General features: G+C 43.2%; 2 protein-coding genes across 5 annotated transcripts; one reads left to right on the top strand and one right to left on the bottom strand.

Annotated features, from left to right (window-relative positions):
• Positions 1-3,691: 3,691 nt before the first annotated feature.
• ACSS2 (acyl-CoA synthetase short chain family member 2) lies at positions 3,692-92,391 on the top strand. Of its 4 annotated transcripts, none has more exons than XM_073683685.1 (19): positions 3,692-3,976; positions 24,408-24,603; positions 53,922-54,013; positions 54,155-54,258; positions 54,737-54,809; positions 54,892-54,967; positions 59,290-59,404; positions 61,779-61,817; positions 69,300-69,437; positions 69,514-69,684; positions 69,810-69,943; positions 75,313-75,445; positions 75,536-75,592; positions 77,660-77,740; positions 79,720-79,828; positions 81,333-81,401; positions 81,620-81,796; positions 81,960-82,034; positions 84,314-92,391. In XM_073683685.1, exons 2-19 carry the CDS (start codon positions 24,515-24,517, stop codon positions 84,439-84,441), a joined length of 1,860 nt encoding a protein of 619 aa, XP_073539786.1. In that variant the 5' UTR covers positions 3,692-3,976; positions 24,408-24,514; the 3' UTR covers positions 84,442-92,391. The 4 variants fall into 4 exon arrangements, with proteins under 4 accessions (XP_073539786.1, XP_073539785.1, XP_073539783.1 ...); XM_073683684.1 differs by having other exon boundaries at positions 3,692-3,956; XM_073683682.1 differs by lacking the exon at positions 3,692-3,976 and adding an exon at positions 13,868-14,673.
• Positions 92,392-100,132: 7,741 nt separating this feature from the next.
• Positions 100,133-142,323, bottom strand: GSS (glutathione synthetase). The gene is made up of 13 exons (XM_073683686.1): positions 142,230-142,323; positions 123,752-123,887; positions 122,597-122,742; positions 121,536-121,611; positions 121,308-121,447; positions 117,159-117,275; positions 113,715-113,795; positions 109,880-109,957; positions 109,099-109,165; positions 108,028-108,222; positions 105,928-106,009; positions 103,252-103,441; positions 100,133-100,996 (listed from the first exon to the last, which is right to left on the bottom strand). Exons 1-13 carry the CDS (start codon positions 142,232-142,234, stop codon positions 100,873-100,875), a joined length of 1,437 nt encoding a protein of 478 aa, XP_073539787.1. The 5' UTR covers positions 142,235-142,323; the 3' UTR covers positions 100,133-100,872.
• Between the last annotated feature and the right edge of the window lie 1,856 nt (positions 142,324-144,179).

Below are 144,179 nucleotides of genomic sequence, written 5' to 3' on the forward strand. Positions count from 1 at the left end.
GTCTCCGCTGCAGATTTTAACTGATTGAAGTGTCATTATATGCAGTGGATTCACATGTAGAGACAACAAAAGTTCAGCATTAGAACACCGCGTTTTGAACGCAACAAAAATATGCTGTGTCCAAAGCACTGCTAATTGAGTAGTAGCGGCTAACAAACCAGCTGTGAGATGTTAATTATGGCCAGGGAAAATGTTTGCAACTGGCACCTTCCCAGGCTAAAAATACCAGCTCACAGCAGCCGCATCAATTACATGAATAGAAATGCTAATGAAGATGGCGTGAATGGGACTAGCCGACATCTAGCTCTTTTGTTTGGTTATGACAAGGTGTCAATCAGACCTTTTCGTGACCAGCTTAATTAAAGTAAAGAGTTAAATAAACACACACAGAGTAAACAGTTTATTTGAAATACAACAGACACATTCTTTAATCAAATTAACCAATATACTCACCCCAGTTCTGATGGTAATCCAAGGTTTAAGCAATGTCCCACCAAATAACTTTATTTAGCTCTAAAAAGCATTCATTGATGTACAAAAACACTTCAAAAAACGCATGTCAAAAACGCGTCAAAAATGCATGTAAAAACACATGCGTTTTTCCTGCCAAGGAGATGTGGAAACGCACAAGAAATTTCTGCTTCAAATACGCATTTTGCGCACATAGCCTTACAAGGGCAATTATATCTTTGTTGCTTATCTGTGTCTTGCGGTATTTTTTTACAATTATGAACTTCCATTTATTAGCTTTACTTTTCTACACTTAAAGAGGTTGTCCACTACTTCATAATTCATGACCTATTCTTAGGATAGGTCATCAATGTCTGATCAGTTGGGGCCTGGCACCCCCGCCGATCAGTTGTTCTCAGCGTCAGCAGCAGAAGCCGCTAGCCAGAAGTGCTCAAATGTGGAGCTGTTCCGTCTTATGATAGTAGCCGCCGCAGGGTACTGGAAACAGATGTACAGTACCCTCCCGCAGCCACTATCAGAAGATGGATCAGCTCCGCAATTGAGCACTTCCGGCCCGCGGCCACCGAGGACAGCCGATTGGCTGGGGTGCCGGGTGTCGGACCTCGACCAATCAGACATTGGTAAGGATAGGTCATCAATGATAAAGTAGTGGGCAAAAAAAAACCTTAAAAATAACGTTTAATATTAATCACTTAAAGGTATACTAATATATACAACACTCTTAAAAACCAAACACATTGAATGGTTTTTACAGGGAAAGAATGTGTTAAGGCTAACAGACCCTAGTCAGCCCTATAGAACTGTTACGCTTACCTGACTGTGGAGGTTGGCACCCTAAATAGTCAACATGGCACCCCCGCTCAATGTTGGTAGTCCCTGAAAGCCCTAATGTCCCCTATAGTAGGCAATAAACACATATATACTCTGCATAAATATATACCATCCTTCTGGGAATCTCAGATTTAGACAAGACAATATAATAGAATGGTGTTAATATAGGGATATCACAGTGTATTAAATAATATAATAAAACAGTCCAGCCTTATGATACATAATTAATCTAAAGTGCAAATACACATGCACATCCTCTGAAATGCACCCCCAAAGGTAAGTTACCCACTCTAAATACAAAAGACCCCCAGAGGTTACTTATCTCCAGAGCCATGGTTTGCCAACGTTTAAATGTCAGATCCTTTTGGCCTGACGCGTTTCCCCCCATTTGCCTGTTGTTCATCAGGATAGAGAGGCCTCAATGAGCCAGAAGGCCAGTGGTTTAGAGCCTCGTTTCCTCCAGTCGCCAGTAGACAATGTCCGTTTTTAAGAGTGTTGTATATATTAGTATACGTTTAAGTGATTAATATTAAAAGTTATTTTCTAAGGGGTGTTTATTTTTGGTTCAAACTTTTGTGGGACCGCATATGATACATTGATATAATTGTTTTTTTTCTTTTAAAGTAGTGGACAACCTCTTTAAGTGACATGAAGTCGTAGTAATACATTACATCTTCTTTTTTTTAAACTGCCTTGGTGATTATCCTCAGAAAACCCCTAATTATCAGCTAAAGGGGAGGCTGCAGTTTGTCACACATTCAAATGAATAGCTGAGAGCTGCTATCTGCTTTTATTCTAAGGCTATGTGCCCACAATGCAGAAATGCTCCGGATTTTTTCCTGAGCGTTTCAGCATCTCCCTGGCAGAAAAAACGCATGCGGATTGTACATGCGTTTTTCCTGCCAGGGACAAGTGGATGTGAAGCGTTCTTCACATGCATTTCTGCATGCGGGTTGTCAAGCGCTTTTCAAGTGATTTTAGCATCACTTGGAAAGTGCTTGTCAACTTGGTCACACTATATAAATCCATGCAACGGGCATGGATTTATATAGCGTGTCCGAAAGAATGGTAAAAAATAAAAAATAAATATCATACTTACCTTCTGATGGCCCTCGGAGTCTTGATTCGATGCGTCTCGGCTTACCGGCAGCTCGCGGTACACTGAAGGACCTGCCGTCACACGACTAAATTACATCAGCGCAGGTCCTTGAATCCACCGCGATCTGCCGGCAAGCGAAGACAAGCACACCGTGGGCCATCAGAAGGTAAATATAATAATTATTTTTTATTTTATTCTTTTTTTTCACAGGTTCTATGGTACCCGGGTCCGGAGGAGAGTCTCATCTTCTCCAGACCCAGGTACCATCCGCACATTGAAACACTTGGATTCTGCATGTACAGATGCAGTGATGCGGATTCCATGCATTCCAATGCAAGTCAATGGCGGCGAAAACGCAGCGCTTCCACAAAATAATTGGTAGTGCTGCGTTTTTTTCCGCAATGATAATCTGCAGCGGAAATTTCCGCAGCATGTGCATAGCACATGCGGATTATCATTGGGGAACATGGCAGGCCTTCTACCAAGTGTTTTTTAAGCGTTTCTGCAGCGGAATTGCCGCTGCGGAAACGCTTAAAAAACGCATCATGGGACCAATGTTATTCAAAGGGGCAGTGTAGATTAGCAATCACACTAATCACCCCCTCTGGGGGTCTTTTGTATTTTAAGTGGGTAACTTACCTTTGGGGGTGCATTTCAGAGGATGTGCATGTGTATTTGCACTTTAGATTAATTATGTATCATAAGGCTGGACTGTTTGATTATATTATATTTGGTAATCTGCACATGAAAAAAATCCCAGCATACACTAGTTTCTTCCCTGGGTCTGATGAGAATCACCCATTCAAGTCTATGGATTTGCAAAAATAACTCAGCCACCATATAATATCCGATTTTTACAGATACATTGCAATTCTTTAACATGGGAAACTGTATTTAGCCTTGTAAATTTTTAATAACTGCTACTGTATAAAAACGGATTACACACGAACTGCATACGGACAGGGATGTACTAAGAGTAGCCAGGGCCCTGGGCTGTTCAGAGGGTGTGCGCATCCCTAGTGTGGTATCCCATAAAGTGGCCATTTCTATGGGGTACTGGACATATAATGTGTTCCATATAAATGCTGTGATTTTTATGTAAATTGTACATTGTGAGACCTGCTGACAGGCAGCACAAAAAGGGTTAATCTTTCCCTCATAGACTTGATCATGTGACCCAGCTTTGTTTAGTATGCAGAAACTTCTGGAACAAACTCCTCTGGGCAGTTAGCCAATGACTTCAGTTCTAAGAGTCACATGAGAGTGGGAGGAGCTAAATCCTGTGAGGTAGTTAAGACTACCAGACAGCTGGTAGTCAGACATTTTGAGAGGAAGAAGCCATTTTGTAGGTGAAGGAATTACCTACTCCCCCTGACTGCTGCGCTTAAAAAGGGGACTAATAAAAAAAGGGAAGCTGACAGCCTTCATATTAGGAAGATTCCTATTGCACCTCTAGGAGGAAAAATTACCTCAGGGCAGAAGCAAAGCACAGCGCTGTGGAAGAAATATTCTGATTTAATGAAACAAGTGTTTACAGAGATCTGCCTGTCTGCAGGTACACAGCAATCTTCAACCGTGAGTGTAACCCTGTACATCAATTCCCTACTGTTTGTAAATAATAATTTGCCCCATTATCATCAGTAAAGAGACTATATACTAGTCAGTAGAGTCTCTATATAATAAGAGACCTTATACTGTGGAATTTCGTGTGTGTGTAATTTGAGAATGGAAGAATCTCATTCTGACAGAAAGCTTGGCCACCGTGAGGCACATTATACACTGCCAGGAGTACAACCCTTTGCCGTACACCACATGAGATTACCACACTAGCATCTGATGTATCACGTGACATGTCACATGATTCCCTTTGAGAGATCATGTGATAGGTCACACGATTAACACTCAGGTGCTCTAGTGCACATCTGCAGATGCAAAATGACAGAGACAGCAGCACGCATAGTGCACGCATTTTTTGCACATTATGTTCAGCGCTATATAGAACATAGAAATATACATACAGTGGTTGAAAAAGTGTTTGCCCCCATCGTTATTTCTTATTCTTTTGCATGTTTGTCGCACTTAAATGTTGCATATCACAAAACAAATTTAATTACTACACAAAGATAACACAAGTAAACACAAAATGCAGTTTTTAAATGAAGGTCTTTATTATTAAGGGAAAAATCCAAATCTACAGGGCTCTGTGTGAAAAAGTGATTGCACCCCCCACTCCCCTTAAAACATAAATTAACTGTGGTTTATCACATCTTTGGGAAGCTGAGTTCAATTTCCCTAGCCACACACACCTGTTCTCAATCAAGAAATCACGTAAAGAAAACCTGTCAGCAGGATTTTGCTAAGTAAACTACAGGCAGTGTCATGTTGAGGCTGCTGCACTGATTAATATGATACCTATAATATGTATATCCCCTTTTCACACGTAAAGTGCCATGGAATAAATGGCGCTATAATAATAAATAATAATAATAATAATAATACCTGAGGTGAAGAAATCCGTCTTGTGGTTCTTGTGTAATCAGTGTTTGCAGTTTTGAGTTAATCAGTACAGCAACCCCAACATGACACAGCCTGAAGTTTACTTAGCAAACTCCTGCTGACAGGTTCGCTTTAAACAGGACCTGCCTGACAAAGTGAAGTAGACCAAAATATCCTTAAAAGCTAGACATTATGCTGCAATCCAAAGAAATTTAGGAACAAATGAGAACGAAAGTAATCGAGATCTATCAGTCTGGGAAAGGTTATAAATCCATTTCTAAAGCTTTGGGACTTCAGCGAACCACAGTGAGAGCCATTATCCACAAATGAAGAAAACATGGAACAGTGGTGAACCTTCCCAGGAAAGGCCGGCCAATCAAAATTACCCCAAGAGTGCAGCAATGACTCATCCAAGAGGTCACAAAAGACCCCACAACAACATCCAAAGTACTGCAAGCCTCACTTGCCTCAGTTAAGATCAGTGTTCATGACTCCACCATAAGAAAGAAACTGGGCAAAAATGGCATGCAAGGCAGAGTTCCAAGACGAAAACCACTGCTGAGCAAATAGAACATAAAGGCTCATCTCAGTTTTGCCTGAAAACATCTTGATGATCACCAAGACTTTTGGGAGAATACTCTGTGGACTGATGAGACAAAAGTTTAACTTTTTGGAAGGTGTATGTTCCATTACATCTGGCGTAGAAGTAGCACAGCATTTCCAAAAAGGAATAACATTCCAACAGTAAAATATGGTGGTGGTAGTGTGATGTTCTGGGGCTGTTTTGCTGCTTCAAGACCTGGAAGACTTGCTGTGGTAAATGAAACCATGAATTCTGCTGTCTACCAAAAAATCCTGAAGGAGAATGAAGCGAACTTGGGTTATGCAGCAGGACAATGATCCAAAACACACCAGCAAGTCCACCTCTGAATGGCTTAAGAAAAACAAAATTAAGACTTTGGAGTGGCCTAGTCAAAATCTTGACCTTAATCCAATTGAGATGCTGTGGCATGACCTTAAAAAGGCGGTTCATGCTCGGAAACCCTCTGATGTGGCTGAATTACAACAATTTTGCAAAGATGAGTGGCCAAAATTCCTCCAAAGCGTTGTAAAAGACTCATTGCCAGTTATTGCAAATGCTTGATTGCAGTTGTTGCTGCTAAGGGTGGCCCAACCAGTTATTAAGTTTAGGGGGCAATCACTTTTTCACACAGGGCCCTGTAGGTTTGGATATCTTTTTCCCTTAATAATAAAGACTTTCATTTAAAAACTGAATTTTGTGTTTACTTTTGTTATCTTTGTTTAATATTTACATTTTTTTGTGATCTGAAACATTTAAGTGTGACAAAAATCCAAAAGAATATTAAAAAAATCAGGAAGGGGGCAAACACTTTTTCACCTTAACAGGCTTCCTCATGGGGCTAGGGCTATAATGATTATACAGGTGCATAGAGATACATTGTATATAGCAGTGTATTTCTATGTCCCTGTATTCTAGAGGTGAATAAAAAGTCAGATTTTTTTGTTTCTATAACACTATTAAAAATAATAAAAAACAATTACAAAAATGTCATTTTCTCTTTTTTTTTTGAATCTCCCCGGGACTTGAACACACAATCTTTATAAATGCAGACAACAGCTAAAGCTTTGAGCCACAGACAGGGGCGTACATAGGAATCATGGGGCCCCATAGCAGAAGTTCTAATTGGGCCCCCCCCCCTCAAAAAAAAAATGTAAATAATTGTCGGGGTCACAGAAGAGCAGATCTCACAACTCTCCATCCTTTACATAGGACTTCAGCAGGAGGAAAATGACTAGATCCCTCTTTCATTGCCCCATAAAGTGTGATGCCAACACATTATGATACCCCCATGGTGAATTCCTCCACATGCACAGTATAATGACCCTACTGTACCCCACCTCAACTCCCAAGGCAAAGTATGGTGACCCCAACACAGTATGATCCCCCAACTGTTACTCCCACACAGCTCTCCATGCAGTACAATGGGCCTACATACAGTATAATGGCCCCACACCTCTCTACACTCCACAGAGTATAATGCACTCGCTATGGTCTTCCACACAGTATAATGCACTCGCCATGGTCCTCCACACAGTATAATGCATTCCCCATGGTCCTCCACACAGTATAATGCACTCCCCATGGTCCTCCACGCAGTACAATGAACTCCCCATGGTCCTCCACGCAGTATAATGCACTCCCCATGGTCCTCCATACAGAATAATGCACTCGCCATGGTCCTCCACACAGTATAATGCACTCCCCATGGTCCTCCACACAGTATAATGCACTCGTCATGGTCCTCCACACAGTATAATGCACTCTCTATGGTCCTCCACACAGTAAAATGTGCTCCCTATGGTCCTCCACACAGTATAATGTGCTCCCCATGGTCCTCCACACAGTAAAATGTGCTCCATATGGTCCTCCACACAGTATAATGCGCTCCCTATTGTCCTCCACACAGTATAATGCACTCCCCATGGTCCTCCACACAGTATAATGCACTCGCCATGGTCCTACTAACACAGTATAATGCACTCGCCATGGTCCTACACACAGTATAATGCGCTCCCCATGGTCCTCCACACAGTATAATGCACTCCCCATGGTCCTCCACACAGTATAATGCACTCGCCATGGTCCTCCACACAGTATAATGCTCTCCCTATGGTCCTCCACACAGTAAAATGTGCTCCCTATAGTCCTCCACACAGTATAATGTGCTCCGACCATGGTCCTCCACACAGTAAAATGTGCTCCATATGGTCCTCCACACAGTATACACTGTGTTCCAAATTATTATGCAAATAATATTTTCTCAGATTTTCCCAAATTACCTATATGAATTGCAGTCATGGCAATTTTCCAGTCAAATAACTATTAGAGTACAATTGAAAGGTTTTTGTACAAATTGCCTATGATAACAGTATATTTTTAAAAAAATAAAAAACTCAAACTGCACTCAAAATGCATGTTCCAAATTATTATGCACAGCAGAGTTTTCAACCCTTTCATTTTAATAAAGAACAAAAAAATGGTCATTTTTGAAATTATAAGCACTAGCAGGTTATTACAAACTGAAATCAAACAGTTTTCAACTCAAAACTTTATTCTAGGTGATGTTACATTTGCACATAGGACCCCTTGTTCGAAAGGAGTTTCTGAACTCTCTCGTCCATTGAATTTGTCCGGTTTGGGATGGTTTCTGCTTTAATTGTTTTGCATGAGGACAGAATACCCTCCCAGAGCTGTTGCTTAGATGTGAACTGCCTCCCGCCATCATAGACACTCCTTTTGATGATGCTCCAGAGGTTCTCAATGGGGTTGAGGTCAGGGGAGCATGGGTGCCACACCATAAGTTTGTCCCGTTTTATGCCCATAGCAGCCAGAGATGCAGATGTGTTATGTGCAGCATGAGACGGGGCATTATCATGCATGAAAATGATCTTGCTGCGGAATGCACGGTTCTTCTTCTCGAACCATGGAAGGAAGTGCTGTTTGAGAAACTCAACATACATTATGGAGTTCATCTTTACCCCTTCAGGGATTCTAAAAGGGCCGACAATCTCTCTCCCCATGATTCCAGCCCAAAACATTACTCTACCTCCTCCTTGTTAGCGCCATAGCCGTGTTTGCATGGGGTGTCCATCAACCAGCCATCCTCCACTCCATCCATCTGGACCATCGAGATCATTTCATGCATGATAATGCCCCGTCTCATGCTGCACATAACACATCTGTTCCAAAAAGCAGCAAATAAGGGAGAAAAGGCATAAAAAATGCAGCAGTAATGTAATGACCAGAGAAGATTGTTATTATGTAGTTTGGTGCCCCTGCATAAAACATAAAACACAGTATTTACGCTATGTATACATGGCCTTACAGACACAAAAAAGCCAGATGTCATATAGTGAAGCTACAGAAAAATTAGAAAGTTCTGGCTTCTACAACTGTGCATCAAAGAACAAAAAATAAATCCATAGGTCGCAACTAGAGAGGAGCATGAGGCACAGACGACGGCACACCAGCCTGGGCTAATCAAAAGCCGCGCAGGGGATGCCCGAAGGTAAGAAATTCACAGCTTCCTGTCCGGACGGCAGGTACCACTGTGCTGGATGCTGGACTGGAATCCCGTGAATTGATCCGCTCATCTCTAGTCCCAACTGTCCCGAATAAGGCGGACAGTCCTGGATTTGAATCAACACCCTGCATTCTCGGGCGTCTTTTGAATGTCCCTCACTGCCACAGCCCCTCTGACATCTCCTTCTGCCAGGGTATAAAGAAATGGTAAATGGGTGTGGATTGGGGTGTGGCTAGGGCGTGGTCAAAATTTGCTGCAGTACGCTATGCGCCACATAATTTGTCTCTGCTTCTGTTCTTCAAAAGTTGGGAGGTGAAGGATCTGCACCTTGTCAACCCGCCTGACGTCACTATTACATCAAACGGATGACGTAATGTGGTCTCCCCACTTCCACCAATGTGATGTTCCGCATCCCCTAGGGACACGTAAGGTCAGAATGGTACTGTTTTACACAGACAACCCCCTGCCCACATGGGCCCAGGGAAGCACAGGGAGTGAGAGGATGTGGAACGCACAGTCACTGACGTGGCACCACACTCTCCCACAACCCTATCAGGCTGGGAGGCCCCTTTCACTAGCCCCAGTAAAACAGAACCTGATTAGCCCGGTAGCACTGGCACCAGTTCCTTGTTCAAAATAAGCCCGGCCCGTTAGCGGGATTATAGCGAGCCAGAAATCAGCCCCGGTGGCATGGAAAGTTAAACCAAGAAATGGACGTATGGATTCGTGGATCGAGATAAAAGAGCAGCCCAAGGTTAAATTATATATTTAATTGCCTTAAGGGCACACTAGACAATACACTATATACACAATAGTTATACATATATAATAGTCAGATATGCAAATACAAGAGTGGTAGTACAAAAGTATGCAGAATATAAGACACTTACCCATCAGAAGGAAAGCCTTGCTTGCGGGGGAGGGGATGCCACATGGGAGGCTTGCAGACCCCTCTGTTCCTGGACTTCTCCCCACATGATATGTCATCGTGACCTCCCCGGAAAAAAGCACTAGGCCATGCTTTGAAGGAGCATTTAATCCTTTGGTGTCACTCCCCTCCTGCCTCTTGGGCTGGACCAAAATCCACTCCCTTTGCCTCTGGCAGCTAAAGACTCCAAAGCCTAGGATGGGTCATACCTCCTTAATGTACGGTCCTAGGGAGGCGGTTCTGGTGCCATTGGATCCAGCCGGGCCCCTGCTATGTGTTAAGACCAAACACAGCTCTGCTATCAGGTTTCTACTAGCTGTTTTACGTATTTCCCTATCCCTATGTGCTAGAACGAGTCGAGACCCAGGCAGGTATTCACCATGTTCTGGGGATCTCGGAAATATACACGACGTATGGCTAGGACATATAGTATCTCCATAACTCCTTATGGAATTCCTAGCTGTCTGAACAAAGCAGACCACATGGTTTAGATCCACAAGGGGTCTTCCTGTAGGAGCTCGGATTCTAGCAAGCTGGTGGGGCTGTGAATCCCTTCTTTGAAGCTGGCCAGGTGTCTTGTTACAGCTGCACATGCTGAAGGGGGATTGTAACTGCCATCAGATCCCCCCACACTCTTCACACTTCTCCCCTTTAGAGGGTGTTAGGGTTCAGCACTTTCCGGTGTTCCCCCGTGCGCCTGTCCGCAACATCCCCTTGTCGGGATAACCCGTCTGCATTACTGTGATCACAGCCCTTCTTGTGGCGAATGGAAAAGTGGTACTGCTGGAGCGCAGGTACTGCTCCAGCGTTGCAAGCAACCTCCCATTCGTTCCGGATACAAGTATGGCTGCAGACATTTCAGGGCCCACACAATTGCCAAACATTCCTTCTCCATCGTGGAGTAGGCCACCTCCCTAAGCAGTAGCTTCCAGCTCAGGTACCAAAAAGGGGTGTTCTTGGCCTGTAGTGCAGACCTGGATGAGCACAGCACCGAGGCCAAAGTCACCGGCATCGGTCTATACTACAAACAGCCATGTAAAGTCGGCAGTTTGTAGTACCAGGAAGCCAGAAATGGCGGTCTTCAGTGCCCGGAAGGCCGTTTCACAGTCATTTGTCCAATCGACTGCGGAGGGCAGCTTCTTCTTGGTGAGGTCCGTTAGGGACTTCGCCAGGCTACTATTGTGAGGGACGAACCTCCTATAGTACCCAGCGGTGCCCAGGAAGACATCACCTGTCTCTTGGTCCTGGGGGTGGGCCAGGATGCGATGGCATCCACCTTTCCGGGCTCTGTCTTTAGAGCCCCCACCTACCTGGTGTCCCAGGTAATGGACCTCACTCATATCCATCTGGCACTTTTCTGGCTTAATGGTCAAGCCTGCCCAGTGGATCCGTCCGAGCACCTGCGCCAGATGCTTTAGGTGGTCCTCCCAGGTGGGACTGAAGATAGCAATGTCGTCCAGGTACATGGCCATCTACACTTCAAGTCCCTTGAGCAGCCTGTTGACCATTTGCTGAAAAGTGGCAGGGGCATTCTTCATGCCGAATGGCATCACTGTGGACTCGTACAGTCTGAATGGTGTGATAAAGGCAGAGCGTTCCTGTGCCTCGTGGGTCGGGAGAATCTGCCAATATTCCCGGCTCAGATCCATGATGGGCCAGGTGGGTCAACTGAGCAGGTCATTGATGCGTGGCAATTAGTACACATCGGTGACTGACAGCATTGAGCCCCTATAGTCCATGCAGAACCGGGTTGTCCGGTCCTTATTTGGGACGAGGACTACGGGCGAGGCCTAAGCGATCCGGGATGGTGGATGACCCCCAGCTTCAGCATCTCGTCAATCTCCTGGTGCATGTGCAGCTGCACCTCCAGGGAGGCCCAATATGCTGAACGTCGGATTGGAGGGTGATCTCCGGTGTCCACGTGATGGACAGCCAACTGTCTTTCCTGGAAGGGGTGTAGGGTTTTCCACAGCTGGGACCATTGGTCCGACAAGAGCTGGTTGCAAACCTCCACATCCTTGATGGTCCCACCCTCCCTAGCCTGGGCAAGCGTATCTGGGAGGTTACTCAGCCTCTCCCTCCTTTGGAAGGTTGCATATGGGGAAGGCGCAAACCTCCTGCTTGTGATGTGCCGTCATCATGTTCACGTGGAAGGCCTTCTGCCTTCCTCTGGCTTGGTCCAGGGTGACCAGGTATGTTACAGCGTTGAGCTGCTGGTGCACAATGTACAGGCCTTCCCAGGCCACCTGAAGCTTGTCCTGGGGTATGGGGACCAGTACCCACACCTTGTGACCCACCTGGTAGGTTCTCTCACAGGTATTCTGGTCATACCATCGCTTCTGGTCGGCCTGGGCTCGTGTCATATTATCGTGCACCAGCTGTGCCAAAGCCTGCATCTTGTCACGGAAGCGCACGACATTCTCGATGACCGACATTCCAGGGTCGGCTAAGTCTCCTTCCCAGACCTCTTTCCCCAGTGCCAGGGGCCCCTGCGCATGTCATCCATACAGAAGCTCAAAGGGGAGAAATAGCAAATGGCAGGTGTAGGAAGTACCGCTCCCAGTCACGCCCATGGGAGTCAACCAACATCTTGACCATCTGCTTCAGGGTGCCATTGAACCATTCACACAGGCCGTTGGTCTGTGGGCGGTACGAGCTGGTCACCAGATGTTGCACCTGTATCTGCTTACAGAGGGACTCCATCAGCTGCGACATGAACTGGGTCCCTCAGTCAGTGAGCATTTCCTGGGAAAAACCCACTCGGGAGAAAATCTCCAGTAAGGCGGTGGTCACCTTGTCAGCCCGAATGCACGACAAGGCTACCACTTCCGGGTACCGGGTGGCATAGTCTATTCCCATTAGTATGATGCGTTTCCCGGAGCAGCTGGGAGTGGCCATCGGGCCAACCAAATCCACAGCCACCCTCCTGAAAGTCTCTTCAATAAGGTGCAGAGTTACCAGGGAAGCTCTGGGGCACCGCTCTGCCTTCCCCAACATCTGACAGGTGTTGCACGAACGGCAGTAGGCAGTCACATCGGCCTCCATTTTTGGCCAGTAGAAATGCTGGGCTAGCCTGGCCTTGGTCTTAGTGATCCCTAGATGTCCGGCCATTGAAATCTCGTGCACAATCCGCAACAACTCCGCCCTGAACGGATAGGGTACCACTAACTATTGGTCCCTGGGTCACGCCTCCGGTGAACCTTGCTGGACCATTACCCGGTACAGCCGTCCTTGGTCCCAGACCACCCCTGACTGTACGTGGCCAGAATAGACAAGACCGCCATGTCTTCTTTCAGTTCCCCGGGACCTGTCTCCTATCCTCTGTCTGACCCAGCAGCCACTTAGTCAGAAGGAGTAAAGCCGTCGGACCCCCGAGGGGCCCGGTCTTACCACTGCGCGTGACAGCTGTATATATATCTGTACCTTTGTCTCCATAAAAGGAGGGGGGCCCAGACACATTTCTTGCACAGGGGCCCCAAGCTGTCAGTGTCTGCCCCTGAGGATATGTATACCAGGATGGGGCCCAGGATATGGGACATGTATACTAGGATGGAGGATATACGTACCAGAATGGGAGATGTATATACCAGGCTAAAGGGTATATTCACGAGGATGGGGCTATACTGTATAGACTAGGTGTAAGGTGTCTGTTAGACACACAGTGGATGGAGATAAACCTGAAGTAATGCTTTATTGCATATAGGACTAAAAGAGATAACAGATATTCTGTATAACATCTGACTAGAATTCTTCAGGACAGAACACAGCAGTGACAGGATGAGCTGTGTTTGGTGTGTGCAGTGTATGTGGGGTCTGCTCTCCATGCTTTCTGCACACACCACTCCTTCTCTATCTACAACCACACCCATGTGTGACCGAGCAGTGAGCGCCATGTCCGCTGAGGAGAGCGGCTGTGTGCTCCTCCGGACAGTAGGCGTCGCCATAGAGCAGCTCAGCACACAGGCGCCGCTTCTTTGTGTGTCTTGCAGTCTCCTCCTCTGTAGGGTCAAGCCTGGACATGAGGAAGGACTCCGCACGCCTCCTGTGCACGGTGCAGCCCTCACACTGACACCTCGGTCTCCCTCAGAGGACACGGTCACCCGCGGCGGCTCCTTCTACAGCTCCTGCTTCTTCGGCTGTCTCTTTAGACTACATTGCACTCGCTAGGTCTCTGTCACCTTCCTGTGGCTCAGGAGACTGAATGAAACTTCCCTTGGCACAGTACTTTCTGCGGGCTGTGACTCTGCGGGCTTTTCCCTTGCGCTCCAGATTGTAAACCTCGATATTTGAAGCCGTTTTTAGACTTTTGGGTGTTTTTAGTGGCGGCTGTGCCTTATGGGAGTGTGGCGCCGGGACCATCTGCAGCTTGTTGCTCCGGGAGCCCGGCTCCTCAGTTATCAGCTGCTGCCTCCGCACATGTTCCTGCTGGCACTGCGGGCTTTTCCTGTCTCAGATTAGGATTGAAGCTCAGACTTTTTTTTAGATATTTTATTTTTTTTTTTTGCATATGATAAACTCCAATATTTTGGGATATTCACATTTGATTTAAGAGAAACGTTTCCCTTTCTGCTCTGGTACAGCAGGGCTCAGCTTGTCTGTTTATATTGTTAGGATTTGCACTATAGCTGTCATGTCTGCTCCTGATGTGTTCCCTCCCGCGCCAGAGGTCGCCGCCGCCGCACACGTCCCATCGTTTCAGAAATATCAGGAAATGTATGGGAGATCGGTGCGAGAACCCAGCGGTGAGTGATGTCTCGTGTTACTGTACAACCAGCGGGATGTTTCAGGGGTCCACAGTTGGGGTCTCCTGACTCATCTCCGTCACATTTATAAAGGAGCTCTTAAAGGGGGATTCTGATGTCATATTAAGGTCTCATTCAGATGTCCGTGAATCACGTACGTGTTCTGTTTTGATTTTTACGGATAGAACATGTACCTATTATAATCTATGGTGCTGGTCACATGTTCATGGATTTTTGCGAACTGTGTGTCTGCACAGAAAAAAATCATGGAGACTTCTGTTTTTGATCGGAATCACAGATCAAAATTACCCATACATGTCTTTCTATGGGTCTGTGAAAATCACTGACAGCGCACAGACGGCATCAATGTACTTTCCATGGTTACCATTGCCACAGATAGGAGAAGCTTTTAAATTTATCCATACGTGAAAATTGCTGATGGTAATACTGAAACGCTGCTCTCTATTTGGTACATGAAAAACCATGGGTGTCTGAATAAGGCTTAATACGGGGAATTCCGCTGGACGCATAAGCTAGAATATCTACAAGCTGTATACAGATGTATATCCATAGACTAAAATGGGCAAAACATACTCAAAATAATGTTGTTTTTTGGCCAAGTTGACGTCACATTGCGTTTTTTTTGGACGTACAAAAAAAAGTAGCTGACGTTTTTTTTTTTAAATTTATTTATTCTTTTGATGGGTCCCAAAAGAACGTATATAAGACATATAAATATTTTTTCTCATTATTCATAATGGGAGACATATTTAAACGTATGTTTCATTACATTTAAAACACAAATATTGACCTGTCTGTGTCATTCAAAGCTAGTTGAGTAAAGAACAAAAATGGATGCTTTGCTTTTTAAAAAATAAATAAATATAGGCGTAGATGGACGTATATGAAAAAATTCAGGTAAAACGTATGGCACCTGCTTGCAAAGGTCATAGGGCAGCAGACATACAAATGAGAACCTAACCTAAAATGGTTTGTCGTAACATAATATGTAGTACAATCTTACAGTGCAAATAAGTAGAAATAGGCTATGTGCCCACGTTGCGGACCTGAAGCATATTTTTTACGCTTCTCCCTGGCGGGAAAATCGCATGCGGATATTACATGCGGTTTTCCCGCCAGGTAGAAGCGTTTGTGAGGCGTCTTTGCATGCATTTCCGCATGCGGGTTATCAAGCACTTCTCCAAGCATCACTTGGAAAAGTGCTTGACAACTTGTTCAGAATGGTAAAAAATAAAAAAATAAACTTTATACTCACCTTCTGATGCATTCTCTGCCCCGTCCGGAAGCTTGAGCGGCTCACGCTGTTGTGTGCAGGACCTGCGGTGACGTCATTGAGTTATGTGGTGGGTCACATGACTCAATGACGTGGCAGGTCCTTCAGACAACAGCGCGACGGAGGGAAAACATCAGAAGATAAGTATAAACTTTATTTTATTCTTTTTTTTACAGGTTCTTTGGTATCCAGGTCTGGATGAGAGTCTCCTCTCATCCAGACTTGGGTACCATCCGCACATTGATTCCGCTGCGCTTCCGCAAAATTAATGAACATGCTGCGGATTTTTGACCGCAGCATATACGCTGCGGAAAAATCCGCAGCATGGGCATTGACATTGCGGAATGCCATTGGGGACCATGGGGTGCGGATATACATGCGTTTTTCAAGCGTTTACGCTGTGGAAATTCCGCAGCATATACGCTTGAAAAACGCTACGTGGGCACACAGCCATTTTCACAATTTTTGATTTCTAATGCAGCTAGAGGAAAAAAAGGTGTAAGCTGCATGTGGTAGCGTCGTATGTAATTGCATATTTTCCAATATATACAAGTACATTTAACAAGACCCATAATATGTGGCAAACTCCATTCTGCTTACCACACCCATCTGTACACAGTAAATAGATGCCATTCTGCTTTCAAAATGTTGTTGTTTTTTCTATCTTTTTGTTGTGTATTATCTTACTTGTATACACAAATGTTGTTGATTTCTACAGCATTATTCATATTATGGGACCCTTTATGATTTCCAGTCTGCATTTTTCTTTCAGCCTATAAAATTGATGCTTCTCTAATTCAATGTTTCCATCTGGGTTTCCTTAACCCTGGTCAGAGGTTCCCCCATAAAATAGCCACAAGTTTGGTCACTTTTTCAATAGGGTAAACTAATATAAGCCTACCTAAGGCCTCATTTAGATGTCAATTTGTTTTTTTTTGTGTGTGTGGGGGGGTGTTGCATCAATTTTACTTGTATGCATAATGAAAAAATCAAACGGTGAAAAACATTAGGATTCCTTCAGTTTGCAGCTGAGTTTTTCACAGAGCCATAGATTTATAAGGGTGAGTTTAATCTGTGACTCGAATAAAAAACGGACATGCTTTTTTTTTTTTCACAATCCGCAAGAAAGAGAAAATACAGTCCCTTAGACTATAGTGAGTTCATCTTCTATATGCGAGAAAGGATGTCTGAATAAGACCCAAGAACGATGGCTATTGTGCGAGCAATATGGATTTGACAGCTTCACCCGCCTTTGTGTCAAGTTTCATTGCGTTAAGTTAAAAACAGAGTCTTGAGTCCATGTAAATATTTTATTTTTTTTATCGATTTACTTTGGTAATAATTATTATAACCACTGCTCTAAATAGGTGTGAAAAGGCCAACTTTGCACTAGTACAGTGCTAGCTAGATCTGCTATAGTCTCGTATAGATCTCAGGATTTTTCCGTCATTGGCCCAGCCGCTCCCACAGCCATAAATGAGACAAATTTTAGCAGTCCTTACTAATTAGAACTCTGGAGACCATATTTATCGACAGTTATTTTGACTGTAAATATTGGTAGCACCTACAGGTTTTTTCCTAATTGGGTGTGGTAAGTATTGCAACATATGTATCCATTCAGCACTCTGGATATTTATGTCAAAACAATTGTATCTGACAGACCAGACCATTCATAGTCTTTTCTCTAGCTCAGGTTGAAACAAATGTGTCAGGTTCAAGGGCATGACAATGAAGACAAATACAGGAAACATATATCTTTGTACCGTGTTAGCCAGTAGATAGGACTCTCAAATCTAAATTTTTTTTCTAAGTGGTTGATGCCCTTTAATGGCTAAATGAAAAGATGGTAACAAATTGCAAGCTTTCGAGACTACTCAGGCCTCTTCATCAGGCATAAAATAACACAAAATCTGAAGAATGACATATTTATACACAGCGGGGCAGAAGAATAATGCAATAGATGACACAAGTGACGTGAAGTAGAACTATGAGTATGGGAGGAGGGAGAAAGAGTTGTGGCTGTAAATATTGGAGCAGTTCAAAATGAGGAGTGTGAAATTTTTATTGTCCTGTAATTGAAGTCTGGTCCATGGTTGTGATGACCCACAAGTTTGAGGAGCACATTCCTTAGTTGATGTAGAATGACATAAATCCATGCAACATATTAATTCCTGCACTGAGAGTCTCAAAGGTTGTCATGAGTTTGTATTCCCAAATTTTTCTATCTCTCTGAGATTTGAAGTTACCTTTTAATACCAATAACTTCATGTCCATGATGCTGTGATCAGGAATACAAAAATGTTTTGCCACAGGTAGATCTATTCCTTTATCTTTTATTGTGTGGCAATGAGAATTCATCCTTGTTCTAAGTTTTTGTCCTGTCTTCCCAACATACAGACCCCCAGCTGGACATTTGGTACATATAATTAAGAAGACCATATTATGATGCAGCTGAAAGTACCTGGGATCTTGTAGTCCTGATGTGAGCTGGAAATCTTTATCTTGTCCGTTGTCATCATAAATGGACAGGTTTTACACTTTTTCTGGTTTCAAGGAAAGGTTCCTGTAGCTGGTGGAGAGGACGGGGGAGCTTCTGACAATGATGCTCCTTAGATTTGGGGGCTGCCTATAACACAGAAGTGTGTGGGGGGGGGCTGGAAATATGGATTGTAATCGGGCATCTTTTTGTAGTAAAGGTTGTAGTTTCCGCGCAGCTCTCCTTAGCACCTCCAGATTTGGATTATAGGTGAATACTAGAGGCACCCGGTTGCTTTCTTGTTTAGTTTTGTAATGTAGGAGATGATTCCTTGATATTCTGGTGGCTCTTGCAATCTGGTTTTCAATTGTTCTTGGATGGTCGCCCTGATTCAATAAGGTCTTTGAGGCCACCAAGGTGATTGTCTCTATCCATAAGGTAGAAACATATCCGATTTGTATCTGATGGCTTGGTTGTAGATAATAGTTTTTTTTGTGTTTTGGATGAAAACTGTCCCATTTAAGGTATGTTGGACGGTCAATCGGTTTCTGGTACAGGGACGTCTCTATTTCATTGTTTCGTAGCTTGAACATGGTGTCCAAAAAGTTAATTTCAGTACAGGAGTAGTTGAGTGTTAGGTTGATGGGATGAAATTGATTAAAGTGTTCATGGTACGTTTCCAGCTGTTGCTCAGACTACGTCCAGATGATTAAAATGGGAGATAAGGGCAAAAAGTTACTTTCAAGCTTGTCCATGAAAAGATTTGCATACTGTGAAGCCATTTTACTTCCCATCGCTGTACCTGTCTCCTGTAGATATATGATATTATCAAATTCAAAGTAATTGTGGGTGAGGATTAATTTTGTAAGTTTCACCACAGAATCAGCATCAATTCCTAAATTTTCCATGAAGACTTTGCAGGCATTTAATCCATCCTGGTGTGGGATATTAGAGTACAAAGTTTCCACAACCACAGTGGCCAGGATTGTTCCTTCTTGAGGACTTATTGCTGCCAGTGTTTCAATAAATCTTTTGGGTCCTGAATGTAGCTGGGTGTTTCCTTTACCAGAGGTTTAAGAATACCCTCTACCCATCCTGAAACTTGCTCAGTAAGGGTGCCCACACATGAAGACAAATGTCATACAAATGTGAATCTTTGTGTATGGACCCTCACAATGTCAAAATTAGAGGTTTTATCGAATTAGATAAAAGGGGTCTGTATTTTTCTTTAAGATACTGATATTGTAGGTTAGCTCTGTTGTGGAGATAGAGGGGAAAACTAGTAGGTGGTAAAGTGCACTTACGGTAAATGTTTGCTCACTTCAACGGTACACTGAATGCTTGTACTTGATTTGAAAAGTCATTCTGTGCTGACAGACCCCATAAAGGGAACCTGTCATGTAAAATAACGCAATTAATTTGCACATATGGGGTTAATCTGCAGGTTAATAGCATTCTGACACAAAGCGGCGCCTGCACTTGAGAGCCCCGCTGCATGTGTCTGCACAAACTATTAGAAACCGACTCCATGAGGGTGGTATGAGGGCCCGACGTCCACAGATGGGGGTTGTGCTCACAGCCCAACAACGTGCAGGAAGCTTGGCATTTGCCACAGAACACCAGGATTGGTAATGTCGTCACTGGCGCCCTGTGCTCTTCACAGATGAAAGCAGGTTCACACTGAGCACGTGACAGAGTCTGGAGACGCCGTGGAGAGCGATCTGCTGCCTACAACATCCTTCAGCATGACCGGTTTGGCAGTGGGTCAGTAATGGTGTGGGGTGGCATTTCTTTGGAGGGCCGCACAGCCCTCCATGTGCTTGCCAGAGGTAGCCTGACTGCCATTAGGTACTGAGATGAGATCCTCAGACCCCTTGTGAGACCATATGCTGGTGCTGTTGGCCCTGGGTTCCTCCTAATGCAGGACAATGCCAGACCTCATGTGGCTGGAGTGTGTCGGCAGTTCCTGCAAGATGAAGGCATTGAAGCTATGGACTGGCCCGCCCGTTCCCCAGACCTGAATCCGATTGAGCACATCTGGGACATCATGTCTCGCTCCATCCACCAACTTCACGTTGCACCACAGACTGTCCAGGAGTTGGCGGATGCTTTAGTCCAGGTCTGGAAGGAGATCCCACAGGAGACCATCCGCAATCTCATCAGGAGCATGCCCAGGCGTTGTAGGGAGGTCATACAGGCACGTGGAGGCCACACACAATACTGAGTCTCATTTTGACTTGTTTTAAGGACATTACATCAAAGTTGGATCCGCCTGTAGTGTGTTTTTCCACTTTAATTTTGGGGGTGACTCCAAATCCAGGCCTCCATTGGTTAATAAATTTGATTTTCATCGATGATTTTTGTGTGATTTTGTTGTCAGCACATTCAACTTTGTACAGAACAAAGTATTCAATGAGAATATTTAATTCATTCAGATCTAGGATGTGTTATTTTAGTGTTCCCTTTATTTCTTTGAGCAGTGTATTTAGGCTGGAATACCCCAGAAAGTAACAACACATTAGTCATCCAATACAGTTTTACAGGACCTTGAAGATCCGTGGTTGTCAGTGGCAGCTGTAGATTTATGCTTATTTTCCATCCAAACAAAGAGCCATCAATCACAGAATTATTGGCACCAGCCATCACAGTAAATGGTTTTGTTTTAACCAATTGTAGTCTTGGAATGAATCACTGGTGACTAAATGAGTGACAGTGTTTATTAACCCCTTCATGACCAGGCCATTTTCCATTTTTGCGTTTTCATTTATTGCTCCTCTTCTTCCCAGAGTCATAACTTTTTTTTTATTTTTCAGTCAATATTGCCATATGAGGGCTTATTTTTTGCGGGACAAGTTGTACTTTTGAACGACACCATTGGTTTTACCATATCCTGTACTGGAAAACGGGAAAGAAAATTCCAAGTGCGGTGATATTGCAGAAAAAAGTGCAATTCCACTGTTGTGTTTTTACCATGTTCGCTAAATGCTAAAATTGACCTGCCATTATGATTCTCCAGGTCATTATGAGTTTGTAGATATCAAACAAGTATAGGTTCTTTATTACTTAAGTGTTGGAAAAAAAATACAAAGTTTGTTTAAAAAAAAAAAAAAAAGCGCAGTTTTCCAAGACCCATAGCTTATCAATTTTTCAGGATCATGGGCCGGGTGAGGACTTATATTTTTGCACGCCAAGCTGATGTTTTTATTGATGGCCTGTTTTGATCGCTTTTTATTGCAATGTTGTGGTGGCCAAAAAAGCTTAATTCTGGCATTTTATTTTTTTTTTCTCGTTCCGTCGTTTATCGATCAGATTATTTATTTGTATATATTGAGATATACAAATGTGTATATTTGATTATTTTTTTTATTTTATTTTGAATGGGGCGAAAGGGGAGTGATTTTAAAGCGCACCTGTCAGCAGGATTGTGCTTATAAACTACATACACTGTCAGGTGGGCGAAATTACACTGATTAAAATGATACCTTGGTTGATGAAATCCGTCCTGTGGTTCTTGTGTAATCTTACTTTAAGCTTGGAGATAATGATATGCTCGTGCTTCGGGGCGGCCTGTGGGGGGCGCTCTATCTGGTGCTCTGCTTACATAGTCATCTGTATGCTCTTATGGCAGCTCATTGATCGTTCACTGACGTGCCTCCTATTTTACATAATGCATTTAGTAGTGCGGAGCTGGGTAAAATAGGAGGCAAGTCAGTTAAGGCAGTGTATGTAGTTTACAGAGCACAATCCTGCTGACAAGTGTTCTTCAAACTTTTTTTTATATTTTTAAAAACTTTTTTTTTTTTTTTTTTTAACTTTTTGCGTGCTTTAATAATCTCCATGGGAAACTAGAAGCTGCAATTATGTGATCGCCTCTGCTACACACAGGCAATGATCAGATCACCTGTGTGTAGCAGATATGCTTATTTGCTAAGAGCACTGACCGCTGGGCGGCACTCATAGCAATCTGGCAATGACGACCGCCGGATTGTCATGGCGACCCGCGGTCAGGTGACACGGGTGCCGATGGGCGGAGCCAGTGACCCCCTTCCTGTAAGCGCGAGTTAAATGCCGCTGTCAGAGATTGCGCTTCCACCCGTGGCTGTTCATTGCACATGACAGCTCTACAGATCAGCTATCCTGTGCCCAGAAACGTGCGGGCTTAGCGCTGGAGCCCGCACCAAAGGGAGGGACCCGACGTGTGGTAATAGTACTGCACATGTCAGAAAGGGGTTAAAGAGCGAAAGTGAGACTTTAAAACTGTTTGCATCCATTATACATAAATACTTAAAAAATTACCTTTTCCTAATCAAATTACAGCTTTTTTTTTTTTTAATTAAAAAATAAAAAGTTGTCAGCTACACTTTGTGAACAATGTCCAATGCTTAGATCTTTTTCAAGTGGCCGATTAAGGATATATTCGGAGGTGATGCATGTTACCCATAGCCTTTAATATTATACTGTACCTGCATGCTCCCCTATTTTGCCATGTAGCCATGCAGAGATTTATTTTCTTATAAATGTATGTGTGTGTGTGTGTGTGTGTGTGTGTGTGTGTGTGTGTGTGTGTGTATATATATATATATTACATACATACATACTGTAAGGCTTGAAAGTTTGTGAACCTTTTTATATTTTGGCATACATGACCTAAAACTACATCACATTTTTACACAAGTCCTAAAAGTAAATAGAGAACCAAATAAAACATGAGTAAAAAAAAATATTTTTATTGATTAAAATGAATGCAATGTCCGTGAATGATCAAAGTATATGAAGCTTTGCTTTCAGTATCTGGTGTCACTCCGCCCAACCCCCTTGTATAGCATAACTGCATCTAAATGTTTCCAATAACTTTTCATTAGCCTTGCATGTTAATTTGGAGAATTATTAACCCATTCCTCCTAATACAGTTTAAACGCTGTTATGGTGGTGGGTTTTCGCCAATGAGCTGCTTTCTTCAGGTCATTCCACAACATTTCTATAGGATTTTGGTCAGGACTTTGCTTGGCTATTCCAAAACTTTAACCTCCTTTTTTAGCCATTCTTTTGTACAACGATTTGTGCTATACGTCGATGTCTTGCATTCTCTTAGGGTTTAGCTCATGGACGGATCTACATTTATCTTTAAAATTTTCTGGTATAAATCAGAATTCATTGTTCCATCATCAATGATGGCAAGATGTCCAGGCCCAGATGCGGCAAAACAAGCCCAAACCATAATACCACCGCTATTGTGTATCCAAGATTATGAGGGTTTTTATACTGTAAAGCAATTGTTTTCTTTCGCCAAACATTTATTCTCATTTAACCCAAAGAACTTTATTTTTGTCTAATCTGTCCATAAAACATTAGGGGTGATTCATCAAACCTTTTATGCCAGAAAACGGGCTTAAAATGCATTGAAAAGTTTCAAATATTCTGCGACTTTTGGCTTTTTCATGCTAGATTCTGTCAGCTCCCCCAATATGGGCTGAGCTAGGGCATGGTGAGGTGTGGCGCGCCTGCTCTTCTAATTCATGACTAGCTGTGGCGTACCTTAAGCCACAAATCTTACTCCAACCCTTGACTGGAGTAAGATTTGTAGTGAGACACATGCCACTTTTCAGACACACCTGATACATTAAAGCGGTTGTCTGATCTAAATCGATGTCTGCGGGTGTGACTGCAGACTTATGAATTCCCTTTTATTTTTATTCTCTTTTATTTCTGACAGTGAGAACCAGGGCCTTGTTCTTTACATAGTGATGGGACCCCTTCCTATCTACTGGACATTTATGGCATCTTATTAATATGTCATAAATGTGCAGGATAAAGCAGGCCCTTTGATTTCATATTGCAACTATAGAAAATACTTGGTTGCTAAAGTGCACATGTCCTAAATAGAGTAAGCGCTACTATTTCTTTCATCGTACTTGTCTGTTCTTTAATCTCTTAATTTTTTTTTTTTTTTTTTTACTTTTGCAGAATTTTGGGGAGAAATTGCAAATGATTTCTATTGGCGGGTGCCTCCTACTCAGCCATTTTTTAAATACAACTTTGACGTTACTAAAGGAAAGATCTATATTGAATGGATGAAGGGAGCTGTCACCAATATATGTTACAACGTCCTTGATAGAAATATCCAAGACAAGAAGTTGGGGGATAAAGTGGCATTTTATTGGTAAGTAAAATTTTTGGTGGCAGATATGACATAATGGACTATCGAAGTCTTTTGCCATTACAAATGTTAATAACGTTTTTATATGCCATTAATTAGTTTTTCAGTAAGACACCCCCTGTGCATATGATGTCATAGATGACACTATGGTGATACTGGCTGCCCATCTAAAACTTAGTTGACCATTTTATTTGAGATGTATGGTCTGATGATGGAACTGACCCTCCTCTTTCTTCATAAGTTACCCCCTGTAGAGTGTATCTGTCATTACAAAGATTTAGTTTTAATGAAGGCCTTTCACCAATTTGAGCATGTTAAACTAGACACATCATTGAATAGTGGCTGCAGAGCTGAGAAAAAGTTTATATTTTAATTTCTTACAGAGCTTTTAAATTTAGTTATAATTTGTTATAGTTCAACTAGGCGTTACTAGAGATTTGTCTATGGTCGTGTGTACTACTTCCCCTGCATGAGGTTGATCAATCATAAGCCGACAATGTATTGCAGGGGAGAATAGAACACTCCCTTCTCTCCTCACTGATCTCAGCTGCTGCTCTGTAGAGGTACAGCTGAGCTATTTATCTTTATATACGGCAGCTGTTATTATAACACTTTTCGATCTCGTCTCAGTGTGGTCAGGTTTAGCCCATCCATCACATTGACTAGGGGCGTAACGATCACGGTTGCAAAGACCGCAACTGACGCACGTTCTGCTGAAGTGTATTGGGGAGCAGTGGCCCGTCAGGTCCCTGCGCTGCAATACACGCCGTTGGCCAATCAGTGCCCAGCAGCTGACGTTGGCGAGCCAGTCACAGGCTACGCACGGCAGTGATGCCGTGCGCTGCCCGTCGCTTGCATGCAGAAGTCAGCTGCTGGCTTCAGAAGAGGACACTGCGCAACAGGGGAGCAGAGAGAAGGTGAGTAGAATCGTTTTTGTTTTATGCATTAAAGAACAGTGGCAGAATGGGGGACATATACACCATGGTTGGCCCAGATATGGGACATATATACCAGGATGGGCCCAGAATAAGAGATATGTATATACCCAGATGGGGGACACATATGACGCGCCCCCTGGGCCAGTGCTGTAGTGCGGCGTGCGTGCGCGTGGGGGATACCCGGAGCCGGATCCGATGGGAGTAGTAGTCTTCGTGTGGCGGTGACCCGGTCCGTGCCCAGGGTGGTCAAACTAAGTGGCAGTTACTGGTATGATGGTATTAGTGTCCGACTACGCCACCCGTTGAATGCGGCTATGAAGCCGCCGCTGCAGGGCAGTCCGCTGAGGCCGGTGGTACGGATGTGCAGCGTGGATGGTATAACCCCCAACGGGAGGGGTATGGCCTCAGGGCAGAGGATGAGGTTGATGTTGGGAGTGATGGTGTGGATGTCCCAGCACTAATGGTGCGACAAGGAAGCACGGAGACGCGAGGGTACAGTTCAGGGTCTTTACTGATGGTACAAGGCAAATTCCCCCGGGAGTACTGGCTAGTAGTTGGGGCCTGGTTAGTCTGCGAGTAAGCTGGAGTTCCCCTGGCCAGGTGGAGTTGTAGGCCTTCCCGTTAGTCTGTACCCTTCCTGGCTACCCTGCTTTCGGCGGTTACAAGTAGCCCACGTCCCTGGGTATACCGTGTGGTGCTCACCCGTATGGCTGGTGACCTGGGGCCTCCTGTTAGCCTCCGCTCTGGGATGGCGGTGCTGGTCCCTTCGTTGTGACTGAGCCTCCGGGCTTTTATGGCCAGAGGACCTGGAATCCCCTGCCGGATGGATTCTGCTGCTGGGTATATCTTAGTCCCCACAGCCTCGGACTCCTGTGTCCGGTTTTAGTACTTTCTCCCAGGGCGAGCTCTGCACAGCTCCAGCCCCTGGCGCTTCTCCTTGGCTCCTACAGAGCTCCTGATGTCTATCTGTCCCTGTTTCTGCGTGTCCAGACCAGACTCCGTCTCTGTCTGGAACTCCTCTCCCTAACCCTGCCTCAGCCCCAGTTTATGTAGGGGAAGTTCTTCCCCTCCCAGGACTGGGCAGGAGGTGTGGCATGCTTAGGATTCCTGCCCAGGAGACCTCCCACCTGCTCACAGACGTAATATTGCTATTACTGTGGAAACCAGACCCCTGGGGTGCCACATTCCCCCCTAGTGAAATTTAGTACTCCCGGACTAATCATATATTTGAAAGCATAACAGGGTATAAACAATAACAATTAAATACATGAGATGGTCACGGCGTGTCCGTAACCGGAAAGCAATAAGGGTGTCCATTTCACCAAAGAACAGGGAGCTGTAACCAGGTAGGGGTCTGTCCTGCCCCGAGTCTTTAACAGTCTTTAGTCCATTCCTGGGTTACGCTCCAAACATATTTACAACAGAGTTCCGGTTACTCATTGTCCATAACCTGTCAGTCCATATAAAGAAATCTGTAACTGAAAAACATAATTAGCAACGGCTACAACAAAACAGGTAAACATAAAATAGTTAAAGCAATTAGCCAACTTAGATTCTCCAACGTACGGGCATCTGGCCTCTGGTAACCCTAGTGGACCTACGGAGCTCACTAACTGGTCCTGCACTACAGGGTGTAGGAGGTGTTATGGGCAGGCTGGGCAGCTTTCTGCGCACTCTTTGGCTCACTAGGGGCACGGCAGGCTCACTACTAGCAGAGGGTTGATCCTCCTGTACTGCTGGTGTGGACTCTTCTGCCTCTTGGGCCGGCTGCTCTTCCAGCTCTACTGGTTCTTCTGTAGGCACTTGCGGGGCTGGCTGGAGAAAGGTGAGGACGGGTACCACGACAGCACCGTTTACTTGTGTCCAAGACCGGGGGAAGTCTCCGAGTACAGTCCTGATCATTTCTTCCCTTTCCTCTGCGGGTCGAGGGTTTTCTTGATCTTCTTCTTCAGGGCTTTGCAGCTGCTCGGGACACTTCTTCAGGTGGTCTCTGGAGACAACGGCTGTGGTTTCTCCTCCATCTTTACTGATCACGCAAATCTTTGGGCTCTCATGGCTTGATGGCAGTACGGTGTACGGGTCCTTCTCCCACTGGTCGTCCAACTTGTGGAGCCGTCTTTTCCTCTTCAAGACCTGCTCTCCAGGTACCAGGGGAACAGCGGGAGCATACTGATTATAAGCCCTCTCTTGCCTTTCTCTAGCTTGAGACAGACTTCGCTCGACGCTCTCCTGTACTTTCCGATACTGCTGCTGCCGTTCTGTATCCCAATCTGCCTCTGGCGAGGTGTCCTCGGGCGTCAGGACTCCCATATCCAGGTCGATAGGCAGCTTACCAGGTCTCGCTCTCATTAGGTAAGCCGGGGTACAGTTGGTAGAACCTACAGGGATGTGGTTGTATAGGTCCACCAGATCAGGCAGCTTCTCAGGCCACATACTGCGTTCTTCCAGGGGCAATGTTTTCAGGAGGTCTATCACCACCTGGTTCATCTTCTCGCAGAGTCCATTAGTTTGTGGGTGATAGGGCGTTGTTCTTATCTTCGTGCAGCCATACAGGTTGCAGAACTCCTGGAAGACTTCCGCTTCGAAGGCTGGCCCTTGGTCTGTCAGCACTTGGTCCGGGTACCCGTGTGGACGGCAGAAGTGCTGCTGGAAGGCTCTAGCTGCTGTTTGAGCCGTTAAGTCCTTGACCGGGACCACCACCAGGAACCGGGAGTAATGATCTACGATTGTGAGGGCGTAGACATACCCAGATCTGCTTGGAGCCAGTTTCACATGGTCCAGGGCTACCAGTTCCAGTGGCTGTCGGGTGATGATGGGCTGCAAGGGAGTCTTCTGGCTGGCACGGTCCTTCCTTCTTAGGTGGCACGGTCCACAGTCTCTGCACCACCTCTCGATGGCTCCTCTCATGCCTACCCAGTAGAACCGTTCACGCAATAAGAACTCCAGCTTCTTCCACCCGAAATGTCCTGCTCTGTTGTGGTATGCCTCCAGAATCATAGCCGCGTCTCGTCTGGGGACCACTACCTGCCAGGTCAACTCATGCGTTCGAGAGTTAACCATTCTCCGGCACAACTTCTCCCTGAAGAGGAACAGCCTACTTTTCTCCTTCCACAGTTGCTTAGTCTCCTCTGGGGCGTCTGGGTCCAGACTGGCATCGGCTTGGGTCAGCATTTCCTTTACCAGACGGACTGCGGGATCACTGTCTTGCGTCTCCGCCCAGTTGTAGTGGGGCAAGGGATTGAACGTCGCGGAGCGCCTGTCCTTCACACGGTTGGAATACAGGGTAATCCCATGACGGTGGAACGCAGGGAGCTCAACTTCTTCCAGATCTTCTGGATCTTCCCCTACGTCCGGTAAGTTCGGCATTCTAGACAGGGCATCCGCGTTGGCATTTGAGCGTCCTGCCCGGTATTTGATGGTGAATTCAAAGTTGGACAGGCGAGCCATCCATCTCTGTTCCAGAGCACCGAGCCTTGCAGTGTCCAGGTGTGTCAACGGGTTGTTATCCGTGTACACGATGAATTTGGAGGAGGCAAGGTAATGCTTGAAACGTTCGGTCACTGCCCACACTACTGCCAGGAACTCCAGCTTGAATGAGCTATAATTCTCAGGGTTCCTCTCGGTGGGTCGTAGCTTTCGGCTAGCGTAAGCGATTACCCGTTCTTTTCCTTGCTGGATCTGGGACAGCACGGCTCCTAGCCCGATGTTGCTTGCGTCCGTGTGGAGGATAAAGGGCTGGCTGTAGTCTGGATATGCCAGGATTTCATCCCCCGTGAGGGCCATCTTCAGCTGGCAAAAGGACTCCTCTTCCAGCTTTTCCCACCTGAAGGGCGGCTTCTGGTTTTTGGCTTTTCGAGATTGACCTATCAGGAGGTCCTGCATAGGGGCTGCCATTTTGGTGAAACTGGGAATGAATCTTCGGTAGTAGCCTACCAACCCGAGGAACTGCCGCACTTCCTTTATGCTGGAGGGTCTTGGCCAGTCCTTAATCACGGTGATCTTATCAGGGTCAGGAGCCACTCCGTCAGCACTCACCACGTGTCCCAGGTATTGCACCTTTGGTTTCAGGAGGTGACACTTGGAGGGTTTCACCTTTAGGCCGTAGTTTGCCAGAGCTTCGAACACTTCTGCCAGGTGTTTCAGGTGGTCCTCGTAGGTCTTGGAATAGACGATGACATCGTCCAGGTACAACAGGACCGTCTCGAAGTTCCGGTGTCCCAGACAGCATTCCATCAACCGTTGGAAGGTTCCTGGTGCGTTGCAGAGCCCGAACGGCATACAGTTAAATTCGCTGAGACCCATCGGGGTGGTGAATGCGGTCTTCTCCCGGTCCGCCTCTGCTACAGGAACCTGCCAGTACCCGCTACTGAGATCCAAAGTAGAGAAGAAGTTAGCAGATTTTAATGCAGCTAAGGACTCTTCTATCCTTGGTAACGGGTACGCATCTTTGTGTGTGATACGGTTGACCTTCCTGTAGTCTACACACATTCTCATGGTGTTGTCTTTCTTTTTCACTAAGACTAGTGGAGCTGCCCAGGGGCTACAGCTGGCCCTGATTACCCCAGCCTCCTTCATGTCTCTAAGCATCCCCTTGGCGTGTTGGTAGTGTGCAGGGGGTACGGGTCGGTATCTCTCCTTTATGGGAGGATGGTCTCCCGTGGGGATGTGGTGTTCTACCCCCTTTACTCGCCCGAAGTCTAACGGGTGTTTACTAAACACTCTCTCGTACTCTTGAACCACCCGATAGACTCCTTGTTTCTGGTGTGAGGGAGTGGAGTCAGTACCCAGATGTAGTTGCTGACACCAGTCCTCCATTGGTTTCTTAGAGCCGTTACCTTCCTCTGGTTGAGATGGAGGCAAGGGTTCCACGGCCTGTACAGAATTCTGGTTTATGGTGAACAATTTAGCTAGCGTGGCATACCGGGGCAGGTGTACTTCTCTCTCACCGATATTTATGATGCGAACGGGCACCCTCCCATGGCGTACATCGACCACGCCCCGTGCTGTCAAAATGGTGGGCCTACTGTCTGAGTAGACGGGTTCTACCATTGCTTGGTAGTCTCTACCTCTTAGACCAATAGCTGCCCGGCACCAAATCATCATCTCACTTTTTGGGGGCATGGCAATAGGGAACGGGTCACACATTCTCACGCTACCTATCTCACCACCAGATAGTTCCACCTGTTGCCGCTTCATCAGTGCCCGGATCTCTTTTTGGAGCACACGCTGCTGGCCGGAACTGGCGTTATTGGCAACCTGCTGTAAAATGAGAATCACCTCTGCAAGACAATTTTCAATTACATTGGTTCCCAGGGTGATTCTAGGGTGACTCTCATGACGGTCGATGTCCACTATAATCAGTCCTTGTGCCGCTAGTTTGACTTTACCGATTTTAATGGTCACCTCCTTGAATCCCATCTGCGGCACGGGCTGACCATTGCTGGCGATGATACTCAGGTCGTCGTCTGGGTAGCGGGTTATGTCCGAATCATTCCAGTACTGCTTGAAGAGCACGTACGGGATGGTGGTGACCTGTGACCCAGTGTCTAGTAGGGCACTCATAGGAATGCTATCCAGTACCACAGGCAAGATTGGACGTCCCCCTACGTATTTATCACGCCAGTTTGATGGGCCTGATGGTCTTATGCCTGGGGGTTGGCCCTCTACCCCAGGTTGTGCCCGTTTAAATGACAGTACCTTGCTACATGTCCGGGTTGATTGCAGCGGCGGCAAATAGGTCGTCCGTCCTCGTTGTATCGATCGCTGGGTCTTCCTCTGGCCGGTGGGGTCCTCCTTGGTCGGCGCCACGGGATGTCCTCCGGTCCGGATGCCAGCTCGATCTTCCCTGCAGTAGAAACCTGTAAAGACTGCGCAGTTCGGGTTAGCGCGGCTACGCTTTTAGTTAGCTCTTGGACCTGATGGTGCAGGTCTGTAGCTGGGTCATTGTTTAAAGCCTGCGCATCAGCTCCCACAGGCCCTGCAGACAAGGGCGCCGTCTCCTGGTGATAAGTGATAGCAGGGCTCCTGTGGGTCACAGCGCCACCTGGTGCCGGTTCTCGGAGCACCCGGATGGCTCTGTCCTTGAACTGTGCAAAGTCCTGGTCAGGGTCCTGTAAGGCCATTGCCCGCAACTGGGTTCGGTGGGCATTGCACAGTAGACCCTCAATGAATTGATCAGTCAACAGCTTATCTTCATTTCCCACGCTGTCAGGGTCTGCCTGCTTAATGGCTCTCAGGGCCTCTTGTAGGTTTAGAGCATAGTCTCTTATACTCTCATGTGCCCGTTGTTTGCACCCATAAAATCTTAGTTTTATTTCGGCTGAGGTGCGGGTGTCAAATGTGTCTTTCAGCCGGGTTAGTATGTCTCTGACAGTCCTCTTCCTCCCAGGTGGCCAGGACTTTACCTCCCTTTGGTCTGCCCCGATTAATTCGGCCACCAGGATGCTCACTTTTTGCTCTTCTGTGAGGGGGTACACCTGGAAGAGGCTATCCAGTCTTTCTCTAAAGTCATTTAGGGTATGTGACTCCCCTGAGTACTGGGGTAGCCAGGCTGCCCCCGGGATATAGGGCATGGTGAATGGCATGACTGCCGCAGCGGTTGCGCTGGCGGTGGCTGTGGCAGTGGAGCTCCCCTCGGTGTCCGGCATCCTCCTCCCCCCTAGTGGACCGTGGCCTACCTTGCGATGCTCTTCTTCCGTAGGCCGCGGCTCCGCAGTCGATCGTCGGGGTTGAGGACCTGGCGTCGCGCTCCTGTGACGTCTGCGTCTGCTGGGCTCCTTCCAGGACCTTACGCAACGTCCGGACGTGAGGCGGGGCTTCAGTTCTCGCGGGCTTTCGGAGTCCACGCCCCTCTTCTTCCCGTGCGGCGTCCCGAAGATGGCGTCCGAAGGCGGGAAGCAGCTGCGGATGGCGGGAAGAAGGCAGAAGACGGCGGGAAACGGTCCAAGATGGCGTCTGATGGCGGGAATCGGCTCCGGATGGCGGGAAACTTCACCACAGGTAAGTATAAAAGTCTCTTTTTTCAGGCACGCAGTACCCGGTGGTTGCGGGCACGAAATCCTGCCGACTACGCCAAAGTTGCCGCGCCCCCTGGGCCAGTGCTGTAGTGCGGCGCGCGTGGGGGATACCCGGAGCCGGATCCGATGGGGGTAGTAGTCTTCGTGTGGCGGTGACCCGGTCCGTGCCCAGGGTGGTCAAACTAAGTGGCAGTTACTGGTATGATGGTATTAGTGTCCGACTACGCCACCCGTTGAATGCGGCTATGAAGCCGCCGCTGCAGGGCAGTCCGCTGAGGCCGGTGGTACGGATGTGCAGCGTGGATGGTATAACCCCCAACGGGAGGGGTATGGCCTCAGGGCAGAGGATGAGGTTGATGTTGGGAGTGATGGTGTGGATGTCCCAGCACTAATGGTGCGACAAGGAAGCACGGAGACGCGAGGGTACAGTTCAGGGTCTTTACTGATGGTACAAGGCAAATTCCCCCGGGAGTACTGGCTAGTAGTTGGGGCCTGGTTAGTCTGCGAGTAAGCCAGAGTTCCCCTGGCCAGGTGGAGTTGTAGGCCTTCCCGTTAGTCTGTACCCTTCCTGGCTACCCTGCTTTCGGCAGTTACAAGTAGCCCACGTCCCTGGGTATACCGTGTGGTGCTCACCCGTATGGCTGGTGACCTGGGGCCTCCTGTTAGCCTCCGCTCCGGGATGGCGGTGCTGGTCCCTTCGTTGTGACTGAGCCTCCGGGCTTTTATGGCCAGAGGACCTGGAATCCCCTGCCGGATGGATTCTGCTGCTGGGTATATCTTAGTCCCCACAGCTTCGGACTCCTGTGTCCGGTTTTAGTACTTTCTCCCAGGGCGAGCTCTGCACAGCTCCAGCCCCTGGCGCTTCTCCTTGGCTCCTACAGAGCTCCTGATGTCGATCTGTCCCTGTTTCTGCGTGTCCAGACCAGACTCCGTCTCTGTCTGGAACTCCTCTCCCTAACCCTGCCTCAGCCCCAGTTTATGTAGGGGAAGTTCTTCCCCTCCCAGGACTGGGCAGGAGGTGTGGCATGCTTAGGATTCCTGCCCAGGAGACCTCCCACCTGCTCACAGACGTAATATTGCTATTACTGTGGAAACCAGACCCCTGGGGTGCCACACATATATACCTGGATAGGCCCAGATGGGGGACATATAAACCTGAATGGGCCCAAATGGGGAACTTGTCCCCCATGTTGGGCCCGTCATGTACTTGTATACCACGATGGGCCCAAAATTGGGGACATGTCCCCCATTGTGGTATACATGTATCCCACGATGGGCTCAAGATAGAGGACATTACTACATAGTGGGGAAAGAGGGGGCAACACGTATGTCCTTATAGGAATTAGAATGCTGCGGGGGCCCCATCGGACTCTAGTTATATAACTCTGCAGCTACTGTGCAGCGATACAACACCTGAGTTCAGTGAGGAGAAGGAGAGTGTTCTTTTCTCCCCTGCATGACACTGCCTGCTTATGATTAGTCAACCTTATATAGCAGAAGAAGTACACGCCCACAGAGACAAATTTCTGGTAATGCCCTTTGAAATTATCATAAATTATAACCTAAACTTTACAAGCGAATATTTCTGCATTGCTGCAACGGAGATGAGAAATTGAAAACTACGCTTAGTTTTTGAAAATAAATTAAAAATAAAATCTGGTCAGTTTAACATGCTCAAACTAGTGAAAGGTCCACTTTAAAGCGCACCTGTCAGCAGGATTGTGCTTGGTAAACTACATACACTGTCAGGTGGGTGCCATTACACTAATTAATATGATACCTTTGTTGCTGAAATCCATCCTGCTGTTCTTTTTTAATCTTTATTTTCATTTCTGAGATAATGAGATTCTCGTCCTTCGGGCGGGCCTTTGGGGAGGGGCTTTATCTTGTGCTCTGTTTGTTTATTCAGCTGTATGGCTTCTGACAGGTCACTGTGGCTTCAGTGACCTGCCTACTATTTTAAATACTGCCTGTGTAACTGTGGTAGAAATCAAGAAATGTATATGTAGCAAAATGGCCCACGCAGTAGCATCTCTTGTTTGCTGAGAGATGCTATTGCACAAGCGCGGCCGGCGGCCCCATATTGCTGCAGGCAAATTTCATTTTCCTGAAACAAAATGTTGGCGCTAGCGGCGCTTGTGCAGTGCATCTATAGACAAGGGATAGATGCTACTGAGTACGCTCGGGCGCCATTTTGCTGGGAGAAAAAGAATTTGGCTGCATCAATATGGCGCCACCGGCCGCGCTTGCGCAGTAGCATCTCTCGGCAAACAAAGGTATCATATTAATCAGTGTAACGGCTCCCACCTGACAGTGTATGTGATTTACTAAGCACAATCCTGCTGATTGGTGCGCTTTAACTGTGGTTATCTTTGGTGTTAAAGCAGTAGGTGCTAAGTGGGACCACTAAAGTACCCATCTCAAACAATGGGTCAGGTAGGGAAACCTGTATAAAAAGCCTCTAGCACTGACAGATTGATGGGATCAGCTTTCTGTTATTCACACTCTACGCATTGGTGGAAACGGGGTGACCTGTCCTCTGCAGTGTGCAGGTTGGGACTATGCCTTGAATTTTGCTTTAACTCATCCAAATAGCTGTACTTATAAATGCTCCGACTTGGCAACATATGCGTTTTACTTTTATTTCCACGGACAACCTGGGAAGCTTTTGCTCTAAAATACTGATTTCACCGACTATGGGATATTTCCTAGAAGAGTACAATTTAACATGGTAATTTCTAACACATTAGATTTTTGCCTTTATTGTGTTTATCCACAGAATTGTCCATATTCTGGCCATATGAAATATATCTATGTCAGGCAAAAAGGTCATATCTTATTACTGACACCTCCAAGTTCAAGAACTAAGCCGATCGCCAAGTACAGGGAGTTCTCACTGACCAACATGCAACCTCCTAATGCCTAATGTTTGCATGTCAATGACATGTCCTATCCTGCTTGTACATACTCGTACCATATTAGACTGAGAACCAAACTAATGTTAGCAGGAATTTTAAAGTGTTTCAGAAATATCAGGTAAAACTAACTGAAAAGATGGTAACAAATTCCAAGCTTTCGAGACTACACATATGCTTGATAAAGAGACCTGAGTAGTTTTCAGCTTGCAGTTTGTTACCTTTTAATGGCTAACTGAAAAGATGGTATCAACCACTGAGGACTCTCAAATCTAAATATTCAAAATTATCAACACTATATGAACTTACATTTAATGGTCATTCCAGTTTTATTAATATCTCCAAAAACTTTCCTTATAAATTCCTTTATAAATAAGTTCTGCTTTCAGTCGTCAAGGTCATTTTGTCTCGCAAAAAAACGGCCACTACATGGCTCCATCAGCAGAAAATAATAAAGCTATTCCCTTATAATAAGGTAGATAGACACACTGTGGACTCTGTCTGGCCTCTGTTTAGCGGTGTCCTTTCCAGAGGTGCAGAAAACGATGGTCAACTGCTCTTTTATGCACGCTTAAAAATATGAACACCACCAAACCATAGGCCAGACAGAGTTGTCTTTTTAAGCGTGCATAAAAGAGCTGTTGACCATCGTTTTCTGCACCTCTGAAAAGGACACCGCTAAACAGAGGCCAGAGTAACTCTGCTGCCTCATTATAGCGAATGGATCACTTAGGGGTTTGATCTGAATCACGTCATTCTGAGATTTAGATGGAAACCCGATTTAAGTGCTCGGTGTAGAACGTCAGATATGTGTGATCCAAAATGTTATGTAAAAATGTTCCCAATAAATCTTCAACTCAATCCACAAAAAGTCCCCACTCTGGTCTATCATTTGTCAAGGGAAGTATAAGGGGCTTCCACGCTACTGGTAGCAAAAAGGCGCTGGAAAAGCGCTATGGATCCTCTCCCCCCAAAAGAAATCCACAGAATTCTGCGCTCCCAAATGCCCCCCTCCCTTTTGAGCCCATGTGCCTAAACCGCAGTTAGCGTCCACATGTTTGGCATTTCTGTAGTGAGTCTGCATAATTTATGGGTGTCCATGTCTCCAGCAGCACAAGCTACAATGGCAGATTTGCAATTTTCATTCGGCAATATTCACTGCAGCTTGTTTCTGGCAAACACCTATGGAGTCCAAATCGTCACTACACCTTTAGATAAATTCCCAGGGGGGTGTAATTTCCAAAATGGGAGTTAATTCAGGGGGGAGTCTGCTCTGCTGGTACTTGGGGGGCTTTGTATATGGAGTCCGCAAACTATTCTATGATTTGTTTTCCAAGAGTCACATAGTGCTCCGTTCATCCCGAGTCTCGCTGTGTGGCTAAGCAGTACTGCACAGCCACACATGTGGTATTGCCACGTGCAGCAGAAATTGTGACATATTTTGGTGCCATGCGCAGATCGAGATCTCTGCTCAGTTCAGAGTCGAAATCTCGACCTGCGCATGCGTCGCCTCTGGCGCCATTTTATTGAAGTCCTGCACACAGGATGCCAGCTCCCACTGTGCACGTGCCGCCCACACAATGACTTTGTGACCTGCAGAATACAGAGGAGACTAGTGGGGGGGGGGGCGGGGAGGAGAAGAGGACCCTGCCCTCACATCCCGCCTCGAAGCATACAAGACATCATTTTCTGAAAACTTCATAAAGTGAGTATTAAACAACCACTGAGCGGATCCCTTCACAACAGGTATCCTATTATTCAGCATCACAGTGCCCTTATAGCCAGGCCTTTAGTTTACAGGGCTAAATCCTTATGACAAGTGTAATTTTAGGGTATAAAAATTGAAAAAAAAATCTGAGAATCACTGGAATTCGTTGAAGCTTTCCAGAGTTATTGCCACATAAAGTGACACTGGTCAGAATTGTAAAATTTGGCCTGGTCGGGGAAGGTGAAAACAGGCTTCAGGGCCAAGGGATTGACTACTTTATGGTATATGAACCCTGAAGCTGTTAAAAGAAGTAACATAAGATGGAACATGTGTACAGCAATGTCATTTTCATATTGCTGTTCACTATGTTCATTTTTTGTGGTGCCTTAGCAGGCAAAATCTGTCTGAAATTGATGACATGTACACATACAAGCTTCTATGTGTAAGGGTAAGTCCTTGATATTGGTCTCAGTGTCTTCCTTCAGTAATGCTATCCTTGCATTGTCAAAAAAGACCGATTTTTAAATCCTGTTATTTAGTTTTACACAATAAATCATGGAAAAAAATCTTAAGCAGCATCCTTTTTATAGGCCCTGTAGCTCTTGGATTGAATTTGATTATCAGGTACTGTATATCAGTCATCCTAATAGATTCTTCTGTTTTGGCAATCTATCATTTTATCACATTCCATTAGACAGACTGTGACACCGAGCTGATTTAATCAGCACGGTCTGCAAGCAACTAGATGTAATGGATCTTTGGAAATACGTTCTCCAGAGCTCTGGAATATGTCATTGTAAATTGTATATTAGGAAAGATTGGCGGAATTTTAATGAACCTGGGTAGCCAATATTAGGCTCCGTTTTTAAAAGTCAAATTCAGTAATAGGCATTATAATTGACTAATTGAGTTAATTTCTTCCCAACTTCTGTTTATTGTCAGATGTAGGAAAGACTGGTTTTCTTGTATGTAACAGACCAAGATAATAAGGTACAACTCTTGTGGTTACAGCAATGCTTGCAAAGTGAAGTTTCTAAAGTCACACGGTAGAAATTCCCTGATTTGGATTCCATGGTTCGTCAGGGTATTCTACATTATGGTATAATCATAGAAAAATATGAAACACTGATTTGGAAGGATAGATAACTGTAGGAAGGCAGCTTATAGTAAAATAACAATATCTAATTTTAGTTTGATTTGCTCATGGTATAGCATGGGGTTTCAAAGACGTAGCCCAGGGACTGCTTGCGTTACTGATCTTTCAAAACTTGTGACATGCAACCGGTTGGAAGTTGAGTTTGATATGCATATGAAAATCCCCTAACCCACACACCAATTTTATGTATTGAAGGGGACTTGGTGGCTTTCATATCTGATCATCTTTTCCTGCCATCTGTGGGAGAAGCGAAGCCACCAATGTACAGTCTTTTTGGAACATACACTACTCTGGTCACCTCTTTGCCTATTAAACCAGTGATCGATGGGGTCCCACTTATCTGAAGTTGTCATGTGCAAAATGTTTTTAAACTAACCGTGACCCTTTTTAAGTTTGTGAAGTTTATTATTCCTGCTGTCTTTGTCTAATATTCAACAGAGTGCATTGATGTGCATCATTTTCGGGCGCAAATGCCTACTGGAGGCGGCCACTCAGATGCAGTCAAAAATGCTATGTGAAAGCACCCCAACTGTGTTGTCAATTTCATTTTGTCATAAATTTCATTTTGTCGTGTTTCCTACTTAAAGAATTTGTTTTAGATTGCTAGGACACGATTTAGCTTATTTTTGGACTTTCTCTTTTCTGCATGCTAAATTTGTTGCTGAAGTTCCTGGATTACTGAAAACTTTATTCAGATGAATGAGACAGTTACATAAATTTCTGCCAATCTGTTGTGTGAAATGGCAACCATTGTTTTAAGTGTTACTGTAGTATACAGGGGTGCTATATGTACATTAGTGTCATACTATAAAAAGATATGATAATATACAGAACACAGGATTGTTAACCTCGTTTCTGACAGAGAACCTGGAGTAGTATTTTAAGGGATTAAGTCCTGGAATTCAGACTCCCAGCAGCATTGCACACCAGAAAGTTCAGTCTAAATCCGAGAAGATTTGTTTAAACTGGGCTCAACCAGCATAATGCCCAGTACCTCAAACAATATGGGTCAATAACAGTGACATCACTCCCACAGGCTGATTACCTATTCTTTCCATGGCTGTGAGCCCTATGTGAGCTGATCACATCGTTTTGAACTCCTATTTACATACAGTGGGTGGAGATAATTATTTGATCCCTTGCTGTTTTTGTAAGTTTGCCCACTGACAAAGACATGAACAGTCTAATTTTAGGGGTAGGTTAATTTTAACATTGAGATAGAATATCCCCAAAAGAATCAAGAAAATCACATTGTATAACTTGGATAATTTTTTTTGCATTTTGCAGTGAGAAATAAGTATTTGATCCCCTACAAACCATTGAGTTCTGGCTCCTACAGACCAGTTAGATGCTCCTAATCAACTTGTTACCTGCATTAAAGACAGCTGTCTTACATAGTCACCTGTATAAAAGACTCTTCTCCACAGACTCAATTAATCAGTCAGACTCTAACCTCTACAACATGGGCAAGACCAAAGAGCTTTCTAAGGATGTCAGGGACCAGATCATAGACCTGCACAAATCTGGAATGGGCTACAGCACCATTAGTAAGACGCTGGGTGAGAAGTAGACAACTGTTGGTGCAATAGTAAGAAGATGGAAGAAATACAAAATGACTATCAATCGACATCGATCTGGTGCACCATGCAAAATCTCACCTCGTGGGGTATTCTTGATCATGAGGAAGGTGAGAGATCAGCCTAAAACTACATGGAGGGGGGGGGGGGGGGACTTGTTAACGATCTCAAGGCAGCTGGGACCACAGTCACCAAGAAAACCATTGGTAACGCATTACGCCTTTAAAGGTTTAAAATCCTGCAATGCCCGCAAGGTCTCCCTGCTCAAGAAGGCACACGTGGGGCCTGAAGTTTGCCAATGAACACCTGGATGATTCTGTAAGTTAATGGGAGAAAGTGCTGTGTTCAGATGAGACAAAAATTGAGCACCTTGGCATTAACTCAACTCGCCGTGTCTGGAGGAAGAAGGATGAGTACAACCCTAAGAACATCGTCCCAACCGTGATGCATGGTGGGGGAAATATTATACTTTGGGGGTGCTTTTCTGCAAGGTGGACATGACTGCACAGTACTGAAAGGAAGATGGATGGAGTTATGTATTGCGAGATTTTGACCAACAACCTCCTTCCCTCAGTAAGAGCATTGAAGATGGGTCGTTGCTGGGTCTTCCAGCAAGACAATGACCCAAAACATACAGCCAAGGCAACAAAGAAGTGGCTGGGAAGCATGTGTGATTGGTAGGTATTGTGCTCCTGTCCTATTTATTAGGGCAGGTGAGCAACACTTCTTTATGATGTATTTCATCATGACTGTTATCTGTCTATGCAAAGTAACTCGTGCTGCTCACCTCTCGATATGGAAGTGAGCAAAGCCAGAATAATCCTTTAAACGCTACTATGCATTTATTGTAAGTTCTGTGGCATTATCCGGCTCTTTTCATGTCCATATTGGAGGTAAGCAGTATTGGTGATGTCACGTCTATTTACCTGCAGGGACGTGTGCGTCCATCAGTATGCATCATGGTCCTGTCCTACTCATAATAAAAGGACATGAGCATAATACCACTCCACAGCACTGCCTCACTACTGAGCATGGTACAGATTCATCTCAACTAAAAGCTTAAATCCTTAGATCAGGAATAGAACGGACATTTATAGGACATTTTTTTAACTTTCGCAAATTCTTATGAAAACATTTACAGCACATCCTGCATTGTACTATTGTACCCAATTTATTATATATTTTAGGAGTCTGAGTAGGTCTATTTTATACCAACTCTGACTCCACAGCCCTGCTTTCCAGAATGTTTGTTTGGGTCTTGGTCACCATGCTTCCAAAAATGTACGGTAAATTGATTGATTGTGATCAAAAATTCTTATGCATTGCATAAGACGCCACACCTGTTCTATTCCTGTGATTATGGTGCAGGGAGGAATAATGTGCGAAATCCAGACCCCTCTAGTCTTCATTCCAGTTACACTTGCAGCCTGATGTTCCTTGTTGCTTATGCTACTGTGAGAAGCCTGCATGATCTAGACGTGCTACTATAGCCTGCATCGTGTACGGACTTGTCTCCCATCGAGCACGTCTGGAACATCATTGGTTGGCAATCACAGAGAGCTGCAGCAGTGGATCTTGATGATTTGTGTGCCCAATAATAGCCTCATTGATAATGCGTCAAGGCATGCAAGTATGTGTATTTCTGCACATAGCGCTCATACCCAGTACTGTACTACAAGAAGTTCTGCAGTGGGCAGATTTATTAAGCTTACTTATATAGCGCTATCATATTTCACAGCGCTTTAAAGACCCCATCATCTCTGTCCCCATTGGGACTCTCAATCTAATCTCCCTATCAGTATGTCGTTTGAATGTGGGAGGAAACCGGAGCACCCAGAGGAAACCCACTTAACGATGGGGAGAACATACAAATTCCTTGCAGATGTTGTCCTTTTGTGAGATTTGAACCCAGGATTCCAGCTCTACAATACTACAGCACTAACCACTGAGCCACCGTGCTGGTCAGATGTAAACATTGTAAATGTGAAATTGCCACTGTCAGGTGCTGCATAACATCTTCTATTCCAAAGCTGGGTATGGACCCCACCACTAATCTGTTAATGGTGACCTACCTTAGTCTTGATTCACACATCAGTATTTTTGATCAGAATTTCATCAGTATTGGGAGTGTCTCCAAAACACACAACATGTGTCTATCAATTATAAGTTTTCTCTGTAAGTGTACGTGCCCACAATCAGGAATAGCAGCGTTTTGGACGCAGCTCACCTGTGCTGCGTCCAAAACGCTGTGTTCTGTGATACAAGCACAGTGGATGGGATTTATAGAAATCTTATGCCCATTGTACTTCTATTTCATGCTGCATAAACTCCCTTGAAGCGTGGGCTTACGAGCCGCAGCATGTCAATTTCTGTTGCGGAGACACTAGAATGTATTTGATGCGGTAAATTGAACGCAGCAAAAATACGCTGCTATTTCCTGACCGTGGGCACACATAACTTGAGCGTCTGTTATGTAAAAAAAAAAAATACTTCAGAACTTTTTCCACATTTAATGTCACCATAATCTGTTCAAATCCACTGAAAAAAAAACAAACTGAAATATTGAAAGTGGAAATAAAAATAACAAAACTAAAATGATTGCATAAGTTTGAACACCCTCTTATAATTGGATGTGGTTCTGTTCAGAATTATCCAATCACATTTTAAAGTAATGTTAAATAATCAGGGCAGAGCTGCCTTCATCTAAAGTGATTAACACCATATAAAGTGTAGCTGTTCTAGTAGGATATTATCCACATTTTCTTAGTTGCATTTTAACACAAAAGCCATGGTCCATAAACTGCACAACAAAAGACTTTAGTTGAAAATTATCAGAAGGGTACAAACCTTTTTTTCCCCTCACCCATGACAGCACACCTTGAGAGAGGGATCCGCCCCACCAAGGACAGGAAACCGTCTGAAATAAAAAGGCGGTACCTCTCCCTTGCTTCAGTTGGTTTCCTGTTCTTGATGGGAACCTGTCTGGAAGAAGATGTTACATACTTACCTGGGCCGGTGTGGAAGATCGGGCGCCGGCCTGTGCACCGGGTTCCGGGCTCCAGAAGCACTGTCCACGGCTCCCTGGAGCCGTGTCCGAGCGTGCGCAGGCGGTGAGGAGGGCTCTGGCTCCCCTCAAACCGCTGTGCTGTCCTCTCCCTGCTGCAGGTTCCTGGCTGGCCGCATGCTGGGAGCAGCGTCTTCCGGGTGTGACGCGCCTGACGTCACGGCACGGTGCAAGCTGGGAGAGGTGGGCCTGATGACGTCGGGGGGCGGCACCCGGATCCATCATGGCGGCGCCCTTTAAGCGCTTGCCGGCCGGCTTTTTGGAACCTCGGCCGGCGGGTGTCAGGAGGGGGGAGGACACCTGAACCGGAGGAGGTTCCGGAAGTGCCCTATTTTAGGTGTGTGTGTGTGTGTGTGTGGGGGGGGGGGTTGTCCTGGTAAATGCTGCCTATACTCATGCTTGTGGTATAGCAGCTATGGCAGACCAGGACAGCCAGGAGCAGCAGCAGCTGACCCCTCCACCTCAGCAACGCCAGCGAAAGAAGCAGTCGGACGCCTCTCACACGGACAGCCGCTCGAGTAGCGGCAGCTGGAGAAGTAAGGTGTCGGACGCTTCAGGGCCATCCAGAAGGGATTCATCTTATGTCCCGCCACAGCCTCCAAATCCGGAACCTAAGAAGAGTAGCGCCAAACAGAAGCACAGGGTTTGCGCCTTATGCCAAGTCCCCCTCTCCATAGATTGGCAGAAACAGCTTTGTGCTAGCTGTATTAACCAAACCATAGTGGAGAGCACCCCGGATTTTGCTTCTAATTTGAGATCCATAATCCGTACAGAGGTTCAAGAGTCCCTAAAAGGTTTACTTAAGGGAAAAAAAAAGATCCCATAAGGATATCTCCTCCAACTATGATTCATCCTCCCAGTCGGAGGATCCATGCCTCAGTGAATCATCATCATCCTCCTCCTCCTTCATCAGACAGTGGTAGGCCCTGTTTCCTTATTGAGGGTACGGACAAGTTGGTCAGAGCTGTCAGATCAACCATGGTGTTGAGGGAGGAGAAGGCAGCCAGGTCCCTGGAAGACATTATGTTCTCAGGCCTGGAGGAAAAAAAAAAAGACACTCCTTTCCAGTGAATCCTAAAATTCAGACCCTTATAGACCGGGAATGGAGGAATGCTGAGAAATCGGGAGTGTTGCCCTCATCCTCTAAAGGGACGTACCCCTTCGAGGATAGTGCCTCTGGGTCCTGGGATAAAATTACTAAAGTTGACGGGTCTGTCGCCCGATCATCCAAAAAATCGTTCCTACCCGTGGAGGATTCGGGCAGTCTAAAGGATGCTATAGATAAGAAGGCAGACTCCTTCCTGCGTCACACCTGGGAAGTTGCTGCAGGGGGGCTGAAACCAGCGGTAGCAGGCACTTCTGTTGCTAGGTCACTCATGGTGTGGCTTCAGCAATTAGAAGACCAGTTCGAGGATAAAAAAAATATCAGAGATAAAATCCTCTCCAATCTACCTTTACTGCAGGCAGCGTCCTCTTTTCCTTTCCCAGCTTGGGAAGCCATTACTTCAAATCCCTGGGTGTTGTGTATCATAAAGAATGGCCTAAAGATATGCTTCAGTCAAATCCCTCACCGAACCTTCATGATCACCCCCAGGAGGAAGTCCAGGGAGGAGCCGATAGCCCTAGAGTCTGGAGGTGCTAGATTTAGTCAACAAGCAGGTCCTTCACAAAGTTGCCATACTTTAAGACAGGGAGAGTGGACTGTAAACCCGATAGTCTTCCAGCAGATTATCCAAGTATGGGGGTTACCGGACATAGATTTGTTCGCCACTAGGGCAAACAGGAAGGTGGAGAGATTCTGTTCACTAGATCCGACAGAGAATCTCTATGCTGTAGACGCTCTCCAGATATCCTGGAAGTTCAGGAGGGCCTATGATTTTCCACCGATAGTAATGATCCCCGCAGTTGTGAGAAAAATTTGGGAGGAGGGGGCAAGAATAATTCTGATAGCCCCCTTTTGCCCGAAAAGACCCTGCTTCTCCCTGCTTTGTCTGTCAGTCTCGGATCCCTGGGTTCTGCCGGACAGGCCGGACCTTCTCATCCAGGGGCCGATGTTCCATGTACAAGCCAAAAGTTTCCATCTGGCAGCTTGGAATTACTGAGTAATAGGGGGTTTTCACCGGGCCTAGTTTCCACCCTATTGGGTAGTAGGAAGCCCATAACAACTAAGATTTATAGCAGAATCTGGGGAAAATTCCTGGATTTCATAGACTCTCTGTTGTCGGATAAACCTCCAATTAAAGATATCCTGGAGTTTTTACAGAAGGGACATGACCTGGGGTTAGCTACGGGAACACTTAAAGTTCAGGTGTCCGCCCTAGAGGCGCTCTATAATTGCAACCTGGTGGGGAACAGGTGGGTCTCTAGATTTATTAAATCCTGTTCCAGAGCTAAGCCAGTTCAGGCTCTGAGTTCCTCCCTGGGACCTGAATTTGGTTTTAAACACACTCTCTGGTGACCCATTTGAACCCCTGAAGGTTATCTCTCCAAAGTTCCTCACCCTCAAAACCATTCTCCTAGTGGCCCTAACATCGGCCCGTAGGGTGAGTGACCTGCAGGCCCTTTCTGTTGATCCCCCGTACACCCAAATTCATGATGACCGGGTCGTCCAACGTACAGATCCTGCATACTGTCCAAAAGTAGTTTCCAGATTCCACTGTAATTAAGAGATTGTGCTTCCCTCATTCTGCAGTAACCCAAAAAACCCCGGGGAGGTTAGATTCCACAATCTGGATGTTAGAAGGGCTTTACTACAGTACATAGACATGACTAGTCAGTGGAGGAAGGACCACTCCTTGTTTCTGGCCTTTCTGGGGAGTTGGAAAGGTCACGGGGTGTCAAAGGGAACTATTAGGGAGGCCATTTGTCTAGCTTGCATATATACAGGAGTTCCAGTGCCGGACGGTATTAAAGGTCATTCCACCAGAGCTGTAGCGAGCTCCTGGGCAGAGAGCAGACGTCTCAATTGACCAGATATGTAAAGCTGCTACTTGGTCTGCACCATCCACCTTCTACAAGCACTATAGGTTGGATCTATCCTCCTCTGACCTCAGCTTTGGGAGAAGGGTACTTCAGGCGGTGGTCCCTCCCTAGGGTGCTCATATTCTCCAAAATTCTCTCAAGGTATGCTGTCATGGGTGAGGGGAAAACATCAAGGTTACTTACCGGTAGACTGTTTTCCCTGAACCCATGACAGCACCCGTAGTTTTCCCATATATATATATATATATATATATATATATATATATATATATATATATATATATATATATATATATATATATATAAATATATATAAATATAATATAATATTAGGTGTTGGTTATGTGTCTAACCTTTTCTGGAGGTCCTCTCAATGCTCTGTAATCAACTGGAGCGAGGGAGAGGTACCACCCTTTTATTTCAGATGGTTTCCTGTCCTTGGTGGGGTGGATCTCTCTCCAAGGTGTACTGTCATGGGTTCAGGAAAAACTGGCTACTGGTAAATAACCTTGGTGTTTCCAAGGCATTAGACATACAATGGAATACTGAAGACAGTCATCAAGAAGTGGCTTAAATTTGACACAACAGTGACATTATCTGCAACAGAACGTGCCTTAAATTGCTAAAAAGACAAGAAAAAAATTGGTCTGAGAGGCTTCCCAGAGGCCTCCAGCAACATTAAAGCAGCTGTAGAAATGTCTGGCAAATACAGATGGTGTAATGCATATGACAACTATCTCCTGTATGCTTTGTCTGGCCTGACAGAGAAAATCTTTTCTTACAAAAAAAAACATCAAAGCCCTGCTGTCTTTTGATAAAAACCTACATCAAGTCTGCCAAAACAGGTGGAAAAATGTGTTGTGTTCTGATGAGACCGAGGTTGAACTTTTTTGGTTATTCTAAAGGATATGTTTGGCGCAAAGCCAGTACTACAGATCACAAAAAGAACACCATACCCACAGTGAAGCTTGGTGGAGGCAGCATTATGCTTTGGGGCTGTTTTTAGGCTGCTCCAACTGGGACCTTAGTCAAGGTGGAGGGAATTATGAACAGTTACAAATATCAGTCAATTTTGCATCAAAACCTTCAGGCGTCTACTAAAAATCAACACGACAACGATCTTAAGCATACCTCCATATCAACAAAAGCATAGCATTGCCAGAAGATCAATGTTTTGGAATGGCCAATACCTGAATTCAATTTTTGACTTGAAGAGGGCGGTGTACACAGAACATGCCCTCAGTCTGACAGATTTGGAGCACAGTGGAAGTGGGCAAAATTATCAATTTTCCATGCTGATAGACCACCTAATCAAAGACTGAACGCTGTCATAAATTCAAAGGGTACTTCACAAAGTATTAGTTTAAGAGTGTGCATATTTATGCAACCACATTAGTTTAGTTTATTTTTCTATTCAAAAAGATTTATTTTCAATTTAATTTTACAGATGGGTGACATTAAAGGTGAAAAAATTCTTCTTAGTATGATTTTTTTTTTTGTACATGTGAAATACCTGACATTTAACGTGTGTGTAGACTTTATATATCCACTGTATATTGTAGGAAAGCAGGAGGTAAGGTTCTGGACGGTAGATACTGTATGTTGGTAAAGTAAGCAGTACCAGGAACACTAGGTTACTAAGGGGGTTTAATATGTCTGGATATTGGGTCAAGATTTTTAGAGTAACCAAAAGAACCTGGCTGGGAACAGTCGATCCTATTATCTACACCGCGTGCAGAATTAGTAGGCAAATGCATATTTTGATCACTTCGATACTTTTTATACATGTTGTCCTACTCGAAGCTGCGTAGGCTTGAGAGCCAACTGCCAATTAAGTAAATCTGGTGATGTGCATCTCTGTAATGAGGAGGGGTGTTGTCTAATGACATCAACACCCTATATAAGGTGTGCTTAATTATTAGGCAACTTCCTTTCCTTTGGGAAAATGGGTCAGAAGAGAGATTTGACGGGCTCTGAAAAGTCCAAAATTGTGAGATGTATTGCAGAGGCATGCAGCAGTCTTGAAATTTCCGAACTTTTGATGCGTGATCACCGAACAATCAAGCGTTTCACGGCAAATAGCCAACAGGGTCGCAAGAAGCATGTTGGCCAAAAAAGGCGCAAAATAACTGTCCATGAATTGAGGAAAATCAGGCGTGAAGATGCCATTCGCCACCAGTTTTGCCATATATCAGAGCTGCAACGTTACTGGAGTATCAAAAAGCACAAGGTGTGTGATACTCAGGGACATGGCCAAGGTAAGGAAGGCTGAAAAACGACCACTTTGAACAAGAAACATAAGATAAAACGTCAAGAATGGGCCAAGAAATATCTTAAGACTGATTTTTCAAAGGTTTTTGATGAAGTGAGAGTGGCTCTTGATGGGCCAGATGGATGGGCCAGAGGCTGGATCAATAAAGGGCAGAGAGCTCCACTCCGACGCCAGCAAGGTGGAGGTGGGGTACTGGTATGGGCTGGTATCATCATAGATGAACTTGTGGGACCTTTTCGGGTTGAGGATGGAGTGAAGCTCAACTCCCAGACCTACTGCCAGTTTCTGGAAGACAACTTCTTCAAGCAGTGGTACAGGAAGAAGTCGGTATCGTTCAAGAAAAACATGATTTTCATGCAGGACAATGCTCCATCACATGCATCCAACTACTCCACAGCGTGGCTGGCCAGTAAAGGTCTAAAAGAAGAAAAAATAATGACATGGCCCCCTTGTTCACCTGATCTGAACCCCATAGAGAACCTGTGGTCAATCATAAAATGTGAGATCTACAGGGAGGGAAAACAGTACACCTCTCGGAACAGTGTCTGGGAGGCTGTGGTGGCTGCTACACACAATGTTGATCGAAAACAGATCAAGCAACTGACAATCTATGGATGGAAGGCTGTTGAGTGTCATCATAAAGAAAGGTGGCAATACTGATCACTAATTTTTTTTGGTTTTGTTTTTGCATGTCAGAAATGTTTATTTCTAAATTTTGTGCACTGATATTGGTTTACCTGGTGAAAATAAACAAGTGAGATGGGATTATATTTGGTTTTTATTAAGTTGCCTAATAATTCTGCACAGTAATAGTTACCTGCACAAACAGATATCCTCCTAAGATAGCCAAATTTAAAAAAAAAACACTCCAACTTCCAAAAATATTAAGCTTGGATATTTGAGTCTTTTGGGTTGATTGAGAACATAGTTGTTGATCAATAATAAAAATAATCCTCTAAAATACAACTTGCCTAATAATTCTGCACACAGTGTAGTTCGGGTTTTACAGGCCTTTTCACAGCAGCTGGTTTTGTTCAGCAGTGTGCAATGTGTTGAGACTGGAGAAGGGCAGAACTGCTGGTTAGTCTGCTCTGCAAAAAGGTGTGCTGGAACCAAACAAAGGTGTTTTGGTAAATGCTTTTAATACAAGTGTGAGGCTGCTACATTTGTGTCATTCAGCCTGAAGAAGGACTGTTTGTTATCCATTGATACTGAGGGAAGTCTGTTTTCAGTTTTGGAGCTGTAAAGTTTATGATGGACAATAAACTACATGCTGTTTTTGATATAAATCCCTGTGCCACGTATATCCAAGCGTCTACCAGAGTGCGTGAACCTCAACAATTGTAAGCTTGTGAGCAGGGCCATTCTTTTGGCATCTGTTGATTTGTGTTATTCTGTAATGTCTTTATTGTCTGCACAAGTCCCCTCTAAAATGTAAAGTGCTGCGGAATATGTTGGCGCTATAGAAATAAAAATTATTTATTGCAATGTGTAAGCACATTTGTACTGTTTAAAGCAGTGGTCCCCAACCTTTTTTGCACCAGGGACCGGCTTGAAGCAAGATCATTTTTCCATGGCCCAGCAAGGAGGGGGTGGGGTGGGCGGGGCTTTGGTCATATGGGGGCGGGGTAATGGAGGGATTTGGAGTTTAGTGCATACTTATCATATAGTGTAGACCAGGTCCCCGCCAGGAGCTATGCCAGGAGCCCCACATAATGTGCTGTGCCAGGAGCCGCATCACTGAGGCCCCATCACTCCCTGCAGCAGGACAGGGCAGCTGTCCTGACAGCTGCTGTTCAGCTGCATTTACTTCATCCCAGGGGTGGACACAGACTGTAGTGGGCCCCTGTGCAAGAAATTTTTGGGGGCCCCCCCGCCCTTCATAAGGCAACAAAGTTATGTAAACATAACCCCCCCCATGTGCATCTCTCACCCCCCCATGTGCAGCTCACCCCACGTGCATCTCTCATCCACCCCCCGTGCATCTCTCATCCACCCCCCGTGCATCTCTCATCCACCCCCCGTGCATCTCTCATCCACCCCCCGTGCATCTCTCATCCACCCCCCGTGCATCTCTCATCCACCCCCCGTGCATCTCTCATCCACCCCCCGTGCATCTCTCATCCACCCCCCGTGCATCTCTCATCCACCCCCCGTGCATCTCTCATCCACCCCCCGTGCATCTCTCATCCACCCCCCGTGCATCTCTCATCCACCCCCCGTGCATCTCTCATCCACCCCCCGTGCATCTCTCATCCACCCCCCGTGCATCTCTCATCCACCCCCCGTGCATCTCTCATCCACCCCCCGTGCATCTCTCATCCACCCCCCGTGCATCTCTCATCCACCCCCCGTGCATCTCTCATCCACCCCCCGTGCATCTCTCATCCACCCCCCGTGCATCTCTCATCCACCCCCCGTGCATCTCTCATCCACCCCCCGTGCATCTCTCATCCACCCCCCGTGCATCTCTCATCCACCCCCCGTGCATCTCTCATCCACCCCCCGTGCATCTCTCATCCACCCCCCGTGCATCTCTCATCCCCCCCATGTGCATCTCTCATCCCCCCCATGTGCATCTCTCATCCCCCCCATGTGCATCTCTCATCCCCCCCATGTGCATCTCTCATCCCCCCCATGTGCATCTCTCATCCCCCCCATGTGCATCTCTCATCCCCCCATGTGCATCTCTCATCCCCCCCATGTGCATCTCTCATCCCCCCCATGTGCATCTCTCATCCCCCCCATGTGCATCTCTCATCCCCCCCATGTGCATCTCTCATCCCCCCCATGTGCATCTCTCATCCCCCCCATGTGCATCTCTCATCCCCCCCATGTGCATCTCTCATCCCCCCCATGTGCATCTCTCATCCCCCCCATGTGCATCTCTCATCCCCCCCATGTGCATCTCTCATCCCCCCCATGTGCATCTCTCACCCCCCCCCATGTGCATCTCTCATCCCCCCCATGTGCATCTCTCATCCCCCCCATGTGCATCTCTCATCCCCCCCATGTGCATCTCTCATCCCCCCCATGTGCATCTCTCATCCCCCCCATGTGCATCTCTCATCCCCCCCATGTGCATCTCTCATCCCCCCCATGTGCATCTCCCCTCCCCCCCATGTGCATCTCTCATCTCTCCCCTCCCCCCCATGTGCATCTCTCATCTCTCCCCTCCCCCCCATGTGCATCTCTCATCTCTCCCCTCCCCCCCATTGCAATATAGTCTCAAGTGTGATCCTGACCTTTTGAAGCAGAATAAAAGATAAATTATATGTGACCTGTGTAGGGATGGTACTCAGGTGCGACGAGAGGCAACCAGGAGACATGTTCCTTTTAAATGTCCATATTGGTTTATTGGCTTCATAAACCGTCAAAAGCAAAATGCAAACAAACAGCCTTTAGTGCAGGCAAAACAACGAAAACAGTCCTTTTAACTTAGTCTCTGGTTGGCCGGCGCTGTGGTCCCACAGGCTGGTAGCCATCCAGTACACGGCCCAGTCTGGAGACAACCACACACAGAAGGCCTTCTCCCTCCAGACACACAGACCATGTGCCAAACAGCCTCCATTAAATAGGCTGTTAACCACACCCAGAGGTGAGGTATGTGGGTAGCAAGACCCGCCCATCTCTCAAACTACCCGTAACCCGGTCCCAGGTGCTCCAATTAGTCCTTTTAGAATTTGGTAAATTCTAAAAAGTTCATTTTTTTCTCATTAATGTACACTCTGCACCCTATCTTCACTGAAAAAAACAGAAATATAGAAATTTTTGCAAATTTATTAAAGAAAAACTGAAATATCACATGGTCATAAGTATTCAGACCCTTTGCTCAGACACTCATATTTTAGTCACATGCTGTCCATTTCCTTGTGATCCTCCTTGAGATGGTTCTACTCCTTCATTGGAGTCCAGTTGTGTTTAATTAAACTAATAGGACTTAATTTGGAAAGGCACACATCTGTCTATATAAGACCTCGCAGCTCACCGTGCATGTCAGACCAAATGAGAATCATGAGCTCAAAGGAACTGCCCAAGGAGCTCAGAGACAGAATTGTGGCAAGGCACAGGTCTTGCCAAGGTTACAAAAGAATTTCTGCATTACTAAAGGTTCCTAAGAGCACATTGGCCTCCAGAATCCTTAAATGGAATAAGTTTGGGACCACCAGAAGTCTTCCTAGACCTAGCCGTCCAGCCAAACTGAGAAATCGTGGGAGAAGAGCCTTGGTGAGAGAGGTAAAGAAGAACCCCAAGATCACTGTGGCTGAGCTCCAGAGATGCAGTAGGGAGATGGGAGAAAATTCCACAAAGTCAACTGCAGCCCTCCATCAGTCGGACCTTTATGGCAGAGTGGCCCAACGGAAGCCTCTCCTCAGTGCAAGACCTATGAAAGACCGCATAGAGTTTGCTTAAAAACACATGAAGGACTCAGACTATGAGAAATAAGATTCTCTGGTCTGATGAGATGAAGATAGAACTTTTTGGTGAGAATTCTAAGCGGTATGTGTGGAGAAAACCAGCCACTGCTCATCACTTCCCCAATACAATCCCAACAGTGAAACATGGTGGTGGCAGCATCATGCTATGGGGGTGTGTTTCAGCTGCAGGGACAGGACAACTGGTTGCTATTGAAGGAAACATGAATGTGGCCTAGAACAGAGATATCCTGGATGAAAACCTCTTCCAGAGTGCTCTGGACCTCAGACTTGGCCGAAGGTTCTCCTTCCAACAAGACAATGACCCTAAGCACACAGCTAAAATAACAAAGGAGTGGCTTCAGAACAACTCTGTGACTGGCCCAGCCAGAGCCCTGACCTAAACCCAATTGAGCATCTCTGGAGAGTCCTGAAAATGTCTGTCCACCAACGTTCACCATCCAACCTGATGGAACTGGAGAGGATCTGCTAGGAAGAATGGCAGGATCCCCAAATCCAGGTGTGAAAACCTTGTTGCATCATTCCCAAAAAGACTCATGGCTGTACTAGCTCAAAAGGGTGCTTCTACTCAATACTGATATTTCAGTTTTTCTTTTTTAATAAATTTGCAAAAATTTCTACATTTCTGTTTTTTTTTCAGTCAAGATGGGGTGCAGAGTGTACTTTAAGGAGAAAAAAATGAACTTTTTAGAATTTACCAAATGGCTGCAATGAAACAGAGTGAAAATTTTAAAGGGGTCTGAATACTTTCCGTACCCACTGTACCTCCCATCGACTACGCGACCATTAGCCCCCTTACACCTGTTTGATAGTTTTGGTGCTGTGAATAACATACGTTACATAAGCCCACAATACAAAGATGTGTGCCGCAAAAATACATCCATTGCTTATTGAAGGCCTGGTTTTATCATTCTTAGTAATCTTTTTTTTATTCAACATCCTTATGTTCATGTAAAATATATACTGGTGATTTTATTGTTGTACGTGAAATATGGAGGGTTTAAAATAGAACATGAGCGTACTATGTAAACAAGCAGATTCAATAAATGACGTGTTTATAGAGTAACACAAGGAAAGAAGTTACTGCCTTGAAGAGCGTTGATATGATTGAATTGTTATGGACCCTTGTAATCTTATATTGATGCCCTCTTTTTTTTCTTTTTTTTAAATGTTTTATCTTTTGCTGTTAGGCCAATTTCTGTCACTGTAACGTGAACATTTCTATCTCTCATTCTTTGATTTTTTTTTTTTCTTAAGGGAAGGGAATGAACCAGGAGATGCTACCTCCATCACTTACGCAGAGCTCTTGAAGAAGGTGTGCCAGTTTGCCAATGTTCTACGTAGTCAAGGTATTATACGATCATTTCTGTCATTTAGCCATTCCTGTAGAACGCTAGTATTTGTTGCTGTTATGAAACATGGACTCTTACCATGGTAATTTTTTATGTATCTACAACTCATTAAAATATACTAACCTTTTTTTCCCGCAGGTGTTAAAAAAGGAGACCGTGTGTCCATATATATGCCCATGGTCATAGAGCTTGTTGTGGCAATGCTGGCATGTGCGCGAATTGGAGCCATTCACTCCATAGTGGTGAGTTTTATGTTTGGAAAATATATATTTTGTAAAGATCATAATATCTGATCTCGTAATTGGCACTAAATATACAGCAAGTACAAAGTTATACTTTTGTGCGCCGAGTGTTATAGTGAACTGAATGGATTTATATTACACTAGTGAACCACACAGTTTAGGAGACTTGCTGTGATATCGCCACATGGAAATTGGCAACATGAAAACTGTCCCTTAGAGTAAACTACTAGACGAGACTCCCAGCATTGCTTATCTGAGATGCAAATATGGAGATCAGTTAAAAAAACACAACATGGGTGGTTCTTCATTTCTCCACAAGAATGAACAGTTGGTGTGTTTTGGCTGCACCCGTACACCTCAAATTGTTATCAGATGAGCATGACAAAAAGAAAAACCTTTTGTACAGAAACTTGTAACTTGCTCTTTAATAGGTAAGGAACTATATTTGTTAGTAAATGTTTGACCTTTTTGTGTTTAGTTTGCAGGGTTTTCGGCTGAGTCTTTATGTGAGCGGATCTTGGACTCTCACTGCTCCCTTCTTGTCACTGCAGGTAGACATGGTTCTTTTAAGTGCTGGTACTTAATTAAATAAAAGATTTTTGAATTTCTTTACATATTCTGACTTTTTTTCAGATGGCTTTTTTCGTGGGGATAAGTTGATTAACTTGAAGCAGATTGCAGATGAGGCACTAAAGAAGTGTGCAGAGAAGTAAGCTGAGCAAAATTAAGCAAGCAGATATGGATGACTGTCTGCCTTCCTATTGTAGAGAAATCAAATTCTCTTTGCCCTTCATTTATCCTTTAACCCCTTAAAGACCAATGACTCACATAGCACATCATGAGCTGGTGTCAGTTCCCACATCATTATGTGCTATGTCCATCATGGATTAAAATTTTCACTGTGTGAAAACACACAGTGACAGCTCCCTGCCGACAGCGGTTACTGACAGCTGAGCTGCACGGCTAGAGATGCAGGTACCCATTTCAGTGGTCCCCGCTCTCTGCTGTGATTGGTCAGTCAATCTGACCAACCGATCACAGCATGTGATTGCCGGAAAGTGCTGAAATATCAGCACTTTCCTGCACGATCACCGCCGGCAGCTCAACGCAGCTGACAGTCGAACCAGGGCCGGTGCCTGCACCACCCCTGGCCGATTAACCCTCCAGATGCCGCGATCGATAGCGATCGCGGCATTTAGAAGAAGGCTGTAAGAGGAAGTGGGCTCCCTCTTTCACCCCCATCAGCACCCCTGCAACTAAATCACGGGGAGCAGATGGTTGTCATGGCACCCAGAGGTCAAACAATGGCCTCCTGGTGTGCCAGGTACGGTGGCCCGTGAGACAGGGTCTAAAAGGCGATCTGCCTATGTAATATCACAGGTCTTATGCATTGCTGTGCTGGTGCATTGCTATACATGAGACCAGTGATTAGACTAATAAATGTTAAAGTCTCATAGAGGGACTATAAGTAAAAAAAAAAAAAAAAGTTAAAGTTATTGAAAAAATAATTTAAATAAACCCCCACAAAATAAAGAACAAAAACTATTACACCAATACATACACATTGATGTAAAAACAAAAATATAAAAACTACACATTTGGAATCGCCGCGTCCGGAACGACCCAATCTATAAAACGGGCTCACTAGTTAACCCCTACAGTGAAAGCTATGCTCTTTCATCATACTGTTGGAAAAAAAGTGGAATAAAACGCGATCAAAAAAACAAATGTAAATAAAAATGTTATCGCTGAAAAAGTAATCTTGTCCCTCAAAAAACAAGCCGCCATACAGCTCTGTCAGTGGAGAAATAAAAAAGCTATAGCTCTCCGAAAACAGCAATGCAAAAACAATACATTTTTTTTCTGTGAAGTTTTTATTCTGTAAAAGCTGCAAAACCTAAAAAAATGCATAAATGTGGTATTACTGAAATTGTAATGACCTGAAGAATAAAGCTGTCTTATCACTTTTACTACACGGTGAACAGCGTATAACAAAAAAAAAGAAAAAATTCCTGAATTGTTGTTTTTTAGTTTATTCCTCCTCCACAAAATCAGAATAGAAAGCGATCAAAAAATTTCATGTGCGCGAAAATGGAACCAATAAAAACGTCAATTCATCCCACAAAAAAACAAGCCCTCACATGACTGTCGGCAGAAGTATAGAAAGTTATAGTTTTCAAAATATGGCGATGCAAAAACTTGTTTTTGTAAAAAAAAAAAAAAAAAAAAAAAAAAAAAAAAGTTTTTTTTTAGTGTGTGATAGCAGCAAACATGAAAAACCCATATAAATTGACTTGTTTAATTTGCATACGTTTATCCTGTGCTTTACGCCGAGCATTTAGACCTAGGTTTCCGTGTAAATCTCTGAAATGCGTGATTCAGACGGAACCTCCGGCGGAAGATTCCCTATAAAGCAGATCCCTCGGAGGTTTCATCTGAATCACGTATTTTGTAGATTTAGATGGGAACCCCAATGTAAGTGCTCAGCATAGAGCACAGGATGAATGTGAACTGGTCCAAAATGCAACCAAAAAACCTTCTATTCAACCCACAAAAATCAAGTCCCCACTCAGGTCCGTTAACTGAAATCTAGGGGGTGTCCATATTCCTGGTAGCACAAAGGCTCTGGAAAAGTGACATTGCTCCCACCAAAAGAAATCCATCGAAATCTGCTCTCTCAAATCCAAATGCCCCCTCCTCCTGAGCTCCACAGTATGACTAAACCACATTTAGCGTCTATATGTTTGGCATTACTGTAGTGAGGAGAGCCCACTGAATGTACAGGGTGCGTATCTCCAGAAGTACAAGCTGGCCACAATGCTCTGGGCACTACAATGGCAGATTTGCATTTTCACTCTGCAACATCCACTCTTGCTTATTTCTGGAAAACAGCCATAGAGTCAAAATCGTCATTACACCTGTAGATAAATTCTGAGAGGGGTGTAATTTCCAAATTGGGGTCAATTAAGGCAGGTTTCTGCTCTTCTGTCACGTAGAGGCTCTGTATACGGAGTTTGAAAACTATTCCACGAAAATTTGTTCTCCAAGAGTCAAATAGCGCTCCTTTCCTCCCGAGTATCGCCGTGTGGCCAAACAGTAATATACAGCCACATATGGGGTGTTGTCATGTTTACGAGAAATTATGTAACAAATTATGCCATTATTTTTTACTTATTTCCTCTTGTGAAAATATAAAATCTGGGGCTAAAACAACATTAGAGTGGTTAAAATGTAAAACCTTTTTCTTCACCACTCAATGGTATACAATTCTTAATGAATTAATCTAGGGGTGCAGTGAGCATATTGACACAAATGTGTGTCAATATGCTCACTGCACCCCTAGATGAATTCATTAAGAGGTGTAGTTTGTAAAATGTGGTCATTTATTGGGGGTTCTGCTGTCCTGACACCTCTGAGTCTTTGGGCTACAACAACATTTTTGTGGAAAAAATGTAACTTCTTATTTTCACAGCCCATGTTATACAATTCTGTGAAATACCTGTGGGTTTAAAATGCTCACACCCCTAGAGGAATTCTTCAAGAGGTGTCATTTCCAAAATGGGGTCATTTGTGGGGGTTTCTTTGGTTTTAGAACCTTGGCTACTCTCCAAATGTGGCATGGAGTCTGCAATCTATTCCAGACAATTTTGCACTCCAAAAATCAAATGGTGTCCTTTTCCTTCCAAGCCCTGCCGTTTGCCCAAACAAGAGTTTCTGACCACATACGGAGTGTCCCTGTACTCAGTAGAAATTGCACAACAAATTATATGGTCCATTTCCTCCTGTTACCTTTTGTGAAAAATTTGGGGCTAAAACAATTTTTTTTTGCGAAAGACGTCATTTTTAGTTTTTATGGTCCAATGTTTTAAAATTCTGTGAAGCACCTGTATGTTCAAGATGCTCACCACACCTCTAAATAAGTTCCTTGAGGGGTGTCGTTTCCAAAACGGGGTCACTTGTGGGGGGTTTCCACTGTTTAAGCACCTCAGGGGATCTGCAAACGCGATATGGCGTCCTCTATCTATTCCAGACAATTTTGCACTCTAAAAGTCAAATGGCTCTCCTTCCCTTCCGAGCCCTGCCGTGTGCCCAAACAGTAGTTTTTCATCACATATGGGATATTGGTGTACTAAGGAGAAATTGGACAAAAAATTGTATTGTCCATTTTCTCCATTTAGCCTTGTGAAAATTTAAAATTTGAGGCTAAAGCAACATTTTTGTGGGAAAAAGTAAAATTTCCTTTTTTTCCCCCTTGTTTTGATTCCTGTTATGCACCTAAAGGGTTAATATACTTGAATGTAATTTTGAGCACCTTGAGGGGTGCAATTTTAAAATGTCACTTATGGGTATTTTCTGCCATATATCCCCTCAGTCACTTCAAATGTGCTGTGGTCCCTAAAGAAAAAAATAGGTTTTGTAAACTTTGTTGGAAAAATGGAAAATTGCTGATAAACTTTTAACCCGTCTAACTTCCTAACAAAATATTGTTTAAAAAATTCTGCTAATATAAAGTAGACCTGTGGGAAATGTTATTTATTATCTATTTTGTGTGATAGAACTATCTGATTTAAGGGCATAAAAATTCAAAATTTGAAAATTGTAACATTTTCAAATTTTTTGGTCAAATGTTCGATATTTTCATAAATAAATGCAAATCCTAGACTAAAATTTACCTCTAATATGAAGTACAACATGTCACGAAAAAACAATCTCCGAATCACTGGTATATGTTAAAGCGTTTCAGAGTTGTTAACTCATAAAGTGACATTTGAAAATGAGGCTCGGTCATTAACGTACAAAGTGGCTTGGTCCCTAAGGGTTTAAAGGGGTTGTCTTACAAAAACTTGTTTTTGCAAATTTTTTTAGGGCATATGAACATGTGTATATGTTGGAATGCTGTAATTCACGAAGTTAGAAGATCCTTTGAACTTTAAAGCTTTTTGTGCTAATCAGCAGAAATTCAGTTTTGAACAAAATATTTGACATGATTGGCATCTCAAATACCTTTAAATAACTAGTGCTTCTTTGCAGGAACTACCCCTTGAGAAAGTGCATCGTACTGAAACACTTAGGGAGAGATGATGTTATCTGTGATGGAACAAGCACATCATCTCCTCCATGCAAAAGACCATGCCAAAATGTACAGGTAAACTCATGGAGACGTATAAAATATCCCAGTATGTATTTTGGTCGGCTCTGTATGAAATCTGCTCCTGGCCAGGGCCTTTAAAGGGACTCTGTCGGCACAGAATGAATGCTCAAACCAAGTACTGGCACTCTGTGCATCATGGTGGAGCCTTCCCACTTGCTTGGTTACCATCTATCTCCACTCTTCTCTGGCTCCTTCAAGCCAGAGCTGTCAATCAAAGAAGAGTGGTGGTGTGGAGATGTTGGGAAGGTTTAGTTAAATGTTTGGCCATGTCATAATGCACCAAGCTCTTGTTAGCTTGAACAGTCATCCTGTGCTGACAAAGTCCCTTTAAGATGCCTGGTTTATGCAGGAATGAAGCCAAATCCTTTGAGATAACTAGTGTAACCAGCTTGAGGCAATCCTGGAGTAGAATCTTAGAGGAGATCTCTCATGAAGACAAACCCTCTTCAAATTTTAGCCGTCCCAGAAATCGGGACTTTAGAATGCTGATTTGTTTGTAAAATTGATGGCCTCTCCTTTGGGTAGGCTATCAATATTACATCAATGGAGTCAGACTTGCTGAGCAGCTGATTGTAGAGTTGTAGTGCTTTGGGAGTGCTGTGTCCCCTTCATAGTTTCCATTGGACCTTACTGCTCATTGCCATACTTCCCATAGCTGCTATGCTTCATATTGCCGCATCATTTCATAAAGGTAAATGAGACAAAGCTTCAATATCGAGCTCAGCTGCTACAAGAAGCACAACATTGGGCAGTACAATAATGGAACCAGCACTTGCCTGTTCAAACAGCTTATCGACGGGTGTGCAGAAAGTGAAAATCCCTGGAACATTACTTCAAAAATCCTGGATAACCCATTTTAAAATGTAATATTACACACTGCCATTCCAGTTAATTGCTTAAGAAATTAAGAGAATAAATGCAGAGAAAGTCTATTAGTTCAGTGCAAAATTCATTCAGAATAACACTCCCCAATTATGTTAAAAATTAGTTACACAACATATAAGTACCAGCTTATTGTACATGATCAGGCCAGCACACAATTATAAGGATCAATGCACCTTTTGCCCAGAGGAGAAAGCTTTCTGACTTGAGGTTCTAGTGCAGGGGTCTCAAAAACGCTCCATTGTGCGGCCCTTGGGCCCCTGAGACAATCGCGTCCAGCGAGCCAGGGACCCCTGATGTCAGTGCTTCTTTTCAACTAAATGTGCGTTTTCACTAAGGGAGCAAGGTCAGATAATTTTTTTGTGTATGTAAAGAGCAGCAGAATGGGGGACATTGTTATAAGAAGGGGACAAAGATGGGACATTACAGTCTGAGGGACATTATTATTGGATAGGGGACCATTATTACAGGACAGGGACGATTACTACAAGCTTGGGGATATTATTACATGACGGGGACATTATTACAGGCTTGGGAATATTACAGAATTGGAGACATTATTACAGGATTGGGGCCAGAACTACTATATGGGGCTAATTGAAAAATTATATTACTGTATGGGGCCTTATGGGGGACATAAAAAAACAAAACATTTAAAATAAAATGTAAAATAAAGAATGATAAAATAATGGAATAATTGGATATTAAAAATGCTGTTTTATGTAAAAATTTTAATAAAAAGGTAAGGCATGTATCATAACCCATATGATGAATACCTTAAAAAGAATAAAAATCGCGCCAAAGAAAATGTGATTAAAAAGTCATATAGAAAAATAATGGTATCATTGAAAACGTAATCTTCTCCCGCATAGAATGCAGCCCTTCATGTTCAAATTTTTTCTATGTGCGGCCCCTTTACCCAGCTCAGTTCGAGACCCCTGCTCTAGTGGGTCAATGATCACAATAGTTATAATGGGCCCCACTTGCGGAATAATCCAGTTTATTTTCTCCAGAGGTACTAATAGCTTTTGGTGCTGTTATTTTCTTGACCCAATTTTTACCTTGTTGTTAACAGGAGATTCTGCTTTCAGTAACCCACTTTCCATGCTATTGCTATTGCTTTTTCTTTCTGCCTTGGAATTAAATTGACCTTCTCCAATTAATAAAAGATCTTCTCATGTATGTTTTGTGTGGTTCTTAGTATTCTGGACTGCCACTTATATTGCTGCCATTACAGTTTTCTATATGGATTATACAATATATAATGGTGACCGCACTACTACACAGGTTTCCCAGAGGCAGTTTTTAGTAACAAAAGGCTGCAAAGGATTGGACTGAGGAGGGAAATGTAATTCTCCATTGTGAGTGAATGTGTGTATGCTTGTTTGCAGGAAAGAAGTATAAACCTTATTTTTTCCCACTCTGTGTTTTGCTGCTCTTGGTTTTAAGGCAACTGAATATACTTGTATGTCTGGGTTTTTGACAGGGAAACAAGCAGGACAAAGCAAAGCGAGCTGTACCCCAGGTATTTCACCTGTGTCCACAGGCAGCTGTGTGTTAATCATTTCCAGTATGTCACTAACGGCTCCGTGGCTTTCTGTCTTTGCGTATGTCTGTCCCAGGGTGTGTCATTAACATTCACTGTCTTATTTAGGTATAGTCTTCTCCAACACTACCTGTTTAACTTGGACCAGAGCTAAATTTTATGAACATTGTTTAGTAAAGGATTACTTATCAACAGGATATACTGATAAGTTGTGTGAAATTAAATAAACTGGTGCAGAGTAAATTACAAGACAAAGGTAGCTGTGAGTTTCTCATGAGTAAAGACCCATGTAGATGAGCTGATAATCCGGAACAAGCTTTCATTAGAACGCTCGTTCACAAGTTATCAGTGTAAGGTTGCGTTCACACGTTGTGGCCATGGCTCAGTTTTTGCCTCGATCGTGGTGAAACTGCAATAGTTTTTGCAATCGTTTTAAAAATTGTGTCAAAATGGTGCGTTTTTGCTGCAAAAACGTACAAGTGCTTCTCACTAAATTAGAATATCATCAAAAAGTTAATTTATTTCAGTTCTTCAATACAAAAAGTCATTATCTCAGTAAATTAGAATAATTAACAAAAAACACCTGCAAAGGCTTCCTATTCTAATTTAGCAAGAAGCACTTGTATTGTAAAGCAGTGTAAATATGCTAGTAATCATCCTGCAAGCACGCACAATGCTCGTTCATATGATGATTGGATTGTTCATGTCAATATTAAAAGCATCATTCTTGGCAGCACCTGTATAAACAAGAGATGTGCTGCTGATAACTCCACACTCTGTGCACAGAACAGTCGTGTTAATGATTGTTCTGTGTGCATAGAATTCGGGTTAGAGTATTAAACGACTGCCAATCGGTTGGTATATAGCCGATTGTTGGTCGGTCAGCTTGTCTATTTGGTCCTATAGACTGTATACTTCTTGATATCAGTATCTCTTAAGTATATCATCCAAAAGTGCCAAATTCACACATTTCCTACCCTTGGCTTGATCTCTGCCTGCTAGCCCTCCATGTAGACTTTCAAGTGAATAAAGTATAGACGCACCTTGTTGTTTCCTTAATCCCCTATAATTAGGTAGTCAAATGGCCTTACCATGCATGAATTTTGTCCTTCCATTGCCAGTTGCAGGCACTCCTATTATGAGGTGACTATGCTAGATCTCTTTTTGAAGACGCCTGTTTAGTCACCTGCCAGAGATATATATAAATGTTATTAATGCACCCCAAAAGATTTTCTATGGGAAGATGGGTGAGGGTTGAATATAAAGAGGACCTTTTACCATGTTAAACTGGCCACAATATGGAGTAGTGTCTGCAGAGCTGAGTAAAAGAAGGTTTTTATTTTTTAATGTCTCATCTCAGTTGCTTAGATATTGACAAAAATTTGAATCAATACTTTACAGAGATTCACATCTGGTGGCGTTGGCTTTTTTCCCTAGACAGGAGTCCTCATGTAGAGGAAAAAAAAAGAATACGCCCCAGCTTTTTCCATGTAAGACATGTAATGAGACACAGCCCTGCTCTCCTCGTTGATCTCACTGCTGGCATCTACTGTGATTAAAAGTGAGGGAGAGGAGTAGGGGCGAACTGTGTGTCATAACAAGCACATGTGCAGCTCTCCTCTAACAGTACTATCAGCTCTGCTCTACTCTCCCTCACCCACACGGACAATGCCATAGATGAGAGCTACAGATGTCATTCCATCAATGTGCAGGGTTGTAGGTTGAGTTCAAGCGGCATTCTCTTGTCAGTCAGGATCGGATGGAGTGCTAAAAAATGCAAATTGGGGGCTCAATGGTGCATGGAGCCCTTGGCCACTAATACTCTAAAATGTATACTGCTTGCATAATTTTTGCCAAGTCTCCTATAGTTTATTTTGCATTTTGTGACGATAAACTCTTTAAAAATGGAATTAGGAGACAGATAAATACCTTCTGGGTTAAATTCTGATGTTAGGCTCCCTCTAATCTCATTCACATGTTAATAAACCAGTTAGAAACTATGCAGAAACTTACTTGCTGTATGGATTTTCATTTTTTGCAAATCCACCATTAAATTCACACAATTTGATGCAGATTGATTTTGCCGCTGAGGAAAGACCACAGATCGGTTCCATCTGCACATATCTATAATGGTTGGTTGTTTACCACACAAAAAACTGAAGTAGTCGGGTCTGGCTCAGCAGTGGCGCTTTTTTTTTGGTCCGATTCATAGTCAGAGATGAGACTGCTCTGCTGTGCAAATGTATATTCCAGCAATCCCTCTAAAGTTCGCAGTGACTGCTGGTCAAGCACACTTCATGACAAATAGGCCTACTGATCTGAATGAAGGCCGCTGCTATTCACACAAGGCAGTTTTACAGAATGTAGGAGTATATTGTTTGCTCTTTCCTTGAATTATTCACTTTAATGTTGGCAACAGAACAATTTATTTATCCTTTTTAAATGGCCTTTGGCTCGAACCCAAGCCATGGCTACTTTATGGATGAACAATCTGTAGGAAGATCGATCTTGTGCAAGTCTAAATAGTTCCGCCAGTGTCTTCTCCATCGTTTTTTATATAAAACCATTGAGTTTGTTGGTCTTCCTTTTTGTCTTGTTCTTTCTATATTTCCACCCATTAAAGGGGTTTTCCCACGAACGAAAGTTCATTTTAATCAATAGATCTTGGAATAATAATAATTTCCACAATTGGATGGGTTTAAATAAAATGTTCCTGTGCTGAGATAATCTTATAAATGTTCCCCATTGTAATGGCTGTGTCTGACCGTGTACAGAACATGGTCTGATCATACCACATCTCTTGGGCAGGGGAGAAAGCAAAAGAGTATACAGATATTACAGCAGGGGATCACAGCTGATTCTTCAAAGAAAGAATCAGCTGTGATCCCATGCTGTTCTATCTGTATACTCTTTTGCGTCCCCTTTTGCTTTTGTTTTTTTAAAAACCACTCTAAACAATGCTGTTCATGCAGTCAGCTTAGGGTAACTATATAACAATTACAAATTGCCATAGTCAAATAAACCCTAAACTAAGGACTCATAAAATGTAACTTTTATTAATTACTATTAAATTATTAGAGGAACATATTAAAACCAGCATGCCGTCAGCAGTTCAAAGAGACAGATGGCTATTCTATCTCTCCATATATTGGTTTCCTACCTACCACTGTTTCATAGTCTGTCCCAATAGCATCACTCATATTAGGTTATGTGCCCACGATGCAGAAATGCTGCATATTTTTTCCGCTTCTCCCTGGCAGGAAAAACGCATGCGGATTTTACATGCTTTTTTTCCTGCCAGGTAGAAGCGTTTGTCAAGCGTTTTTGCATGCATTTCTGCATGCGAGTTATCAAGCGCTTTTCCAAGCGATTTTAGCATCACTTGGAAAAGTGCTTGACACCTTGTTCACACAATATAAATCCATGCAACTGGCATGGATTTATAGTAGTGTGACCAACTTAGTTAAAAAAAAAAAAAAGAATAAGAATGGTAAAAAATAAAAAATAAATTTTATACTTGCCTTCCGATGTCCTCCCGGTGTTTTCTCCGCTCCGTCCAGTGTCTTGGGCGGCTCGCGGTGGTGTGAAGGACCTGCGGTGACGTCATTGAGTCATGTATCAGGTCACATGACTCAATGACGTCATGGCAGGTCCTTCACAACACCGCGACCCATACAGCAGACCAGACGGAGCGGAGAAAACACCGGGAGGACATCAGAAGGTAAGTATAATCTTTATTTTTTATTTTAAATTCTTTTTTTTAACAGGTTCTATGGTACTTGGGTCTGGAGGAGAGTCTCATCTTGTCCAAACCCGGGTACCATCCGCACACAGAAGCTCATAATATCCGTGTGTACAAATGTACTGACACAGATATTATGCGTTTCAATGCAAGTCAATGGTGGCAATTACGCTGCCGGTCCGCAAAATTAATGGACATGCTGCGTATTTTTCCGCAATGATAATCCGCAGCGGAAATTTCCGCAGCATGTGCACAGCACAAGTGGATTATCATTGGGGACCATGGGGCACGTATTACCAAGCGTTTTTTAAGCGTTTTCGCTGCTGAAATTCCATGGCAAAAACGCTTGAAAAACGCATAGTGGGCACGCAGCCTAAGAGTATCAGGATATACTTGAGGTGCGGCCGCAACCTACACTTATCCTATATAGTTTACATACATTGCTGACTGACACATTTAAAAGCACCCTAAAGCCTCCCCAACATGTTTCACCAGATATACTGTCGTCATCAGGGGATTGAGGCTATATAATTTTGAGTCCTTAGTTTAGTTTAGGGTTTAGTTGCCTATGGCAATTTGTAATTTTTATTTTTTTAAGTGGCAAGCTGATTTTTTTTTAATGCATTTTTTAGTTGAGTTGCGGTGACCTAAAAATATATATTTCTATCTCCTATATTCTATTTCCCTTTCGGGACTTTAACTTGCAATCATCTGATCACTTGTTCAGTATATTGCAATACAGCTATACTGCAGTATATAGCTAAAATGACTGTGAGCTATGAAGCCCACAGTGGATGTCATAAAAAGGTTAAAGGAAAACCAGTCACTGATAAGACCACCCACTGGACCGAGAATCCCAGAAATATCAGAGGTTTAAATGATTAAAACACAGCTTATACTGAATATTTTCTTACAAAACTATATCAATTTTCTCAGATGCCACTGCTCTATAACATGATGCCTGCGGATTGGTCTGCATTTTTATGGTGACAGGTTTTCTCTAAGTTATGTTCCTTGCATTTTTTGCATGAATAGCTATTCAGTAACGCGATGCCACATATAGTTTACCTGGATTAATCAAAGAATCTTATACTCATCACTTTTCCCAAAATAGCGCCAAAGAGGCGAGATTGATATCTCAGCAAGGCCCTCTCTGCCTTCTCCATGCGCCACAGCAGCGTGCCTGAACTCAACTTGCAGGAAATCACTACATCAGACGTCTAAAACGTCACATGCACAGAATTGGTGGCACAGGGAGACGAATAAGAGGGCCTTGATGTCAGTTACACTTCTGTGGTGGAATGTCGGCAGAATGGACAAGACTATAAAGCGCTGATTTCACGTTTCTTGGACTAGTACAGATATGTCGCACCAACATACCAGCTATATTATATAACTGGTATTTGGCTCTAGCTCCGCAACTTGGGCCATGTACCTGCCACAGCTATTAAAACATTTAAATGCCACTGTCAATCTCTGACACTGGCATTTAAATTGAACAATCGCTGGTGCTTGCGTCCACTGGCTTTACTCAGCACTACCCCCTAACCCTCCTTCCCCCTCGCGTGGTACTGTGGTATTGCAGTATATAGTATAAGCAAACAAATGAGTGCAGATTTGTCTCCTAAGGCAACTAAAAAAAAAAAAAAAAAAAAAAGTTTATTTTTTAAAATGTATACAAATGTAAAAAAAAATAGTTAAAATCGCCCCCTTTTTCTTTAAAATATGGGAAAAAATAGATATTTGGTATCGCCATGTTTGTAAAAGTCTGATGTATTAAAATTTTGAATCAATAAATCTGATGGGTATATGCCTTAAAGAGAAAAAAAAATCAAAATGCAAGAATTCCGGGGGTTTTGCGACACCTCCCCTCCCTTAAAAAAATTAAAATAAAAAAAATATATAGCAATAAGCCATGAAAGCACCATATGTACAAAAAAATTAGAACCCATAAAAACATTAGCTCACCACGAGAAAAACAAGTCTTCATTCAACCCCATCAACAGAAAGATAAAAAGTTTGCAGGTCTCGGAAAATGGTGACAGAGCAAAATCTTTTTTTTTTTTTTTTTCCTCATCCAAGTAGAAAAAGAGTATAATTGATGTCGCCGTAATCGGACTGACCTGGAGAATCATGTTTCCACATAATCTGTACCACACCATTAACACCAGAAAAACAAAACCCTATGTCAAAAAACTTGATGGAAAAATAAAATGGTTATCCCTATTTCAAAGAAGGTGAGGAAGAAACGAAAGTGCAAAACTGAAGAATTCCCTGGTCCTTAAAGGGTTGAATAGAGATTTTTGCGAAAATGCAGAAGATTTGAGATAAACACTGTGGATGATGTTAAGACACTTGCAGTGCTGCTGTTGGTTATAGGGGTAAATCCTGTTGGCAAATTCCCTTTAAGTCAATGATCTCCTTGTTCTTTTTGCCTTTCAATATAAACTTTAATGTTTGTTTGTTTCTTTTTCGTTTGTAATATTTTGTTACGATAAGTTGAGTAGTTGGTTAAACCTACCCGACTTTCTTGTAGAACAATACATGCTTCTGTCAGGTTGTCAATTGCTGATCTGTTTTGCTAGCAGAGCTGTGGAGCACTTGACTGCTCCTGTCACATATCTGGTTTGCATGACTGATTTCTGACTTTGTGCTGTCATAGCACAGTCTTTGTGTATGGGCCTCGTAATGTGATCTAAGGTAATAAACAGTTTGATGCATAAGAGCAGAATAATATGAGCTCACGGCTTTTTATTAAATTCTGAGCTTGTACTTGCGTAATGGTCATATTTGGTCTGTTTGCCTCTAATTATCATTTTACAGTTTATTAGTTCCATTTTGATCTCATTCATTCCATGGGTGTCTCTTTTTAAAGTGAAGCTCTGCTATTTGAACCTTATTCAGATGATCAGTTGGTCTATAGAACTGTTCACACGTCTGTATATTTTTTGCAGACTAAGAAGTCTGCTTTTCATCCGAGTCATTGATGAAAATTGCCCATACAATTCTGAGGGTCCGTGAATATCACAGGCTGTATTTTTTTTATTGGTGAAAATCACTGCTGAAATTCTGATGATAAAAACTGAAATACTGACCAAACGCTCATGAAAATCTGATCCTAAACACTGATGAATAACTGTCCTTGTTTTTATGTATGGGAAAAATCACAGATGTCTGGATGAGGCATTAAAGATAATAGCTTTAAGGGAAAATCTAGCCTTTTCATAATACATATTTATTATATCTTTTCTCCCTTGAAAAAAACAGTTAGCACATGTTACTATTAACGGGCTAGCTGCTGCTCAGTAATCTTATGGCTTTATTTTTAGTTTCTATTGACATTTCATGATTGTCGCAGTTTTTGTTCCTAAACTACCAGCAAGGACCTTCTGACCTTTTTCCTTCCACAATATTTAGGTCAAAAGGGGGCTGCAACTTATTTACATGCCCCCTTTAATTATTTTGGGATACCTCTTACCTTCCTCTTTAGTGGAAGAGGGGCACACACAATGAAGTATAATATCCCCTATGAACACCTTACCTTGCAACCACTTCATAGTCTCCACCACATTAATCGCCACCTGCAGTGCATTAGAATTTTCTATACCCTGTGACCAGTGTGTCTATAATGTCAGAATTGAACTCTTGTAGTCGCAATGATCGTTCGAGCTGTTATTTACTCCCGATTCTTTGCAATAAAGATGGTGTTTTCATTTCAGACCACATGGAATCCGTCTGTTGACTTGTGGTGGCATGAACTTGTGAAGAATGCCAGCACGGAGTGTGAGCCGGAGTGGTGTGATGCAGAACATGAGCTGTTTATTCTTTACACCAGTGGGTCTACCGGCAAGCCCAAGGTAAATGCATACACTCCAGGTCAAAAATGGTTTGTAGTAAAAGGGTCAATTATTTAATGATTTCTCTAATCTACAGGGAGTTGTTCATACTGTAGGAGGTTACATGATCTTCACTGCCACCACATTCAAGTATGTGTTTGATTACCATCATGATGATACATACTGGTGCACTGCTGACATCGGCTGGATTACTGGGCACTCCTACCTCGCTTATGGGCCTTTAGCTAATGGGGCAACCAGTGTGTTGGTAAGTAAATTCTTCAGACAAGATGTAGCCCCTTTTGAAAATTGTAAACTTATTCAAACCTTTTAATTTCTGTAAATTTCCTCTTACCATTATTTATTTAGTATAATTTTCCATTCTGTTTCCAGTTTGAAGGACTTCCTATATACCCGGATATTAGCCGCATGTGGCAGATCATTGATAAGTACAGTGTAAGCAAATTCTACACGGCACCTACAGCAATTCGCCTACTGATGAAGTATGGAGATGAACCGGTGAAAAGGTACATCAGCCATTTGTAAATCGTTAGTTTTGTCTTTTAGATAACCACAGTAATTAATATCATTATGTACAGATATGTGTGTGTTCATTTAACCCCTTCATAACATTTGAGGTATCTATATGTAATGAGGTACCTATACGTCATGGAAGGGAAGGAGTTCCCGACCGATGTAGTTTAGATACGTCATGCCGATCATGCGGGCACAGGAGCTGTGCACGCACGATCGCCGCCGGGTGTTAAGCTTACATGATAGCTGACACCTGGCTCTCACTGCCAGAAGCGGTGCCAGCATCGCCCATGGCAGTTTAACCCCCTAAATGCTGCTGTCGATATCGGACGCAACCTTAAGAAGTCATCGCGAGGGACCGATTGTTGCCATGGTAACCCAGGGTCGTCCCGACATCTGGGTCACCAGGCTACGGCAAGCCCCTTAGACCATGCGCACAGCATGGTCAAAAAGGCTTGTGTCAGTGTAAGTTGTAAGAATATTTAAAAGAAAATAAGCATTATATATAGCAAGATGTTACATTATATTATATCTGTATATGTGTATATAGATAGATATAGATATATAGACTATAAATATATAGAATATAAATATTACGCAATATCAGTATCCATGAACAAGTATTTTTGTGTTAACAAAAAAAAAAGGTAGATAGCCGCATCCGGAACAACCCGACCTATAAAATTGTCACACCAGTTAACCCCTTCAATGAAAACGGCTCTGAAAATGACTCTTAAAGTACAGCGATGCAAAAATTATTTTTGTAATGAAATAGTTTGTGCAAAAGTGCCAAAAACATAAAAAAATTATATATAATTGTGATATTCGTTTGACCCGAAGAATAAAGCTGCCTTTTCAATTTTACGACGCACAGCGGCATCTAAAAAAAACCAAAAAACAATAATTCCTTAATTGCTGTTTTTTGTTCATTCTGCCTCAATCAGTACAAAACAGATTTTTTTTTTTATATATAATAGCACTGTTTTGAGGACAAAACCCGGTTCACATGAACAAGCTCCAAAAAAGAAAAGAAAATTTTAATGAAATACTAATCTAAAAGCGGACATAAAAAGACACATACCAAAGCACCTACTAAAAATCAGAATAGAAAGCGATCAAAAAACGTTGTGACTGAAAATGGTACCAATAAAAACATCAACTCATCCCGCAAAAATACGAGCCCTTGCATGACTGTCGGCAGAAATATGGAAAAATTTATAGCTCTCAAAATATGGTGATGCAAAAACTTAACAGCAGCCAAACACACAAGACTATACAAGTCTATCACTGTAATCACATTGACCCAAAGAAGAAAGTCAAGAAAGTCGCCTTATCACTTATACCGCACGAGAAACAGGGTTAAAAATAAAACCAATTCTTCACCTGCTGCTTTGTTAATTTTGCCTCCGAAAGATCGCAGTAAGGCTCGGCTCACATTTATCCTGCGCTGAGCAAGATTCAGATGGAACCCCCAGTGGAAGATTCCCTATAATGAGGTAGATGGAGTCACTTTGAACGTGGTCTGGCTTATGATCCAGCGGTATCCGTCTTTTTAGGCATGCATAAAAGCGCGGTCCACCAGTTTTGTGCACCTCTGAAAAGGACACCGCTGAACACAGCCCAGACAGAGTACATAGTAATGCTGCTGCCTCATTATGGTGAATGAATCCCTCAGGGGTTTCATCTGAATCACGTCATTCCGGAGATTTAGATGGAAACCCCAATGTAAGTAAATGCCCAAGATAAATATTATCCCAAATGTTATGTAAAGTGTTCCCAATATAAGCTTCAACTCATTCCGCAAAAAAATCAAGTCCCCACTCAGATCCGTCTTCTGTCAACGGAAATATAGGGGGTTCCAGGTATCTGGTCGCACAAAGTCTCTGGAAAAACGCTATGGCTCCTCGCCCCCCCTGATCACCCCCCCAAAAGAAATTTAGCGAATTCTGCACTCCCAAATTCAAATTACACCTGTAAATAAATTCCCAAAAAGGTATAATTTTGAAAATGGGGTCAATTGAAGGGGGAATTTTGCTCTTCTAGCGCTTTAGGGGCTCTGTGTTTGGCGTCCGCAAACTTTTCCAGGAAAATCTGCTCTCCAGGAGGCAAATAGCGATCCGTCCCTCCTAAGTCTCGCCGTGTGGCTAAGCAGTACTGTACAGCCACATATGGGGTATTTTTACGTTCAGCAGAAATTGTGTGACAAATTTAAGTACCAATTTTACCCATTTTTCCGTGTGAAAATGTAAAATCCAGGGCTAAAACTAGTTTTGTGGTAAAAATGTAATTATTTTTTCTTCACTGCCCAATGGTATAAACGTTGGTGATATACCTGTGGTGTCAATATGATCACTGCAACCCTAGATAAATTCATTGAGAGGTGTAGTTTGTAAAATGGGGTCACTTATGGGGGGGGGTTCTAGTTCTGGCACCTCAGGGGCTCTCCCAGTGGGTCATGGCACTCGCAGACTATAACAGTAAAATCTTCACTATAATTTTGCGCTCCTTCCCTTCTGAGTTTTGCACTGTGCCTGAAAAGTAGTTCCCGATTTGCATGTAGCGTATTGGCACACTCGAGAAATTGCACAAGCGGAGAGGTCCATTATTTCCTATTACCCCTAAAACAAAATAAAAAATTTGGGTCTAAAACATTTTAGTAATAAAAATGTAATTATTCTTTCTTCACCACCCAATGGTATAAAATTCTGTGAGGCACCTAAGGTGTCAACATACTCACTGCACCCCTAGCTGAATTCATTGAGAGGTGTAGTTTGTAAAATGATGTCACTTTTGGGAGGTTTCTGCTGTTTTGGCACCTCAGGGGCTCTGCCAATGTGACATGGCACCCTCAAGTCATTCCAGCAAAATCTGAACTCCAATATGGCTCTTCTCACCTTGAGCTTTGCACTGTGCCTCAAAAGAAGTTTTCAACTACATATGATGTATCTGTGTACTCAGAAAAAAAATGCACAACATATTTTGATGTCCATTTTCTCCTATGGAAAAATTTTAAGGCGAAAACATTTTTGTGGGAAAAATGTGATGTGATTTTTTTTTTTTTTTTTTTTCTTCACGGCTCTACGTTATAAACTTCTCTGAAGCGCCTGGGGGTTCAAGGTGCTTACCACACATCTAGATAAATTTCTTGAGGGATCTAGTTTCCAAAATGGGGTCACTTGTGGGGGGGGGTTCCACTGTTTAGGCACATCAGGAGCTCTCCAAATGTGAGATGGCATCTGCTCTCCATTCCAGACAGTTTTGTGTTCAACAAGTCAAACTGTGCTTCTTCCCTTCCAAACCCTGCCATGTGCCCAAACAGTAGTTTTCCCACCATATATGGGGTATCTGTATATTCGGGAGAAATTGCACAACAATTGTTGAGGTCCATTTTCTCCTGTTACCCATGTGAAAATAAAAAAAATTGGGGTCTAAAGTAAAATTTTTGTGAAAAAAAGTAAAATGTAAAAAAAAATTTTTTCCACATTGCTTTAATCCCTGTGAAGCACCATTCTTGAATGTGGTTTTGAGGACTTCGAATAGTTTATTAACTATTTTGGGTGACATAACTCTGGTTTAAGGGCATAAGAATAAAAAGTTTGAAAATTGCGAAATTTTCACAAATAAACACAAGTCATATCGAACAAATTTTACCACTATCCTGAAGTACAATATGTCACAAAAAATACATTCTCAGAATACTGGGCTGTGGAGTCGGTAAGCCAAACCTCCGACTCCTCAATTTCCATGACACCAACTCCCTCATACATGGCTCATGTTTAAGTGATAAATTTACTGTAGCACAGATTCATCTCAGCTAAAAGTCTAGACCCTTAGATCAGGAATAGGACAGACCTTTATCGGACATTTCAGAACTTTCCCAAATTCTTATGAAAAAAAATTCCCCACAAACTGCATTGAGCTACTGTACCCAATTTATTATGTATTTTAGGAGTCTGAGTTGGTCCATTTTATACCGACTCCACCAAAATGGGCTCCAACACCACGACTCCGACCTCACAGCCCTGTCAGAATCAGTGGTGTCCGTTGAAGCTTTCCAGATTTATTACCACATAAAGTGATACAAATCAAAATGGTAAAGTTTGGCCTGGTTATGAAGGTGAAAACCGGCTCGGGGGTAAAGGGGTTAAGGTCAACTAGTAAAATAGAAAAAAAATTTGTAATTATCTGGTTCCACGGTTCTAAGAGTAGTTTCACAAGTCCATTTAAACCTCAGTTGGCTTCCACAAGTTCTGTTAGTTTCACCAGAAAAAAACACCACATTCTGCTCTATCTTTTTCAGTCAAAATGATGTCCACTCGCATGGAAATCAGATATACTCTATTATAGTTAAAGGGAATCTATCACCACATTTGAAAAAAAGGTCCTACCTGTCTCATATCCGATGCCTTTTTGAGAAATCATCTTTTATCACTTTTATGTAAATGACCTCTTCCAGGCTATGGGAAGGATGCTGCCTTGAAGATAAGTGTCTCCAGAGCTTATTTTACATGAAGGTGGCATTACCAGTGTGATGTGTAATGGTTACCAGTGTGATGTGTAATGGCCGTTCTCTGCTCTCTTGATCTTCCTGCAGAGCTGTGTATGACTATACCTAACACATCTGCAGGTTCCTCTCAGTTTCAGCTTCCATCTCACAGGCAGACAGGGTTGCAATATTGTTGCAATACAGCAGAGCTCAAAGCTGTATAAAATGTGTTTGCAAGATGACAAATTTCTGTTCTCCTGTTCTGTGTTAGTTACATGTCTCGCACTAGTAACTCCCCCTTTTATTTATAATAATCTCTGGAGGCCAAGTTATCTGCCAGGCAGCGTCCGCCCCATAGTCTGGAACAGATCATTTACATATAAGAAAACCGTGGATTTCTCTGGAATAAGACATTGGATCACAATTATCAAGGTATCGTTTTATTCATCTTCCTATGACCTACATGTCCATATAGACGGCTTAGGAGGGACGATCCCACTGACAGATTCCTTTTAATAGGGTCCCTATGGTGTAGTTTTTGTCCCTCATAGGATGGATCTATTTCTTGCGGGAGTTGTTTTTCTGCTGCTATAACACATGAAATGGACAAAGGACACAGTAGTCTAGAGATGTTCCTGGACTCCTAAGCATGCTCTGTAATCTGTGCAGGAAAAAGGAAATGGTGAGCTGTGATCATCACACATTGTCAATAGTGTGATCTGTGTTATTACTTCATATGTACTATGTGATGGCGTGTCACTATATCAGATCTGTATGTAATACAATGTATCACATGTCTTTAGTGGAACAATACAGTACTTTTCTTGCTTTTACAGCTGCAGTAGGCATTTAACATGCACAGATCTTTCCTGACAGGTATAGTAGGAAATCCCTGAAGATTTTGGGAACAGTTGGCGAACCAATTAATCCTGAAGCTTGGCTTTGGTATTACAATGTGGTAGGAGACAAGAGATGTCCAATTGTCGATACTTTTTGGCAGACGGAAACGGTGAGAAATAGATCTTTAGTGTCTTACAAAGGGCTCTATATATAAATATGGTCCATTTTGAACTGTGCCAATGTGCTTATTTATTTGCAGGGTGGTCATGTCTTAACTCCACTTCCAGGGGCCACAGCCACCAAGCCTGGCTCAGCAGTAAGTTATGCAAAATATAGATTTTCCTTTTATTTATTTTATTTTTAGAATGCTTTTGGATATTTTCATGTAGAATCCTAATTTTGTGGTTATTTTGTGTAAAATAATTTACCACTAATAAAAAGAAATACTACAATCTTGAAAATGGGGGCATCATGGTGGCTCAGTGGTTAGCACTGAGCTTTGCAGCAACAGGAGTCCTGGGTTCAAATCCCACCAAGTACAACATCTTCAAGGAGTTTGTATGTTCTCCCCATGTTTGTGTGGGTTTCCTCCGGGTTCTCCGGTTTCCTCCCACATTCCAAAGACACACTGATTTAGGTTGTGAGCCCCAGTGGGGACAGTGCCCATAATGTGTGTAAATAGAAAAAAAAACGTTGAAGCTGGTAGTAAGAAGCTCTAGGATGTCAAAATGAGGGGCAAACAATCCATGAGCTAAAATTAAAAAGTAAGCCAAAGCAGCTCACCAGTAACCCCGTTGATGTGAAAAGTTATTTGCGATTCGACAGCGGACATCTCCCAAGCTGGATTCGTAATGTTCCTTATGGTCAGTATTGGCGAATCCGTAAAAATTGCACACGTGATCGTGATTTTTGTAGAGAATCCCATATATTAAAAAAGAGGTTCCTCGTAAAAGGTTACCCGAAAAAACTTTTATGTGATGCATTTAATAAAACAAAATCACTAACACAGGAATTCTGTGTAAATAAGGTTATGGATTCCAGGTCATCTGTTTGTAAGTCTAGTGATTTAGCGAAATGGAGTTTGATAACCACATATTGCCAGCCCTGTCTGATTATTCATGAGTTATTGCGTAAATATTGGTATATTTTGAAAGCAGATCCATTTCTCTCAGGTGTTCTCCCAGATAAACCAATGGTAATATATAGGAAGAATAAGTGTTTGCGAAATTTGGTAGCTCCCAGTAACATAACTTGTAAGAAAATAGTAACACACATTGAGGATTCTAGTGATGTGGACGGTTACCAATGCTGTACCCCTAGGTGCTTATGTTGCCATAGTATTATCAATGGGACTTTGAGTTTCACATCTAGAACCACAGGTGAACGCTTTTTCATCAAACATAGGTTGTCATGCCAATCCACCTATGTGGTTTATTTGTTGGAGAGCACATGCGGTCTTCAGTATGTGGGCCGCACGGTACAGACCATGCATGCCCGTTTAAACAAACACAGACAGAATTTTAGAAATGGGTATCAATTGCATAGCCTATCAAGGCTTTTTAATACTGTGCATCAGAGAGACCCTAGTCAAATGACCCTTAAAATTATTGATCATATAGATAAAAGTATGCAAAATTGTTTGGGCAATCTTAAGAAAGAAAGCTTCTGGATTTTTAAATTGGGCACTTTAGCGCCGGAAGGACATAATCTTACTATTGAGAATATAATGAAATGAGCTTTATAATAGCTTCTTTTAGAGCATACAATTAAATGCATCTTTTAACATTTTTTACATTTATTAAATTTAAATTAAATATACATGCATATGCACGCATGCTTTTGTTCATGTGTGTGCATGTATGTATATGTGTATGTTTATATATTTTTGTTTGTTTTTTTCAATTTTTTTGTTTTTTTCTTTGTGAAATATAATATGATTCAAGGTATCCTATATGCTGGTTTGTGTTTTCACACGCTGACTTGCAAACAATAGTAGGGGGTTAAATTACCGATTGGACCGCTCATTAATGACATAACAATCGGTTTGTTTTTTGATCCTATATAACATTCCTGAGGTCATTTCCTTGTATCACCTGATGAAGACGGCTTGCATGCCGTCGAAACGCATTGTGTTTTTACAAGGACTTTAATAAAGGTAATAATTGTTGAATGTTATATGCCTTAGCGCTTTTTATCACCAGCTTTTAACTTTTGCATTTTCCATAATGTCTGTAAAGTGCTGTGGAATTAATGGCGCTTTATGAGTTAAATAAAATGTTACCATGTACTAATTAAGAGAGGGTAGTGTTAGTAAATAAGGAGTTACCTTGTTATATACTGCCTATATTAATTGTCATTTTCTCCCTTCTTTATTATTATTAAGACTTTTCCATTTTTTGGAGTAGTTCCTGCCATCTTGAATGAGTCTGGGGAGGAACTTGAAGGTGAAGCTGAAGGTTATCTGGTAAGTAAAGGGTTCTTTTTTCACAAATCTAATGTCTATACTGTCTGTACTATTCACAATGTTTTATCATCTAGCCATCTGTAGACAAATACTTTAAAAATTCTATATGCCACATTGGCACCCCTTCCTAGTAGGCTACCTTTATGGACCTGTCACTCAACAGGTTTTTTTTTTTTGTTTGTTTGTTTTTTTGCTTGCCAATTTAGTGATAGCATTTTCTTACAACCACCGCTAGGGGGAGCTCATTGCATAGAAATTTGTACAGGTCTGATAAGGTTTGCTATGAGCTATATATATACATGTACAGTGGACTCCCCCTAGTGGTGGATCCAGAATTTAAAAATGTAATTCTGTGTGAAAAAAAGCTAGATTTAGAACGGTTTCTGAAAAACAAAGCTCCAACCCCTGTATTGATGCAGTTCTAGGGTTTGTGCACTAGTTATGAGCGAGCATGCTCTGCTCGCCACTTGATCGTGCATCGAGCATCGCGGGTGCTCGAGCACCATGCTTGAGGTCCCACCCCGCATGTTTCGCAGCTGTCAGACAGCCAATAAACATGCGAGGATTGCCTACCATACACTGAAATGCCGTAGCCATGTTTATTGACTGTCTAACAGCCGCGAAACATGCGGGGCGGGAACTCGTGCATGGCGCTCGAGCGCATCCGCGATACCCAATGTGTTCCTGGGCACCCTGATGCATGATCGAGTGACAAGCACGCTCGCTCATCACTAATGTGCACGTTAAGTATTTAATGTGTTTTTGTCACATCTTTTTCTCACAGTTATGTCACGAAAACTGAAGCGTTTCCTAGTACCAGTAAAGTGAATGAAATTTCATGCACAATCATTTTTGCCACATTTTCATCCATTCTAATAACTGGGAAAAAACGCATGCAAAACTTGTTTTTATGCAGCATTTTTTCTGCCAAGAGACATATTTTTGTTCAAGAAATGTCTACTGCAAACCCTTAACGTGTGTGCACATACCCCTAAAGTGATTTTGTTAAGATTACTAACTTTTAAGTAATGGGGGTGATTCTGGGTTTTGTTATGGGAAGCAATGATTTCTGTGTAGTTCCTGCACAATTAGCTGTTTTCTAAAAGCTTATCATTCTGCTTGCTAATACATAGCAAAATATTAAATTATTACAAGCAGTAATTTATTTTGTACTAGCAAAAGCACAAGAATTGGAGCATCTGAAATTCTGGACCACACAAAAGTTAACACAATCATGCCAACATTAAATTTTTATGTATGGCCCTGTTTAGTCATTTAGTCTTCAGTTTTCTTGCACCTAGTTACAGGAGTATGGGTATTGTTGATTGTATGCTTTCTGACTTTTGAATTGGAGAAATTAATATTGCCAAGGCATTACAAAGGGGACAAGACTGAAAGTCTTTTGCATGTTGTTCACATTTAAAGGATTGTCTATATGACTGTAGTCTTGTGAATCCGCACTGTGCGCTTTGATGATTCTCCGGCGGTGGGGTTATGGACATAAGTATAGGATTTGCATACATGCGGTCAAGTGCCAACTAGACGTGCACAGACTCACTCAATGCAAGTGCATTGAGCGAGGCCAGACACGTCTAGTCAGAATGTGGCCGGAAGTATGAAAGTCATGCACTTGTGGTCATGTGACTGCACAATCCTGGCAGCGGCTCATGATGTGGGGATTCACAAGTCTGCAATCACATAGTGACTGCAGACTTGTACCGTAAGGCTGAACAACCCCTTTAAGTAGTGTACTGACAATGCTACAAATAAAATAGGCATATAAAGGTGGGATAACGTGCGGGTTAAAATAGGTTTTCTGTTGTAACTACTTTAGCCTAAAACTAGAGAATTGTATAATCTGCATAATTACTTTGTACAAAAGAAATTTACAGTAAATCAAGTTTTGTTTCTATAGAAGATGACTATTGAATGATTTTCATCTTCCACGTGATGACTATTTTATTTCTTTTATTCATAAGGTATTTAAACAACCCTGGCCTGCGCTTATGCGCACAGTCTATGGGAACCATGAACGATTTGAGACAACCTATTTTAAGAAGTTTCCTGGATATTATGTGACAGGAGATGGTATGTTATATTCTTAGATGCAATTTTTCAGTTTACTTTCTGTAGACTCCAATCATCATCTATAAGATGTCTGTTTGCAGTCACTTTGTTTACATGTCCAGGACAGATTTGTATCCACTAGAAGTAGAGGGCACACAGGTAATCTGTTCTGTACATTATGGGTAACTAAGTTGGTACAAATGGTATATTTGGAAAATTGTTTAAAATCTTTATATAAAGAATAACTGGAATATCTTTTGAAAGTGGATCCTTCACTGGATTTTTTTATTTAAATAGTGTGCCTCCTCCAATTGACACTGCTCCACTGATTCCGGAACTGTTTTTCATTTTGTTCTCTGTTCCTCCATTTCATTATTATGCTCCTGGTAATAAAGATTCAACATTTTCTTCAACCAACTGGGCGTATGCCACAGAACTTCTCTGTGAGAGTTTGCTGTTTGTCCTCTGTTGCTGCAATCCAAATGCGGCTGAGCCCACAGATAAGTCTGTTACCAGGAGACATAAATGTAGAATTGAGGGGCAAAGAAGAAAAATATAAACTGTTCCAGAATCAGTTGAGCAGTGCCGTTTAGAGGTGATACTCAGATTAAATTATAAAATACAGTGAAAGCTCCTATTTATCGGGTAACTGTACTTTCAAGTAGCTTTTCAAAATAAGCTGGTGTGTGTATGAGGAATAATGCTATTATTGCCCTTAAATGACTTGTATTCTGGAATTTCACCCGTTTTCCCCTTTGCAAGCTCTGTCTTAATTTGCAATAAAATCTGAGCTGGTCAGAGCAGAGTAGTTATGATGTCTCCCATACACAGCACACAGAAGGATTTCTGCTCTTCATTCCTTAGTAACACACAAGCAGAAGTATGGAGGAGATAGTACATCAGCACTGACCAGTGTAGATGTGAATCCAGATCTGAGGTGATGTAAAAGACTTGTTAGAATGCCCGGCTCAATTTTTCTTTGTCTGCCTCTGCTTGAATTTAAACTCTGCTTTTAAATCTTACTCCTCATACGCTCCCTAAACAGTATAATTTGAGGTGTAACCTGATCCCTCACTACATTGGCTGTTTGTCTTGTATTGAGCAAGATGGTTGAGCTGTTTTTTTTCAGAGTGGAGGGTGACTTCAGAAGGTGGGGTGGAGGGGAAGAAGCAGGAATCTCTGATGAGATATATTACAAAGCTTCTTATCTCCTCTACTTTTGTTGAAAGTACAGTTCCTATATAAATGTCTAGAGAAACATAAGGAACAGGAAATGACTTAACAAACCTGTTTTTCTAGCTTTAATATTTTGAAACTTGGTTTGAGTTCAGAATAAAGATCCATGTTGTTTGTAATAGTTAGTGTCGCCACAAATCATACTACTTCTATTTTATAAAGGAATTGAGGATGTCCTTCAAAAGTTTCCATCATATAACAAGGATATTGTCCAGCTGCTTCTTTGATAACCTGAAAACATTGGCTTGGTAAAAATGATTGCTCACTAAAATAACTTCTCTTTTTTTAGGCTGTAGAAGAGACAAAGATGGTTATTACTGGATTACTGGCAGGATTGATGACATGCTTAATGTATCTGGTGAGTCATTTCATCTGCTTTACACAGTCCGAGTATGGAGTGCCATGTCCAGACGAGAAGATCCTCAACTGGTCAGGACAGTGCGCTCTGTACTTTGACTATCTGATGTGTAAAACCAGCCTAAAAGAAACCCTTATAAATTCACTAGCTTCTGTCATCATGGTTCTCTGTACATGTCGCTGAATCTGTTGGATGCTCTGCTTTCACTCCATCCTTAGGTCACTTGCTTAGCACAGCAGAGGTGGAGTCTGCACTTGTTGAACACTCTTCTGTAGCCGAGGCTGCTGCCGTAAGCCATCCACACCCAGTAAAGGGGGAATGTCTGTATTGCTTTGTCACACTGCGTGATGGACATGAGTTTACTAGCTCACTAACTGATCAACTGAAAAAACTAGGTAATTACTATTATTTTTATATAATGGGCATATTGAATAGCTTATTTTATCAGTGTTTATACCATTTACACTATGAAATATTGATTTGTGGTCTGTAAGCTCAATGATAGCATTTAGTTATGGTAATTATTTATTCCACTAAGAAGTTACTGTTCTTTTATAGTTAGAGAAAAGATTGGACCAATTGCAACTCCAGATTATATCCAGAATGCCCCTGGACTGCCTAAAACACGCTCAGGTAACAAATACTGCATTTGATTTTTAATATATCATAGTCTTTACCCCTTTCCTGTCCCGATCATTTTTCCTTTTTGTGCTTTTGTGGGTTTTTGTTTTTGCTCCCCTTCTTCCAAGACCCATAACTATTTTCATTTTTTCATCAACATAGCCGTATGAGGACTTCTTCTGTTGCCAGATTAGTTGTAGTTTTAAAGAAGCAATTTACTTTGCTATACTTTATATATTGTACTGAAAAATTGGGAAAATAAATAAAATCCAGTTTATTAAGAAAAATAAAAAGAAAACAAAATATTCCCTCTCTCCTGTAGCAGCAGGCAGCCAACATGTTATCTTTTAAAAGGGTAACTAAGTTACCTCTTAACTAAGTTATTTTAATGATGATATAATCACATATCAGTAAATTTGATTGGGATCTTAGTCTTGATACCTCCTCTGATTTTTGGAGCACAAGCATAGCAGGGTACCGACCAATAACATTTCGGTGGTGGAATCTCAGGATCCAGACCCCCACTATTAAAGATGCTGAACTGTGGCTATAAAGTTTATTAAAGGGAATCTGTCACCACTTTGGAGTTATCAGACCTCTACTATGGCCATACAGGGTATAGAAAAGTAAATCTATACTTACCTGTATGGCCCATAGTAGAGGTTTCATTGCGGAGAAAAACTCTTTAATCAATTCTATTTTTAACAGGCTTGGTGTCCGGGGGACGCCAAGCAATCCCCGCCTATGTGCTTATTATTCCCCCCCAAATCCCCACCTATATGCTTAATTATCATATCCCCCCCCCCCCCTCCCCTGCATGTCACAGGGCCCTGTGATGTGTACTGTGCTCACTGACTTCCCGGGCATGCACATTGCACGCGCTTTGATTCATCCTGACCCCGTCTGCCTGTGCACTGCGCTGCAGGGTTCTATTGCGCAAGCGCCGGGAAGTGACAGTCACTCCCTGGTGCCTGCGCAAGTTTTTGACAGTGACATTTAAAAGGTGCAATCCAGATGGCAGTCATACTGAGTTACCATGGCTGCTGGGGACTTACTGATGGCCTCAGTTGATGCTATCTTAGTACTCCTTTAATACTTTCACTCTCAAGCAATTTTTTTAACCATTTCACCCCCACTTAAATTTGTTTCCAGTGTTTGAGTACATTCTAAGGTAAAGTGAAGGGTTTCATTCAAAAATACAACTGATCCAGCAAAAAGTATTCCCTTGTATGGCTTTGACAGAAAAAAATGATGGCTCTTTGTAGAAGGGGGGAAAAAAAATTAAAGCGCAAAAACTAAAGGTGGCGCAGTGAGGAAGGGGGGGTGTTAAAGGAGGTTTCACATCTAATACAGTAATGGCAAATCTGATTTTACCGGGAGACCCACTAGTCATATTCAATTGTGTATTGGCAGAGTCTGAGATTAAAATATAATCGGCTAAGTGAAGAGGCGCTTTCACTAGCTGCTGTGATGGGCGAATACTGTACTAGCCGAGGACCAGGCAGTACTGTTAATACTCCCCTGATGAATCAGTAGTGAGGAAACGCTTTTGGAGACCGCAATTGTCCCTCTGACGAAAGGGAATTTTAGGTTTGGATTCACCCCCTCCCCTTTCCCAATTTACGTGAGGGATCCCTAATGAACAATCCAGGATGTACCTTTGGACTCTTGTGAGATTGTTCCTTTATGTACTCACATCAATAAGATGGTATTATTATGCGATATCCTCTTCAACAAAGTATATCCCCTGTTTTGTCAGCATAGAGTAATAACACCAATGGTTGTCCTATGACTTTTGGGGTGTTTTTTTTTAGTATATAAACAAATGTTCTGATTTTGTCACTGTGGCCAGGATGTTATATTTTTATATTAATTGACTAAAGGTTATATTGTAATCCCACAAATCTGCTAATACACATCTAATACAGTGGTGGCATATTGATAGGATATGTCTTCACTTTAGATAAAAGCTATGGAAACTTTAAAGGGGTATTACAATCTTATAAAGTTTCTATGACTGATAATTGGCTGGAGGTGTCCAGATGAAGTTTCCCATCAAGTAACATCTAAAGTCCCAATGAAGACTCTCTTCCAATATAACTGGAAGTTTAAATAAAGATTCTCATTTAATAACTTACACATGTCTTGAAAACATTTAGAAAGTGATACACAACATATGTTAGAAAACTGTCCCACAAATAAGTTTTATTTGCTAAAGCCTGTAGAGCCTTTGTCAAGTTCTGCACTTTGTTGCTAAATAGTGATAATGTATCTTTACATTTTTCTTACAGGTAAAATAATGAGACGGGTGTTAAGGAAAATTGCCAAAAATGATCGAGAACTGGGAGACACTTCAACTCTTGCAGACACAACAGTCATAAAACAGCTGTTTGAGAACCGATGTAAAACTATTCATTAGGACATAAGGGGCATAACCATGAATCCTGTAATGTTATCTGTGAATCCCAGGGACGAGCGAACACCTCCTGGATATGGCAGTCATACAGGCTTGAAAAAAAAAAATAGAATTGTCACACTTATAGGATTTTCACTCAGCCTTTTCTACGTGTGCGCACACACACCCCTCAAGCAAATTAGTAAAATAATTTAGATAATGGAATCTGATTCTTCAAACAGAGTAGGAAAACAAATCATAGATTTTTTATTCCATAATCCGTTCTAGTTTATGTATTGGTGTGTAAGTGTATTAAAATACCTACTGGTTGCCATCTTCTCTGTTTCCAGCATCACTTCTGTTCTTGATTGGCCCACGTGACATGAAATCGGACTAGCCAGCTCACACAGGGGTTTATGTTTAGACCGGAAGTCAATGTCTCAGTCATACTGAAAAATTTCTTAGTCATTTATGGGAAGACCGCTACCGCTCGAGGCAGTAGGCACTGCGTGAGCTGACAAAACTGAAGGGCGGTCACGTAGTCCAGAAGAGGGCTAGAGCGGCACTGGAAACCGGAGAAGATGGCAATCGGTAAGTATTTTAATACTTAAACACCCCTGCATACTTAATAAGGACGGATTAAAGAATAAAAATTTTGAGCTCACATATTTAAATTTAGACCATAAATTGTAATTGCGGTTTAGACTATTGCTGGACACGTCATTAAGGTATTATGGCTTTCCTGAATTAAAGCTTCAACACTGTGAATTGCCTCTTACCTGCTGGAATCTGCAGCACTTTTTCTGATCTGTAAGCCCAGCGTAATGTCACAGCTGCGGCGTGATGCAAGCATGGTCTAGTTAATCATAAGGGGCTCTGGGCATGCCGGCAGCTAAATGGTGGTTTGCTGGGCCATGAACTACAGAGTGGCCGTTGTACCAGGCTCCTGCAAATCGATTTACTTCTCTCTACCACTTAACATTTTGTATATTCTAGCACCAAATTTTACACACAACTGACTTGGAACAACCAACATCAATTTGCCACACTCCGCATTGGATTTCCATCATGGAGGATTTTAAGGGTACTATGGACATTCTGCAGCAGCAATATGTGGTAAAAGGGTAACCTCCGGGGTGATTTTGTTTTTGCAGTGCTGGTCCCTTTATGCTGCAATTTTTTTTTAGTGTATGAATTTCATGACTTCCCGCTCCTGTCACCAAAAAATCCTCACAGCGTGCAATGTGAGGATTCACAAGACTCTGCAGTCACTCTAAGGTCGGACAACACCTTTTAAGGTCTGTAAACACACTCTTAAGACTGCATATCGTACAGTACTGATGTTGGTTTTAACAATTCCAAATTACAAGGTGACTGTAGGATTTTTTTCTCTCTACCTAATCTAGACAAGCTTTATTCACTTGCTTTTGTTTGAGGTATGTTTTATACGGACAGAATGTTTAGCTATTAAGGGGCTTGCATCAGGGCTCGCTTTTCTACAAGGCCAGGCCACTCTTCAAATGTTGTTTTGTGTCATCTATGAGCCATGCATTTGCCACTGTCATAAAGCAGAGAGAAGATCCTTTAAGTGTGGTGATTCCATATACAGTGCCTACAAGTAGTATTCAACCCCCTGCAGATTTAGCTGGTTTGATAAGATGCAAATAAGTTAGAGCCTTCAAACTGCAAACGAGAGTAGGTTTTATGAACAGAAGCATAAATCTTACAAACCAAAAAGTTATGTTGCTCAGTTGAATTTTATTAAATTTTAAACATAAAAGTGTGGGTCAATTATTATACAACCCCTATGTTTAATATTTTGTGGAATAACCCTTGTTTGCAATTACAGCTAATAATCGTCTTTTATAAGACCTGATCAGGCCGGCACAGGTCTGTGGAGTTATCTTGGCCCACTCCTCCATGCAGATCTTCTCCAAGTTATCTAGGTTCTTTGGGTGTCTCATGTGGACTTTATTCTTGAGCTCCTTCCACAAGTTTTCAATTGGGTTAAGGTCAGGAGACTGACTAGGCCACTCCAACACCTTGACTTTTTCCCTCTTGAACCAGGCCTTGGTTTTCTTGGCTGTGTGCTTTGGGTCGTTGTCTTGTTGGAAGATGAAATTACGACCCATCTTAAGATCCTTGACGGAGGAGCGGAGGTTCTTGGCCAAAATCTCCAGGTAGGCCGTGCTATCCATCTTCCCATGGATGCGGACCAGATGGCCAGGCCCCTTGGCAGAGAAACAGCCCCACAGCATGATGCTGCCACCACCATGCTTGACTGTAGGGATGGTATTCTTGGGGTCGTATGCAGTGCCATCCAGTCTCCAAACGTCACGTGTGTGGTTGGCACCAAAGATCTCGATCTTGGTCTCATCAGACCATAGAACCTTGAACCAGTCTGTCTCAGAGTCCTCCAAGTGATCATGAGCAAACTGTAGACGAGCCTTGACATGACGCTTTGAAAGTAAAGGTACCTTACGGGCTCGTCTGGAATGGAGACCATTGCGGTGGAGTACGTTACTTATGGTATTGCCTGAAACCAATGTCCCCACTGCCATGAGATCTTCCCGGAGCTCCTTCCTTGTTGTCCTTGGGTTAGCCTTGACTCTTCGGACAAGCCTGGCCTCGGCACGGGAGGACACTTTCAAAGGCTGTCCTGGCCGTGGAAGGCTAACAGTAGTTCCATAAGCCTTCCACTTACGGATGATGCTCCAAACAGTGGAGACAGGTAGGCCCAACTCCTTGGAAAGGGTTTTGTACCCCTTGCCAGCCTTGTGACCCTCCACGATCTTGTCTCTGATGGCCTTGGAATGCTCCTTTGTCTTTCCCATGTTGACCATGTCTGAGTGCTGTTCACAAGTTTGGGGAGGGTCTTAAATAGTCAGAAAAGGCTGGCAAAAGAGATCTTTAATCCACACATGTGAAGCTCATTATTCTTGGTGCCTGAACTACTTCTTAATACTTTAGGGGGACCAAACAGAATTCTTGTGGTTTGAGGGGTTGAATAATAAATGACACTCTGAATTAACTTTTTACGTTTTAAAAAAAAAAAAAAAAAAAAAAAAAAAAGTTGCTGCAGTGCATTTCCCACTTCCAGGCTGATCTACAGTACAAATGTCACAATGCCAAGTTAATTCCGCATGTGTCAACCAGCAAAATCTGCAGGGGGTTGAATACTACTTGTAGGCACTGTATTATTTTTGCTATGGGTTATATAATATGTTGATGAGGAATAGTATGTATATTATATTAGGATTGAGTCGCTCATGTGTTTTGTGACTGTCTTTTTTTTTTATTTTTTTTTTTACTGGAATCTGTTCTGTGATTTCTCTGTCATAATGCTAAACTACTTGTCCATAATGCATCATGATGAATGTGTGTACTCTGAAATAAGCTAATTCTATATGATGAAAATATCAGAAATGTGTTTAAAAAAAAGGACCTGTCCACTCTCCTGATATGCCTATAGTAATACTTGCATCTACTGTAAAATAACCATTCTGGAGAATCTTTTATTAGATCTTTGTGTTGTCTGTCTTCTGTTATTGCCTTGAGAGAGATGGATAAATTGACAACTGGGCGTTGCCATTCTCCCCAGTCCATAGGATGTGTCCTTACAATATGAAACTGTGGGGGAATTGATTGGACATTCCATGTGAGTTTAACGCCCTAAAAAAAAAACAAAAAAACTAGTTTTTAATTTATGCATCCATTTCTAGTGGGAATAACTAAAGAACAACCTAAGGGCTGTTTCAGATGTCTGTGATGATTTGTCCAATGTCTGATCTACATGTGCAGCTAGCCTGTGCATCTCCTGACCTGAGCCTGACAGCTTCATTGAAATATATGAATGTGTGGCCAGCTCGTGCATTGCGACCTGACATCGGACCGATCATCATGGACATCTGAAATAGCTCTAATGCAGACTTCCAGTAAAGAAGGCTCAAGCATTTTGTGGGGAATATAGGAAAATGTCAGACGTATCAGAAGTATGCAGGTCCTCTTTTAAAGGGGATGGCTGCATTCACACACGTTACCATTCGAGAGAAAAAAAAAACAAAAAAACAATTTTTGCTCCTGGGTTATCCTACTTGCATCTTTTTTTTTTTCTTATCAGTTTCTTTTTTTACTGAATCATGTACTAGAACTCTGAAGCACAAAGTCTGTCTTCAGACATGGAGAATGGGACATGCTCTGAGTCTCGTGGACCGGAGACACTGATTCATATTTAGAGCTGATGTGTCCATGGATCAGTAAAACACTATGGGGTCCGTGTTCTGTCAGAGAAAAAAAGATAGTACTAGGACGTGTCACACAAATGTGTGATTGCAGCCTTCTTCAAAACCTCGGATAGGCAATAAATGTCTGACAGGGCAGCCAGGCAAACTCCTGTAGATTTAACCTTCCATAGACACTTTTGTTTGCTCTGTTGTAGTTTAGCCTGTAACCATTTTCATAACAGATTATTTTGATACACCCATTTAGACTTTTTTTTTTCCAAACTGGACCCAGCATAATCTAGAAATAAAAAAATATCTATACTCTACAACCAGTTTCCCTGCCTTTCCTCCATACTTCTGCCTGTGTCCCCTGCTGGTCTTTTCTCTCCTCTTCTGGAGGGACGTCACATGACTACTGCAGGATATCAGTGGAGAGGGATTGGTAGGAGAGTATAGTTTTTAGCTGTATATATCTTTAAACCATGTAGCCAAACCCTTTTTAATAAGTGTTCAGCAAGCAATCTACTTCTTTACTGCAATAGGAATGTGATAGACCAGAAAAGACATGGTTGTCTTGGATCAGTATAACTTATATAAATTGCCATAATATCCTATATATTGTTTGTATCAAAGGGGCCACAATAACAATCTAAACATACCCAATTTTTAACTGACATTCAAACCTTTTAAAATAGAAATTAGATAAAGCATAAAGGGAGTCTGTTGTCCCCAAAACGCAATTGAAATGTAAAGTCCTATAGAGGACATAGCCTCTAATAAAATCTATACTGTAGGTATGAGTATTATTCTTTTAGTTGGACAGAAATAGTTTTTTCATATGTAAGTGAGGGGGTCCTCCGTGAACCCCTGGCTTGGCCAAGAGCTCAGCTCACTGTTCTGCCATTCTCAATTAACAGGCTACACACCTCCTCTTTTCTTCATTGACAGAGTTCACAGGGCTCTGCTTGAATTTAATCCCCAGCCCTGCACATCTGCACTGCTGATACAGGAGCAGAGTGTATGCACACAGTGTCAGTGTGCACAAAGTATCACACAGTAGCAAGTGAATGCAGACAAGAGAGTGGGATGACAGTGCTCTCACTGACACTGTGTAAGCATACTCGGCTCTTGTAGTCTCAGTGTGGAAGTGCAGGGTCAGGGATTCAATTCAGACAGTGCGCAGTGAGCTCTGTCAATCAAGGTAAGGTAAGATATGCGGCATGTTTATTGAGGGGGTGGAATGGTGCGCTGAGCCCTTGGCCACATCACGAATGCACCAAGGATCACTCACTTGTTTGTGTTTTAGGGGGCGATAGACTCCCTTTAATTTCATTTAGTAGACTATAGGTTGACAAGTATCTGGGAACCACCGAGGACTGTGTTCAATTCAGGCACTTGTCAATTTGAAGTCAGATGTGTCTAAAGGCAAAATGTGGCAACACCTATTTCGACTTGGAGCCATCATCCTCTTATTTAGTGCTAGTGACAAGAAGGTTTTCTAATCATGTAATTGATGACACTGCGTTGTAGTCCCAACTAGTGTTAGTTAACTGCCTGAATTTGTTTAGCTTTCCCAACTTTCTGCATTCGTTGGGTTGATGTTAGTAGCCAAAGTGTTTCCGCTTTAATAAAATGAGTAACTTTAATTTTTAATATAACAACCTTTCAAATTAATTATTGCACTGTTAGCACTTTGTGGAAAATGATAGATAAAAGGCGGAGATTCACTGTAAGTTCTTCACATGTTTTAGAGCCAACAATTTGTATAAAATGGGTAGAACATGGGTTTTCTGACAGATTTTTATTATTAGGTTTAGACTACATTCACACACCTATGTGACACAGAATGCTGTCCAGTTTTTTTTTTTTTTTAGAATGTAAGTCTATTGGACCGCACTCAGACCCAATAGAATAGATGTATTCACGCATCTCTTAAAATCACAAATCTGAGAGTGAGATCTGTGTGACTCAGAGCATGTCCTATTCTGATCCGATTTTGTAGATCACACTTGGCTATTAAGGTCTATGGGGATCCATGAGACACGGATGCAAATGAGAAGCCAAAAATGTAGGGGAAATATAATGGTACAGGCAATAAATTGGGATTGTACTTTTCGTTATACAATTCATAGTAGTAGTGTCATTACCTGGCAATGATGGCATAGTATTTGTATAGGAGTACTTAAAAGAAAAAGATGCTTAAAGTGAGAGTTCAGTTGTATTTTTATAGGTAACAAAATGAGAAGTTTTGCATTACACTAATATTATACTGGAGGTCCAAAACACAGCCACCTGCTACATTAATAGGAAATCACAAGATATGCTGGACATTTTTAGCATTAGATAATGGGAGACAATTTAAATACTGGGCATTCTAATGTGTGATTGTTAAATAGTCATTCTTGTATATTCCAACAGCCATTTTCATCCTTCTATGTAACTATACTAGGCAAACCACATGTAGCTTTCACTAGTTATGTATCGATTTAGAATTTCTTGTTTTAATAATTGTAGTAATTTTAATAGTATCTACTTATTTTTCCCCTATAACTCAATAGTACAATGGAATCTAAACGCCATAATTAATGAACATTTGACCCACTTATCAGTCTTTTTCCTCTCCTTGACTGATCATTCACTGTAAAAAAAAAAACTGCTCAAATCCGTCAGCATTAAGGGCTGCAAATGACACCACCTAGAGATCTGAGAAGCAGGGGGGAAACAAAAGCAATAAACCCCAAGAAGCTGCTACTGATACATCTATTGCCGAAGAAAACTGCTAAAATGCAGGATCCAAGTTGTAATGGGCAGAAAGTCATGACCTTCATATACACACAGCAGCTTATTTTGAAAAGTCATTTATCCTGAAAGTGCACTTACACTTTAAGGCCTTTGCACCATAACAAAATAGACATCAAAATGCATAGAGTACTCCTTTTATAATTAGACATTAGAAACATCTTAAGAGGTTTGTGTGATTTAACAAAGGTGCGCTTTAAGGAAAACTTTCTTTTGTAAAAGAACAGGGTATTGGTAGAACAAAATCTATGTTCATATTGATATGAAGATCAATACAGGTGTGTATTTTTTTATGAGCAATGAATGCAGTTTATGTACAAAAGTTCTGGATATACAGCATGAAATTCCAAATTTAACACGCTTTAAATTTTTCTCTGGGATCTTGTTTCGGGTATTTATTGTAAAACCTTTAAAGGGACATTTCCACCTTGATAAAAGGAGTAAGGGTATCTATCAGATATGTATGGCCTATTATGTTATGTCATAAATGTCCAAGGTGGTAATATCTCGAGTAAATATGACCAAGCAAAAATATTTAGCATTGATTGTTTTGCACAAATCTCACGCTTAACCCTAAGCAGAAGCCATTTGGTTCATTAAGGAGGAAGGAAAGAGTGGATCTTATGATTGTACAATGTTTAGAACTGGCCATACACATTAGATGGCTGTCAGCTGAACGATTCTTCAGCCAATCTCAGCCGAGCGTTCCTGTGTTCTCTATGAGGGAGCCTCCAATTGACACGTCAACCAACGGCTTGTCTCAGGGAGGGAGAACAATGCAATCGGCAGTCCAAAAACGGACATGCACAATTGACATTTGACTATCATCAGTACTCTGTATGGGGGACCTTAGGCTGCATTGTTTAAACTTGCTTCAATTGGTCTTGTCTTGACATTGCCATTGACAGCAAGATTATACCAGTGTGTGGTGCTATTTTGCTGTTTAAATGGCTGGGTTGTCTGGGATTCATCATATATTGAAACCAGCCTAACATTATGACTTCTATGAACAACTGAAAATAAAGGCTGGAAATGAAGAACCTGCATTGTCAAAAAAGGCGTTATTGAAGAGCCCTAGGCTGTAGTGATGTATATATTATTTGAACATGTCTATCTACCTACAACTGGGCTATGTACTGGTATTGATGAGATGGATTACACTGTGTGCACAAATTACTGCCATCCATGCTGATCTTTAGTGTGAAGCTGGCAACAGATATATTTGTCACCTAGACAGTTGATCTGCCAACGGCTACCTCTAACAATTCACCTATAATCATTTCTCAACAGTTTGTTTAGATCAAACAGATATAGAAGATGGGTTGTAATAAAAAGTAGGAAAGCTTCTGTAGATTGGAATATTAAACTAATTATTAGTGTGTATGTCAGTGTTACCTTTTAAAGTCATGTCTGAAGTTATGTAAATAGTATGCCTCCTTGGATTCATACAGGTACCTCCCGTGTCATATGGAACCCAACAGCATTACTCAGTGATCCCAATGGTAGGAGCCTATAGTGAAGAACAACTTTTTAATGCTTTTACTCTTTAAAGACATTCTAATAATCAATTTGTAATACATATATCATTGCAGCTACCAATGTGTCTTAGTTGGAGAAGGCACTGTCTATTCCCAGTGAATGACTTCTCTTGAGTGATTTGTGCTTTGGTCCCTGCCATAGTTGCTGGATAAAGGGAAATATTAAGTGTGCAATGTCTATTGTATGTCTAATATTGGATTTTTCTCATGACACTTATGTACTGCTTGGTAAATATATTTTCCTATTGTCACATTCTGCTGAATAGATTAAAATTCACCTTTCTTACTTTGTCTCTTTCGTTATTTATTTATTAAAGCTTTTAAAGTAAGGAATAATTACTTATCTCTTATAGACACAAGGGACCAAATTCATTATTGCATTTGTGTTTAGTGCGTTGATGAAGCAGGGCCAAGGCCTTTAGACCTATTGGCACATTTCAGTTATGGTAATCTCTTTTAGGAACACACTACTGTTTTACTGTTTTCGGTAAAATGAATTATAACTTTCTCTATGCAAAGCAGAAAACCCCACTCCTGCAACAAAGGGCCCCATGTATTCAGGAACCCCATCCGTAATCTGCAAAACGACCTGAAATATGCATTTGCTCTGCAATGCCACAATGTTGGATGTAAAGCATCACGTGCTGCCAGGTTGACACATGCATGTACTGTGTCCTTCAGAGTGAGTGACTCTTTCCAACTGCTTTACACTCTGAAGAATTAAACATGGCTACATAATAAATGACACCTACTGAATTATAGTTTACCCACAAAATAGATTTAATTCCTATCCACCGATTACTAAATTAGAAGTCGCTGGTTCTCTGTATCTCCCCACCAACATGCTTGTCTGACACTATTGAAAGTGTGTAGTGGAGGAAAAGAGCAAAGCACCCATCGTTAACATGGTGTCCTCCTCAACATTGAAATTGCAACACCAGGAAGGAAAACGTTGTGGAATTATGCATATCACAAGATTAACAGAAATAGTGATGTGCAAATGCTGAAGAATAAAAAATGGATGAAGCACCATTTTTAAAACCTTTATTCAGTATATACACTGCTCAAAAAAATAAAGGGAACACTTAAACAACAGAATATAACTCCAAGTAAATCAAACTTCTGTGAAATCAAACTGTCCACTTAGGAAGCAACACTGATTGACAATCAGTTTCACATGCTGTTGTGCAAATGGAATAGACAATAGATGGAAATTATTGGCAATTATCAAGACACCCTCAATAAAGGAGTGGTTCTGCAGGTGGGGACCACAGACCACATCTCAGTACCAATGCTTTCTGGCTGATGTTTTGGTCACTTTTGAATGTTGGGTGTGCTTTCACACTCGTGGTAGCATGAGACAGACTCTACAACCCACAGAAGTTGCTCAGGTAGTGCAGCTCATCCAGGATGGCACATCAATGCGAGCTGTGGCAAGAAGGTTTGCTGTATCTGTCAGTGTTAGTGTTCAGAGGCTGGAGGCGCTACCAAGAGACAGGCCAGTACACCAGGAGACGTGGAGGGGGCCATAGGAGGGCAACAACCCAGCAGCAGGACTGCTACCTCCGCCTTTGTGCAAGGAGGAACAGGAGGAGATATGCCAGAGCCCTGCAAAATTACCTCCAGCAGGCCACAAATGTGCATGTGTCTGCACAAACGGTTAGAAACTAACTCCATGAGGGTGGTATGAGGGCCCAACGTCCACAGATGGGGGTTGTGCTCACAGCCCAACACCGTGCAGGATGCTTGGCATTTGCCATAGAACACCAGGATTGGCAAAGTCACCACTGGCGCCCTGTGCTCTTCACAGATGAAAGCAGGTTCACACTGAGCACATGTGACAGACGTGACAGAGTCTGGAGACGCCGTGGAGAGCGATCTGCTGCCTGCAACATCCTTCAGCATGACCAGTTTGGCAGTGGATCAGTAATGGTGTGGGGTGGCATTTCTTTGGAGGGTCGCACAGCCGTCCATGTGCTCGCCAGAGGTAGCCTGACTGCCATTGGGTACCGAGATGAGATCCTCAGACCCCTTGTGAGACCATATGCTGGTGCGGTTGGTCCTGGGTTCCTCCTAATGCAGGACAATGCCAGACCTCAAGTGGCTGGAGTGTGTCAGCAGTTCCTGCAAGATGAAGGCATTGAAGCTATGGACTGGCCCGGCCGTTCCCCAGACCTGAATCCGATTGAGCACATCTGGGACATCATGTCTCCATCCATCCACATTGCACCACAGACTGTCCAGGAGTTGGCGGATGATTTAGTCCAGGTCTGGCAGGAGATCCCACAGGAGACCATCAGCAACCTCATCAGGAACATGCCCAGCCATTGTAGGGAGGTCATACAGGCACGTGGAGGCCACACACAATACTGAGCCTCATTTTGACTTGTTTTAAGGACATTACATCAAAGTTGGATCAGCCTGTAGTGTATTTTTCCACTTTAATTTTGGGGATGACTCCAAATCCAGGCCTCCACTGGTTAATAAATTTGATTTCCATTGATGATTTTTGTGTGATTTTTGTTGTCAGCACATTCAACTTTGTACAGAACAAAGTGAATGAAATATTCTCATTGAATATTCAGATCTAGGATGTGTTATTTGAGTGTTCCCCTTGTAGTATGAGTGCCCCGTGCAGAGAGACCTGCAGTTACAGCCTTAGACAACCATCAATAACCTCATTGATAGCAGCCGAGGAATAGTCAGCCCTGCTGAAAGCACTTGGGCACGCAAATCATCAAGATCTTATACTGGTTGCTCCATTTGCAATTGCCGACCGATGACGACGTCCCAGATGTGCTCGATGTGAGACTACACTGGAGATGCTGCAGGACATGGTAGCGTGTTTAGGCCACACATGCTCCTCACAGTAGCATGAGCAGCATATTTTTTATTTTTAATAGAAACTGGTCATATAAAAGTCACAAATAAGCAGTTGAGCAAAAAAAAATGCAACTTGTGTTTTTGTTTTGTTTTTTTGAGTCCGCTCCATAACTTCTGAAAAGCAAAAGGACACCGCACAGCCTGAAAGACTTACTATAATTTACATTAGAAAATGGAATCCATTTTAAGGCCTCATTCACATCGGTATTTGGTAAGTATTTTGCATCAGTGTTTGTTTACCAAAACCAGGAGTAGAACTGGCAAAGAAAAACTATAATTGAAAGATTGACATGTGCTCTGTTTTGGAGACACTCCTGGTTTGGCATACATATTAAAAATTCCAAGGTTCCGAAGCACCAGAGATTGTATAGGGATAAAACGTAGCTTTTATTCCATCCTTAAAAATCACATAGCCAAGATACAAAAATGAGGTAGACAATTAGCATACAAATACTGTTCAAACACTGATGTGTGAATAAAGCCTAAAAGAAATGCTTGCTCTTGACTGGAGTGCTTTTTCTGACACTAGCACAAGGCTACCTCAAAAGATGTGCAGAATTCATAAAAGGGAAAATGTCATCTGAACTGGAAGTTGGGCAAAATTTTTGCAACTTTGGTGTTTTTATGCCAAATTTGGCCATATCCACCAACGTAGGCAGAGCAGAGCATGGAGAATTTTTCAAAAGGTACGCTACTTTAGCGGCATAATGTACGCCAGAAATGTACTCAAGTCCCTGATTGGATTAACATTTCTGGTGGGGTGCATGCCAGTGATGAGATCTGCTTAATTTCATTAAGTGGAGTGTGCCTCTTAAAGAACTAGGTGTATCTTACTTCTGCATGCCCACCATTAATACTGGTATATAAAATGCCAGCCTTAATGAATCGTGCCTAAGTGTCTCAGATGATTAATCTGAGACCGGTCCTGGGCAGCTTCTCCCTGCCCTAATCCCCTTAACTGACAGGTCTCTCCCAATGTAATAGTGCATAGGAAAGAACTGTCCAGCAAGGAAATCTGGGTCACGAGACGTTGCGGTGAACCTTCCTCAGACTAGTTTGAGATGCATAGTTCTCGGCAACATTTTAAAAGTATGTTTTCTCTAAAACGCTGCAGAGTATCAACGTAAAAGATACACACCTGCAATAATGCTGCTATTGTCTAATTTATGCTGCTTGTGGTTCAGGAATTATGAACAAAATTATGGGTTCACTTTAAGAGGGAATTTTGATCTAGACTGATGTATAGAAGTGTTTTATATGCCATTCATGATTAAACTAGTGATGATCTAGCGTGTTCTATTAACCCCTTCGGCGAGCACGCTCGGGTGGTCGCCAAGTATTTTGGCATGCTCGGCATTTATTTTAATGTCACCGCGCCTGCAAGTATCACTTGCAGGCGCGGCGACTTTAAAAGAAAGGCCGAGCACGCCAAAATACTTGGCGAGCATCCGAGCGTGCTCGCCGAAGGAGTTAATAGAACACGCTCGATCATCACTAGATTGAACCATGAAATACTGTTAAAAGCAGAATTAAACCTTAAAAGGTGTTAGTTACCTGCAGAAAATAAAAACTGGATTATAGCTTTACTCTATATAAATTCTACACTTACTACATATGTTTTGTTAGAATTCATACTATGTGAAGGAGCTTCTAATCATTCCAGACTGTGACAAAGTATGTTGTATTATATATAATGTAAAAAAACACCTTTAGGTGATACAGGGTCACGGAAAGTGTGAATAGCCAGGTGCTCAGTCATGCATACCGTGCCAATCTCTGGTGTCAGTGTATATTTAGATTATTGATTAGCCAAACACTAAAGCAGATGTTTGCTCTGTAAAAAAGCATGTTATCCTAGTCAGTAATGCTTTGTGAGCAATGTGCTCCCATGTGTGAGCACAGTGCAGGAAAGTGACTTGTGTTAGGGGATGAAAACTACTATTGTCTATGACTGGCATGTTCGAATCCGATATCTTAGGTTGATATAATCGCTAGAAAGCACTCTTCCACCAAAAGTTTTAAATAGTGATTACACAGGAGAGAAGGATGTGATCCTCAATGAGGACCACCATTGTGCTCCTTATGACATCAGTAACTGAGGAGTTAATTGAGTAATGCCTTAATAAATTGGAAATCCTATCTTGAAATTAATAAAATATTTGTTGCTGTATGAACCACCAACATGTAGTAAAATAGTCATCTCTATTGTACCATCAAAACGAATTAATTACACAACTAACCAGGAAGCCACTGTGAGACATATGTTGGTCTTCTTACCAAACCCCCCCCCCCCCCAAAAAAAAATGTGTAAAACAAAGTTGAAATACATGCATACTAGACGTTCATATGTAGCACTAACTGCTCAACCTGAAAAAAAGCAGAGAAGCAATGTAAAGTATGGCGGAAATACAGAACAGCAGCCTGATGCAGGAGGTGGATCTAGTTTCCATTCTAATATATAGCTTTGCTGCAGTCACTGATCAAATCTGTCCTGTAACAGAACAAAGTTAATATGTAGGCCAAGGGTTGTTCCACCTCTTGTATATTGATCAGTCCATGGTGCGAAACAGACACCTGGTACCCCCAAGGATCAGCTGCTCTCTGTGCCGATGGCGAAAAGATTTTAGCAGTTGTGGTGCTGCCAGGTACTGCAGATCTGCCCAAGAACTGCTAAGCAGCGGGGAACAATCCTTTAACTGTAAAGAATCTAAACATATAACTGTGGTAATGTTATTTTTAGAATTACAACACGCAAGTTAAATGAGGTTTTATTAATTTCAGTGCAATATAACATCTAATTAAAATCATAGAGTTGGTGAAAAAGTTGCATAAGATTCCTTGGTTTCCTTTCTTGTACAATGACAAATGATTCAGTGCTTTGTATTGATCAGTGATGTGTTTGGACACACCTTCTCATTTAAAGTTTTTTCTGTATTTTCATGACTTTGAAAATTGTACATTCACACTGAAGTCATCAAAACGATGAATTAACACATGTGGAATTATATACTTAACAAAAAAGTGTGAAACAACTGAAAATATGTCTTATATTCTAGGTTCTTCAAAGTAGCCACCTTTTGCTTTGATGACTGCTTTGCACACTCTTGGCATTTTATTGATGAGCTTCAAGAGGCAGTCACCGGAAATGGTCTTCCAACAATCTTGAAGGAGTTCCCAGAGATGCCCTTTTGCCTTCACTCTGCGGTCCAGCTCACCCCAAACCATCTCAATTGGGTTCAGATCTGGTGACTGTGGAGGCCAGGTCATCTGGCGTAGCACCCAATCACTCTCCCTCTTGGTAAAATAGCCCTTACACAGCCTGGAGGTGTGTTTGGGGTCATTGTCCTGTTGAAAAATAAATGATGGTCCAACTAAAAGCAAACCGGATGGAATAGCATGCCGCTGCAAGATGCCGTGGTAGCCATGCTGGTTCAGTATGCCTTCAATTTTGAATAAATCCCCAACAGTGTCACCAGCAAAGCACCCCCACACCTCCTCCTCCATGCTTCACGGTGGGAACCAGGCATGTAGAGTCCATCCATTCACCTTTTCTGCGTCGCACAAAGACACGGTGGTTGGAACCAAAGATCTCAAATTTGGACTCATCAGACCAAAGCACAGATGTCCACTGGTCTAATGTCCATTCCTTGTGTTCTTTAGCCCAAACAAGTCTCTTCTGCTTGTTGCCTGTCCTTAGCAGTGGTTTCCTAGCAGCTATTTTACCATGAAGGCCTGTTGCACAGTCTCCTCTTAACAGTTGTTGAAGAGATGTGTCTGCTGCTGGAACTCTGTGTGGCATTGACCTGGTCTCTAATCTGAGCTGCTGTTAACCTGCGATTTCTGAGGCTGGTGACTCGGATAAACTTATCCTCAGAAGCAGAGGTGACTCTTGGTCTTCCTTTCCTGGGGCGGTCCTCATGTGAGCCAGTTTCTTTGTAGCGCTTGATGGTTTTTGCAACTGCACTTGGGGACACTTTCAAAGTTTTCCCAATTTTTCGGACTGACTGACCTTCATTTCTTAAAGTAATGATGGCCACTCGTTTTTCTTTACTTAGAATTTGTATTAGGGCAAGAAAAAAGCAGCTAAGAAATTATGACGATTCCCAGTAAAAATTATATATTTACTGGGAATATATACATAATAAAAAATAAATCGGGGGAAATAAGTGTAGAACACGTCACCAATTTTCTAAGTAAATATATTTCTAAGGGTTCTCTTGACATGAACTTCTCACCGGATGTAGGTAACAACCCATCTAATCTACACAGGCAAAGAAACCAAACCACAGGAGTCCGTTTATTTCACCTGCTGTATACAAGTCCTGATAGAGTAGTTAACTCCCCAGCAAGATGCATATACATATGAGAAGGAGTTAAGCTGCACTTACATGTGTATATCTTCAATCCAACAAATCACAGAAATGGAAGAGCTTTGTTTTCTCTAGTTTTTGACACACACAAAACTATAATATATATAAATAATATAACAGGGATTGGAAATTTGATAGCGTAATATTTTTAGAAAAAGATAAAACTTCTATTTCCGGGTCAGCAGCAGTATATCTGGTCCCCAAATAATCCAATACCGAACAACATGGTCATAATCGATCAGAACATACTAGGGTGTGTTGGATTTGATAAAAAAGGTAAATGACTTACAAAAAGGCCCACTTTTCAGACCTTTGTATAACTGTGTAGAATTGGGGTGCTGGCAAAACTAAGGGTTTATTTCACCTATCACCACTTGATATATTGATCTCAGAATAAAATTGTTCCCCTTCTATCAGCCATTTATTTGTATACAATAAAAATGTCCTACTTTAGATTACGATTATTGTAAATTTTGTAAAATTTCAGTCTCTCATAACCTTTTGTTCGAAGAATATATGTCCAATTGGTAGATGGCAACATAGAAAAATACCAACAAGTGGGCCTTCCTGAACAAGTTCCTCCTGTGTCCAGCATAGATAGGTAGGCACATGAAGCATTAGAGGTCACAGAAGAATCCTGTGTTAAACAAGGTAAGGATTGTCCAAGACTGCGACTCCAGCGGCCACCCCACCATCAGCATGTTCAGTGGCTTTTGTCCTAAGAAGATGACCCACACGTTCATTGAGAACCATTTTTTCACCTTTCCTATAGAAAGAACAAACACAAAATGATGTACCGGCATCTATTAACCACATCAGGATGCAGCAATTATACACCTTGAAGATACAGTGATTTTTGCTTTGATTTCAGCATACAAGGTTAAAATGACAAGTTTCTCTGATCTTGATGAGCAGGACCCTAGCTGCAATATACAAGGGCAGTTTGCACAGGCGATCAGCACATGGGGATAGTACAGCGAAGACTCCGGTCTGTGTTATTCTATTAAAGGGAAACTGTCATGTCCTGTGTAGTATCTAAACTGCCCCATTGCATTGTTAGTGATGCAATGTGCATCACGAACACGCTTTTTTCATTAAAATCGGTGCTAATATGTGTAAAAACCACTTTATAAGTTTAGATCATACCTGCTCGTTTAGTCATAGAGGTATGATTCATCGCATTTGGTCAGGGTTGGCGCCTCCCACGCATTTGAATTCTGCTACCGCCTTGCGCTGACGCAAGTATACGGCACTTGCGCAGTATGTAATGGCCAGCCGCGCTTGTATCTCTGGGAACCATGCAAGTGCTGTGATGAGCGGCTCCGGCCACACACCGTGAAGCTGGAAACTAGACAGCTTCACTGCGCACCCGCGGGGAGCCGTTAGTCACATCGCTTGCGTGGCTCCCAGAGATACAAGCGCGGCTGGCCATGACATACTGCGCAAGTGCCGCATACTTGCGACAGCGCAAGTCGGTAGCCGAATTCAAATGCGTGGGAGGAACCAACCCTGACTAAATGCGATGAATCACACCCCTATTACTAAACGAGCCGGTATGATATAAACATATAAAGTGGTTTTTACACATATTAGATCCAATTTTAATGAAAAAAGCGTGTTAGTGATGCACATTGCATCACTAACAACGTAATGGGGGCAGTTTAGATACTACACACGAGATGACGGGTTCCCTTCAAGGCAAATTCAATGAAAGGGTGAAACATTTTATGACATATCACTGTCAAAAGAAGCAATGAAATACAAGACGGCTGCGGCACTATTGAAAGCACTGTGCCCCCTATATTTTCAAATTTGGAGATCTGAAACTTTTTCATAAACTGTGAATTAAGTTCTGTACAGTACTGCTTAGCCACACGGTGAAACTCAGGAGTGACAGAGCACTATTTGACTCTCGGAGAACAAAATTATCGAAGAATAGTTTGAGGACTTCATGTACAGAGCCCCTAAGTGCCAGAAGAGCAGAATCCCACCTCAATTGACCCCATTTTGGAAATTACATCCCTCTGGGAATTTACCTACAGGTGTAGTGACTTTTTTGACTCCATGGGTATTTTCCAGAAACAAGCAGCCGTGGATGTTGCTGAGTGAAAACTACAAATCTGCCATTGAAGTGCCCACACATTGTAGTGTCCGTACGTTGTAGTGCCCATACATGATCTCTAGCTCATGTTTCTGGAGACATGGACCCTGTAAATTAAACAAGCTCTCATGGTTACATAAATGCCAAAAATGTGGATGTTAAATGTGGTTTAGGCACACTGTGGAGCTCAGGTGCAAGGGGGCATTTAAATTTGGGAGCGCAGAAATCGCTGGATTTCTTTTAGGGGGGAGAGGAGCCATAGCGCTTCTCCAGAACCTTTGAGCTACCAGTAACGTGGAAGCCCCCTATATTTCCATTAACAGATGATGGACCTGAGTGGGAACTTGCTTTCTTTGTGGATTGAGTTGAAGCTTTTATTGGGAACATTTTACATAACATATTGGATCACGTTTATCTGGCGCTCTACGCTGAGCATATATACAGTACAGACCAAAAGTTTGGACACAACTGCCAAGAGTGTGCAAAGCAGTCATCAAAGCAAAAGGTGGCTACTTTGAAGAACCTAGAATATAAGACATATTTTCAGTTGTTTCACACTTTTTTGTTAAGTATATAATTCCACATGTGTTAATTCATAGTTTTGATGCCTTCAGTGTGAATGTACAATTTTCAAAGTCATGAATACACAGAAAAATCTTTAAATGAGGTGTGTCCAAACTTTTGGTCTGTACTGTATATATATATATATTTCCATCTAAATCTCCGAATGACGTGATTCAGATGCTATGTATCCAGTCTTTAATTTATGCTGCTGGTGGTTTGAGCAGAACGAATCATCTGACAAGTTCCCATCATATACCAGTAAAAGCACCAATCCCAAAGAACCCCAGATAACTTGTAATACATTCTCTGTGCATTAGGTGCAAAACTCAGGAATAGCATCCATAAGGAGCACTTACCTCACATACACACCGAACATTCCCAGCTCGCTGATGCATTCTGACATTTGTACCCTGCCATTGGCTCTCAGAAGACAACTCTTTACTGGCTGAGGCTTAATCTTGTCCATGAGTATATAAGAAGTGCGCTCAGTGCTGTCCTTAACCCTTTCTAGCACTTCTCTGATTTCATTACCATAGATATTATTTCCTGAAAAAAAAATTAACAAATGTGGCCTTTTAATCTAAAACCTGCAGGAAATACTGCATAAAAACACATTGGCCCCATTCATCAAGCTGTTTATGCCTGGAGTAAAACTGATTGAAATGTAACAAAATTTTTATACAACTATAAGTTGCGCAAAAATATTGCAACTTTTGCCGTTTTTAGTCCAGCCTACCACTGACAACTCTTTGAAAAATTGGCGGAGCTTGTGCATCATAATTTATGAGGAAACTGTATGCCAAACGCTGCCTGATGCTCATTTCTGGGGTGGTGCACTGCACCAAATTCATTCAGAGGTGCAAGCTATTTAATGAAGGGAGTACTTTAGTGAGATCCACCAAACTCATTAAGACTGGCATACAAAAACTCCACTTTTATGGAATCAAGTTTCAGATATAAACAAAGTATTTTTAAAATAAAGGCACCGTGAGCAAACACTAAGGGTAATACAAAACAACAGGAGGGGATGAGGCAGATGTAATAGGTAAGTGGAATATGTAAGCAGCACCAGCAAAAAGGGAACGATGCAATGGATCAGTGTCCTGTGGATACAAAGTATAGCATTGTGCTGCAGATTTTTATAACAGATAAATAACTTAATGACAGGTAAGTATTTTAAGGGAATAAATCCATGAGTTTACCTGTTTTCATCTCCTCTTGTTGGAATGGCGACAGGTCCCAAAGCGCATTTGGGCGTTAGCCTTCGTCAGGGATTGTGGCGCCCGACCAGGAGGCACATTAAAGATGAGCCCGGACCAATAGCGGTATGCCACGTATAATGTGGGCCTGAAGTGTATGCGAAGCATGTAGCCAATCCTGAGACTACAGATCGCGTCACCAACAGAGTCATCCGAGGGGCCGGAGCAGAGGATGAGAGTGAACTCCTGATCACGTGATGAAAAATATGATCGGGAGCCGGTCACGTGATCCGGTCCAGCCTCAGATAGAGAAGTGGTGAGCGACAAGACCTGCAAGCCGCAAAAGGCGAATCTGCTCAATGCCAGGAATACGTTTATAGAGTAAAGGAAGGTCCTAGGTCGTGGACCATATGGAGAACATACGAATAGAGAGATACACATGAGAAAAATGTTGTAGCACTTTAAAACCCACCATCTGTGTGACCCCACACTTTTGAAAGTTAGGGGTATTGATCGGATGCTCCTAGTGGGTTTTAAAGTGCTTAGGTATAGGTTTGAGCTCTATCGGAGCCCAGACTAGATCACATGACCGGCTCCCGATCATGTTTTTCATCAAGTGATTAAGAGTTCGCTCTAGTCATCTGCTCCGGCCCCTCGGATGACGCGGTTGATGACCTGATCTGTGGGCTCAGGATTAGCTACATTCGCCACATACACTCCGGGTCCACATTATACGTGGCATACCGCTATTGGTCCAGGTTCATATTCAATGTGCCTCCTGCTGGTCGCACACCATGCTCCCTGACGAAGGCCAACACCGAAACGCATGTTGGGACCTGGCGCCATTCCAACAAAAGGAGATGAACACCGGTACGCTCATGGATTTATGCCCTTAAAATACTTACCTGACATTAAATTATTTATCGGTTATAAAAATCTGCAGCACAATGCTATACTTTGTATCCACTGGACATTGTTCCATTAGATCATTCCCTTTTTGCTGGTGCTGCTCACAGATTATACTTACCCATTACATCTGCCTCATCCCCTCCTGTTTTGTGTTGCCCTTAGTGTTTGTTCACTGTGCCTTTATATTAAAAATACTTTGTTTATATGTCCTTAATAAAGATGTATACCTTTTCACACCTCTCTTCGGCTATACTTTTGTGAATAGGCTTATATTGTTACTATAGCCTCAATAAGTAAAACATTTTTTGCATAATAGTGCCATTATATACACACATTTCTCTGGTGTATTGTGTAGCTATGAGGTTTTCTCACAGAAGCCAAAAAATTACTAGTACAAGGCGGCTGAAGAGCTGCTACAAGCACTGTGCCCTCTACATTTTCAGGTTTGGAGATATGATTTTGCAGTTTAAATTCTCAAAGACCTGAAAATAATGCAGAGATGTGCAGTTGAGTAATATTTGCTTTCAACACCAAAATCCTTGTATAATTAACCAGTAAAAGCACCAATTCTAAAGATTTTAAATGTTATACAGTCTGTGTATTAAGTGAAAAAATAAAAATAAATAACATCCATAAACTGTCTGGCTGTATAATGTAGAGCAGGGGTCCCCAACCTGCGGCTGTTCTCTGTGCGCAAGCTTTGGAACTCATAATATTAGCAATAGTGGGCTCTGAGTGTCACTACTGTGGGGGGCACACCTGGATGTAACTCACGACCATGTCTCAGAGTTGAATGTGGCTCTCAAGGTGAGAAAGGTTGGGGACCACTGCTTAATAGTAATCCTAGTTTAATACTCTATAATTTATCACCCGCGATAAGCAATGTACAGTGTATAAAAAAAAAATGCAATCCTTGATATTTACCTCCACCTTCTCTTTGTGGTTTTAAAACATACTGATCTGGGTTTTCCAGCGCAATTTCCACAGTCTGATCTCCTTCTTCACCCTGAATAATAAAAAATAAATGCACTATATAACAAAGTTACAAAATTGCAGAAATCATGCTGTACTTATCCTTTAATGAATATTCAGATTCCTGGTAGTCGCTGATGGAATCTGTTAACTAGAAACAGACAGACATAAAAGTTTAACTGAGCGCATTTAATGCAATGCTCTCTGCTGTGCTGCACCCTGGGATGAGGTTAAATAAGACATGTACCTCAAGATCAGTACAAACAGAGTAAAGGAAAGTAATTGCAACGTTACTCAACATTTTATGTAGATTTTGATGTACATCTTTTTTTTCATCAGAATGGTGGTATTTAAACAGCTCACAAACACTTCCACTGACGGAGCAATTCTTGCTAACCACTGTTTAGCTATGGTCTCTCTGGTTTGATACAGTATTTTGGCTATAGCCAGTTGTAGTGGGGATGAATTTCCAATGTCTCCCACAGAGCCCAACACACACACTTTAGGGCTGAGAGATATTTGAACTTTAAAGACCTCAAGAATCAATCTACCCAAGTCCTAGCACAGCCCAACAGATGAGAGCCGCACCAGAACATATGGACCAAGTCTGCACCATCTTTCCTACAACGTGGGCAACAATCATCTGTCCTGAGGCCCATCTTGTATAGCACTTTTGAAGTTCTATATACTCACTCTGTGTAGGAGCGATATTTAAGATCTTCTTTGGGCCGAATTTATCAATCGATTCCCTGGTGTCTCTAAAATATCCTCCCACTCCTGTGAAGTAATTTGTCCCATATCCCTTTCCCACCTAAATTTAACTACAGCCATAGGGTCTCCCAGGATAATTAGTAATAAGGAGTTATACATGAAGGATATAAGGCCTTTAGTATTTTTTGCATTTACCACAGAGTCCAACATCCCATTCAAGGAGATGGACAAATCGGAGATAGACTCCCGAGCTCTGCGTGCTGTGATTGTAGATACTTGAATAAGTCAGAGAAACACAAATTAAAAGTCTGTTTTAAATGCTCAAATGTGCAAAAATAACCCTACTTATAAAATTGAAGTAAGTATCTCAATCCTCTCCTAATGATTCCCCAAAACCTTCCATATATTGCCATTCACTCAAACAGGGGTTATTCTAGATAGGGGTAAACTTGGAACATTCTCGCATTCCCAACCATTTCTTACATGCCCACCAGATTCTATGGACAAGATTTAAAGTCGGAAAATCTGGAAGCATCCAGGCTTGGATCTAGGCTTGTATGCCTCTAGTAGTTCTACTAAATTAACCCCCCCACCACCAAGAGTTAGCACTGGGGCAAGCCCATGCTCTCAGATTTTGAAATTAAGAGACTAAAAAATAACCCCAAGTATGCGGCTCAATTTTTGGGCAGCTGTAGCTTCTCCAACTTTATCCTGGTTATACCCCTTTTCCAAACCAAGTCCCTAAAAATGTTATGCATCTTCCTAAACCAAAATTTAGGGATCCAAATGGGAGAATTATGCAGTACATAAAGAATGCTAGGCATAAGGCATATTTTGATAAGATTCGTCCTTCCCAAGGCTGAGAGAAGCAATTTCTCCCATGCTTCAACTTTATTTCTGGACCTAATTACCAATGGACTCTGTATCCTTCTAAACCTATCTTTTATCTCTCTTGTAATATATATGCCGAGATATTTAAATTTTGAGACTACTGGCACCATGAAAGAACTACTTAGTCGTGAGATGTCTTTATCGTCCAAAGGAAGCAGCGCAGACTTTGACCAATTTAGAGTCAATCCCGAGAAGGCCCCAAATCTCTCTATAGTTTCCATTAGAATTGGAAGCGAAATGTTTATATTATTGACAAATAAGAGACTATCTGCATGTAGAGAAAACTTTTCTTGATTCCCATATTTAAAACCCTCTATCCCATTATGTTGTCTAATAATACAAGCTAATGGCTCAATTGCTATAGCAAAAAGTAAGGGAGACAGGATTTAGATAAAACAGAAGGTTTATGTTCCCACAGCTGAATATTTTACTATGTAAACCTCCACTTACAATATCCAAAGAGTACAGGCCCGCGAAAGTCTCTCTGATTCGGGAAACAGCTTCTGGTTGGTCAGGCAGGAACTTTTCCAGTACAAGAGGACGGCTCAGTTCCTGTTGCACCTTTTTGGTACCGACTAGTTGGGTGGCTATATCTGGGCATTTCACTGCTCTGGATCTCTCCATCTTTAGGCGAGCTTCCCAAGCCTAAAAAAAAAATTAGAACATTTTATACCAGATTTACCTGCCACTATTACAATTCAATAAGGTTTTAGACCCTAGATAATGGAAGACTAATGGCATTCATTGTGATTTACACCTCTGGGAACCTATGACATAGTGAATCATAATTATAATTTCCAACTGATCCAATTAGATTTCTGATATATATTATTTAGTTATTTTATTTTTTTTATTTCAAATAAACTAAATAAATAAAAATAGTATTGGAATATTCCCTTTATAATTAAACAGATATTGTGATACGATATTTTACACACTTGTGTGAACTTAGCCTTAAGGTTTCTATGGTACACCTGGCTGCAGTAAAGCATATCTCTGTATGCTTAGGCAACATGGTGGAACGCAAAATTATATACAGAAAATAAAATTAAAAATACACAATTCAGTATTGAAAACAGATAATAATACTAGGTTTCTTATCTGGTAGAATTGAGCATAATGGTTCATAGGACAATGGTCCAGCAGTCACATTGGTAGTCAGTGGCCACCGGATAAGAGCCCTGCTAAGCTCCTCCTATCTGCCAGCTTACCCAATGCCTCTTCTCATTAGAAGGCCCAGGACAATGTCATTAGCAAGACGTCGCGCTGGGCTTCCAAATCAGAAGTGCTGTGGATGCTTCATAGGAAGTTTGAAGGGCCCTGACTTGGTGGCCAAGGACAACCAACATTGCTGCTCAAAGTCTAGTAGCTGGTTTAAGCTTGTAAAACATGGAGATATACAATCTGTTTGATGTCTCTCTCTAGTACATTTTCAAGTGAACCAACTATTTCCATTGTACAACAAAAGTTATCTGTTACTTCATGTAGTTGAGAAAAGCATTATTAGCTGACTATACAGACCTGCTTATTGTAATCCTGAGGCATGTATCCGGTTCTGAAATAGGCTACTGCAACCTCATATCCATCCCTAGAAGAAACTCTAATGTTAGCATAGCTCAAGTCGGAATATTAAATGAGGGATAAAAAAAATGCAATTAAGAAATAGGTCCACAGTCATCAAAACTGGTACTTTTTATGCTGGTCTTAAAGAGGGGTGCGGGGTGGAGTGCGATGTGATTAAATAATTAAGAGGCACACAGCTCTTAATGAATCAGGCAAGGCACGAAGTGGAATTCATCTCTGTGTGCACATCTCCACAAATCTTACTTTAATCTTAGACTGGTGTAAGATCTGTGGTGTAAGATCTGTGGTGTAAGAAACGCAGACGCTCATCATCAATTTGATGAGCGGGGGTCGCCAAGCTCCTGTCATGCCCCAGCTCTGGCCACTGGGCATGACAGGAGAAAAAATTTCAAAAATGGGTAAAAACGCCTAGAGTCACAACATTTTTGTGCAGCCTTAGGTTGTGAAAAATGTTTAGACTTTTAAAAACTTTTTACGCCATTTATTCCTATAGGTAGGTGATAAATGAATAATGTCTTGGGTAAGGACTGTCAGGACCACATCTATTCATGTGAACAGGGTCCTGTGTTTCCCATGAGAATGAAGCGGTTGCGTGCATGTGTGACCACTGCTCCATTCACTGTCTATGGGAGCACTTGCCATGTGCACTAATGCTTCTTGTTGACCTATGAAATTAAAGGGAACTTTGAAATAGAAAAAGTAGCATAAAAATACTTACACATATAGACAATTCTTTTCATCCAAAGACCCTCTCTCATAGACATCTGTAAGACGTCTCCTAATCACTTTGATATTTCTAGAAAAGGAAAAGTTGTTAGAACAATGTATATGAGATATAGACTGATTACAATGGATTATATGGGAAGCAATGAGGTGGACATGTCTGCCAGGAGATGCGATCTCTCATAGTAAGAGGAAGATGCATGTGAACTAATAGATAAAGGCAGCTGTGAGAAAATATGGAGATTTATTATTTTATAATCACATACTGTTTTTTGAGGGGGTTTTTAAATGCTCAAACCCTAGTGCTGCACAATCTAGCACACTTCTGGCTGCCTGCAAGCTTGTTTGTATTGCAAAAGGGTCCCTAGTCTTCTTCACAAAGAGGTTCTGCAGCAGCTCAAGAACTATAAGGAATAATAAAAACTCTATTATAAACTATTAGCCTTAACTAAAAAGCTACACTCAGGCAGCAATGCAGCTAAAATATGGAGTATTTACTCATCCATTTACAAATACCATGATACGCAGTCATAGAATCATAGAATGGTAGAGTTGGAAGGGACCTCCTGGGTCATCTGGTCCAACCCCCTGCTCAAAGCAGGATTCACTAAATCATCTCAGACAGATGTCTGTTCAGCCTCTGTTTGAAGACGTCCATTGAAGGGGAACTCACCACCTCTCGTGGCTGCCTGTTCCACTCATTAATCACCCTAACTGTCAAAAAGTTTTTTCTAATATCTAATCTGTGTCTCCTCCCATTTAGTTTCATCCCATTGCTTCTAGTCTTTCCTTGTGCAAATGAGAATAAAGATGATCCTTCTACAATGTGACAGCCCTTGACATATTTGTAGACAGCTATTAAGTCTCCTCTCAGTCTTAGAACAGACACAACGATCAAACTACTAGTCAAAACCCACCGTAGGGGACGTCCACAATCACATTCATAGGGTGGGCATCTTGCTAACGTTTCCCAGCTAAAAAAAAACCTGGATTCTACCAAAAATGGGTCAGAGTCAACACCAGTGGATATTTTGAATTTCCCTACATGATGTTTCCAGTGCTTGCTAATGGTACTCAACTCCGAGAGAAACCATACAGAGGATTATAATCGGACTTGCTGGTTATGTCCACTAGACAAATAACAAATAACTGTTAGAAAATAGAAATAAATCCATTTTAAGTTGGTGTGATCAGCCAACAGAAAGTCCACGAATGGTGGACTGTTAAAGGGAACCTGTTAGCAGATTCATACTGAGTGAACTGTGGGCAGCATAAATCAGAGCCTGGCTGTGCTCTGAAATACTGCGATGTTCCAGAGAAACCTCATTTGCAAAGGCGACCGGGGACAGCATTTCTCAGACAACTAGTCCATGACAGGTCCCCTGTGTGAGAGAAGGAGTTACTTTATCTATCCTGACTCCATTTTGATTGTAGTACGTGTATCTTCTGCTTACCAGAATGGAGTTTGAGCCAGTATGTGTGTGTGAGATAAGGGGTCCCTTAGGAATGTCTTTGTCTAAAGACTTAAGCCCCCATCTCACATAGCGAGATCGCTGCTGAGTCACGGTTTTGGTGACGCAATAGCGACCTCACCAGCGATGTCGCTATGTGTGACACTTTGCAGCGATCAGGCCCCTGCTGTGAGGTCGCTGATCGCTGCAGAATGTCCTGGACCTATTTTTGGTCGTTGCCCTCCCGCTGGTCAGCACACATCGCTGTGTGTGACCAGCGGGAGCAGAGATCAGGCTGGTAACCATGATAAACATCGGGTTACTAGGGGCACACGCGCACCTAGTAACCCGCTGTTTATCATGGTTACGAGCCTGCTAAAGTGAGCGGTAACCTCCTGCTCACCGTAGCAGAGTGGTAACCATGATAAACAGCGGGTTACTAAGTGCGCGTGTGCCCCTAGTAACCCGATGTTTACCATGGTTACCAGCCTGCTCCTGCTTCAGCAGGCTGGTAACCAGGAGCAGGACATCGTGGAAAGATTCTTTCCACGATGTCGCTGCTCCCCTGATCGTTGGTGAGCCTGCCTGTTTGACAGCTCACCAGCGACCACATAGCGACGCAGCAACGATCCCTGACAGGTCGTATCGTTGTCGGGATCGCTGCAGCGTCGCTAAGTGTGACGGGGCCTTTAGAGAAAACATAAGGAAGAAACGAAACTAGAAGGTAGAGAGATTCCTAAAATCGAAAAGCTGGGTGTAGACAGAATTACCTTAAGCCAATGAGATGTATGTATGCTAATGTCAGCACATATTTAGAGATAAGCTGAGCCAATTACATTGTTACCATGTATGACTATTAAGCTATAAAACTCTGAAAAATGATGTAATAAAGACAGATCTGCCCTAATGCTCAAATGCATCAGCCGTGGCTCTTCCGTGCACGTATTTGAAATTTAAGTTTTAATTTGGAACAGGCACAAATGTCTCAGAATGTCCCACATTATGTGGTAACTACTGTGACTTCTCCCTGCCCCAATCCCCTAGACTGACAGGCCTTGCTCTATATGTGTGTTTTTTCTTTGCAGTCAGTATGCTTTAGTGCATATAAAAGGGTGTGGCCGCCCTTTATCTAGGCTGAGACGCTCATTTTGCCTCGGTTTTATGCTTACACTAGGGATCAGTCTCTCTGCCCTTGTCCATATGTATGTCACTTGACAAATGGTAAGGTTTTTAATATTAGAGTTAGGACTGTCCCATAAGGGTTGCCGTGAAGTTGCGGGATGGCTTTCACATTATTTTGATCAAAATTATGTTAACTAAATACCCTTTATTATTTATTATTATTTTTGCACTGTGCTATTTATACATCTACTTTCAGTTATTTGGGTATTTTTCTTGTTCTTGGTTTCTCTCTATTTAATGGCCTTGTGTGAACATGCATTTACATTTTGCATGCACATCAACTTACGTTTCAGTTCAGACCTTCAGGTTTTTTCCTTGCAGTCAGTATGCTTTAGTGCATATAACAGGGTGTGGCCGCCTTTTGTCTGGGCTGAGACGCTCATTTTGCCTCGGTTTTATGCTTACACTAGGGATCAGTCTCTCTGCCCTTGTCCATATGTATGTCACTTGACAAATGGTAAGGTTTTTAATATTAGAGTTAGGACTGTCCCATAAGGGTTGCCGTGAAGTGGCGGGATGGCTTTCACATTATTTTGATCAAAATGATGTTAACTAAATACCCTTTATTATTTATTATTATTTTTGCACTGTGCTATTTATACATCTTCTTTCAGTTATTTGGGTATTTTTCTTGTTCTTGGTTTCTCTCTATATGTGTGTGTAGCAAGTCATCTCTCAGTCCAGGGGTGCAGCATGGGGAGGGATAGAAGATGTCGGCCAGGTACCTACCTTGGAGAAGTCATCTGAGACACAGTTCCCGGCTGACTTTCTAAAAAATATTTTCTCTGGAAGGTCAGAGCTTTCAGACTAAAACATACAAGGGGCAATAGCGCGGCCACTATCTGATCCTTGCTGCCCAGGTTACGGGGAGCATATTCAACTGACAGGTTCCCTTTCAGCAACCAGATGGTAATCAACACAAATACATTGAAGACATGAACTAAAAGAGTGACATGTCACCAACCTATAGTATGTAAGAAAATTAGACCACAGATGGAAAGATATTTCTCCAGTGACAAGAACACTGTTTCTCATAGAATGAAATATAGCACATTTCCCAAATTATACTTCTGTGGCTATTATTTTTACCATTCACAACAGATCACTTTTGATATCACAGAGAACATGAATATTGTTAAATCTATAACCTGTGTTATTTTATTGGTGGAAATGTGCTTTTTAATATGAAATTATTACCTGTTCCACAACTCATTCTCTATGTAACGGTGATCAAAGATGTTTCTCTGTAAGTTCTCAACCAAAAACATGACCACAGCCCTGAAAATAAAAAAAAAATCTCATATATAAGAGTGGAGCCTAACATATTATTCAGGTTATGGATGTAACAGATCAGAAACAACTTAAAAAATGCTGCACATGAAGTGGTTTTTTTTTTTTCTCACTTGTGTTTTTTTCTTAGCTGCTTTCCAAGAACAACAATAATTTTAAATTTTATCACCGACATAGACAAATAAGGGCTTGTTGATTGCAGGACAAATTCAATTTCTTAATAACACCATTTGTCTACCATATAATCTATTGAAAAAAAAAAAGCCTCTGGGGTGTCTATGTGTTCAGATGCCGCAGTCCCAATTAACGATGGCATCTAAAAAGTTAAACTACCGGGATCAGCACTTAGTATATGGAGCCATGTCCTCAGCCATACACACGCTTTCCCAGTATGTAACATGTGGTTAAGGGGTTAAAATGTGCCTTAATTTTATAAAAAGCAGAGGCATAAACGGCTGCGAAAGAGTAAGGTATGTCTATACAACCATAAGACAAGGGAAGCTGTCTATGCTAAGGAGATTCTGGTGCATATGGTTAGTTAAGCAGACTTTTTTGGCTCTGTATTCCTGTCACTTTTCCAGTTTAATATCTTAGACGTCGCTATCAACCAGGACATTGTCGATACCCATTGCATCATTCACCTTCCTCGACAAGATCACGAGGTGCAATAGGTTGTCATTGCTGCCTGGGCTTAGTATAAGATAGGTAATTGTACAACAGACTGCAGTACTATAGTATTTCAGTGTATTGTATAAGAAATTAAGTGATTTAAGTCCCCTATGGAGAATAAAAAATGTAAAACACAAATTATCCACTATTATAAGGATAAAGGATAACTTGCTGATTGCTGGGAGTCCGACCGCTGGGAACCTCAGCAATCCTGAGAACGAGGCAGTCCCACCTTGTAATTAGCAGACGTGCGCATGCTTGGCTTCTGCTCCACCTATAGGTATGTTGGAGAAAGCCAAACACTTTACTCCGGCCGCGACCAATCAGCGAACCGTGTTAGTGAGGACCGGGGAGCGGCGCTGCCTGTGCGGGTACTTCCGCTGCGAGCAGCCGGGAGATGCCCGGCTAGCGCCGGTCATCTCCCGGCTGCATCACCGCTGACCTCTGTGCAGCAGATGAGCCGCTAACGGCCGCCATCTTGTTCTGAAATCCCGCGTCGCTGATTGGCCGCGGCCGGACCAATCAGCGACGCAGGATTACCTAATTGGACATTCACACTGAAGGAATCAAAACTATGAATTAACACATGTGGAATTATATACTTAACAAAAAAGCGTGAAACAACTGAAAATATGTCTTATATTCTAGGTTCTTCAAAGTAGCCACCTTTTGCTTTGATGACTGCTTTGCACACTCTTGGCATTCTCTTGATGAGCTTCAAGAGGTAGTCACCGGAAATGGTCTTCCAACAATCTTGAAGGAGTTCCCAGAGATGTTTAGCATTTGTTGGCCCTTTTGCCTTCACTCTGCGGTCCAGCTCACCCCAAACCATTGGGTTCACATCTGGTGACTGTGGAGGCCAGGTCATCTGGCGTAGCACCCCATCACTCTCTGTCTTGGTCAAATAGCCCTTACACAGCCTGGAGGTGTGTTTGGAGTCATTGTCCTGTTGAAAAATAAATGATGGTCCAACTAAAAGCAAACCGGATGGAATAGCATGCCGCTGCAAGATACTGTGGTAGCCATGCTGGTTAAGTATTCCTTCAATTTTGAATAAATCCACAGTGTCACCAGCAAAGCACCCCCACACCATCACACCTCCTCCTCCATGCTTCACGGTGGGAACCAGGCATGTAGAGTCCATCTGTTCACCTTTTCTGCGTTGCACAAAGACACGTTGGTTGGAACCAAAGATCTCAAATTTGGACTCATCAGACCAAAGCACAGATTTCCACTGGTCTAATGTCCATTCCTTGTGTTCTTTAGCCCAAACAAGTCTCTTCTGCTTGTTGCCAGTCCTTAGCAGTGGTTTCCTAGCAGCTATTTTACCATGAAGGCCTGCTGCACAAAGTCTCCTCTTAACAGTTGTTGTAGAGATGTGTCTGCTGCTAGAACTCTTTGTGGCATTGACCTGGTCTCTAATCTGAGCTGCTGTTAACCTGCGATTTCTGAGGCTGGTGACTCGGATAAATTTATCCTCAGAAGCAGAGGTGACTCTTGGTCTTCCTTTTCTGGGGCGGTCCTCATGTGAGCCAATTTCTTTGTAGCGCTTGATGGTTTTTGCAACTGCACTTGGGGACACTTTCAAAGTTTTCCCAATTTTTCGGACTGACTGACCTTCATTTCTTAAAGTAATGATGGCCACTCGTTTTTCTTTACTTAGAATTTGTATTATGGCAAGAAAAAAGCAGCTAACAGTCTATTCAGTAGGACTATCAGCTGTGTATCCACCAGACTTCTGCACAACACAACTGATGGTCCCAACCCCATTTATAAGGCAAGAAATCCCACTTATTAAACCTGACAAGGCACACCTGTGAAGTGAAAACCATTTCCGGTGACTACCTCTTGAAGCTCATCAAGAGAATGCCAAGAGTGTGCAAAGCAGTCATCAAAGCAAAAGGTGGCTACTTTGAAGAACCTAGATTATAAGACATATTTTCAGTTGTTTCACACTTTTTTGTTAAGCATATAATTCCACATGTGTTAATTCATAGTTTTGATGCCTTCACGGCTACAATTTTGTTTCTGGTGTCCTTCGACAGCTCTTTGGTCTTCACCATAGTAGTGTTTGGAGTGTGACTGTTTGAGGTTAAGGACAGGTGTCTTTTATACTGATAACAAGTTCAAACAGGTGCCAGTACTACAGGTAATGAGTGGAGGACATATGAGCCTCTTAAAGAAGAAGTTACAGGTCTGTGAGAGCCAGAAATCTTGCTGGTTTGTAATTGACCAAATACTTATTTTCCACCAAAATTTGAAAAAAAATTTCTTTCCAAATCAGACAATGTGATTTTCAGGATTTATTTTCTCATTTTGTCTCTCATAGTTGAGGTTTACCTATGATGTCAATTACATCTTTTTAAGTGGGAGAACTTGCACAATTGGTAGCTGACTAAATACTTTTTTTCCCCACTGCATGGCTCTTAAAAGTAATCTCCAAGGAGGGAGATTTGCCCCTATGGACACTGACAGTCCATATTCATATTTAGTCAATCCCCTGAAAATAACATATGTCCACAAAAAAAGTTCTACTATTACTTTCATTGAAACATAACAAAATTGCATTTTATTCTAACTCCTCATGACGTACTATATCGGGAAAATCAAAAAGAAAAGAAACAGATTAACAAGTATAGTAAATGTTTAAAAAAAAGTCCAGGCTTTACATGTAAGACTTACATTGGTGAGCCATACAGTTCCCAGGCCTTAGCAATTCCTTGGGCTATCCCAAGTGATGGGTCGTTTGGCAAAATTTTACAAGCTTCCTCTGATTTCCCAAGTGTCTTCAGAACATGTCTACAAAAATAGAGAGCTTCACTTACAAGGTGAAAAAGTTTACTGTCCAAAAAATGTATTCGATTATTTCATTTTCTGCACTTACCTGTTAAGTTTTAATATAACAACTGAAACATACATTAAATAAAAGGTATATGTGCATTAAATTACTGCAAATCTCAGACCATCTGGTCGCGACTGCACTCGAGTCCAAAGCAGTCTCTTTTTCTGAAATACATTCTCAACAACCCGTACATGACAATGAGCCTCCCAGCTAAATATGCTGACAATGTAGTTTGCAATCGCCTGCAAAAAAAAGGGGTTGTCCACTTTGTATAAACCCCATTTCTTAAAAGGGTTTCTTGGCAATAAACTCATAATAAAAAGGTTCTCCTGCCAGAACTCCCTGCAATCAGATGGTAATTGATGGATGATCTATGTGATTGGTGCAGAGCAGAAGAGGAAGCTTACTGGGACCCGAACAAAGGCTGCACGAGCTGAGCAGCTGAAGGACCTTCTAATCTACACAATTAATTCAAGAACCTTTCAGGCCACTGATCACATGACCTGAAAGGTTCTTCAATTAATTGTGTGGAAGGTCCTTCAGCTGCTCAGGTCCCGATCAGGAACTGCAAGATGTAAGTGGGTGGGAGTTGTGTATATAATGTAGGGAAAGGAAAGAGGGAATAGGTATGTGATTAAAATATAGCTTTTATTTATTATATATAAAAGACTATTTTTTTTTACTTTTTTTTGTACTTAGAATTATCAAAATTAATAATAAGGCATCATATACTCAGTACTTGGATTGAATGTATACTGGAAGACTGTTCCATTCTGATAATTTTTATTATTCGCTATGCAACTTTGAGCCACTAAAATCCCAGTATTCAGGTAACAGGGTACTATGTAGCTTAAGTAAACAGTAGTGAAGGTCTCTTATATAATTGGCCAGAGATAGGGAATCTTATTTTTGATTGTCAGCTATAATAAAAAGCGGAGCAGTAGTTGCTGCAGTGAACTTCATGAATAGGCAGCACTGCATATCATCATTATACACTGCAGCCAGCTCACTGTATAATACACACTGCAGAGACACAATAACAATAGATTTATTACCTACCTATTCTACCCTAGGACTTTAAAATTAGTGAAAATGACTCCTCAACCTTACATTGCCAAGGAAGTTTTAATTCATAGGAATAATGTTTTTCCTATTTTCTGTTCTCTAATCCTGGAGTGCGTCTAAGGCTATGTTCACACGTTGAGTTCTTGCTGCTTTTTTTTCTGCAGGCAAAACCTGCTGTCTTGGTGGTAAAGAAGCCGCCTACAAAAAGCAGGTTTTACTGCGTTTTTCAGGATCCCAAAGTTCAGCTTTGCTTCCACCACAGAAACATGAACAATGCAAGGTGTTAGGCTACCAATGAAAGACATATGTGAAACCATAAAACCATTTTGGGAAAAAGTGCAATTTAATCAAATTATTTAATGGAAAAAGATTTTTATGCCTGAAAAAATAGTGAGTAATCTGAACAAAAAAGGTCACAAGTTCATGAAAAAATACACAATTACAAATGTAACAGCAGGGGGCGTTGAATTGGTCAGGAATAGTTTACCTAAGACATTGGCAGAGCATTGAGTTTGTAGGACACTTTCACACTTTGGTTGGCCCTTGAGTTCCTGAGGTATTGTTCAACTTCACACATTGGTCAGGCAATGTTTACTTTACACATCACTAATTTAATTAAACTGTACTAATCCTAACTGCAATTCTCAGGTGAGGACACCAAGACATTATGGTTTAAACTTGGGTATAATCACAAAAATAAAATGGGTATCACATCCTGCTGCACATGCTTTTTTTCACCAAAAACGCAGCAAAACCTGATACCTGTGTTTTTTGTTGCGTTTTTTTGCACTTACTCATTGCTTTCTATGGGTTAAAAAACGCTGCAAAACGCTGAAAGAAGTGACATGCAGCAGTTTTCAAATTCAGTCAAGAAAAAAAAAAGTGTGTGCATGAGATTTTTTAAATCTCATAGCTTTTGCTGGCACTGTAAAACGCAGCTTAAAATTTGCATTAAAATATGCAGCAAAACCACAACGTGACAACATAGTCTAAAAGTCCAAAGAATGTTTGTTTTTTTAATACAAACCTTAAAATTGTGATTTGCATTTGTATTCAGCCCCCTGTAGTCTGATAATCCTAAATAAAATCCTGAGTGAGCAATTGCCTCCAGAAGTCACATAATTAATAAATTGAGTCAACCTGTGAGTAATTTATTCTCATTATAACTACAGCTGTTCTATGGAGGCCTCAAAGGATTGTTTGAGAACATTAGGGATTAAACAGCATCATGAAAACCAGGGCTGTGGAGTTGGAGTCGGAGTCCATTTTGGTGGAGTCTGAATCGTAGTTGGTATAAAATGGACCGACTCCAACTCCTAAAATATATAATAAATTGTGTACAGTAGTTCAATGCAGTTTATGGGGAATATTTTTTTAATAAGAATTTGGGAAAGTTATGAAATGTCCTATAAATGTCTGTCCTATTCCTGATCTAAGGGTCTAGACTTTTAGCTGAGATGAACCTGTGCTACAGTAAATTTATCACTTAAATATGAGTCATCTATGAGGGAGTCGGAGTCGTGGAGTCGGAGTTGGAGTCCGTGTCATGAAAATTGAGGAGTTGAATTCGCAGTCTGAGGTTTGGCTTACCGACTCCACAGGCCTGATGAAAACCAAGGAACACACCAGACAGGTCAGGGATAAAGTTATGAAAGAGAGTAAAGCAAGTTAAGGTTATAAAAAAATAGCCCAAATTCTGAACATCTCAATGAGAACTGTTCAATCTATCATCTAAAAATGGAAGGAGTTTGGCACAACTGCAAACCTACCGAGACATGGCCGTTCACCTAAACTGACATCCCAAACAAGGAGAGCACTAATTAGAGAAGCAGCCAAGAGGCCCATGGTCACTCTAGACAACATGATGAGATCCACAGCTCAGGTGGGAGAATCTGTCCAACAAGACAGCTATTAGACATGTACTCCATAAATCTACACCTAGACTTTATGGAAGAGTGGCAAGAAGAAAGCCATTTTTGATAGCAAACCATAAGAAGTCCCATTTGCAGTTTACAAAAAGCAATGTAGGGGACACAGGTAGCATGTGGAAAAAGATGCTCTGGTCAGATGAGACCAAAGTAGAACTTTTTTGGCTAAATGCAAAACGCTATATATGGCGGAAAACTAACACTGCACATCAACCTGAAAACACCATCCCCGCTCTCAGACATGGTGGTGGCAGCATCATGCTGTGGGCTTGCTTTTCTTCAGCAGAGAGAGGGAACCTGGTCAGAGTTGATTAGAAGATGGATGAAGCCAAATACAGGGCAATCCTGGAGGAAAAGCTGTTAGAGGCTGCAAAATACTTGAGACTGTGCATAGGTTCAACTTCCAGCAGGACAATGACCCAAGACATACTGCCAGAGCTACCATGGATGGTGTAGATCAAAGCATAATCTTGTGTGTGAATGGCACAGTCAAAGTTCAGACCTTTCAGAAAATCTGTTGCAAGACTTATAAATTGCTGTTCACACTCTCCATCCAATCTCACTGAGCTAGTTTGCAAAGAAAAATGGGCAATTATTTCAGCCTTTAGTTGTGCAAAGCTGGTAGATACATACTCCAAAAGACTTGCAGCTGTAATTGCAGCGAAACTATTGACTCAGGGGGGCTAAATACAAATGCACGTCACAATTTTCAGATTTAAATTGTTAAATATTTAGAAAACCATGTATCATTTCCTTTACACCTAACAAATACTTGCTACTTCGTACTTTTATTTCACATAAATTTGTGAATGTAACGTAAAAAAAAATTGTGGAAAAGTTAGCGGGGTATGAATACTTTTTCAAGGCACTGTAAGTCTGAACAAAAGGATCTCTTTTATTTACTCTGAGTTCTCTAATAAGGTATATTATGTGCTTGTTTTTAAAATTAGGCAATCTCTTTAATAACAATAAACCTAATTTTTCTGGCATTCTTACTGGTGTACTGCAGGAGTCCGAGATGAGAGTCCACCAAAACTAGCAGCAATAGTATTAATCTCAATCTGTTTCAGAGCCGTGGAGCCATCCACTCTGCAGTCAAACATGTAATCCGATCGATTAATGCCTAAAAACACAGTCTGAAAAATAGGGACAGTATGTTACTTCTCGAAATGACATGTCAGCAACAGGCAGCTTCATGGATTTCTATAAAGAAAGGTGATCTACCTGAGCCAAGCCTTCATTCAGCACGTGTCTATAAATTTTGAAAAGCTGCTCGATGAAGTCGTCCACTTTTATGGTGCTTGAAAATAAAACAAAATGGGAATTTTTTGAGAAAAGACATGTTAATGTAGAAGAAAATGTGAACTGGGTTAATATATTGCATAAAAATGCCTCTCCACCTGCTGAAAACATGGTACTGCGGGCTGAGCCATATACTAATAGAACATGAGACAATGGAGTAACATTTTACTTACCAATAGGAGGGAAAGAAAATGACCATAAAGTGTTTGAGATGACAGCCATAGCTGTCACTGGTGACACTGACACCCATGATCACCAAATCTAGGATATTGGGTAAGAATTGTTAAGTTAACAGACATATTTTTATTTTTCCCCAGTTTTACTATAGGGACAACATGTTTTTTGATGAGAGACAAGCTGGTCATATAAGTGTTTCTCCTAACTCCACCATAAGCATGAGTACCCTGCTGAGAGGGCATACATGTTTATTTTAGAGGTTGGACAACCAACATGTTCAAATTCTCTTTTTCCACGGACATCTGCAACAGTCAGCAGGTTCAGTTGATGAGTATCTTATGTTTACAGACAGTTATGGGTTAACCAGGGACTACAGCACTGACCGTATAGAAGCAGTAAATGGAGACCATAGCACCAACTTCTACTCTCCGTCAGCAGAACACACTGTCAATTCTGTAAGTACAGAATGCTGCTGATAACTAAAGAGGGTCTTTCAGCAGAAAAGGACTGTTCAAACAAAGTACAGGCGCTTTGTGCACCTTTTCCGTAGTGAAACAATCTAAGTGCACCTTCCCAACTGCTTGTTTTCTATCTATCTCAACCCCCCTCTTCTCTGATTGACAGCTCAAGCTCCATAAGGCCACAGAAGGGTGGAGATACAGGGAAAACTAGTAGGTGTGAAGGTGCACTTAAACATTTGGCCACACCGAGGGTGCACCAAGCACCTGTACAGAATCCCTTTAACTACAGTTCAAGTACAGATCTGAGTATTAATATAAGAGAGTCGACTGCAGCATTTTTCATACCTTGAAAGTGTATTTTCCAGGAATGAGGGGTTCTGGCTGAGACGATCCACCAGCAGATTAAAATCTTTTTGGACGGACTTTGCTTGTTCAAAAAGTGCTCTCGGTACAGGAGAAGGAAGCAAAGTGAAAGGAGCAAAATTCACCACCTAATACACAGGGAAAATAAGAATAGATAATTAATAATTATATACCTGTCACTTATTTAGCCTTGCTTAGCTATTTAGTACTTTGATATGTATTGCTCACTTACTGTTATGCATTGTATAATCTTTTTTCACAACACCCTGGAATTAAAGTGGTTGTCCTGCTCTATGTGAGTGGCGCTTTGCGCATGCGTGGGAACTGAGGGATACCAGTGCACGTCAGGGGAGGGGGGCAATATTATAACTAAATACATAGGCCGGGATTTCATGGATTACCTAGAGGGTAGGTGGGGATTTCTTGGCGTCCAGGGGACGCCAAGCCTGTGCACAACCGAGTTGGTAAAAACACATTTTTCAGCAATCAGACCTCTACTATGCGCCATACAGGTATGTAAAGATTTACTTTTGTATAACCTGTATGCCCATAGTAGAGGGCTGATATCTACAAAGTGGTGACAGATTCCCTTTAAGATCATTAATAACGGATGCGCGATGGTCATCCACTGATCACAAGAGAATGTGACTTCACTGCAGTCCCTGAGATGACAACGTCCATACGAGTGCAGCTGCATCTGGCACAACCACATGCACATGGATTCTACTATGTCAGCAGTGAAGGGTCTGAAAAATAAAGCAAGCATCTCTGCCCCTTGTTTCTGCTGATTGTTCTGGGTCCCGTCGGCAGACCACACATTGAACACTTATCTTAGGGATTCATTTGCTCATAAAAGTGACCATATCAGACATTTACATTGATGCAGAGCCGGCTGTCAGTCAGTGTTGGGGCAGGTTACGGCAGTTGCTGCTCACTATGTACTGAGCGGTGACTGAAGCAGAGTTCATTTCCTCCAGGCAGCGGGGCTCTCAGTGCAGCAGCCGCATGGCTTCAGAACGCTATTAACCTGCAGATTAACCCCATATCTGCTGGTTAATGGCGTTTTTTTTCACATGACAGGTTCCCTTTAACAAACTAGACCAATAAACAGCAGCATCTATGACCAACATTACTTACATCTGATGAATTCGGACTTTCCTTCGTTCTCATAACTACTCCTTGCAGGAGAGCTGCATCAATAGCAATGGGGGCGGTTTCCTCAAGCAGCTTTGTATTGTTATATACATCTGCCCATAAGTCAGACATTTTGGAGCTGTGTAGAGAAAAATATTAATATATTCAGAAATTAGTATTGTAGCTCCAGGACCCCTGTGAGTGTAACTGGGAGGGAAGGAGAAAACAGGGCTTAATCTTGTGAAATTGCAAATTTCAGGTTTTGGCTTTAAACAAATTATATCTTTTTCCATATTTCAATTCCATTACTTTATTTCTAAAAGGGAATTTTGCACAATTAAAAATGATGGCATATTATTAGGATGTTCAGGAGGAAAGCTAAAAGTACTGGAATGGACTCCCACTATTAAAATATTATGCTACATGCTAGCGACATACCATGCCTTCTCTTCTAATCACGTCAATAATAAAGGTTATGATTTAATATTTTGATTTTACAACTGTACATTCATGTAACAAAGCATCGGAAAACTGTTTCTATAACCTTGCTACACAGAGTACATGAACAATCCATACTACAAATAGTAAAGATAAGGTGTCGTTCAGATTAATCCCACCGCACGTTCCCAACCTGAAATCACAAAGCTATCAGATATATGTCAGCTATGTATGTGGTGCATCCTATCCTGGTAAATCAATGTTTTCCTTAGAGGGCTTTGCAGGCTCCAGAATGAGTAAACTGAGGATCCATCAGAAAGTTTGCTCTCATTGGAAACTTTACATCCCTTTTCTTCCCTCTTCTGAGCTCCTCTCTGCTTATTTCTTACCACAAAGTTCAGGTCAACTTTCTTGTGGTCTATAAGTCAGCTGAGAGGAGCTCAAAAGAGCAGAAGAAAAATAGATTAAAGGTTACACTTTCTCCACTCTGAACAAGCTCAGTGAAGGATTCTCAGTTAACTCATTCTGCAGTCAGTAACAGACATGATTTGTTTTTCCAAAAAAACAGATGTATTTAAAAAAATAAAATAAAATTGACACAACAGGAGTCAAAATAATTTAATCTCCTCCTTGTGTTTAACCCTATTTTGTCTCATAGAGCAATTGAGACTGAGAAAGATATTAAGAAATCTCCATCTTGGAAGCTCAGCCATGTTCCGCCTTCCTCTTCCTCACAGCCCTGTGTGCAATAAAACTGCCAGGGGCCGAAGCCTCTCTGCTGGTTATGAAAAATAGGGAAGGAAAAAAAAAAGCATTGGAGAGGTCAGATTTGAGCAATTATATAATGAATCCAGAGAATATATGAGCCGTGCAATAAGTAACTGAAGAAAGTCAAAGTGCAGGCGGCACTACGGCCATTGTGACGGTGGGCACTGACTGGAGGTTGTCAGGCGTTCTGGGAGTAATGCCAGGAATTACATGGACTGGAGTGTTAAGAGAAGCCAATAAAGAGGAAGCATTTGAAGATTAACGTCACATTTTTGGACTCACTAGGGTTAGGTGTGCGCAAAATTATTAATTCTCAATAAGTCAATAAGCTGCTTTACTAGTCAGAATAAGGTAATAATCCAACAATACACGCTTTACTCCTTCTACTATGTGTTATACAAAAATACAATATACAGGTGCATCTCACTAAATTAGAATATAATCAAAAAGTTAATTTATTTCAGTTCTTCAATACAAAAAGTGAAACTCATATATTATATAGTCATTACAAACAGAGTGATCTATTTCAAGTGTTTATTTCTGTTAATGTTGATGATTAAGGCTTGCAGCCAATGAAAGCACAAAAGTCATTATCTCAGTAAATTGAAATAATTAACAAAAAACACCTGCAAAAGCTTTCAAAGCATTTAAAAAGGTCCCTTAGTCTGTTTCAGTAGGCTCCACAATCATGGGGAAGACTGCTGACTTGACAGATGTCCAGAAGGCAGTCATTGACACACTCCACAAGGTCCCAGAGTTCCAATTTTCATTTGGAAATCAAGGTCCCAGAGTCTGGAGGAAGAGTGGAGAGGCCACAATCCAAGCTGCTTGAGGTCTAGTGTGAAGTTTCCACAATCAGTGATGGTTTGGGGAGCCATGTCATCTGCTGGTGTAGGTCCACTGTGTTTTATCAAGACCAAAGTCAGCGCAGCCATCTACCAGGAAATTTTAGAGCACTTCATGCTTCTCTCTGCCGACAAGCTTTTTGGAGATGGAAATCTCATTCTCCAGCAGGACTTGGCACCTGTCCACACTGCCAAAAGCACCAATACCTGGTTTATAAACAACAGTATTACTGTGCTTGATTGACCAGCAAACTTGCCTGACCATAACCCCACAGAGAATCTATGGAGTATTGTCAAGAGGAAGATGAGAGACACCAGACCCAACAATGCAGATGAGCTGAAGGCTGCTATCAAAGCAACCTGGGCTTCCATAACACCTCAGCAGTGCCACAGGCTGATTGCCTCCATGCCACACCGCATTGATGCAGTAATTGATGCAAAAGGAGCCCCGACAAGTATTGAGTGCATTTACTGAACATACATTTCAGTAGGCCAACATTTCGGATTTTAAAAACATTTTTCAAGCTGTTGTTATAAAGTATTCTAATTTGCTGAGATAATGACTTTTGTGTTTTCATTGGTTGTAAGCCATAATCATCAACATTAACAGAAATAAACACTTGAAATAGATCACTGTTTGTAATGACTCTATATAATATATGAGTTTCACGTTTTGTATTGAAGAACTGAAATAAATTAACTTTTTGATGATATTCTACTTTAGTGAGAAGTACTTGAATCTATATTCCACTGAGGACATGCTCTACCTAGAAAGTGCCCCACAAAGAGCCTGACCTTTCACCGCCAAATCTTTGGTAAGACACTCTATGACTTACTCCAGAAAAAGCTACAATGTCACATACTACCTGCTCATGATATATGGCCGTATGTCCACTGGCTGTTTTTTTTTTCTCCACAATTTATACTGTAATCAGGCAGACAAAGCACAGCAGTGTTAAAAATATGCAGTCTCCTATGGGTCATAACAGCATTTTATTCATGATTTTGTGCAAATGGCTGCAAAAACGAGGCCCAAAACATGCATGCAAATAGACCTGAATGAACCTTGTTGGATAACCTGAGTGACAGTGTGGCAAATCAGGGATGTTCATGGGTGGAGCAGTTTTTGGGGCACGAACGAGCCGGAACCACGAACACGAATCAGAATTTGAAATGCTGAACAAATTCGCTCTACACTATAGGTAATTGCCTGCAGATTTCCCTGGGCCTCAAGCCTATCACCGTGGCATCTCCAATAAAAGTTTTATTACTCCAATGCAACTATAGTAAAAAAGAAGCAAATTTAGATAGTTTAAAGTGAACCTGACATCTGATATATGCTGCCTGATCCACGAGCAGCATGCATCAGACATTGGATGTGTGATTTCAGCAAAGTATGTTTGGCTCTGGAACGCTGCGGTATTTCAGAGAAAAACATTCTTTAAAAGCGACCGAGGACTGAGCCGCATGGGAGACTAATCGGGTCCTTGGCGGCTTCTCCCTGCCCGCTCACCTGGAATGACAAGTCTCTCCCTGCGCGCTTGTATAGGGAGTGACCTGTCAGTTACTTGCAGCGGCAGGAAGAAGCTGCTGGGGACCCGCCCGTCCAACTAGTCTCCTGTGCAGCTCAACCTCCACCAACTTCTAAAGTATGTTTTCTTCTGAAATGCTGCAGCATTTCAGAGTCAAACATACCTACCTGAGATGGCCGTGGATGGGGCAGCAGGTATCAGTGACGCGCCCCCTGGGCCAGTGCTGTTAGGGATACCCGGAGCCGGATCAGATGGGGGTTGTAGTCTCCGAGTGGCTGTGACCCGGTCCGTGCCCAGGGTGTCAAGCTCAGTGTGTGGCAGTCCTTATGATGTTACTAGATGTTCTTTTGTGTCGACTACGCCACCCGTTGAATTGCGGTCAATACGGCCGCCGCTGCAGCAGGGTCCGCTGAGGCTGGTGATGTATGTGCAGCTCAGGTAGTATAACCCCCAACGGGAGGGGTATAGCCTCAGGGGGTCAGTTGCAGAGGATGGGGGTTGTGGTGGTGCAGCGGGGATGGAAATGAGACTCAGAGTCGGGCTGTGCAGTTCAGGGTTTGTTTACTTACTGCAGTTGTTCTGGTCACTCCGGCCTTAAGTGACCACCCGAGCCGTGCTGCGTCCACCAGGTCCTGGACTCGGCCAACCCCCAGGTGATTCTGGAGCGTGGTCCTGAGCTCCCTTTCTGTCCTGTCCTCTTCTCTGGCCTTCCCCACCAGGGATCCACCTATGTCCGGCTCCCTCGGGCCTCTTGGTGGTAAACCCTTGTCTCTGGGTTCCCTGACCCTATTCCTGGTCTGCCTTCCGGGTGGATTTAGTGGGTGATCGTGGCAGATCGATCCTGCCCACGACCTCCGGTTCCTGGCTAAGGTGTGCTGTAGCCTCTGCCAGCTTGGGATCCGGTACCCTGTTGCCAACTCTTCACCCTCTGGTCTAATTTGGGCTCTTGGAGTTCCTTCTTTCTCCCCCTCTGGGTCTTTCTTTCTCCTCTCTCTCTCTCTTGGCCTTGGAGCTGCTCTTCTCCTCTGCTCTCTTCCTCTACAAAGACTGACCCTGATCTAAGATGGTTCCCACCTTATATACTCCCTCTATGTGTGAGCTCAGGTGACCAGCACCCAATGAGCTCCTAGCACTACCCAGACTGCTCCCCCTATCTGCCCCTACACTACTGGGATGTTCCACCCCCCTCCCACTCCAGCCAGGAACAGACACTGTCGTACCTGCACATTTCTCTAGTGGGAGTACCGTCGGTCTGTTCCTCGGAAATGGGATGTGTGTAGTGCATGCAGCCTACTGAGCTCAGTTCCACACTCCATCCTTACCCGGGAGTGGAATGCCACACCTCTGGCTTGAGGTGTAATACCCCTGTAGCAGCCGAATCCTCAGGGTGCTACATCAGCTGTCAGTTTCCCTTTAAAAAGTTGCTCAGCTGTAATATACCCCAAATCTATTCTAACAAAGTACAACGTTTGATAATTATGGACTGACTGGGTTGCAGAAAATACACTAAATATATAGCACATATTACATCATTTTTGATAAACGAGGATCAATGTATAACATTATTTTAGGAGGTCTGCCTATCAGTGAAATAAGACAATACAAGATGTTCTGCCATTGAAAAAAACGCTTCCCAAGTGGTCAAAAAATGTGTGACAGTGCCTGGATCTCTCTGAACTCAGTTCTGATAGCACCATTATCTTCCAAAAATTTTCGATAGATGTGAATTATCCATTGATCTACCGTAATTGAAAGTCATGTATCCCATAGAGCAAATCAAATCTGTATCATTTTGAAAATAACGGAACACTTTAATGCAGGAGTGCACAACCTGCCCTCCGTCATGCCATACTGTGCGGCTCCCTGACATCTTTGGCTTCTCTACAGTACAGACGAAAAGTTTGGACACACCTTCTCATTTAAAGATTTTTCTGTATTTTCATGACTATGAAAATTGTACATTCACACTGAAGGCATCAAAACTATGAATTAACACATGTGGAATTATATACTTAACAAAAAAGTGTGAAACAACTGAAAATATGTCTTATATTCTAGGTTCTTCAAAGTAGCCACCTTTTGCTTTGATGACTGCTTTACACACTCTTGGCATTCTCTTCATGAGCTTCAAGAGGTAGTCACCGGAAATGGTTTTCACTTCACAGGTGTGCCCTGTCAGGTTTAATAAGTGGGATTTCTTGCCTTATAAATGGGGTTGGGACCATCAGTTGTGTTGTGCAGAAGTCAGGTGGATACACAGCTGATAGTCCTACTGAATAGACTGTTAGCTGCTTTTTTCTTGCCATAATACAAATTCTAAGTAAAGAAAAACAAGTGACCATCATTACTTTAAGAAATGAAGGTCAGTCAGTCCGAAAAATTGGGCAAACTTTGAAAGTGTCCCCAAGTGTAGTTGCAAAAACCATCAAGCGCTACAAAGAAACTGGCTCACATGAGGACCGCCCCAGGAAAGGAAGACCAAGAGTCACCTCTGCTTCTGAGGATAAGTTTATCCGAGTCACCAGCCTCAGAAATCGCAGGTTAACAGCAGCTCAGATTAGAGACCAGGTCAATGCGACACAGCGTTCTAGCAGCAGACACATCTCTACAACAACTGTTAAGAGGAGACTTTGTGCAGCAGGCCTTCATGGTAAAATAGTTGCTAGGAAACCACTGCTAAGGACAGGCAACAAGCAGAAGAGACTTGTTTGGGCTAAAGAACACAAGGAATGGACATTAGACCAGTAGAAGTCTGTGCTTTGGTCTGATGAGTCCAAATTTGAGATCTTTGGTTCCAACCACCGTGTCTTTGTGCGACGCAGAAAAGGTGAACAGATGGACTCTACATGCCTGGTTCCCACCGTGAAGCATGGAGGAGGAGGTGTGATGGTGTGGGGGTGCTTTGCTGGTGACACTGTTGGGGATTTATTCAAAATTGAAGGCATACTGAACCAGCATGGCTACCACAGCATCTTGCAGCAGCATGCTATTCCATCCGGTTTGCGTTTAGTTGGACCATCATTTATTTTTCAACAGGACAATGACCCCAAACACACCTCCAGGCTGCGTAAGGGCTATTTGACCAAGAAGGAGAGTGATGGGGTGCTATGCCAGATGACCTGGCCTCCACACTCACCAGACCTGAACCCAATCGAGATGGTTTGGGGTGAGCTGGACCGCAGAGTGAAGGCAAAAGGGCCAACAAGTGCTAAGCATCTCTGGGAACTCCTTCAAGATTGTTGGAAGACCATTTCCGGTGACTACCTCTTGAAGCTCATCATGAGAATGCCAAGAGTGTGCAAAGCAGTCATCAAAGCAAAAGGTGGCTACTTTGAAGAACCTAGAATATAAGACATACAGTACAGACCAAAAGTTTGGACACACCTTCTCATTTAAAGATTTTTCTGTATTTTCATGACTATGAAAATTGTACATTCACACTGAAGGCATCAAAACTATGAATTAACACATGTGGAATTATATACTTAACAAAAAAGTGTGAAACAACTGAAAATATGTCTTATATTCTATGTTCTTCAAAGTAGCCACCTTTTGCTTTGATGACTGCTTTACACACTCTTGACATTCTCTTGATAAGCTTGAAGAGGTAGTCACCGGAAATGGTCTTCCAACAATCTTGAAGGAGTTCCCAGAGATGCTTAGCACTTGTTGGCCCTTTTGCCTTCACTCTGAGGTCCAGCTCACCCCAAACCATCTCGATTGGGTTCAGGTCTGGTGACTGTGGAGGCCAGGTCATCTGGCGTAGCACCCCATCACTCTCCTTCTTGGTCAAATAGCCATTACACAGCCTGGAGGTGTGTTTGGGGTCATTGACCTGTTGAAAAATAAATGATGGTCCAAATCAATGCAAACCGGATGGAATAGCATGCTGCTGCAAGATGCTGTGGTAGCCATGCTGGTTCAGTATGCCTTCAATTTTGCATAAATCCCCAGCAGTGTCACCAGCAAAGCACCCCCACACCATCACACCTCCTCCTCCATCCGTTCACCTTTTCTGCGTAGCGCAAAGACACTGTGGTTGGAACCAAAGATCTCAAATTTGGACTCATCAGACCAAAGCACAGATTTCCACTAGTCTAATGTCCATTTCTTGTGTTCTTTAGCCCAAACAAGTCTCTTCTGCTTGTTTCCTGTCCTTAGCAGTGGTTTCCTAGCAGCTATTTTACCATGAAGGCCTGCTGCACAAAGTCTCCTCTTAACAGTTGTTGAAGAGATGTGTCAGCTGCTAGAAGTCTGTGTGGCATTGACCTGGTCTCTAATCTAAGCTGCTGTTAACCTGTGATTTCTGAGGCTGGTGACTCGGATAAACTTATCCTCAGAAGCAAAGGTGACTCTTGGTCTTCCTTTCCTGGGGCGGTCCTCATGTGAGCCAGTTTCTTTGTAGCGCTTGATGGTTTTGCAACTGCACTTTGGGACACTTTTAAAGTTTTCCCAATTTTTCGAACTGACTGACCTTCATTTCTTAAAGTAATGATGACCACTCATTTTTCTTTACTTAGCTGCTTTTTTCTTTCCATAATACAAATTCTAACAGTCTATTCAGTAGGACTATCAGCTGTGTATCCACCAGACTTCTGGACAACACAACTGATGGTCCCAACCCCATTTATAAGGCAATAAATCCCACTTATTAAACCTGACAGGGCACACCTGTGAAGTGAAAACCATTTCCGGTGACTACCTCTTGTAGCTCATCAAGAGAATGCCAAGAGTGTGCAAAGCAGTCATCAAAGCAAAAGGTGGCTACTTTGAAGAACGTAGAATATAAGACATATTTTCAGTTGTTTCACACTTTTTTGTTAAGTATATAATTCCACATGTGTTAATTCATAGTTTTGATGCCTTCAGTGTGAATGTACAATTTTCATAGTCATGAAAATACAGAAAAATCTTTAAATGAGAAGGTGTGTCCAAACTTTTGGTCTGTACTGTATTTTCAGTTGTTTCACACTTTTTTGTTAAGTATATAATTCCACATGTGTTAATTCATAGTTTTGATGCCTTCAGTGTGAATGTACAATTTTCATAGTCATGAAAATACAAAAAATTCTTTAAATGAGAAGGTGTGTCCAAACTTTTGGTCTGTACTGTATGTTCAGTAATTCTCAAACTATGGGGACTCATTGTAGGGTCAGCTTGTCTCCTTTCTTCTGAAGTGCTGAATAGGGAGGCCTCTGCTTCAAGGCTTTGCGTTACTAAGCAAATTGGGAGCTAATAAAGCAGCTTGTCTGCCTCTGTATTGCCTCTGCATAAAGAGTCTGGGGGGAATGTGCCCGAAAGAGTGCAGCAACAGCGCCCCATAAAATCAACATAATGCACAGCAATGTCAATGTGATGAAAGCCGGCCGGTGGGTGCAGCTCTCTGGCGCCCCCTTACCTCTCAGGTCAGTCAAGGTACTGCACCTAGAGAAAGTAGTGCCAGGAAGCTGCAACCAGCGCAGGGAACACGGTAGTGTGTTATCCCTTCAACGTCACTAAACCGTAACGTCACTACACAGCACAACTCGCTAGCGCCCTCTTAGCCTCAGGTCAGTCAAGGAACTGCACCTAGGATAAGCGGTCGCCAGGGAGACTGTCCTGTAACCTACTGGGTATCGGGGCCCTCTGTAGTGAGGGCGGTATATATATCTTCCTTGGCCGCGCCAGGAATATATATATCTGAACCTCCGACCGTCACTACCAGCCTTCCCCAATCCCCAGTTGGTATGCTGCCACCAGTCCCTATTTTAGATATACGCCCAGTCCGTGAATGGGCCTATATCGGGTCAGGAACCAACCCTGGGTAGCGTTTTTGGCTTGAGCCGAGCTCACACGGACGTGCGTTCGTTATGCAGAATAAAAGGCAGGCCCACAATTACTTGAGGTAATTGATTATAATAATACACTAGATACACGATATACAACTAAATATACACAGGTATAAGGTCAGGCTAAACTATACAACAATGGAATACAACACACAGAATCACCACAGCATATCAGTTACCGGTTTCTTGATTTTCTTGTGACGCAGGGAGAGGATTCTGCGATCGCAGGCACGGTTCTTTGTTACAGGCTGAGGCCTACCACCGCATGGTCAAACTGCTCCTCCCCTTGGTGGCCTCAGCTGGTGCTCAGATGTTCAGCACACCACTCTTGGGTCAAGACTGACTTGTCTCTTGTCTGTCCTGCTATCTTACCTGCCCCGTCCCGCCCACTGCTGGTGAGGTCAGCTGGCTCAGTCTCCACCCTCAGGTCTAACTTCGATCAGAAGCCCAAATTCTATGGAACCCAATAACTTCTTCTGGGATGGTCTCATGATACCCCCAGGGGTTCCCATGGATTCGGGCCGCCGTAACCGACCTTTTGATATCAATTATGATACCATACGGTCCTCAGGAATGGCTCCGCGCTATATCTTGGCTTCCAGAGCACGTACAAACGTCTACCGCGGAGGCTTGTGTGCGCAATGGCTCCGGGACGCCGTGATATTTTTTTATTGGCCCATCCCACGCAACATGCGTGTACTATTCATGTTTCTATATCTTATGCCTCCATGCTTGTGACAGACAAAGAAACTAGTCCTATGGGACAAATGGTCAGGTACAGATAGACGAAGCACCCCCCCCTGCTGGCTGTGTTTCCTCTCGAAGTCTTTGAAGCTCCTAGCATTCAAGTGTTAAGTAGGCTTCTTATCTTACAGGAGCCTGGATGGGGGGAAACTATCTAGTTGACGTTTTAACAGAAGGTCCCAAGGGTGGGGGCTGCTGAAGTGTGGCCATCCCTGGATATGATTTATCATTACCAAGATGGCGGCTACAGGTTCATCACACCTCCCCCTATACGAGGGCGCGAGGGGGTAGCACATTCCTGTGTTCCCCCGTGCGTCCTTCTGCACCCTCCCCTTGCCGGGATAACCCGTCAGCGTTACCGTGGTCACGGCCTCTTCTGTGGCGAATGGAGAAGTGGTACTGCTGGAGAGCGAGGCTCCAGCGTAGCAACCTGCCATTCGACCCAGAGACCGTGTGTAACCAGCTGAGGGGGTTGTGGTCCGTCTCCACGGTGGAATGGCTCCCGTACAAGTAGGGCTGCAGACGCTGCAGGGCCCATACAATTGCCAGGCATTCTTTTTCCACCGTGGAGTAAGCCACCTCCCGGGGCAGTAGCTTCCTGCTCAGGTACAAGACAGGATGTTCCTGGCCTGTCGTGTTGACCTGACTTAGCACAGCACCGAGGCCAAAGTCACTGGCGTCGGTCTGTACCACAAACGGCCGGTCGAAGTCGGCAGCTTGCAGTACAGGGGAGCTACTTAGGGCGGCCTTGAGTGCCCCGAAAGCTGTCTCGCAGGCGACTGTCCAGTCGACTGCGACGGGCAGCTTCTTCTTGGTGAGGTCCGTCAGGGGCTTGGCCAGGGTGCTATAGTGTGGGACGAACCTCCTATAGTACCCGGCGGTCCCCAAGAAGGACATCACCTGCTTTTTGGTCCTAGGAGTGGGCCAGGATGCGATGGCATCCACTTTCCCCGGTTCTGGCTTCAGAACCCCCCCGCCTACCCGGTGACCCAGGTAGAGGACCTCACTCATGCCCAGCTGGCACTTTTCCGGCTTGATGGTCAAGCCTGCCCGGTGGATCCGACCGAGCACCTGCCGCAGGTGCTCTAGGTGATCCTCCCAAGTGGGACTGAAGACTGCAATATCGTCCAAGTACGCAGCCGCGTACCCTTCAAGTCCCTCAAGCAGCGTATTGACCATCCGCTGAAAAGTGGCAGGGGCATTCTTCATGCCGAATGGCATCACTGTGGACTCGTACAGTCCAAAAGGGGTGATAAAGGCAGAGCGTTCCCTTGCCGCGGGGGTCAGAGGAATCTGCCAGTACCCCCGGCTCAGATCCATGATGGTCAGGTACTTAGCCCCGGCCATCCGATCGAGCAGGTCATCGATGCGTGGTATGGGGAACGCATCGGTGGCCGTTACAGCGTTGAGCCCCCGGTAGTCCACGCAGAACCGTGTAGTTCGGTCCTTCTTTGGTACGAGGACTACAGGCGAGGCCCACGCGCTGCTGGATGCCTGGATCACCCCCAGCTTCAGCATCTCGTCTATCTCTTGGCGCATGTTTCCCTGCACCTCGAAAGAGACCCGATATGCTGAACGCCGGATCGGCGGGTGATCGCCAGTGTCCACGTCGTGGACAGCCATCTCAGTCCTTCCGGGCAGGCTGCTGAACAGCCCCCGGAAGGGGTGCAGGGTGGTCCCCAGCTGGGACCGTTGGTCCTCCGTGAGCTGGTGGCCAACCCCCACATCCTCGATGGACCCACCCGCCTTGGCTTGGGTGAGCAGATCCAGGAGGGTTTCTACCTCTCCTTCCTCGGGAAGGTTGCACACTGGGTGGGCAGTCGCTTCCCGCTCATGATGAGCCTTCATCATGTTCACGTGGAAGGCCTTCCTCCTTCCACGGGCGTGATCCAGGGTGACCAGATAGGTGACGGCATTGAGTTTCTGGTGCACGAAGTAGGGACCTTCCCAGGCTGCCTGAAGCTTGTTCTGTGGTACGGGGACCAGTACCCACACCTTTTGACCCACCTGGTAGGTCCTCTCACAAGCATTCTGGTCGTACCACCGCTTCTGGTCGGCCTGGGCCTGGGCCATATTGTCCTGCACCAGCTTTGCCAAGGCCATCATCCTGTCCCGGTGGCGCACGACATACTCGATGACCGACACCTCGGGGGTGGCCAAATCCCCTTCCCATGCTTCCTTCACCAGAGCCAGGGGGCCCCGTACCCGTCGCCCGTACAGGAGCTCAAAGGGGGAGAACCCCGTTGAGGCCTGCGGAACCTCCCGGTAAGCAAATAGGAGGTGTGGGAGGTAACGCTCCCAGTCTCTCCCGTGGGAGTCGACCAACATCTTAAGCATCTGCTTTAAGGTGCCATTGAACCGCTCACACAGGCCATTAGTCTGTGGGTGATACGGGCTGGCCACCAGATGTTGCACCTGCATTTGCTTACAGAGGGACTCCATCAGCCGCGACATGAACTGGGTCCCTCGGTCGGTGAGCATTTCTTGGGGGAAACCCACTCTGGAGAAGATCTCCAGTAAGGCGGTAGCCACCTTGTCGGCCCGAATGGACGACAAAGCTACCGCTTCCGGGTACCGGGTGGCATAGTCCACTACCGTGAGTATGAAGCATTTCCCGGAGTGGCTGGGAGTGGACAGAGGTCCAATAAGATCCACAGCGACCCTCGAGAAAGGCTCTTCGATGATTGGCAGAGTTACCAGTGGGGCTTTGGGGCGCGGCCCCGCCTTCCCCACCCTCTGACAGGTGTCACACGAACGGCAGTAGGCACCCACCGCGGCTCCCATCCCAGGCCAGTAGAAATGCTGAGCTATCCTGGCCTTGGTTTTAGCGATCCCTAGGTGTCCGGCCATCGGAATCTCGTGTGCGATCCGCAACAATTCCGCCCTGAACGGATAGGGTACCACTAACTGTCGGTCCCTGGGCCACGCCTCCGGTGAACCCTGCTGGACCGTTACCCGGTACAGCCGTCCCTGGTCCCAGACCACACGCTCGCAGTCTGACTCCATGGGAGGCTGTGCCGCCTGTTCCTTGAGAGCTTTCAGGCTGTCGTCTGCTTCCAACGCAGCCTGAAATTCCTGACTTGAGGTGGCCAGAATCGACGAAACTGCCACATCCTCCGTCAGCCCCTCCGGGCATGTCACCTGGCCGCTGTCTGACCCGGCAGACACTTGGTCAGAAGTGGGGAAGCCGTCGGACCTCTGCAAGGCTCCTTGGGCTCCGACGCTCCCACTCCTGGTGACAGCGGCTATGACCGCTGTGACCGTGGGTAGTGCCTGCTTCCCCTCTGTTTCTGACCAAGCCGCCCGATCAGGCAGGCTTCCTAGGCCTTTGGACATCTCGGATGTGGGGAACTCCTGCCCTGGGGTCTTACCTGGCGGCTCCTCTCTTGGGACACCCCCACCTCCCATGGCCTGTTCCTCCCCCTGCAGTGGGCCTATACTCAGCAGCCTGGATACCCCTGGGAGCCCTACACTGCCGGTAGCTGCCCCCCTCTCCATCCCTGAGCCTCCCTCTACAGAATCCTGCCCGCCCCCTCCCTCACCGGAGGACAAGAGGTCACGGCACGCCGGCTGAGCACCTCTGCGGGCATCCCCACACTCCCCACCTGCTTTCACTAACCCTGTTTGTGTTGTGTCTGTGCAAGTGTTACCCTCAGGTTTCACTCCCTCCTCCTCAGCAGGACACACACTACATACAACATGGTTGGCATTAGCAGCAGACAAATCAATACACTCTTGGGGGGCCGAACTTGGGGGTTCAGAGGGTACATACTGCGATACTAGACGCCCCAAGTCGGTCCCTAATAAAACATTTGCGGGAATATTTGGCGTTACTCCCACCTCCCGCATCCCCCTTCCGGCACCCCAGTCCAAATACACCATGGCAACGGGAAGTGCCGGCTCCACGCCTCCAACCCCGGAGACGGAAAGAGTCTTTCCTGGTACCAAGTCCTGGGGGGACACCACCTCAGGCCGTACCAGTGTTCGTTCAGCGCCCGTGTCCCGCAGTCCCATGACCGCAGAACGGCCTATGGTGACGGGTTGGATGTTGTCCAGGGACCTACCACCACCCCCTCCCACACACAAAACATTGGGCGCTCTCTGGGACTGGGATGGGGTCTTTTGGCGCTGGGGACACTCAGCCCTAAAGTGTCCTGGTTTGTTGCATAGATGACAACGTCTTACGTCTGGTCCTTGCCTGGAGAGGGCAACAGGGGGATACACCCCTTGTGTTCTAGGGGCCGGGGAAACAGGGGCATGACTGGGCTTACCCCCTCTCCAGGTGCTGCTGGCAGACTTCTTCAGCTCAGGCGCCCTGTTATTGGCATACTCGTCTGCCAGGGCGGCTGTAGCAGAAGCCCCTGTTGGTTTTCGGTCACGGAGGAACTGTCGGAGGTCCTCTGGGCAGTTCCACAAGAACTGCTCCGTGACGAACAGTTCCTGGACCTCCTGGCGGGTAGTAAGCGCTAGACCCGAGGTCCAGTGCTCTGCGGCTCTCAACAGCGCCCGCATATGATCGGTCCAGGTGTCCTTGGGGCCACGCAGCAGGCTCCGGAACTTCTGGCGGTACGACTCGGGAGTGAGGTTGTACTGCCGGATCAGGGCCCGCTTGATGCAGTCGTAGTTCTGTACCTCCCCGGCAGGTAAGTCCCCCAAGGCATCCAGGGACTTACCCCTCAAACGGGGGGTCAGGTATCTGGCCCACTGATCCCGGGCCAGATGGTGCTGAAGACAGGTCCGTTCAAATGCCACCAGAAAGGAGTCCAGGTCCCCATCCTTCTCCAGTAGAGGGAAGTCCTCAGCTCGGACTTTGGACGACTTGGTCTCCTGATGGGTTGGTTGCTCTAGCGGAAGCCCCCGCTGGGCCAGGTCCAGTTGGTGCTGGCGCTCCGCAGCTCGCTCTGCACGCTCCGCAACCTCCCGGCGCTCTGCAGCTTCACGCTCCGCAGCCTCCCGGCGCTCTGCAGCTTCACGCTCCGCAGCCCGCTCCGCAGCCCGCTCCGCAGCCCGCTCTGCACGCTCCTCCTCCGCTGCCTTCTCTGATGCTGCCAGGAGGGTTTTGTAGACGGCATCGCCATGAGACTGGAGACTTGCCATAGCCGCTTGTAAAAGGGCTTGTGATCTGGACAGGCTGGGCTGGGTAGGTGGTGGGCAGCCCACTGCGGGACCGTATACTGGGGACTGGCTCCCTGAGGTGCCCGGGCTGGACTCCTCCTCGCCATGAGTAACAATGTCCTCCCCTCCTGCCACACGGACCGTAGCATTAGCCTCTTGCAGGGTCTTGCTCCTGGTGCCGTCTGCCATCTTGGTAACCGACACCGCTGCAACCCTGAGTTTGCACACACCTTGTTATACTTTTAGCCTGACCGTCTAACGTTGGGCTGACCTTAAGACTCCAGCAGTGGAAGTTACCACTGGCAGTCTTTAGTGCCTGGGAGTAGGGGTCCCACAACACTATTATTCTGCAATCCCACCGCTCTGCCACCAATGTGATGAAAGCCGGCCGGTGGGTGCAGCTCTCTGGCGCCCCCTTACCTCTCAGGTCAGTCAAGGTACTGCACCTAGAGAAAGTAGTGCCAGGAAGCTGCAACCAGCGCAGGGAACACGGTAGTGTGTTATCCCTTCAACGTCACTAAACCGTAACGTCACTACACAGCACAACTCGCTAGCGCCCTCTTAGCCTCAGGTCAGTCAAGGAACTGCACCTAGGATAAGCGGTCGCCAGGGAGACTGTCCTGTAACCTACTGGGTATCGGGGCCCTCTGTAGTGAGGGCGGTATATATATCTTCCTTGGCCGCGCCAGGAATATATATATCTGAACCTCCGACCGTCACTACCAGCCTTCCCCAATCCCCAGTTGGTATGCTGCCACCAGTCCCTATTTTAGATATACGCCCAGTCCGTGAATGGGCCTATATCGGGTCAGGAACCAACCCTGGGTAGCGTTTTTGGCTTGAGCCGAGCTCACACGGACGTGCGTTCGTTATGCAGAATAAAAGGCAGGCCCACAATTACTTGAGGTAATTGATTATAATAATACACTAGATACACGATATACAACTAAATATACACAGGTATAAGGTCAGGCTAAACTATACAACAATGGAATACAACACACAGAATCACCACAGCATATCAGTTACCGGTTTCTTGATTTTCTTGTGACGCAGGGAGAGGATTCTGCGATCGCAGGCACGGTTCTTTGTTACAGGCTGAGGCCTACCACCGCATGGTCAAACTGCTCCTCCCCTTGGTGGCCTCAGCTGGTGCTCAGATGTTCAGCACACCACTCTTGGGTCAAGACTGACTTGTCTCTTGTCTGTCCTGCTATCTTACCTGCCCCGTCCCGCCCACTGCTGGTGAGGTCAGCTGGCTCAGTCTCCACCCTCAGGTCTAACTTCGATCAGAAGCCCAAATTCTATGGAACCCAATAACTTCTTCTGGGATGGTCTCATGATACCCCCAGGGGTTCCCATGGATTCGGGCCGCCGTAACCGACCTTTTGATATCAATTATGATACCATACGGTCCTCAGGAATGGCTCCGCGCTATATCTTGGCTTCCAGAGCACGTACAAACGTCTACCGCGGAGGCTTGTGTGCGCAATGGCTCCAGGACGCCGTGATATTTTTTTATTGGCCCATCCCACGCAACATGCGTGTACTATTCATGTTTCTATATCTTATGCCTCCATGCTTGTGACAGACAAAGAAACTAGTCCTATGGGACAAATGGTCAGGTACAGATAGACGAAGCACCCCCCCCTGCTGGCTGTGTTTCCTCTCGAAGTCTTTGAAGCTCCTAGCATTCAAGTGTTAAGTAGGCTTCTTATCTTACAGGAGCCTGGATGGGGGGAAACTATCTAGTTGACGTTTTAACAGAAGGTCCCAAGGGTGGGGGCTGCTGAAGTGTGGCCATCCCTGGATATGATTTATCATTACCAAGATGGCGGCTACAGGTTCATCACAGGGAGGCCTCTGCTTCAAGGCTTTGCGTTACTAAGCAAATTGGGAGCTAATAAAGCAGCTTGTCTGCCTCTGTATTGCCTCTGCATAAAGAGTCTGGGGGGAATGTGCCCGAAAGAGTGCAGCAACAGCGCCCCATAAAATCAACATAATGCACAGCAATGTCAATACAATATTGCTGCGCACATGCTCCGTTTTGTGTTGCTTCTTTTAACTGCTTCAGGGCTCAGAAACAGTGACATAGTAAAAAGAAGTGACAATCATTTTTCAAGTGGCTTTTGCGCTCTATACCTCACAGGAAATAGAAGACATTGGCAAGAACAACAAAACTGCCTATGATGCGGCATCAGGAAAACCACCACAAGGGTATTCACTAAAGCGGCTTTGCTGTGCCTAAGAGACGCAGTGTGCACATAGCTTTAGAACTAAAGTCATATACATGAGAGAAACGTCAGGTGATCCATATGATATCGAGAGGAACGGCCGACTCTCTTATGTGGATGGGTTGTCTGACAGCAAAGGGCAGAGGAAAAAAGAACTAAATAAACAGATTAACAAATGTAATCATGGCAACTCTGATCCTTTGTATGAAATAAGTTGTCTCACTCCACTCTGCCTACTGAAGTACACGTGTGCTCGGTGCTTATGGTGCAGCTCCCAGGTATCTCCAGGTACATTGTTTATAGTATCCCATTCTGAAAAGTATAGAAATTAACCAGAATAAGAGGTTGTCTGGTTTCATTAAAAAATTAGGGGCCAAGGCAGCTTATAGTGTAAAATAACCAGCCAAGCGGAGCCAACCTGCAGAAGCCTCTCCGCCAGTTGTTGGTATTCCTGCAGTGAGGACATCATGATTACAGCATAATACCGCTGCAGCCAATCACTGGGCAAAGCAAAGCAACCCCATTCACTGCACAGTGCGCCTTGTGCATTGGTTCATACACGGGCTGTTTAGTAATATGCCCAGAGAATTCATAGCCGGGAATTCTGGGATTTGTAGTAGATAGACGCTTTGGCAATAGGCACAGAGAAGGATGTCCAGTGCTGGAGATTACAGTAAAATATTGGATTGTGGAGGTGAAAACCATCAATGTTTTGTTGTACATACACTAATATGGGGGTTGTTGATAATAAATGAGACCACCAGAATATCCCTTTAAGGCTTGGGCTCCACAGAGATTTACAGCAGCCGTGAAATAAGGGGTTACTGTGACAACTGCACTTTGCACTAGCTTTACATTAAATCCAAGCCCCCAAGGAGGATAATACTGACACCCATAAGCATGGGGCATGCAGTAAGTATATGCTACCATATAGCAGCACTGACACTGCGGAGCTTGTACATTACAGCAGCACTCACCACATCCTGCCACTTCTTCACCCTCACTGAGAGTCACACACTTCACCTCAGTCAAACTACAAGGTGGGAAGAGCTTCCCGAGATACCGCTTTCTGATTGGTTGTCTGATCGAGGCTTGGAACGCACAGATACCTGACGTAAAGCAGCTGATTGGCTGTAGCAAAAAGCTTCACTTCATCATGACAGTGCAGTAAACCAGTCCTGGGCTGCACGGGGTGTGGTCTCTGAGTGGTGAGAGCGGTGTGTGGAAGGGTCTCCAGGCGGGAGTTGTGTGAGGGGCTTGTGCTGTGAGGACGTGCTGAGGCTCTTAATAGGGTCACTGTGCTACTTATGTGCATTGTTCTTGTTACACCAGGCCTCACAGTGCTCATTTGCCTCAGACAAGTGCTTGTATTGCTTTTAGCATTTTTGTTCACTTTCATGGTAAAAGGTGGCAAAAAAAGGTGCAAATTGCTGTGGAGACCCCCGAGCTGTGTAACGTGGCTGCTTAGTCTATTTATTTGTGCTTGAATCTACAGATTTATTTCTTTTAACTCTGGCTGAAGACTTGGGTGGGAGAGAGAGGGTAGAGTTAAAACCAAAGACACCTGAAATAACATGCACCAAACTTATTGAGCGCCCCTTAACAGAGTTGTCGAGTTGTCACGTTTGTTCTGTCCATGAACCAGAAAATGAAATCTACGGTGGCTCCGCTGCAAAGTACGCCAGTTTTTTTTTCTAGTATTCATCACAGAAAATTTGTCATGCTGTGAGGTTTCCCCCTCTTCCCTACTTTGGAGAAAAATGATACACAACCAAAAGATAACATCCCCTTTGTGTCTAGTTTTGCAACTATTTGAAGGCAGAAAACTGTTGTAGAGGAAATACACCCACCTCCCTTTATGTCCCTGTGGGATTTATTTAACCTGTTAGTGTCTGTAGATGTACCCTTTAAGGGCAGTTATTATACAGGATTTTTTACTAAAACTTTAGATTTTTTCCTAGTAACAGGTCAGAAGTTTTGAGCCAAGAGCCTACCAAATTATTATTTCCTGATTGCATCCAGATCAGCAGCAGAAAATGTCACTGCCATTAAATTAGCTACATCTGGATTCTCACGTCCACAGTTCACAGCCTGTGCGTGGCCATGATTTCTAGATAATCCGTGGTTCTCCTGACCCAAACTAACAGCCTCATAGGCCTATGAAAGGTTGTTGGTTGAGGTTAGAAATTGCGGATGTGTGAAGCCGGACTAACGCTATTTTCACATAAGTGTACATCTACGTTAGGCCAAGTGTCCCTGCCTGATCTTTGGTTTTATGACTCAAACTGACACCATCATAGATCACTAAAATGTGGTTAGTTTGGGTCATTTAAACCAGAATGTACACCGGAATATTCTGCCATAAGCAACTTGAGGAAAGAAAAACATTAGTCTGAGACACTTTTCTACCACTAGAGAGCGCTTCAAACTTTTATATGACTTGTACCCATCTGTTTCTTCAGTATTTCAGTCTAAGGCCTCGTGTATATGCATATATTGAGACTGTATGTAGCCGAATTTAGATATATGCCTATAGGGCTGTGAAGTTCAGGTCAGGAGACCCACAGCCAGCCTGTGCATGACACTCCGTACACCGTCATCTGAATTTGGCCTTACAGAAAATAGCAGTACGAGTTTATATGGAGCATGAAAAACAAACTGCATTTCAATCTATATGAGTCCTTAAAAAATAGCTATGTCTGAAACACAAGTTGTGATCATTGATAGATTTATACAGGGAATCATCTGGTGGGCTCAAATTCTGACATAGTAATGGAGTCCCAAGCTTTAGGGTACATTCACACTCCCGCATGACATATCCGTATGCAGTTAATTTTTTTCTCGGACATCACATGGACTCAGAGTCTCATTGAGCCATACACATATCCCTTTTCAAAACGTATCCATGAGTGTGGATCATGAGACTC

Source organism: Phyllobates terribilis, unplaced genomic scaffold, assembly GCF_046119375.1.
Source record: "Phyllobates terribilis strain yellow unplaced genomic scaffold, ASM4611937v1 Scaffold_5__5_contigs__length_657084704, whole genome shotgun sequence".
Classification (NCBI taxonomy): domain Eukaryota; kingdom Metazoa; phylum Chordata; class Amphibia; order Anura; family Dendrobatidae; genus Phyllobates; species Phyllobates terribilis.

Coding starts and splice junctions, on each gene's coding strand:
- ACSS2 (XM_073683682.1), top strand. CDS start 14,562: ATGTCTGCTCCTGATGTGTTCCCTCCCGCGCCAGAGGTCGCCGCCGCC. Junction 69,438..69,513: donor GGTCTACCGGCAAGCCCAAG/GTAAATGCATAC, acceptor TCTAATCTACAG/GGAGTTGTTCATACTGTAGG. Junction 75,593..77,659: donor CCACCAAGCCTGGCTCAGCA/GTAAGTTATGCA, acceptor ATTATTATTAAG/ACTTTTCCATTTTTTGGAGT.
- GSS (XM_073683686.1), bottom strand. Junction 117,276..121,307: donor CGGACTCCTGCAGTACACCA/GTAAGAATGCCA, acceptor CTATTTTTGTAG/ACATGTTCTGAAGACACTTG. Junction 108,223..109,098: donor CTCAGGATTACAATAAGCAG/GTCTGTATAGTC, acceptor TTTTTTTTTTAG/GCTTGGGAAGCTCGCCTAAA.